At 43.3% G+C, this 144,179-nt stretch overlaps 1 protein-coding gene across 3 annotated transcripts; it reads left to right on the top strand.

Moving 5' to 3' along the window:
* The first annotated feature begins 54,173 nt into the window (after positions 1–54,173).
* PDGFRA (platelet derived growth factor receptor alpha) lies at positions 54,174–118,449 on the top strand. 3 transcript variants are annotated; one of them, XM_015138691.3, is made up of 23 exons: positions 54,174–54,343; positions 78,265–78,325; positions 80,608–80,925; positions 83,232–83,492; positions 84,509–84,639; positions 86,891–87,062; positions 87,154–87,343; positions 90,199–90,314; positions 91,999–92,125; positions 93,136–93,329; positions 94,149–94,243; positions 94,459–94,591; positions 97,137–97,241; positions 97,638–97,748; positions 98,109–98,262; positions 100,078–100,244; positions 105,481–105,596; positions 105,964–106,086; positions 107,523–107,634; positions 108,893–108,992; positions 109,103–109,208; positions 110,418–110,659; positions 115,056–118,449. In XM_015138691.3, the coding sequence occupies exons 2-23, from the start codon at positions 78,277–78,279 to the stop codon at positions 115,201–115,203; spliced, it is 3,270 nt and encodes a 1,089-aa protein (XP_014994177.1). In that variant the 5' UTR covers positions 54,174–54,343; positions 78,265–78,276; the 3' UTR covers positions 115,204–118,449. The 3 variants fall into 3 exon arrangements, with proteins under 3 accessions (XP_014994177.1, XP_077858794.1, XP_077858793.1); XM_078002668.1 differs by lacking the exon at positions 54,174–54,343 and adding an exon at positions 56,915–57,112; XM_078002667.1 differs by lacking the exon at positions 54,174–54,343 and adding an exon at positions 57,866–58,368.
* Positions 118,450–144,179: the final 25,730 nt, after the last annotated feature.

Genomic DNA, 144,179 nt, shown 5'->3' with positions numbered 1-144,179 from the left:
GAAAAAAAAAGTTTGAATAGTTGCAGCAATCCTAAGCAAAAAGAACAAAGCCAGAGATATCACATTATCCAATTTCAAATTATACTATAAGGTTAAAAATAACCAAAACAGCATGATACTGGTATAAAAACAGACACACAGACCAATGGAACAGAATGAAAACCCCAGAAATAAAGCTGCACAGCTACAACCATCTGATCTTTGATAACGTTGACAAAAACAACAATGGGGAGAGGATTCTCTATTTAATAAAATAAAAGGTGCTGGAATTACTGGCTAGCCATATGCAGAAGAATGAAACTGGATCCCTCCCTTTCACCATATACAAAAATTAACTCAAGATGGATTAAAAATTTAAGTGTAATACCTCAAACTATAAAAATCCCGGAAGAAAACCTAAGAAATACCATTCTGGACATTGGCCTTAGCAAAGAATTTTTGACTAAGTCCTCAAAAGCAATTGCAATAAAAAAAATTGACAAGTGGAGCCTAACTAAACTAAAAAGGTTTTGCACAGCAAAGAAACTATCAGCAGACTAAACAGATAACCCACAGAATGGGAGAAAATTTTTGCAAACTATGCATTTGACAAAAGTATAATATCCAGAATCTGTGAGGAACTTAACAAGCAAAAACCAAATAACCCCATTAAAAAATGAGCAAAGAACATGAACAGATACTTCCCAGAAGAAGACATACAAGTGGCCAACAAACATATGAAAAAATGCTCAAAACTACTAATCTTCAGAGAAATGCAAATCAAAACCACAATAAGATACCATCTTATACCAGTTAGAGTGGGTACTATTAAAAAGACTAAAAATAACATGCTGGCTGGTTGCAGCGGCTCACCCCTGTAATCCTAGCACTTTGGGAGGCAGAGTGAGGCAGGTGGATCATCTGAGGTTGGGAGTTTGAAACCACCTGACCAACATGGAGAAACCACGTAAACACTAAAAATAACAAAATTAGCCAGGCGTGGTGGCACAGGCCTGTAATCCCAGCTACTAGGGAGGCTGAAGCAGGAGAATCGCTTGAATCAGGGAGGCAGAGGTTGTGGTGAGCTGACATCATGACATTGCACTCCAGCCTGGGCAACAGGAGCGAAACTCGGTCTCAAAAAATATAAAATAACAGATGCTGGAGAGGCTGTGGAGAAAAGGGAATGCTTATATACTGAAGGTGGGAATGTAAATTGGTTCAGCCTCTATGGAAAGCAGTTTGAAGATATCTCAAAGAACTAAAAACAGAACTACCATTCCATCCATTACAGATCTACCCAATCTCATTACTGGGTATAAACCCAAAAGAGAATAAATTGTTCTACCAAAAAGACACATGAACTTGTATATTCATTACAGCACTATTCACAATAGCAAAGACATGGAATCAACCTAGATACCTATCAGTAGTGGACTGGATAAAGAAAATGTGATACACATACAGCATGGAATACAACACAGCCATAAAAACGAATGAAATCGTGTCCTTTGTAGCAACATGGATGCAGATGGAGGCCCATGATCCTAAGGAAGTTAACACAGGAACAGAAAACCAAATACTGCCTGTTTTCACTTTAAATGGGAGCTAAACATTGGGTAGATAAGGACATAAAGATGGGAACAGTAGATACTGACAACTGCTACAAGAAGGAGAGACGGAGAGAGGCAAGGCCTGGAAAATGACCTATAGGAGACTATGCTCACTACCTGGGTGATGGGACCATCTGTACCCCAAACCTCAGTGTCATGCAATGTATCAAGTAAGAAACCTACACATGTATCCCCTGAACATAAAATAAAAGTTGAAAAAATTATTTGCGTTGTGTTTCCTCAAAAGAAAGAAGCAGTTGGCCGGGCGCGGTGGCTCAAGCCTGTAATCCCAGCACTTTGGGAGGCCGAGACGGGTGGATCACGAGGTCAGGAGATCGAAACCATCCTGGCTAACACGGTGAAACCCCGTCTCTACTAAAAAATACAAAAAACTAGCCGGGCGATGTGGCGGACGCCTGTAGTCCCAGCTACTGGGGAGGCTGAGGCAGGAGAATGGCGTGAACCCGGGAGGCGGAGCTTGCAGTGAGCTGAGATCCGGCCACTGCACTCCAGCCTGGGCGACAGAGCGAGACTCCGTCTCAAAAAAAAAAAAAAAAAAAAAAAAGGAAAAGAAAGAAAGAAAGAAGCAGTTAACCAGTCTGGGTCATCGGAGAGTGCCTCTCCTACCCAGTGGAAGAAAATCCTTTTGCTCGGCTGGGGCACAATTGTTAGCTGACAGGTACAGAAACTGAAGGGGGCATCTGGACATTGCATTCTCTTATTTCATTCTTGCGCTTTGCCCATATTAACCAACTACCTAGACCTTCACTGCATACCACGCGGACTGTGAATGGCTGCCTTTCACTTGCTTTGTTGTTAAGTCATATTAATATATGTGTATCAAGTTTCTAGAAAATAATGTCTTTGCAGTATCGGGAATATGATGAAGTCAACGGCACTGTCCCTACCCTAGTGAGATTTGAATGGGCATAGAGAAATGTGCTCTTCCTCTTCAAGGCATGCAACTTGGCTTCCCCTTTCCTTCTCTTTGTTTGAATTCTTGTAGTTGCAAAGGCCAGAAAAACTCTTACTATTAATAAAATTTCCCATAGCAAAATGGGGAACTCTACTGGCTTTTAACACAGACCAGTTTGCACACGGCCGGATTTCAGGATTCAATTATGTCACTGAGTCAGGTCCATCTCTTGGCTAGAATTTCCCTCATGTACACTTTAGTCTCTGGAAGGTCCTTGTCAGAAAGGTGAAGGCCAGCAGAACGTCACCTAATCTTCACAACTTGCATCCAGCAACAACAACAAAAAATACCTCTTTTCTGGTCCCTTCAGCAATAGTTGTGGGATTGGTTCAGAGTGGGTCTGATTGGGTGGGTGCCATTCCTGAATCAGTCACTGTGGCTAAGGGAAGGGATGCTCCGATTGGTCTGGTCTTAGTTAGCAGTCAACAAAAGGAGCTGAGAATGTGGTTGACCCCACTCACTCAGCTACAGGGACTGACAATGGGCAGTGGGTTCCCAAGAGAAAAGAGGGACACCTATACTTAACTCCAAGAAGAGTGAATGAACACTGGCCAGGCTATGTGAACCAATATCCACATTATCCCATAACATGAATCTTCTGAATCTCTTCATTCAGAAGAATAAGGGAGACTAAGGAGGCAGAGGGATGATGAGATCAACCAGGTTGAGGCTGGATACTTGACCAACTTCAGTATCATTTTATCCTAAGGACTAACTGAACCAAGTACTAAGTAGACTGTCCACTTTTCTGTTTCTTTTCTGTTTATCTTTGTCATATCACAAGTTAGAATTCTTACAAATCCTTAAGAAAGCTGCTCCTTACAATGTACACAGGGTTTTGCTATATTATTGTTTAAATGTTGAAAAGGGTTTCTTTTTTCATCCCTCATTGCATTTTGGCTTTTCATAGTGTGCAATTTTGCTGCATTTATAATCATTATGTACTTTGTTTCGGGAGAATGCATTTTGTCATAAAAGCTCTTCAAACAGCAAGAGGAATGATCAGCTTCATGATCAATATCCAAGGGCAACCTGGTTTTTTTTCCTCCCTAAAAATATTTAAAATAAGTTGTAAAACTGTATGTACAGAAATTGAAAAAAGAAACTGAAATCAATTTGATTTTTTAATCAAGAAATAATTAATTTGTGCATGACAATATTCAAATATTATTTTTAAAAGGCTGGATGTATTTCTTTCCCTTTTCCTTTCACAAAGTTGCCATTTAAATCTAGCTTTGTTTGTGATATAATAATGCAGAGCTTGTGCACAAAGTGCGACAAAACTAACAGAAAGACTTTCTTATGAATAGGAAAAATGAATGTTTTTTTAATTTAAAGGAAACTGTATTTAAAATTCAATTTTTGGAAAATATAATAAAGTCAAATATAAATATTGTGAACAGATGTTTCTTAAGAAGCTTCTGAAATGAATAGTCACCATCTGGAACCATTTACAAGGAGAAGAAGGTAAGCACGCACCTGTTTCTTTCTTTAAAAAGATGTAATCTCTGTCCCAAATTATAAAGAAGTATGGCAGTTACCGTAAAAATGTAATATTCAATTTGTCAAACTGTTTAGAAAAATATTGATAAGAATGTAGATGGTTTAGAAAAGTGTGCTTCTAAAAGGCTTAATCTGTTTTCAGATTTCTTTGCTTATAATTTTTTAAAGATAAAACTCTTTGAAATGGATGCACGTTGTAAGTTTCAAAAAACATGCACAAAACCTCAATAGACATTATCACTGCTGCTGCCGCCACCACTATCATCGAAGTCATCCATTTGCCCATTATTACATTTTAGATACTCCACAACAAAAATTGAACTCATATACTTCTTCCAGTTAATGTGATTGATCGCATTAGAGGCTCTAATTAATGCCCTCCCTGTATCCATGCCCTTTGCAACATGGTATTGCAGCAGCTCTCATCAAAAAATGGAGTTTTGACTGGGCATGGTGGCTCACGCCTGTAATCCTAGCACTTTAGGAGGCTGAGGCCAGTGGATATCCTGAGGTCAGGAGTTCGAGACCAGCCTGGGCAACATGTCAAAACCCCATCTCTACTAAAAACACAAAAATTAGCTAGGCATGGTGGCAGGCGCCTATAATCCCAAATGCTCGGGAGGCTGAGGCAGGAGAATCACTTGAACCTGGGGGATGGAGGTTGCAGTAAGCCAATATAGTGCCACTTCACTCCAGCCTGAGGGAAAGAGTGAAACTCTATCTCCAAAAAAAAAAAAAAAAAAAAAAAATGGAGTCTTGTTGCCCATCCTTTGCATCTGGGCTGAACTTGTAACTTGCTTTGACCAAGAGAATACAGGAGAAGAAACAGCATGCCAATTCCGAGACTAGCTCTCAAGAGGTTTTGTACTTTCTCATTCTCCCTCGTGGAGCCTTGCTACTGCCAATGTAAATAAACTTGGACTATTCTGCTGGAGGAGGAGAGATGACATGGGAGAGAGCCTTGCAAAGGCCATCTTAGAGCAGTAAGACAGCCAGCCAAGATCAGCAGAGCTGCCTTACTTAGCTGTTTGCCTGAAGCAGGAAGATTTTAATTTCTCCCTGCCTTAGGATTGACAGAGGGTGATACAAAAGTTGCTTAAAGATTTTGGGAACTTCTGGCTACTGTCCTTGAACTTTAGGGAGGTAGGCACAGTTGCAGGGACATAGTGCAAAAGAGAAGATACTGGGATTTATAGATAGATCTTGATTTGCAGATTGGAGGCTGTAAATAAACAAAATAGGAACAACTCATGGGGTTTGTACAGAAATACAATTAACTTATTGAGGAGGATAATCTATTTTAAATAATTTTGGCATTTTTTAATATAATAACAAATGAGGCTAATCTCTTTATCAAAACCCATCCTTCCTAAAAATGAATTATTCTTGTTCAATAGTTAGCTCCACATGCTATATGTTCTTTTAAAATACTCAACTAATTTATCTGTAAATAAATTCTATTTGTTTCCTAGCGAAGTCATCTTACTTAGAATACTTTTACCATAACTGAATTAATTGAGTTGTATTAACTCCGTTAGTAAATTTATCTGAAAGTTCTTGAAACAAAATTTCAAAGAGTGAAGCAATGAAGAGTTACTTTTTGCCTGGCATGGTGGCTCACCCCTATAATCCGAGAACTTTGAGAGGCTGAGGCAAGCAGATCATGAGGTCAGGAGTTCTACACCAGTTTGGCCAACATGGCGAAACCCTGTCTCTACTAAAAATACAAAAATTAGCCTGGTGTGGTGGCAGGTGCCTGTAATCCCAGCTACTTGGGAGGTTGAGGCAGGAGAATCGCTTGAACCCGGAAGGTGGAGGTTGCAGTGAGCCAAGATCATGCCATTGTACTCCAGCCTGGGTGACAAGAGCAAGACTCTGTCAAAAAAAAAAAAAAGAAAGAAAGAAAGAAAGAAAGAAAGAAAGAAAGAAAGAAAGAAAGAAAGAAAGAAAGAAAGAAAGAAAGAAAGAAAAAGAAAGGAAGAAAGAAAGAGAAAAGTTACTTTTCATATTGGTAATGATCATTTATTGGTTACTTCCCTGGCATCCGTCTTCCATTTTCCCTTTATCTTTACCCCACAATGTCTTTCCCTCATTCTTGGTCATGTGATTTGGGTGGAAACAACTTTACTCCAAATGACAGGGGTGGGCTCTGATTGGTCTGGGGTAATATACTGCACAGTCAGAGATAACAAGACACAAGGAGATGTTTGTTGGCCTTCTGTTGTGGAAAAGCTGGGCAATTTCCCTGCATAGTGTGAGAACTAGAATTAAGGAAGTCCTTCCTTCCTTCCTTCCTTCCTTCCTTCCTTCCTTCCTTCCTTCCTTCCTTCCTTCTTTCCTTCCTTCCTTCCTTCCTTCCTTCCTTCCTTCCTTCCTTCCTTCCTTCCTTCCTTCCTTCCTTGCTTTCTTCCTTCCTTCCTCTCTCTCTCTCTCTCTTTCTTTCTTTCTTTCTTCTTTTTTTTGACTGAGTCTTGCTGTATCACCCAGGCTGGAGTGCAGTGGGATGATCTCGGCTCACTGGAACCTCCACCTCCGAGATTCAAGCGATCCTCCTGCCTCAGCCTCCTGAGTAGCTGAGATTACAGGCACGCACCACCACGCCCAGCTAATGTTTTTATTTTTTAGTAGAGATGGAATTTCACCATGTTGGCCAGGCTGGTCTTGAACTCCTGACCTCAGGTGATCCACCCACCTTGGCCTCGCAAAGTGCTGGGATTACAGGTGTGAACCACCAGGCCCAACCAGAAGTCATTTTTCTATGAGCAGAGGGGAGGAGATCCTAGAGTTGCCAGAGAGCCACAAAGTGGAGTCTAAGGGTAAAGGCAGACCATAGAAGGCAGAAAAGAGACATATAGAAAAAAATGGGTCCTTGGAAACATTAATCGAACCGCTAGATACAGCTCTGCCTGAAGTTAACCTTGCCTCTGGAGTTTTCGCTGATGTGGCCAATAATGTCTATTATTATTTAAACCAAAGTTTTCCTCACTTGCAAGTGAAAGATCACTGAAACAATCTGTACCTCTTAGTTTCCAACTTTGCCTCAAGCACCCTAGTTCAGGCCCTCTTTCCTCTTGCCTGGACTACTGCACTCTCTTAACTACAGGCCCTATCTCAAGTCTGTACCTTCTGATCTCTACTTCCCTACTGGGTTAATATCTCTCTCTTTTTTTTGGAGACAAAGTTTCGCTCTGCCACCCAGGCTGGAGTGCAGTGGTGCAAGCTGTGCTCCTTGCAACCTTCACCTCCCAGGTTCAAGTGATTATCCTGCCTCAGCCTCCTGAGTAGCTAGGATTACAGGCATGTGCCACCACGCCCAGCTAATTTTTGTATTTTTAGTAGAGACAGGGTTTCACCATATTGGCCAGGCTGGTCTTGAACTCCTGACCTCGTGATCTGCCCACCTCGGCCTCCCAAAGTGCTGGGATTACAGGCGTGAGCCACCACACCAGCCCATGGGTTAATATCTTTTAAGCACATCTACAATCATATTCCCTTGCTCGGATACCTTCAGTGGGTCTCCAGTGCCGACTGGACTGTACTAAAAACAAACATTGTCTTTTGACATTCCAGTCCCACCTTCATGTGTCCCAGCCATTCTCCTTAAGGCTTTCCATGATCTCCATTCAATGTTGGTAAGTCAGAAAATTTCTTTTCACTTTTTCTTTGAGATGGAGTTTCATTCTTGTTGCCCAGGCTGGAGTACAGTGGCGCGATCTCGGCTCACTGCAACCTCCGCCTCCCAGGTCCTGCCTCGGCCTTCCTGAGTAGCTGGGATTACAGGCATGCGCCACCATATCTGGCTAATTTTGTAATTTTAGTAGAGATGGGGTTTCTCCATGTTGGTCAGGCTGGTTTAGAACTCCCGACCTCAGATGATCTGCCTGCCTCGGCCTCCCAAAGTGCTGGGATTACAGGCGTGAGCCATCGCGCCCAGCCCACTTTTTCTTATTTGACAGCTCATTAGTGTTTAGCATTGTTGATGGCTCTCTACTAAGACATTCTCTTCCCTAGTGTCTGTAATACAGCACTCAGATTGTTCTTCTCTACTCAAACATTAAATGTTGGACTTTTTCAGGTTTATATTCTAGTATTGTTGCTTTCTTCTGAGTCCACACATATCACATTTTCTGGATATCTCTCATCTACTCCTATGACTTAAAATTCCCCCTTTCTGTCTTATCTTTCTTTTATTTTCTTTCCTTCCTTCCTTCCTTCCTTCCTTCCTTCCTTCCTTCCTTCCTTCCTTCCTTCCTTCCTTCTTCCTTCCTTCCTTCCTTCCTTCCTTCCTTCCTTCCTCCTTCCTTCCTTCCTTCCTTCCTTCCTTCCTTCCTTCCTTCCTTCCTTCCTTCCTTCCTTCCTTCCTTCCTCCCTCCCTCCCTCCCTCCCTCTCTCTCTCTTTCTTTCTTTCTTTTTGAGACCAAGTTTCGCTCTTGTCACCCAGGTTGGAGTGCAGTGGCGTGATCTGAGATCACTGCAACCTCTGCCTCCCCAGTTCAAGCAATTCTCCTGCCTCAGCCTCCTGAGTAGCTGGGATTACAGGTGCATGCCACCATGCCCAGTTAATTTTTGTATTTTTAGTAGAGATGGGTTTTCATCATGTTGGCCAGGCTGGTCTCGAATTTCTGACCTCAAGTGATCTGTCCACCTTGGCCTCCCAAAGTGCTGGGATTACAGGCGTGACCCATCGCATTCACTTTATTATTATTATTGTTATTATTTTGAGACAGAGTTTTGCTCCTGTTGCCCAGGCTGGAGTGCTATGGCACAATCTCAGATCACTGCAACCTCTGCCCCCCACGTTCAAGAGATTCTCCTGCCTCAGCCTCCTGAGTAGCTGGGATTACAGGTGCCTGCCACCACACCCAGCTAATTTTTTATATTTTTAGTAGAGAAGGGGTTTGATCATGTTGGCCAGGCTGGTCTCGAACTCCAGACCTTAGGTGATCTGCCTGCCTTGGCCTCCCAAAGTGCTGGGATTGCAGGCATGAGCCACCATGCCCAGTCTTTCTTTAAAGATGAGGCCTCACTATATTGCTCAGACTGGTCTCAAACTCTTGAGCTCAAGTGATCCTCTTGCCCCTTGGCTTCTAGAGTCACTGGGACTGCAAGGTGCACCACCACACCACCACACCTGGCAAAAATACCTTTTAAATGCCAATGACTCCTAAATCCAAGGCTCCAGCTGAGACTTCTCCTCTAAGTTTCAAGTACCAACATCCATTTTTTCCATTGGACATCTTCATCTCAGCTTTTCCATGTTACCCTTTCCTACTCCCATAGTTATCACCACCTACCTAGGTGCTCATGCCAGAAATTTTGCAGGCCTCTTGCACCTTTTTAATTCTTCAAATCTAATCAAACATTAAATCCTCTCAATTCTACCTGCTAAACATCTCTGGTCTTTGTTACTTCTCTCTGTTATCTGCTGTCACCCTCTAGGAAAAGCCAAAAATCACCTGTCCTGAACTATTCAATAGTCTCCTAACTGGTTTCCCAACTCCCACAACCTTTCAACATTTACTGGGGGGCTTAATTAAAAATACTAAACACAAACTGGGCTGGACGCAGTGACTCACGCCTATATTTACTTTTTTAAAATTTAAATTTAATTTCTTTTATTTTTTTAAACAGAATCTCACTCTGTCACCCAGGCTGGAGTGCAGTGGTGTGATCTTGGCTCACTGCAGCCTGTCTCCCAGGTTCAAGTGCTTCTCCTGCCTCAGCATCTTGAGTAGCTGGGATTACAGGCACACACCACCACCCCTGGCTAATTTTTGTATTGTTAGCAGAGATGGGGTTTCGCCATGTTTAACAAGCTGGTCTCAAACTCCTGGCTTCAAGTGATCTTCCTGCCTTGGCCTCCCAAAGTGCTGAGATTACAGGCATGAGCCACCATAAAATACTTTAAAAAAATTTTAAAATACAGAAGGAGTCTCACTATGTTGCCCAGACTGGTCTCAATCTCCTGGACTCAAGCAATCCTCCCATCTTGGCCTCCCAAAGTGCTAGGATTACAGCTGTGAGCCATTGTGCCAGCTTCATGTCTATAATCCCAGCACTTTGGAGACTGAAGTGGGAGGATTGCTTAAGGCCAGGAGTTCAAGACTAGCTTGGGCAACATAGCTAGACCTCGTTTCTACAAAAACAAAAAATTAGCCAGGTGTGGTGGCACATGCCTATCTTCCTAGCTACTCAGGAGGCTGAGGTGGGAAGATCACTGGAGCCTAGGAATTTGAGGCTGCAGTAAGCTATGATTGCCGCCACTGCACTCCAGGCTGAGCAACAGAGTGAGACCCTGTCTCTTAAAAATAAATAAATAAAATAAACACAAATTCTGTCTTTCCTTTTTAAAATGTCATGCTTACATGTGTGTGAAGATTGAAAATAAATTTAAAAGAAGGGTAAATGTTTTGCATAAAATAAATTTCTCAAAGTATATTCCTAGCTTGTGAAATAAAAAAGTGTATACAGATGCTCCCTTTAAAATAATATTTTAAAACCATTATTTAAATAAGTTTATTACAAAGGAGTATATTTGAGAAAGCAAAGAAGTAAAAACCCTGAAACCTCTTAGCATGTTTCTATCTTTGCATCTATTTGCTACAGTGGAGAGAATTGCTGACAAAAAAAAAGTTAGGTACTATAGGTCATGTAAATAGGCAGTTGCTAATGACAATGTTACAAGTTAAAAATTTGAATTATAAACATTGAATTAATTTTCATTGCATGTATTTTCTTTTGATAAGATCCTTTTAAATGTAGTCTAAATTTTAATTTATTGCACTTAAAAATAAAATCAATGCCATTGATTAAAAGAAAATGTGGGCCGATTGTTAATTCAGCCTTTGTGTTTGGGGTAAATTGAGTCAGAACCTCCTAGCACCTAAGGTTTTCTTAGGTGGTAAAGGGAAATTCTTCGAAACCTTTATTAACTTTTCCTAGCCACATGAACATGTTCAAAAAGCTACAGTTAGAAAGCTATGCTAACAAAGAAGAATACAGGGCCCAAACTCAAACTGGTTGTACTGTGCAGTTCATTCAGTAAATAGTCATTTCCTAAATTAATCAGTTATCAGAGCTTTAGGAGATGTGCCAAATACAGATAATTAGTTTTTGAAAACTTAGTACATAATAACTGCATTTAAGGCCAAAAAGATACTATACATAATTTTAGGTATTTGTGAACTTAATAATTGATACTGTTCATAGCATTATGATACATGCCCTGCATGTGCTATCTCATTTAATCTTCCCAACAATTCAATGTGATATGTACTATCATTCTCTATTCCCTTTATATAACCGAGGCAATTGAGGCTCAGAGTGGTTAAGTAACTTGACTATAGCCACACAGCTAGGGGGAGCTAGAATTATGGGCCATGGAGCTGGGTGTGGTGGTGGGTGCCTATACTCCCAGATGGGAGGATCCCTTGAGCCCAGAAGCTTGAGAGCATCCTGGGCAACAAAATAAGACCCTGTCTCTGAAAAACAAAACAAAACAAGCCATGTTTTCTGACTCTGAAGCCAGTAGATTTAGTCACAATGGTGTACTACTTCTCTTTAGATTATGAATTTGAATATTCCTATCCTGATAAGGTGTGGAAATGATAATACCAATTTCTGATTATACAATAACGAAAAGCTGAATCTGATGCCATATTTAATTTTTTAAATTTCTCACAGGAAATATATTTTTCTCACAGAGAGAGTTTTAGCAATCAAAAAACAGTTCTTTCTTCTGGGAAATGGGTGGACTTCTCTTATCTCAGGACACTTGGTGGCTATCAGCATCAACTTCATTTCCCAATACTTGTTTTAGAGTAATTTAAATTCTATTTATGCTGATAAGCCCTGCCCATCTCCCTATCAGTTACAGGATGGGACATCTGGGAGGCAGGCTCTGTCTGATGGGGAGACGCCAGTGGGGATTTGCCTGGGGGAAGAGGAAATATGTGCACCTTAAGCAGAGAATTGAGAAAACTAGAGTCCAGCTCACTGCAACAGTTTGTTTGTTTGTTTGTTTCTTGAGACAGGGTCTTACTCTGTTACCCAGGCTGGAGTGTGGTGGTGTAGTCATGGTTCACTGTAGTCCTGGCCTCCCTGGCTCAAGCAATCCTCTCGCCTCAGCCTCACAAGTAGCTGGGACTACAGGCACGCAACACCATACCCGGCTAATTTTTGTATTTTTGGGGTTTCTCCATGTTGCCCAGGCTGTTCTCAAACTCCTGAGCTCAAGAAGTCCTCCTGCCTCAGCTTCTCAAAATGCTCAACAGTTATTAAATAAAGGTGGAGCATCCCTGGCCTGAAAATCCAAAATCTGCAATGCTTCGGAATTTGAAAACTTTTGAGCACCGACATGATGCCACAAGTGGAAATTCCACACATGACCTCACAAGACAGGTAGCACAGATTATTTAAAATATTGTATAAAATTACCTTCAGGCTATGTGTAGAAGATGCAAATGAAACATAAATGAACTTTGTGTTTAGATGTGGGTCCCCTCCCCAAGGTATCTCATTATGCATATTCCAAAATCTGAAAAAATTCCAAAATCTGAAAAAATTCCAAATTCAAAACACTTCAGGCCGGGCAGGGTGGCTCACCCCTGTAATCCCAGCACTTTGGGAGGCCGAGGCGGGCAGATCACCTGAGATCAGGAGTTCGAGACCAGCCCGGCCAATGTGGTGAAACTCCATCTCTACTAAAAATACAAAAATTAGCCAGGTGTGGTAGCACACATCTGTAATCCCAAGTACTCGGGAGGCTGAGGTAGGAGAATAGCTTGAACCTGGGAAGTGGAGGTTGCAGTGAGCTGAGATTGTGCCACTGCATTCCAGCCTGAGTGACAGAGTGAGACTCCATCTCAAAAACAAAAACAAAAACAAAAAATCTCCACTCCGGTACCAAGCATTTTGGATAAGGGAATAAGGGACACTCTACCTGTTCCTGTCATGTGTTAGGCACTGTGCTCCCCACTTTTATTTGGTAATATTATTGGCTTTTACAGTTGAGGAAACTGAGGCCCAGAAAGGTGTGACAGCCACAGTCACAGCAGTGCAGAACCCTGATGTGTCTGATTTTATCCAACACCCTGCTCCGCAGCACTGTCGGGTGAAGGCATGCACAGAGGCTGGAATCCAGCACTCACTGCCTGTTCAGAGTCCCAGGACAGGCAACTCCGAGCCAGCACTGTGAGGGCTGTGAGAAACAGGGCACATTGCCGCCTGTCTTTCAGGACAATGCAGTGTCGCTTCCTCTGGGATCCAGTCCAACAATTATTTCACTTCCCAATCTCCTCTCCCAGTTTATTAACAGACTCAAGTTTTCTTTATCAAAACAAAACAAAACAAAACAAAACAAACCCTAAAAAATAAAAAAAATAAAAAACCTTTCCTTGACCTTGCTACACCTGGAAGCAATCCACTTATCTTCAGCTTTTCCTTGCTCAACGTCTCTTAAAAGGGGTTTACACCAAGGCGAGGCACCGTGGCTCACGCCTGTAATCCCAGCATTTTGGGAGGCCAAGGTGGGCAGATTACTTGAGGCCAGGAGTTTGAGACCAGCCTGGCCAACATGGCGAAATGCCATCTCTACTAAAAATACAAGAATGAGCCAGGCATGGTGGCGCACGCTTGTAATCCCAGCTACTAAGGAGGCTGAGGCAGGAGAATCACTTGAACTTGGGTATTGGAGGTTGCACTGCACTCCAGCCTGGGTCACAGAGCAGACTCTGTCTAAAAAAAAAGGTAGGGCTGGGGGCGGGGTGGTTACACCAGCTGCCATGGGTAGGGTGGCCCTGGGTTACCCAGGATATAGGAGTTTCCTGAAATGTGTGACTTTCCGTGCTAAAAAGGGGACAGTCCTAGACGCATTTGGACAGTTGGTGACCATAATACCAAGAGGATCCTCTGCTCACTCTGGGCTTATGTTCAGATTTAACGTTAGGAATCTGCCTTTCTTCTCCATCCACTGAAACCACCACTAACACCCAAACTCAGTGGGTTTTGTTGTGTTTTCTTAGTTCTGCAGTATTTGATATTTGACTGGTGAACTTTTCCTTCTTGAAATTCCTTGGTTTCTTTCTTTACCCTCAATAGCCCCACAACATTATAATTTTATTTCTTCTAGGCCAGGCGTGGTGGCTCACGCCTGTAATCCCAGCATTTTGGGAGGTTGAGGCAGGTGGATCACTTGAGGTCAGAAGTTCAAGACCAGCCTGGCCAACATGGTAAAACCCCGCCTCTACTAAAAATACAAAAATTGGCCGGGTATGGTGGGGTGCTTCTGTAATGGGTATGGTGTACAGTATGGCCAGGTATGGTGGGGTGTTTCTGTGCTACTCAGGAGGCTGAGACACGATAATTACTTGAACTTGGGAGGTGAAGGTTGCAGTAAGCCGAGATCACACCACTGCACTCTAGCCTGGATGAAAAAGTGAGACTCTTATCTCAATAAATAAATAAATAAATAAGCAAATAAAATATATAAGCCAGGTGCGGTGGCTCACGCCTGTAATCTCAGCCCTTTGGGAGGCCGAGGTGGATGGATCACGAGGTCAGGAGCTCGAGGGCAGCCTGACCAATATGGTGAAACCCGGTCTCTACTAAAAATACAAAAAAAAAATTAGACAAGCATGGTGGCACACGCCTGTAGTCCCACCTACTCAGGAGGCTGAGACAGGAGAATCGCTTGAACCCAGGAGAGGGAGGTTGCAGTGAGCCAAGATTGCGCCACTGCATTCCAGCCTGGGCAACAGAGCAAGACTCCGTCTCAAAAAAATAAAAATAAAAATGAAATAAAATAAAAATAAATATATAATTTTCTTTCTCCTAACAATTGCTTCTCCGTCTCTTTCATTGACTCCTTTGACTACCAAATTCTGACATCAAACTACATGGGATCAGGCGGATCTGGGTTCAAGTTCTGGTTCTTTACTTGTGAGTTCTGTGAACACGACAAGTTATTTAATTCCCCTGAACCTTAGCTTTCTGGTCTGCAATACTGAGATAACAACACTTACTTACACTGTACCATAACGACTGGGAGAGAAATATTTAGAGTATTTAAGGCAGCTGTTGGAAGAAAGCAAGTCTCATTAAAAGGAAGTTATAGTTACAACTGTGGTTCACCGTATCTTAGGGTTTCAACTTTCATTTCCATGCGACTTGACAGACTGCCGCCTCAAGTGCCCCTTCTACTTCTATGGCCTAATTTCTAACTACTGCCTTTCCCAAGTTGTCTTCCAGGTCTATCAGTGAAAAATATTAGGGGACGAGGTGGCTGGCGTCTCTAATCCCAGCACTTTGGGAGGCCAAGGTGGAAGGATCGCTTGAGCTCAGGAGTTTGAGATTAGCCTGGGCAACATAATGAGACCTCATCTCTACAAAAAATTAAAAAATTAGCCAGGCATGGTGGCATACACCTGTTATTCCATGTACTCAGGTGGATAGGAGGATCGCATGAGACCAGTAAGTTGAGGCTGCAGTGGGCTGTGATCATGCCACTGCACTCCAGTATGGGTGACAGAGTGAGTTCCCATCTCAAAAACCAATTTAAAAAATTAAAATTAAAAATATTTAAGGCCAAGCGCAGTGGTTCACACCTGTGATCCCTGTATTTTGGGAGGCCGAGGCGGGTGAATCACTTGAGGTCAGGAGTTCCAGACTAGTCTGGCCAACATGGCGAAACCTCGTCTCTACTAAAAATGCAAAAAAGTAGCTGGGTGTGGTGGTGTGCACCTGTAATCTCAGCTACTTGGGAGGCTGAGGCAGGAGAATTGCTTGAACCCAGGAGGTGGAGGTTACAATGAGCCAAGATGGCGCCACTGAACTTCTAGCCTGGGCAACAGAGCAAAACTCTGTCTCAAAAACAAACAAACAAAAAAATAATTTAAGGCCAGGTGCGGTGGCTCACGCCCGTAATCCCAGTATTCTGGGAGGCCAAGGTGGGTGGATCACGAGGTCGGGAGTTCGAGATCAGCCTGGTCAACATGGTGAAACCCCGTCTCTACTAAAAATACAAAAAGTTAGCCAGGCATGGTGGTATACGCCTGTAATCCCAGCTACTCAGGAGGCTGAGGCAGGAGAATTGCTTGAACCCAGGAAGTGGAGGTTGTAGTGAGCCGAGATCACGCCATTGAACTCCAGCCCAGGAGACAGAGCAAGACTCCGTCTCGAGAAAAAAACAAAAAACAAAAAAAACCCCAACAATTTAAGACCAAAGCCATCATCTTCCCCTGAAACCAAATCTAAGAAACAATGTCTCCTGCTAGGTAACAAGATTCTCAGGAATCAGGTTGAAACACTCCTGGCTAGCTTTGACTCATTCTCTGATTCTCCTCTCTCCCCATCCACATCTAATCAGTTCCAAATCTGACTTATTTTCTATGGCATGTTTGTGGATTTTCCTTCCTTTTATTGTGATTCTCAGTGCCACTGTTCTCCCCGCTTCTGCCCATCCCCTAACCCCCGGCTCCCATCTCAGTGTCCCATAAGCTCGTACTTGGGCTATTCCAGTAGTCTTTTTACTGACTCCTCAACCCACAAGATCTTTTGTGCCTGCTTCTGCCAGATTAATTTCCTAAGGCAAGACTCAAAAAGACCTTCAGAAACAAATAAGGCACAAACTCATTAGTCCGACTTTCAAAGCTAAAGGTTCAAGACTTTTGAAAATGACTTAGCCCACATCATTTGATTGCTTAATAAGTGCTTCTTGAGTGTTCAGATTCAAGAAATTCCTTGAGAAATACTATGATTATTTCCTCAGTTCAAATCATGATTGGCTGATCATGCCTGTAATCCCAATACTTTGGGAGGCCAAGACAGGGAGGACTGTTTAAGGCCAGGAGTTCAAGACCAGTCTTGACAACACAGTGAGACCCCCATCTCCATAAACAATAAAAATTAGTCAGGTGTGGTGGTGTACCTATAGACCCTGTTACTCTGGAGGCTGAGGCAGGAGGATAGCTTGAGCCCAAAATTTTGAGGCTACAGTGAGCCATGATTGCACCAATGCATTCCAGCCTTAGTGGCAGACTGTCTCCAAAACATTAAAAAAATCAGGATTTTGTCCCCACTCTCCAACAACATTCCTGTTTGCAAGTTCACCTGTAACCTTTCACTCCCAAATCCAATGCTACTCTTTTTTTTTTTTTTTTTTTTTTTTTAAGATGGAGCCTCGCTCTGTCACCCAGGCTGGAGTACAGTGGTGTGATCTCAGCTCACTGCAACCTCCGCTTCCCAGGTTCAAGAGATTCTCCTGCCTCAGCCTCCTAAGTAGCTGGGATTACAGGTTGGAGCCACCATGCCTGGCTAATTTTTGTATTTTTAGTACAGATGGGGTTTCAACATGTTGGCCAGACTGGTCAGATGATCCGCATGCCTTGGCCTCTCAAAGTGCTGGGATTACAAGCATGAGCCACTGCAGCCAGCCCCAGTGCTACTCTTCTTTGCATTCATGCTATCCTAACTCTTGGCTGTAGGGCCTCACCCTCCTTTACACATTTCCTCTCCTCTGCCACAAGGAATGGATCAAGAATGGTTCCAAAGTATTTGGTCTGAGCAACCAGAAGAATGGAGGTCCGAATATGGGAAGGAATGAGCTGGAAATATAAAAATGGGATGCTTGATTGAGGCTATAGAAAAAGGCTTAAGAAAATGTTAAGAAAGACAAAATCTAGAGAAGGCCATGGGAGTGTATGGTTAAGATAGGGTAGAGACAAAATATTAAAGGTGAGGAGATTAAGAAAATGAGCCGCGTGTGGTAGTACATCCTTGCGGTCCCAGCTACTCCAGGGGCTGAGGTAGGAGGATCCCTTGAACCCAGGAGTTCAAACCCAGGAGTGTGAGGCCAGTCTGGACAACATAACCAAGCTTCCACCTCTAAAAAAAAAAAAAAAGAAAGAAAGAAAGAAAAGAAAAGAAAAGAAAAAATGAGGCTGGAGGCTGGGTCCAGTGGCTCACATCTGTAATCCCAGCAGTCAAGGTTAGGAGTTTGAGACCAGCCTGGCCAACATGGTGAAACTCTCTCTCTACCAAAAAATACAAAAATTAGTTGGGCATGGTGGCATGCACCTGTGGTCCCAGCTACTTGGGAGGCTGAGGCAGGAGGATCACTTGAGCCCAGAGGTGTGCAGTGAGCTGAGATTGCCCTGCTGCACACCAGCCTGGGTGACACAGCAAGACTCCATCTCAAATAAATAAATAGACTGGCTGTGTGGCTCATGTCTGTAACCCCAACACTTTGGGAGGCTGAGCTGGTGGATCACCTGAGGTCAAGAGTTCGAGACCAGCCTTGCTAACATGGAGAAACCCCATGTCTACTAAAAATGCAAAAATTAGCCAGGCATGGTAGCAGGCACCTGTAGTCATAGCTACTCGGAAGACTGAGGCAGGAGAATCAGTTGGACCCAGGAGGCAGAGATTGCAGTGAGCCAAAATCACACCACTGCACTCCAGCCTAAGTGACACAGCGAGACTCCATCATCAGAATACTAATAAAAAAAGATGAAATTAATATTAACATTGTTAGTTTCTCATCTTCACACCCCATTCAAGTTTTGCCACTTAGGTCAAAAGGATTCAATTCCAAATCGGCATTATGTTTAGTTTATCATGGTCCTTTAATCTACTCCATTATAGAAAGTTTCCTTGGTCAGTGCCTCTGCCAGGCGGCCAACTGTCTGAGAAGTGACGAGCACCTCTGCCTGGCCGCCGCCTCATCTGGGAAGTGAGGAGCGCCTCTGCCTGGCCGCCGCCTCATCTGGGAAGTGACGAGCACCTCTGCCTGGCCGCCGCCTCATCTGGGAAGTGAGGAGCGCCTCTGCCAGGCCACCCCATATGGGAAGTGAGGAGCACCTCTGCCTGGCCGCCCCACCGGTCTGGGAAGTAAGGAGCGCCTCTGCCTGGCTGCTGTGCAACCTTCCAAGTGTGAAGTGACAGCCTTGCGTGTGAGCATTTCTCTCTTCCCCAAGTTTGCATTTTCGACATTAAAGTTTACTTTTTAATTAAAAGTTTTAAATTGTAGAAAAAATATATATATATTTATAGAATATATATATATTTATAGAATATATATATATATATAGGTTCCTTGGTCTTCTATTGACTTTTATGACCCTGATAGTTTTGAAGCTTGTAGTTAGCTTATTTTGTAAAATGTCCTTCAAATTTGGGTTTTTCTGATATTTCCTTGTGATTAGATTCATGTAGCAGGATGATCACAGAAGCAATGTCATGTACTTCTCATTGTATGGTATCAGATGGTGCACAATTTCAATTTGTCCCATTACTGATGTCAAAACACAAAATCATTAGTTTAGTTATAGACCTAATTGGCTTTTATTTGGAATTTATGAGTTGAGATAGCCTCTATTCTACAAAATGGAAGAATAGATTGGCAGGGGGCAATAGAGAAGTGGATTTTGTAAGGTGAGAACAAGGAAACAGAACAATAGAAACGAAGCTGATTGGCCAATGTTAAGTTACTTCAGGTTACTTTTTTTCTTTTTTCTTTTCTTTTCTTTTCTTTTCTTTCTTTTCTTTTTTTTTTTTTTTTTTTGAGACAAAATCTCACTCTATAGCCCAGGCTGGAGTGCAGTGGCATGATCTTGGCTCACTGCAACCTCCTCCTCCTGGGTTCCAGCGATTCTTGTGCCTCAGCCTCCCCAGTAGCTGGGACTACAGGTGTGTGCCACCACACCTGGGTAATTTTTGCATTTTTAGTAGAGATGGGTTTTCGCCATGTTGGCCAGGCTGGTCTCAAACTCCTGGTCTCAAACAATATACCCACCTCAGCTTCCCAAAGTGCTGAAATTACAGGTGTGAGCCACCACACCCGGTCCAGGTTACCTTTTTGCAAGGGTTAAAGCAGAGGGAACTTCCTTATCGTGCTGGATGAAACTGGCCTGTTTAGGGATTTGGCTATTTTTCCTCCTGATTTCTTGGAAGGTCAGATAAACAACTTAGTTTTGGCTTGGTTTAACTCCATTTTGGTCTGTTGGGCCTAGGGTAGGAGCCCGGTCTAAAAAATGCCCTCCTATTAAGTTTTATTTAATTAACACTGATGATGTTCATTTTGTATAATTTTTTTTAAACACACTCTAAGAAACCAGAATAATGTTGTTGTTTTAGAGATAAGGTCTTGCTCTGTCACTCAGTCTAGAGTCTAGTGACATGATCGCAGTTCACTGCAGGCTCAAACTCTTGGGCTCAAGCAACGATGGTGTTCAGCTGGATCACATGATTACTGTGGTGTCTGCCAGCTTCTTCACTGTAAAGATACTCTCTTTTCCTTTATAATGAATAACTGTGTAAATCTCCCATCCCTTCAAACTCTTAATTTACTCATGTTTTAATGTACATCTGCATGGGCTCATGATCTTTATTTTAGCAAATAGATTATAATTTGTTACTACCATTATTTATTTAATGTTCAAATCCTGACCACACTGGCCAGGGGAAGCCCATTCAAGTTCACTTCCGTGTCCTTTGACAGACCCTCATCACTGTTGGGATACTGTCTTGATTTCTAGTACAAGATGTTCCAAGCTCATCGTGTGCATTCTCAGTCCTAACTCTAGAATCAGCCAGCTCTCCAAGAAGTCCTCATTCCTTTTAGTGAAAAACAATATTTAGAAACCAGATCTGAGCACTAGGTGTGTTCACTGCTCTTCGGGTATTGCTGCTCTCAGCACACGGAGCTAGGGAATAGAAATATATATGCATATATACACATTTAAAACTATATTATTCATTGATCTCTATGTATGAAAAACTTTAAGTTTTCACCAAAGCATCTAATTCCAGTTCAACAGTTTAGAATTTATCCTAGTTTTCTCCCTTTCCATAGAGACTTGACTATCATTATCCTTATCACATTCATTTATTTGATCAATCTTCTGGAGTACAGCTAATCTCCCATCTCATTCTCCCATGTGACAGGCTTTCTCTCCTGTTTGAGCCCTGACTCCCCATGCCAGAGACTGCCCTGCTCACCTCTCCTGGGCACTGACATTCCACATCTCTTCACCTGGCATCCCACTTATGCGTCCTGCCCAGGCTCTGCTTCCTCATGCTGGACCACTGTGGATTCCTCTCTCTCCCAACTATGGAGGTCTACCATGCTCAATTTACCTAAAAAATAGAGGGAAAGGGAGAAGAGAGAAGGGAGGAAGCAGTGTAAGGAAAGTGAGAAGTGGAAGGCAGATGAAGGAGGGAGGGGAGGGAATAGAAGTGGGGTGCGTAGAAGGAGAAAGGAAGAAAGGAGGAAGAGGAGGGAAAAGAAAGAGAATGAAGAGGGAGGGAAGGGTCAAGAGAAGGGTGGAAGAGAGGAAAGGTGAGGAAAAATGTGTAATTTTTTATCTCTTTAAAAAAGGCAATGGCTAGGCTTGGCGTGGTGGCTCATGCCTGTAATCCCAGTACTTTGGGAGGCCAAGACAGGTGGATCACATGAAGTTAAGAGTTCGAGTTCAACATGGTGAAACACTGTCTCTACTAAAAATACAAAAATTAGCTGGGCGTGGTGGTGCATGCCTGTAGTCCCAGCTACTCGAAAGGCTGAGGGAGGAGTGTCACTTGAACTAGGAAGGTGGAGGTTTCAGTGAGCCGAGACTGGGCCACCGCACTCCAGCCTGGGGGTGACAGAGCTAGACTCTGTCTCAAAAAAAAAAAAAAAAAAGGCAATGTCCAAGTGCAGTGGCTCATGCCTATAATCCCAGCACATTGGGAGGTCAAGGTGGGAAGATCATATGAGTTTGAGACCAGCTTGGGCAACATAGTGAGATCCTGTCTCTAAAAAAAAAAAAAAATGTTTAATTAGACAAACATGGTGGCATGGGCTTTAGTCCCAGCTAATTGGGAAGCTGAGGTGTGAGGATCCCTTGAGCTCGGGAGGTTGAGGCTGCAGTGAGCCATGTGGGCCACTGTACTGTAGCCTGGGTGATAAAGTGAGAGTCTGTCTCAATCAATCAACCAATCAATAAAAATTAAGGCAAAGGCAAATATGGTAAAATGTTAGTTTTTTTTTTTTTTTTGAGACTGTTTCTTGCTCTGTCGCCCAGGCTGGAGTGCAGTGGTGCGATCTCGGCTCACTGCAACATGTACCCCCTGGGTTCAAGCAATTTTCCTGCCTCAGCCTCCTGAGTAGCTGGGATTACAGGCACACACCACCATGCCCGGCTAATTTTTTGTATTTTTAGTAGAGACGGGGTTTCACCAAGTTAGCCAGGATGGTCTTGATCTCCTGACCTCGTGATCCGCCCGCCTCGGCCTCCCAAAGTGTTGGGATTACAGGTGTGAGCCACCGTGCCTGGCCAAAATGTTAAGTTTTGACAAAGCCTCAGTAATGGCTAAATGAGTGTTTGGTGTTTTTTTTTTTTTTTTTTTCTTTTTTTCTTTCTTTCTTTCTTTCTTTTTTGTATTGTCTGTGGTTTGCTTTTCAAACCGTGTGTGATAAAGTTTCCTTCTTCTTGAATTATTTCCATTCCATTATGGACTGATATCCTTGTAAATATACTAAAAATGAATAACTAGAAAAGTGAAATAGCAAACCAAAGACATGTAAAACATAGGCTCTCCAATTTTTATTATTAGATTCAACAGACATAAGATTATTCTGTGAAAGTGCTCTGAAATTTTCTAAATGCATTCTCTCAATTTCTTCATTTCTCCATTGACCAATAGTAAGAGTCATGAGAAGCACTGTCTGCTAGCAACCCACAGTTTGAGTAACACTGTAGTCTAGATTTTTTCATGCTCAACATATGACCTTTAAAAATAAGATAAAAAACAGGTCAGGTGTGGTGGCTCACACCTGTAGTCCCAGCACTTTGGGAGGCCGAGGTGAACAGATCACGAGGTCAGGAGTTCAAGACCAGCCTGGCCAAGATGCTGAAATCCCATCTCTACTAAAAATACAAAAATTAGCCAGGGGTGGTGGTGGGTGCCTGTAATCCCACCTACTCAGGAGGCTGAGGCAGGAGAACTGCTTGAACCCCAGAGGCGGAGTTTGCAGTGAGCCAAGATGGTATCACCGCATTCCAGCCTGGGCCATAGAGTGAGACTCTGTCTCAACAACAACAACAACAACAACAAAAGATAAAAAACAAAGACTAAGAGCCTGGATTCTACTTTGAAAAGTCACACCTATGTTCATGAATTTGTGGGTGACTAGATGAGGCCTTCTGCAGGCATTCATTCCATTGCCAAAGCATCCTGCCAAAATAATGGTGTTTAGGGACTGGTAAGTTGCCCTGACTTTGACTTCCTGGAATCTAGGGATGAAAGAAAGGAGAGACAGAGTAGACTGGGAGAACCAAAGGGACAGAAGCCCAGGCAGACAGAAGCCCATTAGAAGGCTCCTTACAGAATACAAAAACTTCTAAGCAGAGAGAGGAGATGAGCAGGCCGTTGTAAAGAGATTACTTTTAAAAAACTGTGTCTGTGTTTCTGGATCTTCCCCAGACAAGGCAGTCTCCTTTCCAGTCATTCCCGGTCCATGAGCCTGAGTAACTTGGAGTGTTGGCAGCTACTCTGAAAGCCTTTGGCTCCACTTTTTGCAGACAGTGACTACCCCCTGAGAGCCTTGTCTCCTGTCATCCATGTGGAGATTCTGCAGTCCCCGTTGTTCTGGGATCCTGTAAACAAAATCACAGTGGAAGAGGGGAGATAAGGAACAGATGTGACCAGCACATCTGAAATACAAAACAAAGCACAACAGAAAACAAGGGTGCTGCACAGTTTTTTCCACAGTGGGGATCAGGTTTCTACGGGGTTTGACTTTGCTTTGGCACAGGGCGATCTGAGTGGGTAGTGAGCGTGCTCAGCACAGGAAGAAACGGGCTCTCTGTGGTGTTCATTTTGAAGGTTTATGTTTTTAGAGCAGCCATTTTGATTTGAAAAATGTGTCAGCTTAATGCCCTCTCCCCAGGGGCCTAAAAGGCCATTTCTCTAAGTGTGAATTTCCCAGCAAAATATTTACTAGATTTTTGGGCTTTTTTTTTTTTTTTTTTTTTTAAGTACAGTTAACCTGGAATTTTCCCTAATACTTACAAGTGGTTTTTTCTTTAAATGAACCCTTTAGCTCAGTCGGGTGGAAAATATTATTCTTTATATTTCCTCTGCTGGAAGGCTTTAGGTTGCATTTTCCTTCCCCCGATGGCATTTTTATTCATGCTTGACAAGTCACTTTGACAGGTGGCCCTGGGAATTCTCTAGAGGCCAGGATGAGGTCTGGATACCATTCCTGGGTGGTCTGAGAGCAGGGTATTTAAAGCTAACTTTTCACATTCTGGGTCTGGAATCATTTCTGAATCCATTCCTCAGAGCTCTGCTGCTTGTTCTATGAGACTTCTCCTTCCAGTGCATGAATTGGGATTTGGGCTGCATGTGCTCATTAAGAAAACCCATGTCACTTGTCACAAGCGTAAAAAGAGTGTTTCAAATGTTCCTGGAAAACTTTCAGCTGGTCCACATCCATGCCTAGGTCCTTCTTATAATTTCCCATATTCCTCCCTGCCTGGGTTGTCCTTCGGAGTTATTTCTGAGGCAGAATGACTGCCACGGGTCAGCCAGTCAGACTGGCTGCCTGTAGGTAATGGGTAAAGTCATTGATGTGGATGATTAACTGACATTGGGGAAGGGGCTCGGGGATGAGGGAGGTGTTCCTAGGCTGGATTTCTATTATGGCCAAGACACAAGATTTATAACAACCCTTCAAGGATTTAATACCCTTTTGTGAATATGATCCCAGAGGATCTTATTAATACAGAGGCTCATTCTGAAGCGAAGAAACTCAATGGACGTAAAAAAGCAGAGGGGGAAAAAACCTAGCCTTTATTCCCAAACATCTACTTAGGATGGATTTTCTTTTTCTTTTTCTTTTTTTTTTTGAGATGATGTCTCGCTTTTCCACCCAGGCTGGAGTGCAGTGGCATGATCTCAGCTCACTGCAACCTCCGCCTCCCGGGTTCAGGCAATTCTCTGCCTCAGCCTCCCGAGTATCTGGGATTACAGGCACCTGCCACCACGCCTGGCTAAGTTTTATATTTTCAGTAGAGATGGGGTTTCACCATCTTAGCCAGGCTGGTCTCGAACTCCTCACCTCAGGTGATCCGCTCGCCTTGGCCTCCCAAAGTGTTGGGATTATAGGCGTGAGCCATCGCGCCTGGCTAGGATGGAATTTTTTTTTTATGAAGCCCCATTCACATGTAATTTCTTAAATGTTTTGAGCTTATTTATCCTAATTATTTTTTACCTTCTATTTTTTAATTGACAAATAAAAATTGTATGTATTTATGGTATACAACATAATGTTTTGAAATTTGGAGTGTCTAAATCAAGCTAATTAGCATATGCATTACATATGTTATTTATTATAATTTTTAATTACAAAAAAATGATGTCATCAGTATGGCTATGAACATACATAAGTAAGCACTTTGAGACTGTTCTGAGATCTTCAGGATTTTTTTTCTTTCCTTCCTTCCTTCCTTCCTTCCCTCCCTCTCTCCCTCCCTGATGGAGTCTCACTCTGTTGCCCAGGCTAGAGTGCAATGGTGCAATCTCGGCTCACTGCAACCTCCGTCTCCCAGGTCTGAGTGATTCTCTTGCTTCAGCCTGCCAAGTAGCTGGGACTACAGATACCTGCTGCCATGCCTGGCTGATTTTTGTATTTTTAGTAGAGACAGGGTTTCACCATCTTGGCCAGGCTGGTCTTGAACTCCTGACCTCAAGTGATCCACCCGCCTCAGCCTCCCAAAATGCTGGGATTACAGGCATGAGACACTCTGTTTTTTCCTTTCTCATCTATTTTGTGAAAGAAGGTAGTCTTAAAGCTATGGCACTGGGCAACACCGACCTCAGGGGATTAAGGAATGTTAACCTGCATTCAAAACAATATCACTCTTCTTTAAAATAAATAAATAAATAAATTGAAACAGGGTCTCACTCTGTTGCCCAGTTTGGAGTGCAGTGGCATGATCATGACTCACTGCAGCCTAGACCTCCAGGGCTCAAACAATTCTCCCACCTCAGCCTCCCGAGTAGTTGGGATTACAGGCGTGTGCCACCATGCCCAGCCAATTTTTGTTTTTTGTTTTTGTCTTTTTTAATTTTTTTGGTAGAGACAGGGTTTTGCCATGTTGCCAAACGGGTCTTAAACACGTAGGCCTAAGCAATCCACCACCTCGGCCTCCCAAATTGCTGGGATTACAGGCGTGTCTGGCCACAGTATGACTCTTAAGGGAATGAAAAGACAAGACTGGAAGAAATTATTTGTAAAACATGTATCTGATAAAGAATTTAGGCCAGGCTCAGTGGCTCATGCCTGTAATCCCAGCACTTTGGGAGGCCAAGGTGGGTGGATCATGAAGTCAGGAGTTCAAGACCAGCCTGGCCAAGATGCTGAAACCCCATCTCTACTAAAAATACAAAAATTAGCCAGGCATATTGATGGGTGTCTGTAATCCCAGCTACTCAGGAAGCTGAGGCAGGAGAATTGTTTGAACCCGGGAGGTGGAGGTTGCAGTGAGCCTAGATGGTGCCACTGCACTCCAGTCTTGGCGACAGAGCAAGACTCCGTCTCAAAACATATACATATACATACACATACACATACACATACACATACACATACACATACACATATACATATACATATACATATACATAGAATGTAGATACATATACTTAGAATGAGCAAGACTCTGTCTCAAAACATATACATATACATATACATATACATATACTTAGAATGGTAAAAATATATTTAAAAAAACACTGACACCACCAAATGCTGGGTGAGGATGTGGAGCACCAGGAACTCTCATTCATTCCTGGTTGTAAATGCACAATAGTACAACCATTTTGGAGGACAGTCTGGCAGTTTCTTACAAAGTTAAACGTTCTTACTACATGATCTAGCAATTGTGCTCCTGGGTTTTTACCCAAATGAATTAAAAACTTATGTCTACTCAAAAAGTTGCACATTGATATTCATAGCAGCTTTATTCATAATTGCCCCAAACTGGAAACAATCAAGATGTCCTTTTAGAGATCAATGAGTAAATTGTAGTACATCCTTAAAATGGAATGTTATGCGGTGATAAAAAAGAAATGAGCTATCAACTCATGAAAAGACATGAAGGAAACTCAAATGAATATTTCTAAAAGTAGCTAGTCTGTAAAGGTTACTTTATGATTCCACATATACAACATTCTGGAGAAGGAAAATCCTTGAGGCAGTACAAAGATCAGTGGTTGCCAGGGGTTGGGGAGGAGGGAGGGAGGAGTGGATGGGTGAAGCATCACTGTTACAATGGTGGATATGTGATGGTATGCATTTGTCAAAACCCATAGAACTGTACAACACAAAGAGTGAATCCTAATATAAACTATGGCCTTTGCCGAGTGTTGTGGCTCACACCTGTAATTTCAGCATTTTGGGAGGCTGAGGCAGGAGGATTACTTGAGGTCAGGAGTTTGAGACCAGCCTAGCCAACACGGTGAAACCCTGTCTCTACTAAAAATACAAAAATTAGTCAGGCATGGTGGCACACACCTGTAATCCCAGCTACTCGGGAGACTGAGGCAGGAGAATTGCTTGAGCCCGGAGGCGGAGGTTACAGTGAGCCGAGATCGCACCGCTACACTCCAGGCTGGGTGACAGAGTGAGACTCCATTTAAAAAAAAAAACAACAACAACAACAAAAAACTATGGCCTTTGTTAATAACAATATGTTCATATTGGTTCATCAATTGTAACAAATGTACCACATTAATTCAAGACATTAATAATAAGGAAAACTAGGGGAGATGGGAGTATATGGAAACTCTTTGTACTATCTGCTCAATTTTTATGTAAACCTAAAACTGCTCTAAAAAGTAAAGTGTAATAATTTTTTTAAAAAGAGACTTAAAATGATCAGCTTTCATGATGAAAGGAAACTCTATCTTCTACTATATCTCATATCTTTGCTGGTTCCTCAAGGGCCCTGGTCTAGCTTGTTCACCATTATATCCGCAATGACACATAGATGCTCAATAAAGACTGCTTAATCAGTATATTCAAAAGGCTTAGCCATTAAAACCTGCTCTTGGCTGGGAGCGGTGGCTCATGCCTGTAATCCTAACACTTTGGGAGGCTGAGGTGGTTGGATCGCTTGAGGTCAGGCGTTTAAGACCAGCCTGGCCAACATGGTGAAACACCATCTCTACAAAAAAAATACAGAAATTAGCCAGCAGTCTAATTTCTGGTGGCAGAAATTAGTGGTGGCAGTAACCTGTGGTCCCAGCTATTTGGGAGGCTGAGGTGGGAGGATCGCTTGTACCTGAGAGGTTGAGGATGCAGTGAGCTGTGATAACACCATGATCAGCCTGGGTGACAAAGTGAGATCCTATCTCAAATAACAACAACACTTTTGTTCTCATCATTTTATACTCTGTTTGAACAGACAGAGCTTGACCAAGCACAAACCACTGTATTAATAGTTATTATGTATGGAACATTTAATGTGTAACAGCCATTTTTCTAGAACCTTGACATGAAGTACTTAATAATTCATTTACTCCTCATAAGAACCCCATGAAATGGTACTTGTTTTCCAGATAAGGAAACTTGGCCATAAAGAGTTTAAATAGGCCGGGTGCAGTGGCTCACACTTGTAATCCCAACACTTTGGGAGTCTGAAACAGGTTGATCACTTGAGATCCGGAGTTCGAGACCAACCTGGCCAACATGGTGAAACCCCATCTCTACTTAAAAACACACAGACACACATACACAGCAAAAATTAGCCAAGTGTGGTAGTGCGCGCCTGTAATCCCAGCTACTTGGCAAGCTAAGGCACGAGACTCGCTTGAGCCTGGGAGGCAGAGGTTGCCATGAGCCGAGGTCACGCCACTGCCACTCTAGCCTGGTTGACAGAGCAAGACTCCGTCTCCAAAAAAAAAAAAAAAAAAAAAACAAAGAGTTTAAATAACTTGTTCAAGGTTACAGAATCTGTGAGTTACAGAGACAGGATTCAAACCCACAGAGTCTAGCTCCAGAGGCCACACTCTTTGACAACTCACTACAATAAAGCTGTGAGAATAAAGATGTGTACCTCCTCACTTAAGGAGATTTCAGTATAGGATAGTGAGGCATGAAGACTAGACTACTGTGCAGAGGGCTGATCTCTGTCCTCTGAAGGGCTCACTCAGCACAGCTCTAATGGATACACCTCAGCGGGGTGGCTTGTTTATCTACATCCTGAGCCTAGTTTTTCCTTCAGACACTATCACAGTTGACATTACTTACTGATTGTTTCTTCTGTGTTCATCATTTCCCCCAATTAGACTCAAACCCCTTCAGGTCAGGGATGACTTCTTATAATTGGCTCTCTTCCTGCATGGTGAATGGTTGTCTTAGTCAGTTCAGGTTGCTATAATAAAATACCTTAGACGGGGTAATTTATAAACAACAGAAATTTATTTTTCACAGTTCTAGAGGCTGAGAAGTCCAAGATCAAGGCACTGGCAGGATCCTTGTCTGGTGAGGGCTGCTGTCTGCTTCCAAGATGGCACTTGTTGCTCTGTCCTTACATGGTGGAAGGACAAAAGACCCAGGCAGCTTTCTGAAACCTTTTCTATAAGGGTATTAATCATATTCATGAGGGCTCCATCCTCATGGCCTCCTCACCTCCTAAAGTCTTTAGCTCTTAATACTATCACATTGGCAAATAAGTTTTGACATATGAATTTTGAGGGACATATTCAGACCCTAGTAGTGGTTAATAAATACTTTTGGATTGATTCACTGTTGGAATGACACTGAGTAAGAGAACAAATTCAAGTCCAGTTTTGAATAGAAATAGAATTCAAAAGTTATTGGGTTTGTTTCTTAGGATGTTTGGTAGCAGATTTCCGCTTTATTTACATTTGGTTAACTGTGAAATCATAGTGTTTGATGTTAGCCATACCTTTGATAGCCCATTAGGGGGCAAATGCTTGTGTAAACCATTCATACAAAAGCAGAGAGGGGTCCCGACTGGATCCCAGAGTTAAGGGGTCAGGAATCACCAGACTTAGTAGAAGGGGTCAATCTTCGGGGAGTTGGAGAGCTATGTTTTAGCCTAATATTGTTACTGGCACTGTGTCTGGGGTAGGTCATTTAACTTCTCTAAGCCTGTTTTCCCAACCATGACATGAAAGGTCACTTTTCTGGTGGGGGTGGACAGAGTCTCGCTCTGTCGCTCAGGATGGAGTGCAGTGGCGTGATCTCAGCTCACTGCAACCTCTGCCTCCCTGGTTCAAGCGATTCTCCTGCCTCAGCCTCCCGAGTAGCTGGGATTACAGGCACAAGTCATCATACCTGGCTAGTTTTTGTATTTGTGTAGAGATGGGGTTTCACCATGTTGGGCAGGCTGGTCTTGAACTCCTGACCTCAGGTGATCCACCCACCTTGGCTTCCCAGTGTTGGGATTACAGGTGTGAGCCACTGCACCCAGCCAACATGAAGATAATTTTACTTGCCCTTCCTACTTCACAGGCTTTTTGTGTCAACTGAGATTTTGGTAAGTAAAAGATCAGGATGTTATGTAAATTGAGAGAGAACATGATAGTAAAGGATAGTGATTAAATATTTTGTACTTCATTTGACACTAATTCTGCATTAGAAGCTTATTGTTTGAAATGGGGCATTGGCATAAATCATTTTTTTGGTGTTGTAGGATATGTTAAGAGCTTCTGGAAGAGGGTTTTGGTCATCTGGGTTAGCTGTTGAAGAACACCAAGTGAATGTCCTCTTTTCTCTCTAAATAAATTTCCCTCTGCTGGACATGGTGGCTCATGCCTGTAATCCCAGCACTTTGGGAGGCAGAGATGGGAGGATTGCTTGAGGCCAGGAGTTTGAGACCAGCCTGGGCAACATAAGGAGACCCCCATCTCTACAAAAAATGAAAAGAAAAATTAGCTGGGCTTCATAGCACACATCTGTGGTCTCAGCTACTTGGGAAGCTGAGGTGGGAGGATCGCTTGAGTCCAGGAGGTCAAGGCTGCAGTGAGCCGTGATTGCACCACTGCACTCCAGCATGGGTGAAGAGGAAGACTTGTCACAAAAAATAAATAAATTAATTAATTAAATTAAATAACATATATAAAACATCTAGCCCAGTGTCTCGCATGTAGTAAGAGTTCGCTGGTTGCTGTTGTTTCACATGACAGCCGTGTTAGGGTTATTTGCATGTATGCCAGTCAGTCCTATTTGGTTATAAGTCCCCTGGGGGCAGGCTCTGAGTGTGCTCATCTTTGTCTTTCTTCTTCTGGAACTGAGAACTCCCTGAAGGCAGAGACCATTTCTTTTCCTTTTTTTTTTTTTTTTTTTTTTTTTTTTTTTGAGAAGGAGTCTTGCTCTGTCACCCAGGCTGGAGTACAGTGGCACCATCTCAGCTCACTGCAACCTCCACCTCCCGAGTTCAAGTGATTCTCCTGCCTCAGCCTCCCTAGTAGCTGGGATAACAGGCATTTGCTGACATGCCCGGCTAATTTTTGTATTTTTAGTAGAAACGGGGTTTCACCATGTTGGCCAGGCTTGTCTTGAACACCTGACCTCAAGTGATCTGCCCGCTTCAGCCTCCCAAAGTGCTGGGATTACAGGCATAAACCACTGCACCCAGCCCATTTCTTATTCTTGTAGACATTGTTCTTAGCAAATGGCAGGCACATGATAAGCAACATAGAAACTAGGTTGAAGGAGTGAATGAATGAATGAAGGAGTAAATGAATGGACGGAAACCACACAAAAGTAAAGCGAATGGAAACCCAGGAATAGAGTGTGATTCCATATGCCTGTTATTTTTGCTTGAAGTTAATTCTCAGATCTCTGCTGGGATCTTGGCTGACATGCATTTGCTGGAGTTGACTGGATTATATAATTGCTGTTTTCTGTCTCTACTGTGATTATGACTCAAACAGTGGATACATTTACGGTGCTACATAAATAATAATTATTTTAATTATGGTTTGACCTGTACAACATATTCTAGCAATGTAGCTGACTGTGCATTTGTGTATGTGCTCCTCTGAGAGTCCTGGAGAAGACTCCTATTATGAGGGTACAAAGGAATCTCCCCTCTATGCACATGGTAATTTTACAATTATAACATGGAGAAGTACAATACCACTGTAATTATAGCAAGTTTTTAGAACAAAATGGCTTTGAAATAATATATAATCTAACTGTATTGTACATATGTAGTATAAAGTTTAATTTGCTTAACAATGTTTTATTTTTGGTGCCAGGAAAAAATGGGTGTATGGCCATTTTTCAGGCTTCCTATAAGAGTACGAAAGTGACTTATAAATTTTAAGTGAGACTTAAGCAACATAATTTGTGTAACATGCTTAACTAAGTGCCCAGCATGTAGTAAGTGCTCAATAAGTATTAGGTAACTGAACTTAACTGACAACAAGGATAAAAAAAAATAGGTATAATTTGGCCATAGTGTATCTAAGTAAGCGTTCGATGTAAATGATGGTGTCTCTGCATTTTAAAAATGATCCCAGGGAACTCGGATTTGGTCCACATGTCACCTGTAGACCCTCATCAATTCAGTGAACTTTTTTTTTTTATCCCACTTGTAGTGCATAGGGGACCATGCTAGACACTGGAGGGGTTGAAGAATGGTTTAGGCCCATGGGGTCCATGGGTAGGATACAAAGATAAATATGATAATAACTGCTGCTATGAAACTGACAATGTAGTGAAAGAGACAAGACAGTCATGGAATAATAGAACTCTCACTGAGCACTTAGTACATGCCAGGCAGTGCTCTATGATTTTACTCAGGAAAAATCGTTTAATCTTCATGCAGATGAGGAAACTGAGGCATAGAGAGTTAAATAGGGTGTTACAGATAAGAAGCAGGTGAGATTCCAACTCAGGCTGTCTGATCAGAGTCTACACTCTTGACTGCTACATTATGGTTTCCCCTTTACACCTCACACCTTTAGTGTGCAAATAGCAGTGATATGAATATAATTTGCAGAGAGGGGTTAGAGAACTACCGTGGGAACATTACAGCCAAGATATTGGGACTACTTCTCCGAGGAGTGGCATTGAGTAAGAAAGAATAGCTGCTTAGAGGTTTTAACTGACAATCCCCATTTCCACCAAGTCTGGGGTAGACTACTCCTATGGGGTCCCACATCAACTATAATTACCCCTATTGGAGCCCTAAGTACATTTTACTGCAATTGCCTGTTTATCTGTCTCTTTGGCCATTAAATATATAAGCTCTTTGACCTGCTTGTACATATTTGTATCCTGAGCATCCAGGAGACCCTCAAGAGTTCACTGAGGGCTGGGCAGAGGGCCTTGCACCTTTAATCCCAGCACTTTGGGAGGCCCAGGTGGGAGGACCTCAAGCCCAGAAGTTTGAGGCTACAGTGAGAAATGATCATGCCACTGCACTCCAGCCTGGATGACATAATGAAACCTTGTCTCTTAAGAAAAAAAATTACTGATATGACCTGTCACCTTTTTTTCCCCTGAAATTAGATATTTTACACAATAAAATGAATACATTTAATTTAAAAGACCAGATGCCTTGCAGAAATGCTCATTTATATAGCGCTAAGATGTGCTGAGCATGTAACTCAGGATTTGAAACAGTTTTGTGGCTAAAAATCAGTAGGATTATTGGAGCAAAAAGTAAACCTTTTAAATGCATACTTCATGGAGGATGAATGTTTCCCAATTATCTGGAAAGTTAATATGGCATTTTAAATGAAAATAACAATAAATCCTGCTCCTGCTGTCATTTGAACGCTCTGTGCTTTGCTATTCTATTCACACATAGAGGATGTTCAGCCTTTCCAGTCCAGTAGGAAATACATAGCCGTAGTTGTCAGATGGGTGCTATTTAATTGAGCAGACAATAGAGGGAAACCAGGTTCACACAAGACAGGATGACCATACTTCAGAAATGAACAAAATTAACAATTTATGATAATTAATGTATTCTCAAATTCCTTCCCAGGAATACTGTTTTTCACATTATCAAATTCTGTCTCCATTGTTATTGAAATGTTAGAATATTAGAAGCATATTCTTTCTCACACCAAAGTTACTGGCTTCAGGATATGAGCCAGCTGGTTTCTAAGGGCTCTGTCTTCTGGAAAACATTAGGGTGCTTTTTGGAGACATGGAGGGCTATTTGTTTATTTTTAAAAATTCATTTCCTAGGCCACGTGTGATGGCTCGCACCTGGAATTGCAGCACTTCGGGAGGCTGACGTGAGTGGATCATCTGACGTCAGGAGTTCGACACCAGCCAGTCTGAAGTGGGAGAATCCCTTGAATTTGGGAGGTGGAGGTTGCAGTGAGCCTTGAGCCCACCACTGCACTCCAGCCCCAGCAACAGGGTTAAGACTCTGTCAAAAACAAACAAACAAACAAACAAACAAAAAATGTATTTCCTAGAAGACCCAAACCCTCCCCCAGGACTTAAGCCACACTCTCCTTCTTCAAGAACCCTCTTTGGGTTCCCCTCTGACGCTTTTTTCTCGAGGCTCCTGGCTCACAGACAAGCTCTGAGCTGCCTGTCTATTCATTGCTTGGTCTGCCACTCAGCCCTTCGCCAAGTCCACTTTCGGTCATGTTTTCCATGTATCTTCAGTGAGTGTCAAAATTCCATACCCAAAGGTGATATTTGACATTATTTTGGCTGGGCATGGTGGCTCATGTAATCCCAGCACTTTAGGAAGGTGAGGAGGAAGGATCGCCTGAGGTCAGGAGTTTGAGACCAGCCTGGATGACATAGTGAGACTCCTGTTTCTACAAAAAATTAAAATTAAAATTAAATGGGCATGATCATTCATGCCCATAGTTCCAACTACTAGAGAAGCTAAGGCAAGAGGATTGCCTGAGCCCAGGAGGTCAAGGCTGTAGCAAGCCATGATCACACCATTGCACTCCAGCTTGGGTGACAGAGCAAGACCCTATCTCAAAAAGGGTCAATGTACACATTGTCTGAAATACACTGGATTCATTCATTCTTTCTTTCAAAAAACATTTGTTGAATGCCCAGTATATGCCAAGCACTGTCTGGCAGGCACAGGCACTAGAGTGGCTTATGAAGTAATGAGGCTCCTTGTTTTCATGAACTTTATACTCTAAAAAGAGGAACAAACAAATAAACCAAGAGATCAATATGTACCTATAAACTGTGGGTCAGTGCCATGTGGTAGTCCTATGATGAGAATAAGAACAGGAAGGAGGGGTCAAGGACTTCCCTCCTAAGGACAGATATTAAATCTGAGATAGGAGGGGTAGGGAGGAAGGCTAGCGAAGAGGTGGGAAAGAAGGTGGATGGAGGAAAGTTTTCCAGGCAGAGGAAAGCAGTCTGCAGATCCAGATGTGGGAAAGAGCTTGATAGATCTTAAGAAGGAAAAGACCATTGTAGAAAGGAAAAAGAGTGGTATGAGATGACATTGGAGAAGGTAGGCAGAGCCACATTTAGATGTCTGGGTTTTGTTTTAAATTCAATGGGAAGCCACTGATGGCCACTAAGTAGGAGGTGACATTAATCAGATTTACGAAAGAGCATGCTGCCCATGAGAATGGCTAAGATTAAAAAAACATCAAATCTTGGCAAAATACAGAGCAAATGGAACATTCATATCTTTCCAGTAAGAGTATACATTGGTATAAGTACTTGGGAAATTGGCAATATCTACTTAAGTATGCATACCCCATGCCCAACAATTTCATTCCTAGGTATATTTCAACAGAAATGCATACATACACTCACCAGAAGAAAGGCATGAGAATGCTCATCGCAATATTACTCATAATAGTCAAAAGCTGAAAATTACTCAAGTATCCATCAAGAGTAGAATGGGTAGATAAATTGTGGTAAATTCATACAATGAAATACTTCCCAGGAATAAGACTAAACAATCTGCAACTATAAGCCACAACATGGATGAATTTCATCAACAAAATGTTGAATAAAAGATGCCAGGTACAGAAGAGGATGCATGGGATGATTCTACTACATAACGTTTTAAAGCAGGAAAAAGCCATCTTATGGTGTTAGAAGTAAAGATAGTGGTTCCCCAACCCAAATGCTCATCAATGACAGACTGAATAAAGAAAATGTGGTACATATACACCATGAAATACTATGCAGCTATAAAAAAGGGTGAGTTCATGTCCTTTGCAGGGACATGGATGAAGCTGGAAATCATCATTCTCAGCAAACTACCACAGGAACAGAAAACCAAACACCGCATGTTCTGAACACATGGACACAGGGAGGGGAACATCACACACCAGGGCCTGTTGGGGTGTGGGGAGCTAGGGGAGGGATAGCATTAGGAGAAATACCCAATGTAGATGACGGGTTGATGGGTGCAGCAAACCACCATGGCACATGTATACCTATGTAACAAACCTGCACGTTCTGCACATGTATTCCAGAACTTAAAGTATAATAACAATAAAAAGAGAGTGGTTCCCTTGGAAGGAGGTAGCATGGAAGGGGCATGAGTGGATGTCTGGGATGCTGGTCATGTCTTATGTATTGATCTGGCATTGGTGACATGAGTATCCTCTTTTACGTAAAACCACTGAGTTATACAATATACGTTATATTTCAATAACCTACATATAACTTGCATAAAAAATAAGACTTTTTTTTTTTTTTTTTTTTGAGATGGAGTTTCACTCTTGTTGCCCAGGCTGGAGTGCAATGGCGCAATCTCGGCTCACTGCAACCTCCACCTACTGGGGTCAAGCGATTCTCCTGCCTCAGCCTCCCGAGTAGCTGGTATTACAGGCATGCACCACCACGACCAGATAATTTTTGTATTTTTAGTAGATACAGGGTTTCAACATGTTGGTCAGGCTGGCCTTGAACTCCTGCTCTCAGGTGATCCATCCTCCTCGGCCTTCCAAAGTGCTGGGATTACAGGCATGAGCCACCACAGCAGGCCAAAAATAAGACTTTATGTTTTAATAAGGGTACCCTGATTGCTGTGTGGAGAATGAATGGACAAAGGCAGGAGTTGATGTAGGTAAGCAATTGGAAGGTGATTCCTGGAGAGAGGAACCTCTTGAGATTAGATTGACGCTGTGGAGCAACAGAGGAGTGGACAGACTTGAGAGACTCTTGGAAGGTAAAAATCAATAAAACTTGCCATTGACCAGGCACGGTGGCTCACGCCTGTAGTCCCAGCACTTTGGGAGGTCAAAGCAGGTGGATTGTTTGAGGTCAGGAGTTCGAGACCAGCCTGACCAACATGGTGAAGCCCGGTCTCTACTAAAAATACAAAACTTAGCCAGGCATGGTGGTGCACACCTGTAATCCCAGCTACTTGGGAGGCTGAGGCAGGAGAATTGCTTGAAGCCAGGAGGTGGCAGTTGCAATGAGCCAAGATCATGCCGTTGTACTCTAGCCTGGGCCACAGAGTGATAATCCACCTCACACAAAAAATTAAAAATTAAAAAAAATTAAAGCTTGCTATTGGCCTGAATGGGAGTTAAGAAAAAAGGAAGAACAAAGTAGACTACTAGATCTGGCGCCTGGGCTACTGAGTGGTGGTGTTATTATTTGAGACAGGAAAGTCTAGGGGAGAATCAAGCTTGGGTGAGAATCTACAGTTCAGGACTCAAGGCTTCCCATCACGTCTATTGGTGCAAGGCTGATTTTAGAGGAAATGGAGAAAATCAAAATGACTGAGGACACCTATAGCTTTGCCAGCTTTGACAAGGACTCTCTGGACAAAAAGAGGGAACATTCACATTCAAAAGAATTTTCTTCCTAGGATTTCACAGTCTCTCCTCCAACTCTTCTCCACTCCTTTAGCTCTGGATCTGACAAGCAAACTCCTGCCACCAGAAAAGTGATGAGGATATCCTTGCATTCCTCTCTCTTGGCCAGAAAGTGGAACATTCCCATGTCTTCTTTTTAGGTCAGGGAGTGTTGCAATTAAAGAAAAGACTTTTCCTAGGATAAGAAGGAAAGGAAACAAAAGTACCAGCCAGAGAACACAAAGTGGACGGAAAACGAAGAGTGTTTTCTGAGCTGCCCAGGTTCTGACCCAAACAACACAATGTTGAAAGAGCTGTGATGCTGGAGCTGCAGGGTGCAGGTGGGGGTGTCTGGGGCAAGGCAGGAGAGGGCATCGGGGATCCTGTATTATATGGTAGGCATGGTAGGCTCTGCAGAGGATTCTGGCACTCAAGCTTATAGTCATTGAACACCTTTGAATAGCACAGTGTGGTTCGCATTTCAGAAGGATCCTTATGGTAGGACTGTGGGGGGTGAGGAGAAGAGGTAAAAGATTGGAGTTGGGAGATGTAGTTAAGAGGCTGTGACCATAGTCTGGACAAGCGAAGGCAAGGACTTGAACTAAGGCCCTGGAGGCAAGAAGGAATGAAAGAAAGACCTGGTGCCAAGAATGATTTGGGAGGTCAGTCTGGAGATTTCCCAGTTTAGGGAACTGGGCAGATTCTCATGGGGAGGGGGATGGGTTAGTCAAGGACAATGTCCAGGCTGAAGGGACCCTTGGAACTGTGACATCAACAACTGAGATAATACAGGACAAGAAGGAGATTTACAGGAGCTTGAATAGGATTTGTTGACTCCTGTGATCTGGTGAGAATCTAAATCCTGTCTCGCAAAAGTTGTCATTGTTCTGGTCAATCGATGCCCCACCCAGGCACTGAGTCACTGGTTCCATGCATTTGTTCATATGCTAATTTGTTCATGAACTTCTGGGAAATTACTTTCTATTTCTTATCTCCTCGCTGTTTCTTCCTGGTCACCAAGTACTCAGCCTTGCATGTAGAAGGTACTGTATCCAAATTACCTTTTGAATTTAGTGGCATTTATACAGTGTGAACCATGATAATAGGAAAAAGACACAGGAGACCAGTTGTGGTGGCTCACGCCTATAATCCCAGCACTTTGGGAAGTGGAGGCTGGCAGACTGCTTGAGCTCAGGAGCTAGAGACCAGCCTGGGCAACATGGCCAGACCCCATGTTTTCAAAAAACACAAAAATTAACCAGGTGTAGTGGCACACGCCTGTGGTCCAACTACCCAAGAGGCTGAGGTTGGAGGATTGCTTGAGCCCGGGGGTTGAGGCTGCAGTAAACTGTGATTGTGCCACTGCACTCCAGCCTGGGTGACAGAGCGAGACCTGTCTCAAAAAGAAAAAAAAATAAAAAGACAAAGGAACACTAAAAAGACAAAGGAACACTAAAGCCCACCCCATTTAGATGAAAGGGGAAAAAGAATGTTTTCCTTTGAGTTCTTTGGTTAGCAACTCTGTCCCCATTATGTGCACATAAATTATTTCAAATGGCAAAGAGCACAATGATGTTTGAGATATCATTGCTGGGAGCCAGGAGGGTCCTTGTTCTTTCCTTATCTGAGTATGACAGTAGCTTGAGTAAATCAGTGACCTCTCCTACTCAGTTTCTTTTTTTCTTTTTCTTTTCTTTCTTTTTTTTTTTTTTTTTTTTTTTTTGGAGACAGAGTCTTGCTCCATCACCAGGCTGTAGTGCCCTCTGGGCTCACTGCAACCTCTGCCACTCAGGTTCAAGCGATTCTCATGCCTCAGTCTCTTGAGTAGCTAGGATTACAGGTGTGCACCACCATGCCTGGCTAATTTTTTTTTTATTTTTTTATTTTTTAGTAGAGATAGAGTTTCACCATGTTGGCCAGGCTAGTCTTGAACTCCTGGCTTCAAGTGATCTGCCCACCTCAGCCTCCCAAAGTACTGGGACCACAGGCATGAGCCAGTATGCCTGGCCTTCTACTCAGTTTCTGTGTGCAAATGGTGATAAATCACTGCCCTTTCTTTCCGTGGCTGTGAGGATCATCAAATAAGCTCATATATTCAGATATGCTTTGGAAGGAGTAAAATGGCATTGGAAATACCGGGCCATATAAAATGGAATAGCAAAACTAAACTGAAAGGAAATGACCTGTATACTTCTATTGGTCCATCGGGATTTTGGAAGTATCAGGGTAATTGAAATGTTTATTTTTCATTCAACTTTCAAGTAAAATGTAGACCCAGTGGGTGTTTATCCTCTAGGTGGTGTGTGTGATTGCACGTGTGACACAAGGATGAGGTACTTGTCACACAGCTTTAGAATGAAACTTGAAAAGGTTACAGAGAGGGCTGTGAATTTTAACCTGTGCTCCAAGATGGAGTACTAAGCAGCACCTATCAGAAAAGCTCTTCCTTCATCCTCCGGGTGGGGTGAAAAGGGAACTCTTGAATCTCCAATCCCACTTTCTCAGGTTCTATTAGTGGCTTTAGTGAAAGCAAACAGGACTCAGACAGGCAGATAAGATAACCACTATCTGAAGTGTGAGCCTGCAGTTTTAAATTGCCTATTATTTGGAAATACTTTCAGTCTCATTTGGATGCTAAGGGCAAAACTTAAATCTATGACACATAGCCCTAGACAACTTGTTTATTAAATGTGCAGAATAAAGATTTGATGCGAACTTCTATGGCAATAAACTAGGTTCATGGGTGGGTATTAGGTTAAACCAAACGAATTGCTGACATTCAAGGGATTTTTGGCTGCAACAGTTACATAGGCCAGAACTGCCTAATCTAATCCAGATTCTGTCACTGGCAAATTCGAATCACCCACAGGAATCTTTGACAGAATTTATATTAGTCATTCCTTACTTTTTGTGTGTGTGATAGTCTGGTATGTCTCTAATTGTCTCAAAGAGTATTGAAGTATACCTTAAATCAAGTTTACTTTCATGTATCTTTATAAATAAAAATATGTCATTGCACTCTTATTTAGTACAATGTGTGTTAATGTTAGAGAATAAACACAAATCTTGGAAATCATCATGATCATGCCTGAATTTGACCAGAATAGAGGCAGGCATTAAATCTGAATTAGCAATATCTTGTGTGTATGTGTGTGTGTGTGTGTGTGTGTGTCTGTGTGTGTGTATGTGTGGTGCTACTGGTGGCTGTAGCAACATAACCACAAATACATGAATCTTGTAGTTGGATAAATCATTTTGATTCAGCCAACCTTTATTTTCTCAAGTGAACAAAATGCGGCTTTCCACAATAACAATAATATCAGGTTTTTCACAGGGCTGCCATAGGATAGTATTTGATAATAAATATTTTCTATAATGAATGCTTGTTTTAGAATGTTGTTTTTATGGAAAAACCTCAGAAAGTTAAATCTTTTAATTCCACGACGAAGACTAGTCTGTCAAAATACTGTTTTTGTGATAATAAATGCAAAACCTACTATGCCATTTCTTACCAGCAGCCAAGTTTTTTTTTTTTTTAAATGTTTGAGAATTTCAGCAGTTGATGCAAAGTGGACATTATGAGCCACGGATCTATGTTACAGGAGTCAATTTTAGACATTTAATTTGAGTGGAATTTAAGTTTAGCTCCTCCCTTATCTCTTTGAAGTTGCTGGAGCCCTGTTGCATTTTCAATCTACTCAAAAGTGCCTATAGGAGCAAGACCCGCTGGTCGCAGCCACTGATGGAGTTCACGGCCAACCCTCTCCCCACTCCTGTCCCTATGCATTTGTTCATGCAGTTCCCTCTAGAAGAAACACACCTCTGGTCGTTTTTCTCTCTCTCTTTCTCTCTTTTTCTTTCTCTTTCTTTTTTTTTTTTTCTTTCTTTTTTTTTTTTTTGAGACAGTCTCACTCTGTCGCCCAGTCTGGAGTGCAGTGAAAAACGATCTCGGCTCACTGCAACTTCCATCTCTCAGGTTCAAGCGATTCTTGTGCCTCAACCTCCCGAGTAGCTGGGACTACAGGCATGCGACACCACGCCCGGCTAATTTTTATATATTTAGTAGAGACAGGGTTTTTCCATGTTGCCCAGGGTGGTCTCGAACTCCTAGCCTCAAGTGATTCGCCTGCCTCGGCCTCCCAAAGTGGTGGGAATACAGACGTGAGCCACCGCGCCCGGCCCGTTCTTCTTCTTCTTCTTCTTCTTCTTTTTTTTTTTTTTTTTTTTTTTTGAGACAGAGTCTCTCTCTGTCGCCAGGCTGGAATGCTGTGGCTCGATCTCGGCTCACGGCAACCTCTGATTCTCTGGTTCAAGCGATTCTCCTGCCTCAGCTTCCCGAGTAGCTGGGATTTACAGGCACGCGCCAGCACGTCCAGTTAATTTTTGTATTTTTAATAGAGACGAGGTTTCACCATGTTGGCCAGGATGGTCTCGAACTTCTGATCTCCTCCCGCCTCGGCCTCGCAAAGTGCTGGGGTAACAGGCACGAGCCACCGCGCCAGGCCCGGTTCTTCTTACTCTTAAAGGCAGCCCAGACAGCAGCCCAAGAAGCCCCCCGCCCCGCCCCCCCAAACCTTAGTTTGCGTAAAGCGCCTTGATTCCGTGTGGTCATGGCTTTATATTTGTCCCTCTTCCAGCTGAAATAACTTGTGCGCCTATATAGGGCCTGGCCCGCGGTGGAATGGTCGCGGCTGCAGCTGGAATCGCATCACTTCCTCCTCCCCTCCCCCAGCACTGACACACGAGCCCCAGTGTCCTGAGGATGACTCCAAACAGCGTCGGGCCTTCAAGTGGAACCTCAGGCTTGTTGAGGAGTGGCCTGGAACTGCACCAGATTTCAGGGGTGCCTGGGGAGGCTTAGAGATGGGAGACGCCCTGACTTGGTTCCTTTCCAGAACATTTGGGAACACTTGGCTTGGTTTCAGGCACCAAAATGAGGACTCGCCCACGGTGGACTTAGTTCTGAGGTGGCCTCTTGCTCCCTCTAGTGGTTTAGAAATCACAGCCCTGCAGGAGGGTCAAAAACGGGTCCGGTTTTTCTCCGAGGAGGAATCCTCATTAACCATTTAGACATCTACTGCACAGTGAAGTCAATTCATGAATACGTTTCTGAGCAATCCAATAATTAACCAAATGCACACACAATAAGGACTTTGGACCGTCTTGTGGGATCCTTGGAGGACCTTGGATTCATTTTGTAATGCAAACCTAACATGCTGTTAAGTACCCAAGGAATAATTGAAAATATGCTTTAATCAAAGCCAATCACCCTGTCATTGTCAGCCTGTGAAACATTAGCTCATGGAGCGGGATGACAGCACGCAGTTCTCTTATCGCTCCAAGATAACTCCACCAGGATGACAGAGAAGCATCAGATTTGGAGATGTCACTAGTCTGGAGTCTCAGTTACATTCAAATTTCATGATAGCCTATCCTTGGGGAACTGAATTGTCTCTTTTGAACAAAGACAATTTCCTAGTTGGGTGAGTTCAGTCATTTTGTGATTCAATATCAGATCATTACAGTTCCTTTGGGACATAAAAACTATCGTTTCTAGAGACAGAGGAGTGTACTTTGCTATGTATGTTCCTGTCCTATACATACACTTCTTATGCGACATATATTTTCTGAATGACTTAAAAATAATAGCTGAATGTGGCATCTTTCTTCAGAATTGCACGAAGCTTTAAATATCACCTACTGTGGGGTGCAGCGGCGCATGCCTGTAATCCCAGCACTGGGGAGGTTGTGGTGGGAGAATTAGGCTTGATTTTCAGAGTTTGAAACCAGCCTGGGCGACATAGGGAGACACTGTCTCAATTATAAATAAATAAATCACCTCCTCAGGGAAGATTTCCTGAGGCACCAGACCAGCCTGGGCTTCCCACAGTGACGATGGCCTCCCACAGCACTGGCTGACCACAGAGCACTGGTCGTGCCTGCCATTTAATCAGGGCCTGGTTTGTTTTCCGTCTGCCTCCTCTGTCCAAAGCTGAGCTCCATGGTTGTTTGTCCATGACAGCATCCCAGAGTGTAGCACGGTGCCTGGTATAGGCGGTGCTGAATAAATATTTGTCAACTGATACAATCTAGCGGGGGTAAATGCTGAGGAGACAGACTGCAGAGGTGAGCTGGTGCTGATTTTTTTTTTTTTTTTTTTTTTTTTTTTTTGAGACAGAGTCTCACTCTGTCACCCAGGCTGGAGTGCAGTGGTGCCATCTCAGCTCACTGCAACCTCCGCTTCCCAGGCTCAAGTGATTCTCCTGCCTCAGGCTCCCAAATCGCTGGGATTGCAGGGGGCCACCACACCTGGCTAATTTTTTGTATTTTTAGTAGAGATGGGGTTTCCCTATGTTGACCAGGCTGGTCTCGAACTCCTGACCTCAGGTAATCCACCTGCCTCAGCCTCCCAAAGTACTAGGATTACAGGTGTGAGCCACTGTGCCTGGCCTGATTCTTATCTTAGGGCTGTGAGGGAACCCTTCATTCAAATTATCAGCAAAAAGAAATACCTTATTAAAGACTCAGGATAGTGAGGTGCAGGGCTGAGATTAGCACCCAGGTGGCCAGTGCACATCTGCAACCACAGTGCAGCGAGAGAAACCCAGAATTCTCCCACTCAACTCCCAAGTCAAGCAGGAATCACCATCCCCTGGCTCGTGGAGCTGCATTTCTTTGCCAAGGGCCTGACGGAAACTGTCCTAAGCTCTGGGGGATGGTTTACCAGCAGGACTGTCCTATTATCTTAACATGTGTGGGATGTTTACCTTTCCAAAGGCATTTAAAAAAAAAAACAAAACAAAACAGACTGGAGTGCAGTGACATGATCTCAGCTCACTGCAGCCTCAGCCTCCCGGGCTCAAGAGATCCTCCTGCCTCAGCCTCCTGGGTAGCAGAGATGGCAGGTACATGCCACCACACCCAGCTAATTTCTCTACTTGTAGGTGAAATGGGGTTTCATCATGTTGGCCAGGCTGGTCTTGAACTCTTGACCTCAAGTGAGCCACCCTCCTTGGCCTCCTAAAGTACTGGGATTACAGGTGTGAGCCACCGTGCCTGGCCTCTAAAGGCATATTTTTAAAGCACTGAAAATTAAACAATAACATAAATACCTGGAAGCTCTGGAGGCAGCAAAGACAGAGGCCAAAAGTGTGCAGACTGTAAGAATAGAATAAAGAGTAAGGGTAAGACTATAAAGAGGAATGAAAATATGAGGCCAGGTGAAAAGATAGGGAAAAGAGAATGAATGTGTTCCTTCTTATGTCCTTCAGTTTTCCTTCAGTATCACTGACTACCCGAAGAGAAATTTAGTTAAACAGGCAGCATGTATGAATTGAATGCTGGGAAAGAAACACATAAATTTAAAATCCCACAGGAAAATTATAAATGTGAGCAGGTCAGCAGGGAGGCACCCAGCCTTGGTAGGCCTCCTGGGATGTCATGTAGCTGAGTGTGTGTTTTCAGCCCCGCTATATCCCAGGTTTCATTTTTGAGTGAGGGTGATTGTATCTGGAGTTAGAATGAGTAAACCCTTTTTGACTTTATTAGGTAGGATTGTTAAGGTTGGCTGTAAATAATAGGAAAAAAAATCAAAATAAGTGGCTTAACAAGAGAGAGAGAGAAGGTAGAATTTTAGGCCAGGCACTGGCCTACATTTGTGGCTCATGCCTGTTATCCAAGCACTTTGGGAGGCCAGTGCAGGAGACCAGGAGGTCGAGGCTGCAGTGAACCATGATTTCACCAAGGCACTTCAGCCTGGGCAACAGAGTGAAACCTGGTCTCAAAAAAAAAAAAAAAAAAAAAGAGGCTGGGTGCAGTCGCTCACACCTGTAATCCCAGCACTTTGGGAGGCCAAGGTGGGTGGATCACCTGAGGTCAGGTGTTCGAGACCAGCCTGACCAACGTGGAGAAACCCCATCTCTACTAAAAATACAAAAAAAAAAAAAAAAAATTAGCCAGGCATGATGACGCATGCCTGTAATCTCAGCTACTCGGGAGGCTGAGGCAGGAGACTCGCTTGAACCCAGAAGGCGGAGGTTGCAGTGAGCCGAGATTGCGCCATTGTACTTCAGCCTGGGCGACAAGAGCAAAACTCCATCTCAAAAAAAAGAGAGAGACAATTTTCTCTCTGCTCGCGTGGCTGACTCGCAAGGGCGCCGCAGAAAGACAAGAAGCCCAAGAAGTCAACCTGGAAGTTTCATTTGGACCTTACTCATCCAGTAGAAGATGGAATTTTTGATTCTGGAAATTTTGAACAATTTCTATGGGAGAAGGTTAAAGTCAATGACAAAACTGGATATCTCGGGAATGTTGTTCACACTGAATGCTTCAAGAATAAAATCACATTCTTTCTCAGAAACAGTTCTCTAAAAGGTATTTGAAATACCTTACCAAGAAATACCTTAAGAAGAGCAATCTTCATGATTGGCTTCGAGTGGTTGCATCTGACAGAAGACTTACGAACTTCATTACTTCCAGATTAGTCAAGAAGATGAATCAGAGTTGGAGGACTAGGCAAAGGCTTCCCTTGTAGGGCTTTGCTTATTAACAAAATAAATGAAGTATATGTGAGAAATACCAAGAAATTGGCTTTTAGTTTATCACTGAATAAGAAAAAAAATTGCACTCTTTAAAAAAAGAGACAATTTTCTTTCTGCTACATTTTCAAGAAAGCAGGAGGAAGATTATCAGGCTTTGTTTGGTGCTTAAGGGTGAGGGATCTTCTACTTGATAGTACCACAGTGCACAGTTTCCCTTTTCAAGGTGGCCTCGTAGTCTAAGTTGGCTGCTGAGGCCCCACTCACACACCTGCTTTCTATTCAGCACAAAAGACCAGACTGAGAAGGATGCATCCTTTATTTTAAAAGCGCTTTTTAGCAGTTGTACTCACAACTCGTGCTTACGTCCTGTTGGCTGGAACTTTTCTTCATGACACATTGACCTGCAAAAAAGTTGGTGAAAGGAAAACTTCTGTTCCAGGGCCGGGGCGGGGGTGGGGTGGGGAATAAACTGAAATTAAAAATCAAGGACTCTATTACTGAGAAGGAAAGGAGAATGATTATTGGAGGACAATATGCAATATGCAGTCTTCATCACTGGAATCGAACATATATTTTTTTGTTCCTGAAAATGAGTCCTGCCTCACTCTCTCCAGGGCATGGTGAGGGGCGGGAGTGGTAGCTGGTAGAAAGCTAGTGTCCTTAAGACAAGGATTGGCTTTAATCCTGCTTTGGGTTTTTGGGTGATCTGAAATCCAAATGTGGACACAAATGTCTATTTTTGTGTTTGTCTTTGAGACAGGGTCTCACTCTGTCACCCAGGCTGGAGTGCAGTGGCGCGATCTTGGCTCACTGCAGCCTTGACCTTCTGGGCTTGGGTGATTCTCCCACCTCAGCCACCCAGGTAGCTAGGACTACAGGCACCCGTCACCATGCCCAGCTAATTTTTTGTATTTTTAGTAGAGATGTGGTTTCACTATGTCACCCAGGCTGGTCTCGAACGCCTGGACTCAAGCAATCCACTCGCCTCAGCCTCCCAGAGTGCTGAGATTACAGGCATGAGCCACCGCACCCGGCCAAAAGTCTATTTAAGAGCACAAATGAGGGAAAAATAATCTAGCTTTGCCAATTATATTATCACTAAAGCTCTTACGTTGTTGTAAAAAGTCACCAGACATGTTGTATAATGTCACTTCTTCCTTCCTTCCTTTTTCTTTCTTCTTTCCTTTCTTTTTTTCTTTCCTCCCTCCTTCCTTCCCTCCTTCCTTCTCTCTGTCTCTCTCTCTCTCTCTCTCCCCCCCCCCTCTCTCTTTAGAGACAGGGTCTTACTCTGTCACCCAGAGCTGGAGTGCAGTGGTATGATCATAGCTTACTGCAGCCTTGAACTCCTGGGCTTAAGCCTCCTCCCACTTCAGCTTCCCAAATAACGTTGAATTTAGACGATAAGTTTACACAAGTCTTTAAATTCAACAACTCTCATCCTGTGGATTCAGAGACAACAGCTGACTATCCAGGAGATAAAGATTCCTGGCTGTTCCTTTTCACTATCTTCTTTGCTTATTGGAAAATGCTGGAGTTACCCCAAATTCTGTCCTGTTTTTTTTTCTCTCATTTTAATCCTTCTTGAGTTTTTTCCAATTTGTCATGTTTAAAAGTGGACTCATCTTTTCTTTTCTTTTCTTTTCTTTTTTTTTTTTTTTGGAGACAAAGTTTCGCTTTTATTGCCCAGGCTGGAGTGCAAAGGCGCGATTTTGGCTCACCGCAACCTCTGCCTCCAGGGTTCAAGATATTCTCCTGCCTCAGCCTCCCAAGTAACTGGGATTACAGGCTACTGGCTGATTTTGTATTTTTAGTAGAGACGGGGTTTCTCCATGTTGGTCAGGCTGGTCCAACTCCTGACCTCAGGTCATCCGCCTGCCTTGTTCTCCCAAAGTGCTGGGATTACAGGCGTGAGCCACCATGCCCGGCCGATCCTTTCCTTTCTAACCTTGTTCCTGGTTGTCCACCTACTGAGTAGACAGCACCAGCCATGGCCTCAGCCAGGTACCCCACTCTCCCTCACAGTTCACATTTAGCCAGTGAGTGCTAGGCTTTCTACTTCTTTCTCTCTAATTCACTTTTCACTTTCTCCAAGCTCCTGCCATCCGCCAGGAACAGGGAAGCATCCTCTCTTGTTTGATTACAGCAGGAGCCTCCCTATCTCCTCAGATCATCCAGGCTGATCTCGCTAAAAGTTCAACTCTGCTCCTGTCTTGCCCCTCTTTAAACCAGATTCTTCCATAGAATTAAGCCCAGGTTCTTTTGTCAATTGTTTTCCTTTTTATTAATAATAATAATTATTATTATTATTATTTTTGAGATTGAGTCTCATTCTGCTGCCCAGGCTGGAGTGCAGTGGTGCGATCTCGGCTCACCGCAGCCTCTGCCTCCTGGATTCAAGTGATTCTCCTGCCTCAGCCTCCTGAGTAGCTGGGACTACGGGCACACGCCACCATGCCCGATGAATTTTTGTATTTTTAGTAAAGACAGGGTTTCACTGTTGGCCAGGCTGGTCTTGAACTCTTGACCTCGTGATCTCCCCACCTCAGACTCCCAAAGTGCTGGGATTACAGGTGTGAGCCACCATCCAGCCTTATTAATTTATTTTTTAGAGATGGTGTCTTGCTCTGTCTCCCAGGCTGGAGCGCAGTGGTGTGATCATAGCTTACCTCAGCCTCGAACTCTTGGGCTCATGCAATCCTCCTGCCTCAGCCTCTGGACCAGCTGGGAATACAGGTGTGTACCACCACACCTGGTCAATTTTTATTTTTTTTGTAGAGATGGAGTCTCACTATGTTGTCCAGGCTGGTTTTGAACTCCTGACCTGCAGAGATGGGAGGATCGATGGAGCCTTCCATCTCTGACTTTTAACATGGTCTAGAAGGCCTCCATGAGCTCTATCTCACCTCTTTTTTGCTCCTTCCCCGCGGACCTTTACAAGGTGCAGCCATTCCAAACTCCTTTCACTTCTGATTATCTCATGTTCTCTCTCACCTCCCGGCCCATGCAATGAGGTTGCTCCCCAACTACATTCTTACTCCTCTTAGATTTGCAGAGAAGCCTTCCCTGAAAGAAGCCCTCTCCCACCTCCCAGATTGGGTTAGGCTCCTCCTGTGGCTGACTTCATTGTCTCCCTCCAACATTGCTTAGAACGCTAAGTTGCAACTTTATGTCTAATTGATTGCTCCACTAGTCCATAAAATCTAGGAGGAAAGGGCTGTATCCTCAGCCCTTGACACACGGCCTTGTACATCTTAAGTATGCATATGAACCACTAGGACAACCCTATAGGTTGTGCATGATTATTCCAATTGTTGTCATTGCTGTTATTTTAAATAAAGATGGGGGCTCACTATGTTGCCCAGGCTGGTCTTAAACTCCTGGGCTCAGGTGATCCTCCCACCTTGGCCTCCTAAAGTGTTAGGGTTACAGTCGTGAGCCACCTTGCCTGGTCAATTATCCCCCTTTTAATGGATGCGCAAAGAGTCGAGGTTCCACTGGTTTTCCACTGCAGTGTCTCTGCTGAAGACTTAAAAATAATAAATAATAATAATAATAAAAAAAATCACAGAGCTGTGCTGGACTGCTGGGACTTCCAGAGGACAAGGCCCTCTCTTCAGTGAGGCTGATCTCCACAGAGCCAGCCCTCCTTCCCCTCCCAGCCACAGCTGTGTGTTGGAAAGCTGGAGGCCTGGGCCCCTAATAAAGAGCAGACCTCCCAATCTCCTCGTTCCCTCCCCCTCCCCTCACATGGTTTTTCAAATTAAAAGCAACTAAAAGGAAAGACCTAAGGAGCAGGAGAGGGCGGAGGCACAACAACATGTTTAAACCGAGGAAGGGGGCTCTCTCGCGAGGGAAGGGGTATCCAAAAGCCAGATCCAGAGGGTTCCAGTCCTACCAGTCTGTCCCAGCCTCTAAGGAGTGTATGGCCCACCGGGCTGGACTGGACCAGGAAACAAGTTCTTGTCCTCAGGTCCGTAAACAAGCTGTGGTGTTAGGAACCCTCTGCTTCTACTTCTCCTTGGAGAGCGAGCCCCTCAAACCCAGAAGAGAGGCTGCACCTTGAGATCCAGCCAACAACCACAGAGAAGAGGAGGTGGGTGCGGAGTCCTGGGGAGGGTAACTTTCACCTCAAGCTGCACAGACCCATCTCGATCTTTTTGTAGAATTCCTCCTTTTTCAAGACTTGTGCCGTTCTGAATTCTGAGCGTGCAAAGAGACTCCTTAGAGCTAGCTTACAAGCCTCAGCTGGGGCAGACCCGAGGCCAGGGCGTCCCTCTCTCTGCGAGGATCCCTCACATCTGTGCGTCGCCTCCACTACCTCCGGGCAAAGGACCCTTCCGCGCTGGACCCAGGGAGGGGGCTATTCCAGATGCAGCCAAGGGTTAAAGGGGGTGAGGGAAGGAGCAGTTCGCACCATTTTCTTTTGCAAACCACCAAACGGGCCCTTCGTTTTCAAACTGTGAAGCCAGAAACATCCTCTGTTCCCTTGCCCCGCCCATCACCATTTGAAAAAAATAATTCACAAGTTTAAACGTGATTTTCACAACTAACGGCTTTGATAACTGTTACATTCGTAAGGCTTCTAGAGCAAACGGACTTGAATTCTTCGAGGAAAGTACAATTGGGGGTGGGGCTGGAGAGCAGTGGAGGAGAAGACACAAAAAGCCAACTCAGCGGGAAGCGCCCTCAAAGCCAAAGGTGTGGCCCTCGGAGCTGCGGCCGCCCTCGCCCGGGAGTTGGGGCCGGGAGAACGGGCCCTGGAGGCAGGGCAAGGCACGGCGAGATTTTGCTTTTGTTTATAGTGACCGTTTTGATCTGGTTGTAAAAAGTTTACGAGGCCCTCTTTTTGAAGGTGAGCTCATCGACTGCACCTTTTTATGCCCTTGCTCCCAATTTCATGTCGCCTGCTGGCGTAGATGCGCAAGGCCGAGGACAGAACTGTCACAGTCCCTACCCTTTTCTCCTAACTTCCCGGCCCGGCTCAATTCGGGAGTTGAGCCTCCTTCCTCTCCGCACGCAGCCTCCCCGACTCCCCGTTTGGGGAGAAAACCCACATTCTTAACCCCTTGATAATCCCTTAAGGAAAAAACAAAACAAAAAACCCCAAGAGGCTGAAAATTAGAATCCGGGCGCGGGTTGAGATCTGCGCAGAGCTGCCCAGGCCGGTGCAGGTCGCTCCTCTCCGGGTACACGTGATGGCCTGGTACCCTCCTCCCACCTCCCGCACGGCGCCCAGTCAGAAGCACAGGAAGGGGAGAAAAGACCCGCAGCCCGCCTCAGGAGGGCAAGCTTTCTGGCCCCCTGCGGTTCCGGGGCCATCCCGGACCCAGGGCGTCGAGGGACCAATCTGGAAGGATCTTAGAACAAACACTGGGAGAACGCGGCAAGAACTCGCCCCGCCTTCACCCGACGCTCCGGACTGACTGCCGGGCGCAGACCCGACTTCTCCCGAACCAGCCTCGTACCAGCCTTAGAAGGCGGAAAACAGGATTCAAACCCGCCTATGAGCAGTGGTAGGGGCGGGGGCTGTAGGGGCAGGACTCGGTTTAAGGAACCAACCGCCTCGGTTCGAGGGTCTCCTGTCCGGAGGTTGCTCCTGACCACTGGGTTTATTTTGTTTTGCAGAGGAGGCAGATGTTGACCTCTCTTCTTTGCACAGTCTCTCCGCGAAATCTTCCCCCAACCATTTGCTTTCTTGCGCCACCCCCCACCGGGGCACTATCCCCGGAGTCAGCTCCTCAGGCCTTTAAACCTTCCAGAATGTCACACATGGAAACCTTTAACAAATGTTTGTTAATGGTCATAACAAAGGCATCATTCAAATTAGGCAGGTAATTACTACCAGAAGGACAACTGGGTGCTCGCTTGCTCATCCATTGCTTTCTGCTTTAAACTCCTGAGGAGTCGCTGCCTGGAGCCACTCCCGCCCGGGCTGCTTTTCGGGCCCCATTAAACTGCTCTGAAATGAACTGTGAAGTTACCATTTGTGGGCGGAGAGCGCTGGGGCCCTGCGGACGGAAGACCCTGGCTTGACCGGGCTAGCAGTGTCGCCGAAACAAAGCAGTCCTTCTGGGTAGGCTCTCTGTCTCGCGTCCTACCCTCTGGGGCAACTCGCCTAAAAACCCAGTTCTCAACTTAACAGCAAGAAGCCCAGCAGCCGCGTTTGCCTTTTATTCCGCACTCTGATTTTTGGGGGGAATCGTTTGTCCCGCTCATTTTCTACAAACATTACGGTATCCTGTTAGCATTCCGAACAAGGGGCTGTTCATATATTTGCCTTCAATGATTTCCTGAAGGAACATGTGGAAGTAATAGCGAGCTGTGCAGTCACCCGAGCTGAAGATGCACGAGAGCAGGTCGCGTAGAAGAGCTGGGGCAATGGGGCCCCCAGCGCAGCCCCAGGCGCCCTATTTCCGAGGCTGATACCCCAAGATCCTGTCCTAATTAGACACAGCACCGCGCCCGTTGGAGTACTTCTCTGTGACTCTCCTCTGTCCACTGCACTGTGTCCACTCCTGGTGAAGGAGGAGACGGCTGTTGGACGTGCCAGTCCCAACCTGGCCACCTTGGCCATTTTCAGAGTGCTTGTGTGGGGGTGGGGTTGAGGGAGAAGGATGAAGGATGACCCCCAACCCCAACAAGAGAATTCAAAAATCAGAGAGCGAGAAAGGTGAACGCGCTCCCATCCCCCGCTGTCGCTGGGAAGCCCCACTCTGCCCAGGTCTGGTTTCTGGAGCATCAGCGCCCCCTTTCCCTCGCCGGCAGGATCGTTTCCTCCCGACACTGGCCTCGCGCCTTGGGCGCAGGGTTTGGGGCTCAGCTGTCAACTCCGAAGCATTCGTAGGGTTCGACCCACTCGGCGGGAGGGAACGGAGGGAGAATCAAAAGGCACCCTCTCCCACGATGCGGAGGCGGCGGGACGATTCCCCAAACGCCCAAGCTTGAACTTTTTTGTATGCGAGTTAGAAGCCAGGGCAACCTCGCCCAGATAACCCCCAAAACAAAGGCACGACCAGATAAGTGACTTAAAGGGAGTAAAGGTCGTTCTATCGGAGAATGTTCCAAACCTACACAGACCCTCTTTTCTTTGTACCCTATTTCAGACTCCACCCAGTCTTGCACACACACACACACACACACCCACCCCACACACAAAACAAAAACTCATCGTTGTCATATTGGACTCAACAGTTTGCCTAATCCCGTTAAAGAACTAGCAACTATATAGCCCTTAGCCCTTCCCCTAAAAGACCCTTAGTTCAAAACCGCGCAACCGCTTGGAGATTTCTCCCGAGGGCCCTATTTCTAGTTGGGCCGAGTTTGTAGAAGGGACGTTTCTTGATTCTAGATTTATATTCTCTCTGGGTATTAAATGCAATTTTGTATGTTCCTTTTCTTGTTTTCAAAGAGAACACAAAACTATAGCAGTCTAAGAAAATAACCCCAAAATGGGGAGGCAAACTCATTCTGGAAATGATGGGCTGTTTGTAGTTTCACAAAACCGCTTTCCCGGCAGAGCACCAACACCTCCCCCTTCCACCCCCCCATCCCATCTGGTCGGCTTCTCCCCGCCCCCCCAGTTGTTGTCGAAGTCTGGGGGTTGGGACTGGACCCCCTGATTGCGTAAGAGCAAAAAGCGAAGGCGCAATCTGGAGACTGGGAGCTTCAGAGCGCAGGGGAGTTTGAGCGAAACTTTTATTTTGAAGAGACCAAGGTTCGGGGGGGGGCTTATTTCCTGACAGCTATTTACTTAGAGCAAATGATTAGTTTTAGAAGGATGGACTATAACATTGAATCAATTACAAAACGCGGTTTTTGAGCCCGTTACTGTTGGAGCTACAGGGAGAGAAACAGAGGAGGAGACTACAACAGATCATTGGAGGCCGTGGACACACTCTTTACTCCATGTGTGGGACATTCATTGCGGAATAACATAGGAGAAGGTAAGGAAGAAGAAAAAATGATTTTTTGTTTATAAGAGAAGTCCCTGATCAGACTCTGGGACTGGAGAAAGGGAAGTAACTTCAAACTTTGGGCGACAAGAAAAAAAAATGGAGCTGGATTCCAAATGTGTGTCCAGAGAGGAATTTTTTTTTTTTTTTCGGAATAAACTTCACTTGGGGATGGGTGGGAGATAACCATAGAATTAGAAAGTCTAGGGATTTTTTTTTAAACACACATTTTCCAGACCTATTTTTAAAAAACAATGTTTTTCTAACAACCCTATGGCCTCCCAAAGAAATTGTTTAGGCTTACATTTTTGAGGTTTCTTTTGGGAGTGGGGGTGGTGTTCATGAATACTGGGCCGAACACCAAGGAACTGGGGGTGGAGGCAGAGGTGTTTGCCCTCTTCTTGGCAGTGGGTCCTGGAAGGCGACAGGTTTTAAATGAGTGTTTTCATTCCTCGCCTGCGGTTTGGCGGGACAGCGCTGCAGCCCGTGGTGTGGAGCGCGGCTGGGGGACCAGGGGAGGTGGGGAGAGGGGAGCGCGGAGGGGGGCGCGGGAAGGGGTTGCTGGTCGCAGGAGGCGGGCAGGGCTCGGCTGGAGACCGGACCTCCGTGCTGGCCTGCAGCACATGGAGCCGGTCGAATGCGCGTAATTACTGGACGGCGCTGCTCTGGGTGAGAGTCCGGGCCAGATTTGGCGCAGCGGTGACGCGGCTGCGGGACAAGCAGAGGGGCGCGGGCGTGGGCAAGGGTTTGGGGCGCTCTGGAGGGGTTTGTCGGGTCAGTGAGGTGCTAGGGAGAGCGGGTGCCTGCTCGGCTGTACGCTCGGGTTGCACGCCCTAGCGCGGGGGCGACAGCGGCGGCGCGGGCGGGCGGTCTGGAATAATGACAAACACATTTGGCCCTGAGTGAAGAAGTCGATGTCGCCTCGCATTCCAGCAACTGGGATTTGAGGAATTTCGAACCGCACACCAAGGGGTCCTCATTGTGCGCCGTGGCCCCCGCCCCCGCCCGTCTCCCTGCGCCCCCTCCTCGGTGGAACCGTTTCTGCATTGCCCGGGGCTCTGCTGCCGCTCAGTTCTGGCCTCAGGCAGGAAGAGAGGAAAGGTCTCCAGGAAAGTGTCGAACTTCTTGTAAGTTAGGGACCACTTGGAACTGGGGAAATTTGTTTGCAGGTAAGAGAAAGGTGGGAGGTAAACCACATTCTCCCTCCGGGCAACTGAGCCCTGGGCACCCCCTACCCGGCGCCCCTCTCCGCGCGGGGGTGCACGGCACTTGCCGTCTGCGCTCGCCCAGCGCTGCTCGGTCCTCTCTAGTCGCCCTTTTTCTCCATTCTTCTCCCTGCCGGGTTCAGAGCCGTCTGTGCGTACTTCTCCTTCCTCTGCTGTCTACCCCCATGGAAACAAGGTTTATACACGATTAGCTCCGCCCGGCTGCGTCCGGGGAGCGGGCTGCGTCCGTTTGACTCTGAATATGTGGGATCAGCTGTTCTATTCCGAGAGGGTGACGGCCAGTTCGGAGCGACAAGGAGTGTGGCCCGACCCCAGTCCGGTTGCGGGAGGAAGCCAGGAGCCGGGGCCGGGCCAGGTGTGCGGGAACTGTCGGTGACCTGGCCTCGAGTCTTGGTCGGGAGGGACTTGCTGCCCAGGCCGGCTGTCCGTTGTGCATCCCTCCTGCAGCCAGAGGGCCGGTCCCGCACTTCGCTCCCCCAGTTCTGCTAAGACCTCAGGATGTGCGCAAAGAGTGCCTGGAAGAACTTGCCACTCACTCCATCTCCCTGGGTGGGAGGCAAGCATGGATGGGACCCCTATCAGGTCCCGACCGCCCCACGTCCGAAAAGCCCCGGGCTGGGCGGTGTGGGAAATGGCTTTTTGGCTCCGAGGCCGAATTGCTCAATGTTTTGGACCGACTCGCCTCGCCGCGGTCGCTCCTGACCAGAACTAGACAGATTTTTGGAGCAGGGAGAGGCATCCAGGGCAAACGAGGCACGACAATCCTCCGCAGTGCATCTCACCCAACAAACATCCCGCAGCCACAGAAGGGGAGGAAGGGGTCCCGGGCGTGCGCACCTCACCAGCCGCCGCGCTGTCCCACCCCCGACCCCTAATCTGGTCAATCTGGACCCCCGCACTGCCGAATTGCATCCCCTCCCTCTTCTCCCTCTCTCCTCGGCCTCCTCCTTTCCACAATCCTCACTATGAGGAGGCCCTGCCTCGCCTTCCCGACAGGCGCGAGGCCGAGCAGCCTCGCTTTGACGCACAGGTCAGGCCCTACTTCGGAGCTTGCACAGTTTTGGGTTGAGCCAAGTGCAGCTGGACCTCGTTCACAAGAGTGAGGAGGAACGAGAGTGGGGGGACGCCAAGAATGAACCCGTCGTTAGCCCCCGGTGCCCTGGCTCTTGTTTAAATCCGTAGATCGAGAGGGACTTGAAGGAGAGCCCAGGCTCCCAGCTCTCCGCCCCTGGGCCAGTTTCCTCTCGGGACGCGGACTGAGGAGGGATGCAGGGGGAGGGGCATTGGGCTGGGCTTTCCAGCTGCAAACACGTCTGGCGCCGAGGCGGGCCCATTTTGTGCCTCCTGGGGACAGACCGTGGGCGGCGCGCAGCGGCAGGACGCATTTTGGGGACGTGGTGGCCAGCGCCTTCCTGCAGACCCCGCAGGGAAGGACTCCCTCTGACCTCCGGGGAGCTGCGACCAGGTTATACGTTGCTGGTGGAAAAGTGGCAATTCTAGGAAAAGAGCTAAAAGCCTGATCAGTGACCGAAAGGTGTGGGTCTCAGGGTCCCCCTGGTCTAACTCGCCGGGTCCACCGCAGCATCAGCCTTGGGGCGGCAGATAATCTTTCGGTCTCGCCTGGGGCGCAAGATACAGGATCGGGGCAAATGGCATCTCCCAACTTCGCCCTAGTTCAGTTTCTGCCAGATGGTTGTCGTTTGCTGAAGTGGCTCGGCGGCATTTCCTTTTGTTTTAAACTGATCAGTGAGCGAACCCGGGATGGGCTGAAAAAGTAGATTGTAGGAGGGAATAATGGGAACCCCGACTTGGGGCGCCTCCTTCCCTGCCTCCTGCTGCAGTTTCTTGGCCCCCGCGAAAGGGTAGCTACAAGCGCGGGTGGGCGCGGACTTGTCAGGGGGCAGAGGCGGCTAAGGCGCGTGTCGGGCAAGCTGGCACCAGAGGGCACTTTTTTTTTTTTGGACAGAGTCTCACTCTGTCGCCCAGGCTGGAGTGCAGTGGTGCGATCTCGGCTCACTGCAACCTCCGCCTCCCGGGTTCAAGCGATTCTCCTGCCTCAGCCTCCCAAGTAACTGGGATTACAGGTGCCCGCCACCACGCCAGGCTAATTTTTGTATTTTTAGTAGAGACGGTATCACCATGTTGGCCAGGCTGGTGTCGAACTCCTGACCTCAGGTGATCCGCCCACCTCAGCCTCCCAAAGTGTTGGGATTACAGGCGTGAGCCACCGCGCCGGGCCAGGAACAGTTCTTAAATGCCGAGAGGGCGCAGGCTAGCTCTCTCCAGCATTCCATGTGAGCCGCTACCCACTGCCGGGCGGCTCTCGTGCCCATAGGAGGCGCTGGCGAGCGCCTGTAACCCTAAACCCCTCGGCCCCTTTTCCCCCACCCGCCCGGCCTCTCTTCCCGCTCTCCCCCCTCTCCCCACACCCTGCCCGGCCCCCTCTCGGGTCTCAGTTGAAAACAATGCAAACGCCGAGCTTTGTGCCTGGGGCGCGGCGGCCTTTGCAGCTCTGAGGTACAGAGTGCGGCGCGCACGGACGCAGGTCCCGGGAGCGGCTGGGCATCGCCACCAACCCCAGGACAACCGAGCCGCCGAGGGCGTGGTGGAGGCGGGAGGGCGAGCCGACCGCGCAGTGTTCCTCTGGATCCCGGGGTCAGAAACCGGACGGTGGCTGGGGCTGGACTGTCCGAGCGCAGAGCCTCCCGGGTGAAGTCTGCGCGCAGCACTCCCGGCAGCGCTGTCGGGGACCAGGAGCCTGTGCTGTGGGCTAGCGGGCCGGCGAGCCGGGTAAGATTCGCGGGGCTGTCGCGCCCTCTAGTGGGCTCTGGGGGCGCATCCCGCTTTCCCCAGCCCCGGGCGGTCGGCGCCCGGATCTCAGTGGAGCGCGGCGCTGGAACCCCGGGGGCCCGGAGCGGAGGCTAACCTGGGTCACCTTTCCTTTCCTCCGGGCCGCCAGTGGACGCCTCGCAGGCTCTGTGTGGGCCCAGAAAGCGCCGGGTGGACGAGAGGGGGCCGAGGTCGCTGGGTTTGGATTGAGAATGGAGCGTCCTTTTAGTTCAATGTGGGAGAAGCAGGGGAGGATGGAGGAGGATGGGTCCCGTGCGTTCTCGGGGGACAGGCGCCGTCTTCTGCGTTCCAGCCCCTCGCCAGCTCCCTTTCCCCTCGGGCGGCCTGTTGCTGTTTGTTTGTTATACGACCCTGCGTTATTGTGCAACGGGAACAGTCGTTTCTAATGCGCCCGCGGTTCCCGGGCTGCGCGGCCGTCGCGGCCTTCGCCAGGCTGGTTTATGAGGGGCAGTGGTGTCGCGCGGACAGATAGGGCAGCGCAGCCCGGGAACGGCGTCGCGGCCAAGGCGGTCCCCCGCCCCGAGGGGGCGGAAATGCTGAGGTGTCGAGAGCGTGGGTTTTACAGAACCCGAGTAGCGAGTCCGGCTGAGTCTCTGCGGCCTGGCCCGGCAGCGTCGTCTTCCCGGCTCCTGAAGCCCCGCTGTCCCAGCGCACCCGCTCCCAGTGATGGGGATGGTGATGGGGACGATGGGGAGATGTCCGCCTACCCCGAATTCTTCTGGGGTCCCGAGGAGATTTAGCCATTTTCAACAGCAGTTTTCGTATTTCTGCTCAAACCCCGCGGGCTTTCAACCGAGGTCGCCACGAAAGCTAAAAGTACAGCCTAAGGAAGGGGGAGACTGGAAGTTAAGATTTGGGATAGTGGAGCTCAGAATTCCTGGCAGACGCGTCTGTGTCGCAACCCCTGGACGCACGTCCTTCGACCAACACTGCCATCTGCTGGCCACTGGCAAGAACTACCGCGATCCGCTGTGAGAATGGGCTTTGCGGAGACTCCAAGCTAGTACTGGCATTAGGAGGTGCTTTTTTTTGATTGATTGATTGATTGATTGATTGATTTTTTGCTCTGTAGGACCGTAATACGTGACTGATTTTCTTTTCCTGTGAGGCTACAAGAATTGCTGGAAGACAGCATTTTTATTTCGTGGAAATTTGTGTTGTGTTTCGCCTTGGTTATTAATGCTTTGCATTTACATAGTGAACATATTATCAGAGCAGGCCTGTGAGGAAGGTAGTGGGGGGTATTGGTGTTCCCGTTTCTGAGTGAGGAGACCTATGTCGGGGCCTTGGTGACCTCAAGATAAGGTTGTGCCATTAGGAGTCACACCCGTTTGGTGACATTCAAAAGGATATGTCATTTTATTCTCCCGTGGTTAAATATCTGGTGAAAGGAGAGCACCCATGTTTATGAGCCCAGATTGTCCCATAAAACGCTCCTGTGTAAAAACACTCCAGCCTCCTCCCCTTACTGGAATGTCTGATGGAGCTCCGGGAGATCAAAACAACAAAACAGGCTCTGGTAGGGTGCAGAGGTCCTGGTAAACACACCCTCTGCTGGAAAACAGGGAGAAGTTTCCATCAGTGTAGACCTGCACTTGGGTTGCCTGGGCTGAAGTTAGGAGACTGCGTAGAAAAAGGAAGATGTGTAATTTTCACAGTTAGAATTAACTTAGGAGAGCTGAAATTAGCTGAACCTCGGAAATCTGAATCTTGAAGTCACCAGTGGCTTTGGGATTATGAGAGAGTCTCCTGTGGTCTTTAATCATGTGAGGGTGGGGTGAAATTAAATATTCAGTGGTTCTGCAATGGGATGCACTGTGCAATTGGTGATTGAGAAGCAAGCTCTCTGGCTTTAGGAGAAGAATGTCTTGCTCTTAGTCCTTCTGGAAATAGAGCCTTGCATTGCCTGCTGTCTCTTTACACTGCCTTGGGTTATACAGTCGTGTTCAATGGCTCTTTAGTGCTGTTTTAAGGGCAGGAGATGGCACCCTGTTAAAGAGAAAGGATAGTAGCTGCAAAAGCATTTGTTTCTCTGTTTCTGTGACTGTATATGTTGGCTCATCTTTGAATGGTCTTTATAGCTACACCAGACTGTAGGTAACAGGGTCATGGGAGTGGATTGCTGGTGTGGGCTGAATCACAGTTCAGATCCATGTCTCCAGGAGGCAGGAGGTGCAGGGCAAGTCATGTCGCTTCTGGGGCATCCGTCACTTTCTTAGTTAAGGAGAAGTTGAAGGAGCTGATCTAAAATATCTTGGGAGTCTGCAGAAAAAGTTTTGAAAATTAAAGCACTTTCAATTAAAACTCTATAATTTAGTCCTTAAAATAATGCCACAAGGCAAGCAACCAGTCAGGCCTTACTAGTGCTTCCTAGAAGAAGAGACTGAGGCTCAGAGAATTTGAAAGAGTGTCAGATTTGGGATCAGTGGCTAGTCCAATGTGATTTCCATCCTTTCTTCTGAGAGAAAGCATAAGAAGGCCAAGAGGATGGGGGAAAAGCACAAGTCACCTGCCTTGGAGTCAACAGAGCAGGGATCTCTTTCTCAGTTTGCTTCTCTAAGTTATGGCAAATGCTTTTTGAGCTGTGATTATTGAAGATGGGGGCCGAAGTTCAACATGTAGTTGGCATGAGGGAAGTAATCATGATTGAAAAAAAGATTTGGTTGAAATCTATTGTTCTTCTCTGCAAAGGAGGCTGTTCTCATGGATTCTTAGTAGTGCCATGTTTCTCAGAATTTGTGGCTTCAATTACTTATATTTGCACACCTGACTTTAGATGAGCACTGGAATAGCAGTTACTAATTAAGGACGAGCATTTAGAGTAGAAAAAGTGGCAGGAACAGCCAGATTCACTCCCAGAGAGCCTCACTACAGGTCTGATAGGTGAGGAAAGTCCCCATTTTTCCCATTTTTCTTCATTACCTCCCTGTGGGGCAAGCACTGCCATTATTCGTGAGTCACCTGTCTGAGTTATAGATAAGTAATGACATGAAACTTCACAAACACACCGAGCACAGTGGCTCACGCCTGTAATCCCCGCACTTTGGGAAGCCGAGGCGGGTGAATTGTTAATGATTTACATTTACATAGTGAACATATTATCAGAGCAGGCCTGTGAGGAAGGTAGTGGGGTGTATTGGTGTTCTCGTTTCTGAGTGAGGACACCTATGTCAGGGTCTTGGTGACCTCAAGCCGAAAGCTCAAACTGCTACTGCTACTCCTAAGGTTGTGCCATTAGGAGTCACACTCGTATGCTGACATTCAAAAGGATATGTCATTTTATTCTCCCGTGGTTAAATATCTGGTGAAAGGAGAGCAGACATCTGGTGAAAGGAGACCAACATATACAGTCACAGAAACAGAGAAACAAATGCTTTTGCAGCTAGTATCCTTTCTCTTTAACAGGGTGCCATCGAGACCAGCCTGGCCAACATGGTGAAACCCTGTCTATACTAAAAATACAATAAATTAGCTGGCCATGGTGGTGGGCACCTGTAGTACCAGCTACTCGGGAGGCTGAGACAGGAGAATCGCTTGAACTTGGGAGGCAGAGGTTGCAATGAGCTGAGATCACGCCACTGCACTCCAGCCCAGGCGACAGTGCGAGACTCTATCTAAAAAAAAGAAAAAAAAGAAACTTCGCAAACAGGCCTAGATTTCTACCCAGGAAACCACTGTTATTGGAGACGGGAGTTTGGAATCTTAAGCAACAAACGTGTTTATTCTCTTGCTTCCTGATGGCTTGCTCAGAGGGCCTGTTTCCATTGCCTACTTTTTTTGAGACGGAATCTTGCTCTGTCACCTAGGCTAGAGTGCAGTGGCAAGATCTTGGCTCACTGCAACCTCTGCCTACTGGGTTGAAGCCATTCTCCTGCCTCAGCCTCCTGAGTAGCTGGCATTATAGGTATCTGCCTCCATGCCTGGCTCCTTTTTTTAAATTTTTAGTAGAGATGGGATTTCACCTTGTTGGCCAGGATGGTCTCGAACTCCTGGCCTCAAGGGATCTGCCTGCCTCAGCCTTCCAAAGTGTTGGGATTACAGGCGTGAGCCAATACGCCTGGCCTCATTGGCCACTTTATATGTCAGTAAATAGTCTTTCCTGGCAGAGGGTCCACTGTATCTGGAGGCACTGAAGGAAATCTGGGAGTGTCTGGTGAGGGCAAAGCACTGCTTAGAGCTTGCACAGGAAAAGCAGTGAGCCCTTCTTTTAAGCTCAAGAATGCTTTAAAGATGCATCTTTGGCAAGTCTTGCCAAAGAAATATGGGATCTAAATGTGATAAAACCAAAGACATCAAGCTGGCTCTGGAGGCCTTCTTTGAAGTTTGCTGAGTGGATTGTCAGTGGGAGGCTGGTATTTACATGTACAAACACACAAGCGTGCGTTACTGCTAATTGTGGTAAATCAGGCTGGTCAGCCTGGCTCTGGGGCCCACTGTGCCTGCCACCGCAGCAGTATGGAAGCCCTGCATCCCAGACACATGTCAGCATCCTCAGAGGCCATCAGCCAGTCAGCATTGTGTGAATTGCATTTGGGTTCACAGCACTGTAATTGTGTTTCTCCTGCTATGGTGAGCAAAGGAGGAAAATGGAAGGAGGAAGTGTAATTTGCCCTAGGAAATAGTCAGGCAGGCGGCACACAGGGGTGGGATATGGCTAAAACACTGACCTTCCCTTGAGAGAGACCATATGGTGAAGTGGAGAGGGCATAGCCTTTGTATCACACAGACCTTGTGTTTGAATCCTGGCTCTGTCACTGGCTGTGTGACTTTGGGTCATTTGCAAAACCTCTCTGAGCCTCAACTGCCACTTCTTAAAATCAACTCTAAGTAATCTCTAAGGGTTATTCTTCACAAACACAGCATGTACATGCAAACTTTGGCTTAGTAAATAATGGTTTCTCATTCTCTTATTTTGTTTTCTACGTACCCCACTCCCCTTCCTGTTAGGAGCCTTCCACCTTTTACTCTGTGTTTTCTTCCTCTCTTATTTTCCTGGTGTCATTCAATAAAGCAGAAATCTGATTTCTGCAAAGCAGGCCACCTTACAGGAGAAATGCATGATTAGGCACCACCAAAAACTTTGTTTAGGCTATTATCTTCTGGATCCTCTCCAACCAAACTAAACTCAACTAGGGATAAACACAGCAATACAGGAATACATTGAATTTCTCTCTTACTCTCTCTTTTTTTAAACTAGTTTACTCAGGAATCACATGCACATATATTTTAGCTTCCAAAGTCAATGATGGAACACATTGAGTCCCATTAGGCTCACTCCATTGTATGAGTTAGCATCAGAGGAGTTCTTACCAGAGTGTCTTCATCTTGAATAGGGCCTAGGTAAGAAGAGGATGAGACCTGCTGGGCTGCATTCCCAGGAGGTTAGGCATTTGTAGTCACAGGAGAGATAGGAGTTGGAACAGGAGTTGATAGATACAGGTCATAAAGACCCCAGTAATAAAACAGGTTGCAGGCCAGGTCTGATGGCTCATTCCAGTAATCCCAGTACTTTGGGAGGCCAAGGCAGGAAGATTGCTTAAGCCCAGGATTTCAAGACGAGCCTGGACAACGTAGTGAGACCTTGTCTCTACAAACAATAATTTTAAAAACATGAGCTGGGCATGATGGTGCAGGCCTATAGTCCCAGCTACTGGTCTGAGGGGTGGTTGGGGGTGCAGACTGAGGTGGGAGGATGGAGGCTGCAGAGAGCTGAGATCAGGCCACTGCACTCCAGCCTGGGTGATAGAATGATACCCTGTCTCAAAAATAAATAAATAAGCCAGCAAAACCAGGATGCAGTGAAGAAGCTGGCCAAAACCCGCCAAAACGAAGATGGTGATGAAAGTGACCTCTGGTCATCCCTACTGCTTATTATACACTAATTATAATGCATTGCCATGTTAAAAGACACTCCCACCGGTGCCATGGCCGTTTACAAATGCCATAGCAATGACCAAAGATACTCTGTACGGTCTAAAAAGGGGAGGAACCCTCAGTCCTGGGAATTACCTGCCCCTTTCAGGGAAAACTCGTGAGTCTTCTACTGCTTGTTGAGCATACAATCAAGAAATAACTATAGGTATACTCACTCAAGCAGCCATGCAGTTGCTGTGCCCATGGAGTAGCCACTTTTTTATTCCTTTACTTTCTTAATATATTTGCTGTTATTTTACTCTTTGGCTTGCTCTTGAATTCCTTCCTGCATGAAGCCAAGAACCTTTGTGACCTCCCAGCTCGAACCCCAATTTTGAGGTTCACCCTATGACATCTTTTCTGGTGACCAATGACAGGACAATGGTGACCTCCCATTGACTTTAAATTAAGACTGATTGGCATTGTGTGGGCTTCACTAGTGGGTGAGTCTCTCCTTGCCCAGATTCAGCTTGCTAACATTTTTTTCCCTTCAAATTGGCTCCTTTGTCTTTTCTAATGTTCTTTATTTTGGACAGATGAGAAAGTGGCTGTGAGGCCTCTGGCTTAGCAGCCTGATAGCGGCCTCCTGTTGTCTGGTTGCCCCAGATGGGAGCATGCCTGGCTGGTCACATCTTTTGCAACCCACCTTGTCATCCCTTCTCTGAGACCTTTTCTTTTTAGTTTCTTTTTTAAAAAATTTTTTAATTAATTAATTAATTAATTAATTTTTAGAGATAGCATCTTGCTCTATTGCCCAGGCTGGAGTGCAGTGGCATAATCATGGCTCACTGCAGCCTGGACCTCACAGGCTCAAGTGATCCTTCCACCTCAGCTCCTGAGTAGCTGGGACTATAAGGCATGCACCACCACACCTGGCTAAATTTTGTGGGTTTTGTTTGTAGAGACAGGGTTTTGCCATGCTACCCAGACTGGTCTTGAACTCCTGGGCTCAAACGATCTGCCTGCCTCAGCTTCTCAAAGTACTGGGATTATAGGCATGAGCCACTACACCTGGCCTGTCTTTAGTTTCTAATGACTGGCTGTTTGACTTCTCTGCTCTTCGGGCTGATATGCTTATTTCATGTTTGTTGTCTTTGCCTTGGCTATTTGGCAATTGTTTAAGGCAGGACACTTGTTTGTGAGAGTTCTCCTGTTGTGTTGACCCTGGGACACCAGAGTCATCGTTCTGTAGCTCCAGTTATGTTAGGTCTCATACTTTTGGGGTTCACTACTGGCCATCCCCCAGATGCTCTGGGGTTTTTGGCATTTGGTGTGGGGACCCTTGTTAGCTGATTCTCCAGGTTTTGTGGCATTTGGATGCTCCAGGGTGTTTGGCAGTGGACCCCTCTAGCATTGTGGGTTAGAGTCCCACCCAAGGGAAATCTTAGTCTTGCCTTTTCTTGTTTTCTACTCTAAAATTATCATTTTCTGTAAAAGCATTTTCTTATTGTCACTTCATTTAATTTTTTGCTCCAGGAGGTGGGAATTTGCAGGGGAAAATAATTGGACTCTCCCTACACTTAGAAAAACTTCTGTGTCTAGTAGAGATCCTTGTTAGACAAAGGGACAGTGGTGAGTCCCAAAGGACTCATCACTAGGGTGCCTTTTAGGCAATTGGAGCAAATTCAAATTAGCAAACAAAGTTTAGCTATTTGGATAAGTCCCAGTTTTGTCAGGGAAATAATTTGGGTCCAGCTATCTTTTATAAAATAGTGCATTTGCGTTTCTACATTATGGCTAGAGCTGAAAGATAAAAGCTATTGGATCTATGTTTATGTGTGTATATAAATGTCTAGATGTGTTTATGTGTATGTACATTTATTTTGTTATATATTGTGTCTACAGGGTACCAAATTGGCTTATAAATTAAAGAGTGCTCATAAAAAAAGTAAATAAGTCCAAGCATTTCTCAAGCTCATGTAACTTAAGTTTGCTAAAATTTAGAGTTACTAAAAATTCATATATAACTCTGTATAAATGTGCCAAAGAAGATATGCTCTTAGCGAAAATAAATTCTTTTTGGCCAATTCAGATGTCATTTATATGTGGGGTTTAAAATACGAGTTTAGAAAGAAAATAAAAACAAGTAGAAAGAAATAAAAAACAATAAGTAGTGGAGAGAGATGTGAGGAGAGTTATGAATATGAAGATGTATTTTGGTCAGGAAGGTTATAAATAAATTTTATGAGAAAGGATCTTATATGATAAATTCTTGTCCTAAGGTAGAATGACTGATTGTTTAGAGAAGAAGGAAATATAGGACAAATCAGAAAGTCCAAGCATGTTGTAGATGACCCGTGTAAGTCATGGTAAAGTTTATAAAAGAGAATTAATTAAAATTTAGACATAATTAGCCATAACTGAAAGGAAATTAATTAATTAATTAATTAATTAATTAATTTTGAGAAGAAGTTTTGCTCTTGTTGCCCATGCTGGATGCAATGGCATGATCTTGGTTCACTGCAACCTCTGCCTTCTGGATTCAAGTGATTCTCCTGTCTCAGCCTCCTGAGTAGCCAGGATTACAGGCATGCACCACCATGCTTGGCTAATTGTGTATTTTCAGTAGAGATGGGGTTTCATCATGTTGGTCAGGCTGGTCTTGAACTCCTGACCTCAAGTGATCCACCCACCTCGGCCTCCCAAAGTGCTGGGATTACAGGCGTGAGCCAACTCATATGCCCAGCCAGGAAATTTATTTATAATAGTCTATCTAAATTTTGGTGCCCTATGTTAAAACAAGTTTGTCTTAAAGTATTGGTTGGCTTTCAGTAAGATTGCAAGAAATACTGACTTTTAATTCTAGAATCTGTTTCCTTTGAAGGCCTCTCAGATTTATATCTGTTCCTTTTCCCTTCAAAAAGTATATCCTTTGTAAGCTCAAAACTGACTTCCCTAGACTCCTTTTACGAAAAGCAATACAGTGCTTGTTTCAGGCTGTGGCTCAATAGCTAAGCCTTTGTTCTTTCATGGTGGTGGCCTGGGTTCAGTTCCTGGCTTAGGGAATGAGAGGTTTCCAGTTTGCTACTTCTGGGACTTTTGTCATTTATTCTTTTTGTCTGCACTGACAGCTTCTGATTTTTTCATTTGAATTTTTTTTTTCTGTGAGCTACCTTAGGGGTAATGCTGGGTCTTGTAAAAATTGCTTGTCATCTTTTTGGAGACACCTCTTGTGTCCATGGTTAAGTTATAACCTTGGTTAAGGCCTGTTGGTTTCACTGGGGAAAATACCTTTAAAAAAAGGCTGAAAAGCCAGAGATGTTGGCTATTTGTCCTGGCTAGAGTGTGGTATTAAGGGATTTAAAAGGATTTTTTAAAAGGACCTCTATAATTAAAAGTCAGCTTAATTAAAAATGGATATTCCATATTCATATATATATACACACACATATATGTGTGTGTATATATATATTTAAAAGAGCTTTATGATTTTTTTCTTCTTGGATCTTATTTTTTTAAGAGAAAGTTTTTTTTTGTATGTTTGTTATTTGTTTTTCTTCTCAGTGGTCTGAATTATTTCTCCATTCTGTCTTTTTGCCCCCTTTAATGCCCATATTAGAGGATCTAAGATAATTTCTGACAGCCTGGGACTCCTTGGGAGGAAACAGAAGGTGTCACAGACCTCATTTTGGGAGAAACCTCTGTTTTCTTCATGGAACCCCCAGAACTGTAAGCAGACAAGACCCCTCAGAATCCAAGGCTCTGCTCTGTTTTACCTCACATTACCTGACCTTTGTGACTTTTGGGGGCATCAGAAATTACTTTGCATTGTGAGAGAACCTTTAGCATTGGTGTGTATTACCTAGGTAGGATGTATACTTTTAGGGATGGCAGTTACTTACATGAGTGGTTATTACTACAGGCCAATACTTACTTCTTTTCACATTTAAATGAATAAAAGCATGCTCTTGGGCATCCACCTGTGAATGGAGGATGGGCTGATTTGCTTTAGGTTGGCCACCAGCCTTTGGGGAACATCCTTGCAGTGAAATGCTTGGTGAAAGCATTGCACTGTCTGGTCGCATAGTGTTCCATTTTGGGGGATCCAGTATTTGGTATAAATATGGGATTCTTGATTTTTGGAGATCTGTTTGGCCTTCCAGCTGTGCCTCCTTATTTGGACCTAGAAGCTGCATGCTTGAAGGAAAAACTTAAAAACTGACAAATGAAAAAAAAATCCTACAACTACTGGATATTTATATGTGTTCTGTGTATTTAAATGTGTTCTGTGTGTGATATTTATATAAAAGAGCTCTAATTCATTGGTTTAAAGAAAAATAAGTGCTTAAATCAAATATATTGTCAGAAAAATGGCAACTTTAAAGCCTTTGAGTTCAAGTGACTTTAGTAATCTTTGGGAAATAAAGATAGTGTTAAAGATCATTGATAAAATAAAAAATGTCTTCAAAATTTCGACATGTGGTCTAAATTAGGCAGGTTTGATACTGTTTTCTACTAAACAACATAAACTGCTTCTCGGAGTTTTGGTAATTGTTCAGTTTACCTGCTTTGGAACATTAGATGCTAGGTAAGGCCTGGGGACATGTGGAGTTAACCATGTCAGGTTTTTAATCAAAACTAAAAGTTACTAAGAGTTAGCACTGTAACATATGTACCGGAGAAAGTTTTATATACAAGATATGTAAGGAAAGTAAAATGTGTTTTTGGTAAAAGATTATAGGAAGGCATGGGAGTACAGTTTTGTTTTTGTTTTGTTTTTGTTTTTGTTTTGCTTACTTTAGTGGATTAAAGGATTGTTTTAAGTTGAATAGGAAAAAGCTGAAGTATGAGCAAGTTGTGAAAGGTATATGAAAGATTAACATTGTAAAAGAAATTCTGTGTGTAAACATTGGCTAAAGTTAAAGGGATATTATTATTATTATTTTTGTAAGTTAAACATTAGGATTAAAAAGCACGGCAGAGTTTTCTACAGCACTGATCTGCTCTGTAACAGAAAATTGTAAAGGGTTATAAAAGGTTTATGAGAATCTTACCTTATGGTCACACTGATTAAGATTGGGAAGATTTGTCTATAAAGTTTTATTAAGAATTGGGTTTAATATTAACAGTACACTAATGCAAAGGTGAAATTTGGCTTTCTCTCTTGAATAAGATTTTCATGTAATATTACAAGATAATGAAAGATTTTTGTTTGATTTTTAAATAAACTATAGGAAAACTAAGGGTGAAAAAATGTGACAGATCATTTGGAAACCCAAGTCTGCCCTATATCAATGAGTAAACGTTTTTACCTTTTTGAACTCTTTGAGTTATCATTTTGGTTAAATAAATGCTTTATGGTAACCTGGGATTCTATTTTGTAATATCAACTGTTTAAACCTTTTATATTTGATGAACGTTCCAAAATGAAATTCTAAAGTAAGTCTTTTTCTGATCTGATTAGTCTTTTTAGATATCAGGTCCCCTAAAATCCAAAAGTGACATATTTGGCTTATTTGGTGTATTAAAATCATACAAGAAGCACTGTCAAATATAAAATACTGTTTGGCTTTCTTTGGGCTATACTTATATAAATGTGTTATTGGTATGTGTTCCAAAATTATGCAAAACTCCTATAATTCTGATATGACTTAGTGTACATTATCAGTTATAATTATAGTTCTTATGTTACATTATTGTGTGCTACAGAGGTAACCAAATTTCTTTGTCAATTGCATATTTAATTGGCTGTCCTAAGACTTTTGTCACCCACAGACAATTGTTGTCTTGTTTTTAATCCTTTTCAAAAGGTGGTTTATAATCAGCTATAGGACTCTGATGGGTACTCTAAAATGCAAGCCTCTGATAACTTTGAAAATTGTGCCATTGGCTGGGCATGGTGGCTCACACCTGTAATCCCAGAACTTTGGGAGGCCAAGGCAGGTAGATCACTTGAGGTCAGGAGTTCGAGACCAGCCTGGCCAGCATGGTGAACTGCCATCTCTACTGAAAATACAAAAGTCAGCCAGGCATGGTGTCATGCACCTGCAATCCCAGTTACTTGGGAGGCTGAGGCAGGAGAATCGCTTGAACCTGGGAGGCAGAGGTTGCAGTGAGCCGAGATTGCACCATTGCACTCCAGCCTGGGCAACAAGAGGGAAACTCCATCTCAGCGGGAAAAAAAAAAAAGAAAAAGAAAAAGAAAATTGTGCCATTGAAATAGAAAAGAAAACACAAAAAACTTCCAGGATTCTCATAGAAACTTAACATATTCATAAGGAATGTGGCCCAATATCAGGCAAAACAAGAATTAATAGCATGGACTAAATTAATAAAAGATCAAAACAATCTTTTTATGACTTTTTGCTTAAAACATTGCTGATCCTTTCTGTTTTGGTTTTCAGAGTCAAGAACATTTTTCCTTTGGAAAGTATTAACTGCTTTTAACAATTGAATAAGTATATTACTGTAGACAAAATTTGGAGTATATCTTTCTTTTTACCTGATTTCTCCAGAATTTGAAAACTATTTGGGAGTATTCTTAACTAATATCAATACAGTTATTTACATAAGTGCAGTAAGAATCTTTTCTTTTGTAACAGGACACAATTAAAGAAACTGCTTATTTTTTGAAGGCTTTGACTAGAATGGTGTGCTTTCAGATACAAACAGACTGCTTTAAAGGATCAAAGTTGACTTACAGAGCCAATGAAAGCTACTTGGGAAAACTGACCTCATTCCTTGTCTATGCAGTCACTGTATGGGGTTCCTGACCTGTGGTAAGTGAAAATGTCACTTTCTGACAGGCCCAGGAGCCCCAAGTTATCTTGGGACATCAAGAAGAAAGGAATGCACCCAACTTATACAGACATTTTCAGGCACAGATAAATCTGTGGCTGACTCAAGGCTTTAAGAAGCCTAATTTGAGATTCTTTATAAATTAAAGTTCCATCAAAACCAATTTTAAAAAGAGCCTATGTGGCAAATAATTATTTTTGCTGCACTTTATATAAATAATCAGGCCAAATATAATAAGATTAAAACTTTATGGCAAACAAATTGGTCCCACTGTGATTTGTCTTTGGTAAAAATGGAAGCTAGAGAGAGAAGTTGTTTCAAAAACTGTGATACACCAGTTATTAGATGCTAGTCTCATCTGTTGTTTTTGAGTTTCTTCTGCAATTTAGACAGACCCTGCTTATTCCTGAGAATCAACCAGTGATGTATGGCTGTTGCTCAGAAGAAATAAGAGGGATGGCTAATGTAAAGATTTGGATCAGTATTCTAATTCTAGGCATGTATTGGAATTGGCTAGTGACCACATATCAGCTTGCTTTTAACAATTACCCAGTTCATGGAAAGCCTTCTTATTTAGTTTACTTGGGATAATTGTGCTGATTTTGCTTTACTGTTGTGGAATATATTGCTGTTGTCCTCTTTGTGTGGGAATGCAGGATAAACTTACTTAACATTTTCTTAAATTGAACACTTATTAATCTTCCAGATTTCACTTTTGTCAGAACTCAGAGTTATGGTTTGCCCTCACTATACTGACAACAGGCTCTGGTAGGGTGCAGAGATCTTGGTAAACACACCCTCTGCTGGAAAACAGGGAGAAGTTTCCATCAGTGTAAACCTGCACTTGGGTTGCCTGGGCTGCAGTTAGGAGACTGAGTAGAACATTTGCTGCAGAGAAAAAAGAAGATGTGTAATTTTCACAGTTAGAATTAACTTAGGAGAGCTGAAATTAACTGAGTCTTGGAAATCTGAATCTTGAAGTCACCAGTGACTTTTGGGACTGTAAGAGAGTCTCCTGTGATCTTTAATCATGTGAGGGTGGGGTGAAATTAAATATTCAGTGGTTCTGCAATGGGATGCACTGTGCAATTGGTGATTGAGAAGCAAGCTCTCTGGCTTTAGGAGAAGAATGTCTTGCTCTTAGTCCTTCTGGAAATGGAGCCTTGCATCGCCTGCTGTCTGTTTATACTACCTTTGCACATTGCCTTTGGTTATAGAGTCATGCCCAATGGCTCTTTACTTCTGTCTTAAGGGCAGGAGATGGCACCCTGTTAAAGAGAAAGGATAGTAGCTGCCAAAGCATTTGTTTCTCTGTTTCTGTGACTGTTTATATTGGCTTATCTTTGAATGGTCTTTATAGCCACACCAGGCTGGAGGTAACAGGGTCATGGGAGTGGACTGCTGATGTGGGCTGAATCACAGTTCAGATCCATGTCTCCAGGAGGTAGGAAGTGCAGGGTAAGTCATATGGCTTCTGGGGCATCCGTCACTTTCTTAGTTAAGGAGAAGTTGAAGGAGCTGATCTAAAATATCTTGGGAGTCTGCAGAAGAAGTAGTGAAAACCAAAGCACTTTACATTAAACTCCGTACTTTAGTCCTTACAGTAATGCCACAGCGCAAGCAACCAGTCAGGCCTTACTAGTTGTGCTTCCTAGAAGAAGAGACTGAGGTTCAGAGAGTTGGACAGAGTGTCAGATTTGGGATCAGTGGCTAGTCCAATGTGATTTCCATCCTTTCTTCTGAGAGAAAGCATAAGAAGGCCAAGAGGATGGGGGAAAAGCACAAGTCACCTGCCTGAGAGTCAACAGGGCAGGGATCTCTTTCTCAGTTTGCTTCTCTAAGTTATGGCAAATGCTTTTTGAGCTGTGATTATTGAAGATGGGGGCTGAAGTTCAACACGTAGTTGGCGTGAGAGAAGTAATTATGATTGAAGAAAAGATTTAGATGAAATCCATTGTTCTTTCCTGTAAAGGGGTTGTTATCTCTGATTCTTCTTTTTTTCCTCTCTCTCTTTTTTCGATGGAGTCTTGCTCTGTCGCCCAGGCTGGAGTGCAGTGGTGTGATCTTGGCTCACTGCAACCTCTGCCTCCTGGGTTCAAGTGATTCTCATGCCGCAGCCTTTCCAGTAGCTGGGACTACAGGAGTGTGCCACCACGCCTGGCTAATGTTTGTATTTTTAGTAGAGACGGGGTTTCACCATGTTGGCCAGGCTGGTCTTGAACTCCTGATCTCAAATGATTCACCTACCTTGGCCTCCCAAAGTGCTGGAATTACAGGAGTGAGCCATTGCACCTGGCCTATTCTCACTGATTGTTATAGTGCCATGTTTCGCAGAATTTGTAGCTTCAATTACTTATATTTGTGCACCTGACTTTTAGGTGAGCTCTGGAATAGCAGTTACTAATTAAGAATGAGCATTTAGAGTAGAAAAAGTGGCAGGAACAGCCAGACTCACTCCCAGAGAGCCTCACACAGGTCTGATAGGTGAGGAAAGTCCCCATCTTTCCCATTTTTCTTCATTACCTCCTTGTGGGGCAAGCACTGCCATTATTTGTGAGTCAACTGTCTGAGTTATAGATAAGTAATGACATGAAACTTCACAAACAGGTCTAGATTTCTACCCAGGGAACCACCGTTATCAGAGAAGGGAGTTTGGGATCTTAAGCAGCAAACACATGTTGATTCTAAGTATTTGCCTCCCGATGGCTTGCTCAGAGGGCCTGTTTTCATTGCCCACTTTATATGTCAGTAAATAATCTTCCCTGGCAGTGGGTCCACCGTGTCTGGATGCACACAAGGAAATCTGGTGGGGTCTGGCTGGGGAAAAACACTCCTCAGAAGTTTTGCAGGAAAAGCAGTGAGCCCTTCTTTTAAGCTTGAGAATGCTTTAAAGATGCATCATTGGCAAGACTTGCCAAAGAAATACGGGATCTAAATGTGATAAAACCCACGACATCAAGCTGGCTCTGGAGGTCTCCTTTGAAGTTTGCTGAGTGGATTGTCAGTGGGAGGCTGATATTTTCATGTACAAGCACACAAGCGTTACTGCTAATTGTGGTAAATCAGGCTGGCCAGCCTGGCTCTGGGGCTGCCACCGCAGCAGTGTGAAAGCCCTGCATCCCAGGCACAAGCCAGGCTCCTCAGAAGTGATCAGCCAGCCAGCATTGTGTGAATTGCATTTGGGTTCACAGTACTATAATTGTGCTTCTCCTGCTATGAGGTGCAGAGAAGGAAAATGGGAGGGAGGGATGTCTAATTTGCCCTAGGAAGTTGTGGGGGAGGGACACGCACGGGGGCGGGACATGGCTAAAACACCGACCTTCCCTTGAGAGAGACCATATGGTGAAGTGGAGAGGACGCAGCTTTTGCATCAGACAGGTCTTGTATTAGAATTTTGGCTCTGACACCAGCTGTGTGACCTTGGGTCATTTGCAAAACCTCTCTGAGCCTCAACTGCCACTTCTTAAAATCAACTCTAAGTAACCACGGGGTTATTCTTCACAAACACAGCATGCACATGCAAACTTTGGCTTATTAAATAATGGTTTCTTTTTGTTCTATCTACTCCACCCCCCTTCCCATTAGAAGCTTGCTACCTTTCACTGTTTTCTTCCTCTTGTATTTTCCTGGTGGCATTCAATAAAGCGGGATTCTGATTCCTGCAATGTAGGCCACCTTAGAGCAAAATACACGATCAGGCACCACCAAATTAGGCTATTATGTGCTGGATCCTGTCTAACCAAACCAAACCCACCTCAGGCTAAATACAGGAATACATGAAAACATTGAATTTCTCCCCTTTACTTTTTTTTTTTTTTTTTTTTTTTTTGAGACGGAGTCTCGCTGTGTGGCCCAGACTGGAGTGCAGTGGCGCCATCTCGGCTCACTGCAAGCTATGCCTCCCGGGTTCATGCCATTCTCCTGCCTCAGCCTCCCGCCACCACGCCCAGCTAATTTTTTGTATTTTTAGTAGAGACAGGGTTTCACCGTGTTAGCCAGGATGGTCTCGAGCTCTTGACCTCGTGATCTGCCCGCCTCGGCCTCCTAAGTGCTGGGATTATAGGCGTGAGCCACCACTCCTGGCCCTCCTTTTTTTTAAAAAAACAAAAAAAAACAAAAAAAACCAGGAGGTTGAGGCAAGAGGATGGCGTGAACCTGGGAGGCAGAGCTTGCAGTGAGTCGAGATCCTGTCACTGCACTCCAACCTGGGCGACAGAGTGATACTCCGTCTTAAAAAAAAAAAACCAAAACAACAACAACAACAACAACAATAAACAGTTTATTCAGTAATTACGTATACGTATTTTAGCTTCCAAAGTCAGTGATGGAACAAACTGAGTCCCATTAGGCCCACTCCATTGCATGAGTTAGCATCAGAGGAGGTCAAACCAGAGTGACATCATCTTGAATATGGGCTAGGTGAGAAGAGGATGAGGCCTTCTGGGCTGCATTCCCAGGAGGTTAGGCATTCGTAGTCACAAGATGAGATAGGAGGTGGGTAGGAATGGTTTCACAAGATACAGGTCATAAAGACCAGGATGCAGGCTGGGTGTGGTGCCTTATGCCTATAATGCCAGTACTTTGGGAGGCCAAAGCAGGAGGATTGCTTAATCCTAGGAGTTCAAGAGCAGCCTGGGCAACATAGTGAGACCTTATCTCTACAAATAATTTTTATTTTTTGAAATGGAGTCTTGCTCTGTCACCCAGGCTGGAGTGCATGTTGGCTCACTGCAACCTCCACTTAGTGGGTTCAAGCAATTCTCCTGTCTCAGCCTCCTGAGTAGCTGGAATTACAGGCGCACACCACCACACCCGGCTAATTTTTTTGTATTTTTAGTAGAGATGGGGTTTCACCATGTTGGCCAGGCTGGTCTTGAACTCACCTCAGGTGATCTGCCTGCCTTGGCCTCCCAAAGTGCTGGGATTACAGGCATGAGCCACCATGCCCAGCCTCTACAAATAATTTTTTTTTTTTTGTGAGATGGAGTCTCAGTCTGTCGCCCAGACTGGAGTGCAATGGCACAATCTCCGCTCACTGCAGCCTCTGCCTCCCTGGTTCAAGCGCTTTTCCTTACAAGTAATTTTTTTTAAATGAGCTGGGTGTGGTGGTTTCACAAGATACAAGTCATAAAGACCCCAGGATGTGGGCCAGGTGTGGTGGCTTATGCCTATAATCCCAGTACTTTGGGAGGCCAAGGCAGGAGGATTGCTTAAGCCTAGGAGTTCAAGACCAGCCTGGACAACATAGTGAGACCTCATCTCTACAAATAATTTTTTAAAAATGAGCTGAGTGTGGTGGTGCAGGCCTGTAGTCCCAGCTCTTGGGCTGGGCGTAGGGGTCAACTCAGGTGGGAGGATTGCTTGAGCCCAAGAGTTCAAGGATACAAATGAGCTATGATTGTGCCAGTACACTCCAGCCTGGACAACAGTGCAAGACCCTGTTTCATAAATAAACTAAAAAACCCCCAAAACCCAGGATGCAATGAAGAAGGAAGCCCAAACCCACCAAAACCAAGATGGCGATGAAGGTGACCTCTGGTCATCCTCACTACCCATTATATGCTAATTATAATGCATTAGCATGTTAAAAGATACCATCAGCACCATGACAGTTTGCAAATGTCATATCAATGACAGGAAGTTACCATATATGGTGGAAAAAGGAAGGAACCTTCAGTTCTGGGAATTTCCTCCCTGTTTCTGGGAAAACTCATGAATAATGCACCCTTTGTTTAGCATAAAATCAAGAAATAACCATAAGTATACTCAGTTAAGCAGCTCGTGTGGCTGCTCTGCCTATGGAGTAGCCACCCTTTTTGATTCCTTTACTTTCGTAATAAATTTGCTTGAATTCCTTCCTGGGTAAAGCCAAGAACCCATGTGGCCTCCCACGGGGATCTTCAATTTTGGGATTCACCCTGTGACTTTAGGAGCAACTTAGGGATCCAGTACATCCCAGGCCAAGACTAACGTGGTGATTTTCGGGGGGCTATGTTAAAACTAGGGGCTCTGCCCAGGACCCTTACTGTGGCTTCTTCAGTCAAGAACTTACTGGCCCCAGCCCCTACAAGTTCATTCACAGTTCCTTCTCACTGACTTCACCAGTGACCACTACCAGTGACTTCAAAGGAGAAATGACGGGGGAGATAAAATAAAGTGAATGGGAAAGAAATAAAGAAGAGAGGTCTTTTCACGGTGTGCCAGAATAGTCCCTCACAGTGGTTTTACCGTAGGGCAGCGGGGGCCCCCTTTTAATTTCTTTCTCTCTTTTAATTTTCTTTTCCTTTCCCTCCTTTCTTCTTTCCCACTTTTTGCCTTATTTGTGTCTTATGGACGGTCAATTTCCATCCTTTCTCTACTTCTTCATTCCCAGATTTGGCTGTAGAAAATTAGAAAGTTCTTGAACTTGGTTTGCACAGGTGCTTTTACCTTAACGTGAAAATGAATGATCAGCCTCCTGTTAATTTTATCCTAGAGTCTACTGCATCCCTCCTACCCCCTGCACAGGAATTTAGTCACACTTATCTCCCCCACTTTCTCTCCCTTCTTCACTTTCTGTATTCCTCCTCCTTTCATGCCTGTACCTGGTTCTCCATGCCCTGTTTAGCCTGGCTTGGGATCCAGCAGGTTCTCCGAGGGTTCCTGCGAGAACCCGGGCTGGGTGCCCAGGTCTGAGCCTGGTATGTGCCTCAGTATCACAAAGACCTCTTGTAAATGACCTCCATTGTTGAAAGTTTCAGAAATTCTAGGTCAAAATGGCACTTAAATATTAAGGTATTTACTCCAACCCAAGTAACTTTTCTAAAAGTTGTAGAGGGTGTTACCTCTTTACTAATCGAAACGTGAAAATCAGCTCTAGTTTGGAAACTGAGAAAATATATATATATATATGTATTTATTTCTTTGTTGTTCTAATTCTTGATATAAAGGTTTAAAGGACCCTTGAAAGCTGCATGCAATCACAGAAGGTTTTGGCTTTAGGCAGCTCCCGCCATGATCTTGGGGCTCCATTGATTCTTTCATCTTTCAGGTGTCTTACTGTTTGAACCTTGAATTTTAACCTGGGACGTGTTTGACTAAAATGATGCTGTTAATATTTTCTATTGTGCAAAACACAAAGAGAACTAGGCTCCAGGATTATTTCTATTTGCTAATGCTGTTTCTGTTGACTTTTGACTTTTCCAGTTTCCCAGAGCTATGGGGACTTCCCATCCGGCATTCCTGGTCTTAGGCTGTCTTCTCACAGGTACGGAGCCCAGTCCTCTCTGAGTTCCTTGTTTGGGTGTCTTGTTTTCTAAGCTTTGTGCTCCATGGGTTTATTACCAGTACTCCACATGCACAGTCCAAAAGAATGAAATGAAATAGAAAACTACAGGACGTTATCCAGAATGACCACAAACCTTCAGTTCCCTTTGCTGTATTGCACTTACTCCATTTCAAAAGGAATGCTCTCTAGTGGCAGTTTTAGTAATATATATAATGTTGGCATTGAAATGTTGTTAGTAATAATGTCTAAATTTACTTACTACTCTCTTCCTTTTCCTAGGACAAGTCTTCTATTAGAGCTAGATTAGATAAATTCAGGAATGGTCAACTGTGGGAGGTAGCACATCTGTTGTCCCAGCTCCTTGAGCAGCCGAGGTGGGAGGATCCCTTAAGGCAAGGAGTTCCAGGTTGCAGTGCACTGTGATTATGCCTGTGACTAGCCACCACACTCCAGCCTGGGCACCATAGCAAGACCTCATTTAAAAAAATGTTTAAAGAAAATAAATAATAGAAAATTCTTGCCCAAGAAATCATACCTGTCTTAAATCATAACTCTCCTGATGAAAGATGCTTACATTGCTTCCAAATCTCAGAGTCACCTTTATCTTCTCTAGGAATCAAATTGATAGATAAATGTTTGGTTCTTGGAAAATCTTAAAAACTTTCCCATCAAAAGGATGCCATTGGGGTAATTTGTTGATGTACTGGACTTTCTTAGTTTTCCTCCAGATATTTATGCACTGCAGATGTTTGCCATGGAACCAGTGCTCTTCTATTCTGAGGAGTTAGCTCAGCCTGTTAGTGTCTTTGTCTTACTCATTTGGATATGGTAGAATTGAGCAAGACCAGAGATTTAACAGATGTAAGCTCCACTAAGTATACCCCATCTACAGAGTAACAGGTGATCCAGATGTGCTTACAAATCCTACCTTAACAAGCTTCAGGAATTATGGTGGTCATATATTGAAGTTGGGTGGGAGTCTCACATCAGGCTCCAAGGGAGATTACAAATCATTAATTAATAATTAAGTCAAAATATCTCTTCTATCAGTCTTGGGTTTCTTGTTTTCTAAGTTCTGTGCTCCATGGGTTTATTATCTGTACTCTGCATACACAGTCCAAAAGAGTGAAAAGAAGTAGAAAACTGCAGGACGTTATCCAGAATGACCGCAAACCTTCAATTCCTTTGCTATATCACATTTACTCTATTTCAAAAGGAGTAAGTTCAGTTTCAGTCTAAATAAGCGAGACTGAAATTTGAGGTTCAAAGATGAACTGAGAGTTTTCACTCGGGTTTTACTTACTAATTGTGAATTAAAATCCATATCATCTGGCACCACTGCACTCCAGCCTGGGTGACAGAGCAAGACTCCATCTCATAAAAACAAATAAATATATAAACAAATAAATAAATCCACATCATCCTGCTTTGGCCCTGGAAGTCATGAGGGAGAGACAGCATGCCCAAGGGCTATAAGAAATGGAAAATGTGGAATTCTTGAGCACAGATGTGCTTTGTGTTTTGTTCAGTCCATATCCTTGCCTCTGTTCTCATTCCATGTGTTTTGTTTTGTTTTGTTTTGTTTTGTTTTTTTGAGACAAGGTCTCTCGCTCTATTGCCCAGGCTGGAGTGCAGAGGCTCATTGCAGCCTCAATCTCCTGGGCTCCAGTGATCCTCTTACCTCAGCCTCTGGAGTAGCTGGGACTACAGGTGTGCACCAGCACACCTGGCTAATTTTTTTATTTTTTATTTTTTGTGGAGACCAGGTCTCACTATGTTGCCCAGGCTGGTCTCAAACTCCTGAACTCAAGCGATCCTCCCACTTCCACCTCCCAAAGTGCAGGGATTACAGACATGAGCTGCTGCACCCCAGCCTCATCTCATTTTAACTAAGGGAAACCTCTGCAGTGACTGTGAACCATAAAGAACCCATATGTGCCTGAGCCTGTGCCATCTTGGGATATTTTATGGTTACACATAAGAGTCTGAAATATGGAATTGGAATCAGACATCCTCTGTCCATTTGAGTGTTTGGAGGAGTGAATCTAGTGGGGCTTGGTGGAGCTATCTGGAACATTTGCTGCTCTCAGCAGATGCAGTGGCTGTTATAATGGGGGACCTTTCATGGGCATCCAGGCTAACGGATTTTTGTGTAGAAATGGTCATTGTTCATCTAAGCTGCTACTATTGCTTCTCTCAGTTCTCGGGATGAGACCGTCCTTTCTGGTTGCATCCTATTCAGAGCGTGTTTCCTTTTGCAGGGCTGAGCCTAATCCTCTGCCAGCTTTCGTTACCCTCTATCCTTCCAAATGAAAATGAAAAGGTTGTGCAGCTGAATTCATCCTTTTCTCTGAGATGCTTTGGGGAGAGTGAAGTGAGCTGGCAGTACCCCATGTCTGAAGAAGAGAACTCTGATGTGGAAATCAGAAATGAAGAAAACAACAGTGGCCTTTTTGTGACAGTCTTGGAAGTGAGCAGTGCCTCGGCGGCCCACACAGGGCTGTACACTTGCTATTACAACCACACTCAGACAGAAGAGAATGAGCTTGAAGGCAGGCACATTTACATCTATGTGCCAGGTGAGTGGGATGGGTCCCCAGGACCGAGCTTCTTCTCTTCCTGTCTTTCCTGTTAAATGTACTAAGGTTTTAAACATATATATAAGTAATTAATATTTATTGCAGGAAGTTTGAAAGATGTAAGCGAACACACAGAAATAAAAATCATTTGTAATATTATCAAGAAATATTCATTGTTAGCATTTCAGAGCTGTATTAAGTTTGGAAAGTCATCTTTGTTATGACATGTCCTGTATTGGTACTGTATAAACAATCTGAAATATACTCATCTCTATTCAGTTCATTCAAGTTGCACACATACTCACAGTGTGTCCAGCACTGGGCTACGTGTTGAGTATACAAAAATTAATAGGTAAGCCCGGTCTTGGAGTTGCTGATAGTTCATTATAATATCTTCCAAATAAACACTCGATTTTTCAGATTCACTATCAATATACATTTATTCTGAGAGTTGGAAGGTATTTTCTTTTTCCTTTTAAAAAGTTATATATATATATATATATATATATTTTGAAACAGGGTCTCACTCTGTTGCCCAGGCTGGAATGCAGTGGCATGATCATGGCTTACTGCAACCTCAACTCCCCTGGTTCAAGCGATCCTCCCACTTCAGCCTCCCAAGTAGCTGGGATTACAGGCATGCACCACCACGCCTGGCTAATTTTTATATTTTAAAAAATTTTTGGGTGTGTATTTTCATTTGAGACAGGGGTTTCACCATATTGACCAGGCTGGTCTTGAACTCCTGACCTTAAGTAATCTATCTGCTTCGGCCTCCCAAAATGCTGGGATTACAGGCGTGAGCCACTATGCCGAAATTTTTGTATTTTTTTTGTAGAGATAGGGTTTCACTGTGTGGCCCAGGCTGGTCTCGAACTCCTGGGCTCAAGTGAGCCCCACCCACCTCAGCCTTCCAAAGTTCTGGGGTTACAGGCGTGAGCCACTGGGCCTGGCCTACTCCTACATTTTAATTAAAAGGACAAAGGATTGAACACAAGTGGTGGCAATTTCAGTATGCAGTTGGGTAAATTAAAAAGGACTGTGGCTAGAATCCTTGGTTTTAGAACAAAACAGAAACCGCTTAGGATTCTTGCCATCCTTGCTGTTTTGGCATAGGTCGAGGAAGGGGGTTCTCACAGAAGTGTGTCTTCCTACCTTTCTGCCTTTTCTTTTTCAGTTTTTAATGGGCTCCTCTTCCTACCCTCTGTAACTATGGGTGTCCCCAGGGACCTAGACCCTCTTTACTTCTTTCATGATACTCTTATTCATATGAGCCTTCCTTCTTAACAATTAAGGAAAAAATAAACAACTTTGTTTTGAAAAGGTAAGACATTTAGAATGTCACCCCAACTTCATTCACACTTAGATTCCTTCAGGAAAATCCTCTAGGTGTGGAGGGATTTTCCCCTGCTGTGAAGAGAATGGTAGGATCGTGAATATGTTAAAGGCACACAAGTCCCTGAAGTTTTAATCCGTGTAAGATTGTCCAAAAATTCTTCTTGTTCCCTATCTTTTTCCAGCACAGACGCCATCCAAGTAGCCCCTGCATCGCTGTCTGACAGAGATCTTTTGATTTCACAATAATGGAGATTTAGGGGCCTTTTCTGCAGCTGATGTTTGAGACTCTTAGAACTTCTTACCACCGTAGCTTAAGTAGCTGTTTTTCTTTTGGAAAGGAAATTCTCAGGCTCCTTCTCCTTCTCCTTCTTTAAATTTTATGTATTTCTCAAAGGATTACTTTTTAACAAACACATTTCTGTGCTACTTTTCAATCGTACTGACTACAGGTGATAAGAGTTTTTTGAAAGTATTTCATAATAAAACTAGAAATATTTTTTCCTGTTTTGAACAGAGTTGGACTCTATTAAATATTTTATTGTTCATTTTTGTTTTTAGTTGTTTAAATTTTGATTTAGATTCCTGGTTAGTATTTATTTATTTATTTGTAGAGACAGGGTCTCTCTATGTTGCCCAGCCTGGTCTCAAACTCCTGAACACAAGCAACCCTCCCACCTTGGCTTCCCAAAGTGCTGGGATTAAAGGCATGAGCCACAACTCTTATCCAGTATTAATATTTATCATCAGTATTATCTATCAGGAGACAGGCAATTTGATATTATTCACACTTAAAAATCACTTTGTAGCTGTCATGATAACTAATGCCAGTGGGGCAATTCTTCTGGATATATGTGTAAAGGTGAACTTCATACCTAATATCAATACTGCCAGTGGGATAGTGTTTCTGGATTTATGTGTAAAGGTGAAATTAATGTCTAATGGAGTCTTCATTCTTTTTTAAACTACAGACCCAGATGTAGCCTTTGTACCTCTAGGAATGACGGATTATTTAGTCATCGTGGAGGACGATGATTCTGCCATCATACCTTGTCGCACAACTGATCCTGAGACTCCTGTAACTTTACACAACAGTGAGGGGGTGGTACCTGCCTCCTACAACAGCAGACAGGGCTTTAATGGGACCTTCACTGTAGGGCCCTATATCTGTGAGGCCACCGTCAAAGGAAAGAAGTTCCAGACCATCCCATTTAACGTTTATGCTTTAAAAGGTACTCGTATCATCTCCTTCCTTCTTTAAATAAGAGTAACAGGCATAATCATCAGGTGCATGTATGATTTTTTTTTTAAATCATCGCCACTGGTGATCCTAAATTCCTATTTGGGGATTTAGGACCCCAGCTAATACAGTGTCAAGGTGACCTCTATGGCTATAATAATAAGCTTAAAATTACTAAAGGCTAAAGCTTGATTACTCATGCAAGATTTCATGTTTCATCAGTTGACTTCAAAATACTGTAAGGAATTCTTTTCTTACATAAGCCTCTTACTTTCATTCACATTCCTGACTACGGAGGCCCTAAAACAAGCATACACCTTGGGGGTTAGATTCCTAGATTAATTTAGTAACTTAAGGAAAATGATTTCAATTCTGAAGAAAGTAGTTGTAGACTTCAACCCTTTGATGTCCACAGTTAGTACGCTTGGGGAAGTATAATACATGCTGAGGTCAACAGATATTTCCTGACCACTATTCTATGTGGGGGAATGGGTAGCAGCAAGAGTACACTGTTTGAAAATCAGAGCACAGCTAATTTTGTGCCAGGCACTGTGCTGGGTTCTGGGAAAGTACTGAGAATAACTGAGGAGCAGAGTGGAAGAGAAGAAGAGAAGAAAAAATTGGATAGAAACAAAGTGTCTAGAGCAGTGTGGATCATCAAAGGTTGGTTGATTAAATGAATAAGTATGTCAGTCAAGGTGATTGTAGACGAGTATAACCATAACTAACGCACTGCTGAGGAATGCAGTGATTGGAATTTATTTTTATTGTTATTATTTTATAATTCTGTATTATAACTATACACCTAATTGTTGTACACCATCTCAAAATCAAGCCTTGTGAGATTTTCTAAATTTTATCTTGATCAGGGCTTTTATTCATAATTGGTTCACAAATTATTTTTCAGGGTTTTCTTAAAAAAACAAAAAACAACACCACCACCCAAACTTTATAAGATCCTTACTATCCTATGGATTTTTAGGCCCTTGTATTTGTTCTTTTTTATAGCAACATCAGAGCTGGATCTAGAAATGGAAGCTCTTAAAACCGTGTATAAGTCAGGGGAAACGATTGTGGTCACCTGTGCTGTTTTTAACAATGAGGTGGTTGACCTTCAGTGGACTTACCCTGGAGAAGTGGTAGGTACCCTCAAAATGTGCAATGGCTTGGAGCAGAGCAGCAGGGCTCAGAAGACCTGCATTTGTGCTGGGTCTGTCACTGATGGGCACATCACTGAGTTTCTCTAGACCTTAGCTTCCCACCTCTATGATGAACACATTTGATTAAAAAGCCTTTAGGGCTCCTTGATCAATGGGCGAGTTTGAAACGACAGTTGCTGGACCAGGGCCTTCAGAATACATAAAGAGTGTGCACTAAGCCTTCTTTCTCAGAAGTCAGACAGAAATAGGAAGGTTCTCTGGCTACAAAATATCAACCAAAAAATTAGAAGAGCAAAAAAACCGCTGGATTTTACTATTGCGGAGAGTCATTAATTGTCATTGTCTTGGCTTCTGTGCTTCTGACGGTTGATTCATTTGATAGTGTTTATTGCCTGCACTCCTTCCTGTTCTGCCTTGTTGACACTGAGGACAGTGTGTCTTCCTGTTCCACCTCCTATGTGCCTGACCTTTGCATGGCTCACGTTCAGTGAACAGTCACTATGTAATCATTCAACAAAGGTTTAATGATGTTTTACTCAATCTCAAGCACCGTACCAGAAGCTGGTCCAATATTGCCGGATGAAGGGAGGAGGGGAGATGGAAGTGGGGAAAGGGAGCCACCATGCTGCCTCTTGGTCACTGGAGATTTACACAGAGTCTCAGTCATTCGAATGCATTGTCACTAAGTAAGAGAGGCATGTGTAAGAGGCTATGAATGCCCAAATGCAGGAATGACTAACATTCTTATGGAGAACAAAAACCAGATATATATATTTCTTCCCTCTTCTCCTGACTTGTAAATTTCTGCTCCCTGTTCTTTTAGGCATTTGACAGCTTTCTGTCCTTCTATCCATTGATCTCCCTCCTTATATACATTTCTCTCTCCCATGCATTTGCCACTGCTTTTCATTCGTCCTGGAGCATCTGATTGGAAGGTGGGCATTTTCACTATTGCCTCATAAACTTCACATGGTAAAGGGACATTTACAGTCCAACAAATGTACAACTTCCCTGAAATATGGAGTGATTTGGTTCTTCTGTTCACACTTGATTGCCATTAATCCCTAACACATAAACACTGCTTTTTATTTATAGGATACAGTATTTTTTTCCCAAACCAAAGTACATGCTATTTGGCTTACAAATATATAATCAAAGTATTGTTTCATATAATATGTTTTTTTCTGATTGTAAAAGTAATGCAGGTTTAATGCAGATACTTTGTAAAATACGGAGAGACAAAGGAAAGGCTACTTCCCAGAGCATCGCTGTTTATATTTTAGGGAGATAAAACTTTTATTTTTTATTTGTCTTTCTTTCGGTTTTTTTTTTCTTCTTCTTCTTTTTTTTTTTTTTTTTTTTTTGTAGAGATGAGGGTCTCACTACATTGCCCAGGCTGGTCTCGAATTCCTGGACTTAAGTGATCCTCCTACCTTGGCCTTTCAAAGTGTTGGGATTACACATGTGAGCCTCTGAGATTGACTGAGATAAAGTTTTTAAATATTTCTTATCCATAGATAAACATTGAATAATTAATAGGTGTTATTCTTTAAACAGTAGTTTGTTACATTCTTTATCCTTCAGCAGTATAGCACAAACACCTTATATGTGTCATTAACTCTCCTTTTAAAAAATTGGCTGGGTGTGGTAGCTCATGCCTGTAATCCCAATACTTTGGGAGGCCGAGGCAGGAGGGTCACTTGAGGCCAGGAGTTTGAGATCAGCCTGGGCAATGTATTGAGACTCCGTCTCTACAAAAATGTTTTAAAAATTAGCCAGGCGTGGTGGCATGAGCCTGTAGCCTCAGCTACTCTGGAGACCAAGGTAGGAGGATCGCTTGAGCTCAGGAGGTTGAGGCTTCAGTGAGCCATGATTGTGCCACTGCACTCCAGCCTGGGCAGCAGAGCGAGATTCTGTCTCTAGAAAAATTAAAAACAAAATAAAAAATCTCATGATTTTCTAAGCAGCTAGCTTTTTTTCTTTAGGTTTTATCTTTTAGAGCAGTTTTAGGTTTACAGCAAAATTGAGTGAGAGGTACAGAGATTTCCCACGTGTTTCCTGCTCCCACACATGCATAGCCTCCCCGCTTGTCAACATCCCTGCCGTCCATTTGCTACAACTGATGAACCTCCATTGACACATCGTATCACCCAGAGTCCATAGTCTACCTTAGAGTTCACTCCTAGGAGCGAGCTTTTTAAAAGTCGGTTTTCTTCCCCTTTTGCTGTAGAAAGGCAAAGGCATCACAATGCTGGAAGAAATCAAAGTCCCATCCATCAAATTGGTGTACACTTTGACGGTCCCCGAGGCCACGGTGAAAGACAGTGGAGATTACGAATGTGCTGCCCGCCAGGCTACCAGGGAGGTCAAAGAAATGAAGAGAGTCACTATTTCTGTCCATGGTACATTCCGCTTTCTAAAATGTCAGTCGTCCATGCTGCTCGGGATCCATATGTGGTAATCTTTATTTAATGGAAACTCTTCCCTGTACAGAGAAAGGGTTCATTGAAATCAAACCCACCTTTAGCCAGTTGGAAGCTGTCAACCTGCATGAAGTCAAACATTTTGTCGTAGAGGTGCAGGCCTACCCACCTCCCAGGATATCCTGGCTGAAAAACAATCTGACTCTGATTGAAAACCTCACGGAGATCACCACTGATGTGGAAAAGATTCAGGAAATAAGGTAAAGAAACACTCTGCCCAAGTATGCCTTTTTTTAGTGTGCATCAGAGGTGGACTGAGGTTTGTGTGTGTCTTACAACCCAGACCCAAAGTCATTCTAGAAAATGTAGCAATCTGAGTTCAGAGATGCTTGAAATCACATCCCTTTAATGATAACATTGCAATATGGTATTAGTATGCTGGTAAGTATTTAATGAGAAGATGAGAAGAAAGAACTAAAAGCTCTGGCTCCTGGGGAAAGACAGGTCACTGTGTTCAGCTAGGGTGGAAGAAAGGAAGTAAAATCGGACTCACCAGGATTGAATAGATTGAATACATTCCCTGATGTTCATCATCCATATTGCAAGTAGACATGTATGGTGATTACACCCGTGAGGTAGTTATCACATCACCTTACGTGAAAGTTAACATCGTAGGCTTAATCTGGAACCCATTTGCCCTAACTGAGGACTCCACAGGAAAGAAGAGTAGAGCCTGGCTGACTTTAGTCAGGAAAGAGATGTGCAGTGAATCACTTGGATCCCTGCCTTTTAATCAGAATGGTCGATTGCTCTCATCTCTTAACTGGTGGTGGCGTTTTGAGTGAGTCACCCTCAGCCACAGTTTCCTGATCTACAATGTAGGGTAAACAATACCTTATGTCCTTCGAGGCAAGGAATTGGATCAGATGATATCATGGGGCTTCTTGAGGTTTTAAGCTGTGATTAGAATCCAAGAGTCAGAAGGTACATCCTGCAGCACCCAGCTAACCAGCCCTATACTTTTGTCAGAAATCATCTCAGAAAGACAAAGTCAGTCCTCTATTTCAAGCCTTCAGGAGGAGGAAGAACAGAGCCTTTCTCATCAGTTCAGTTCACCTCATGATTTGCTTTCTTCTTTCTGAACTAAATTCCACGTGTAATTGAGAAGCAGTCTGAGAAAATGGAATTTTACAATCTCTATAGAATAATAAAGGAAAAATGAAGTGGGGTACTGAATCTGGTAGGCTTTCTGTTGACACAAAATGAAGGTGCACAACAAGGAGGGCAGCTTTCCATAAGGAACTTCCATGAGGCTGTGCAGCCAGAGAGGAGTAGGGTAACACTGGTACAGCTAACACCTCCAACACATGTGTGAGCATTGTCTGCAAGCCATAATCCACAGCAATGGCAGGACAGGCTTGCCAACTGAGTGGTTCTGGAAAGCTGCGTTTTCCTTTCAGTGATTCAAGGATCCTTCGGTGTGTATTTTTTAGTTCCTATTATGAACCAGTGAATATAAAGATGAACATGGTAGGTGGGAGATCTGGCTTCCTGGAGCTTAAAACTAGTGGACCCACTGGTTTTCTTGGCTGAAGAAGTGTAGACAACAAACAGCAGAGGATAATTTGGTAATCAGCATCCCAGTGTGCCCTAGGGGACTCTCTAAGGAAATCCAGTCCTGGAGCACGCCCAGTATGGTTCAGCCTGCTCTCTTCATAGGTCTGAGTGCCCCAGCATTTGCAAAGTGTTTTGCAGCCTATGAAATCCTTTCACACATACAATCTCCTTTAATTAACTCTCACAACGACTCTGTGCTATGTGTACAATTATCACGTTTTACACACAAGGAAACTGAGGCATGGAGAATTGTAATAATGCCTGAGATCTTCTCACTCCGTGACCAGTGCTTTTCTTTTCCATTCCAGTTGCTTTTTCACACTGTGATGATTTATAAAGGACAATCCAATGGGCACATACTATGTTTATGCACACGCATGCACGCGCACACACACACACACACACACAAAACCAGATGTCATTTATAATCCATGTAAAATATTTTTGGGGAAGCTTCTCTTTAATAAAATTTGAAGAGGCATATTTTTTCTAACTTTTTTTTTTTTTTTTGAGATGGAGTCTTGCAAGCTCTGTCACCCAGGCTGGAGAGTGCAGTGGTACGATCATAGCTCACTGCAACCTCTGCCTCCTGGGTTCAAGCAATTCTTTAGCCTCAGCCTCCTGAGTAGCTGGGATTACAGGTGTGTGCCACCATGCCTGGCTAATTTTTTTTTTTTTGTATTTTTAGTAGAGATAGGGGTTTCACCATGTTGGTCAGGCTGGTCTTGAACTCCTGACCTCAAGTGATCCACCCGCCTTGGCCTCCCAAAGTGCTGGGATTACAATGTGAGTCATCACACCCAGCCTATAACTTTTTTTTTTTAATAGGTGATAGAATCCCATGCTTGAAAAATAATCAAACATAAAGAGAGTGCATTGTAAGAAGCCTTACTGTACTCCTGTCCCCAACTGCCCAATTCTCCCCTCCTTCCCACAGGGAAACACCTTTATTAGTTTAATTAGGTTCTTAGGAAACCTTCCAGAGTTTCTTTAAGCAAAATACAAGCAAGTAGGAATGTCATATCCTGTGGACCTCTCCATACCAATATGTAGAAAGTGTCCTTATTCTGTCCTCCAATGGTATTCCATTGTTTTACTGAACCACCTAAATGATGGATATTTAGGGGAAGCATATATTTTTTTAAAAAGGTAAAAATCAAAGGGTTTGTTTTGTTTTGTTTTGTTTTTTTAAAGAAAAGCTGGTAGGCTGTGTTTATTCTTTCAGAAGTCAGACCCTGGCTGAACTGATAGCTCTTGGAGATGACCACTGCTCATCTCTGAATGTCTGATTTTCTCTTGTAAGAATTGTGTGTATGATCCAGACCTTCAGTACGTGCACTGAATATTGAGAATTCCAGAAGAGATGATATGGACAAGGAAAAAAAGATGACTTTAGTTTTTACAGTAAAAATAAAACTTAAATTGAATAGTACAATTGCTTAAACAATTGGAACTTACTTAGCTACTGCTTGTTGAAACAAAATCCTTTTTTTAAAAGGTATCGAAGCAAATTAAAGCTTATTCGTGCTAAGGAAGAAGACAGTGGCCATTATACTATTGTAGCTCAAAATGAAGATGATGTGAAGAGCTATACTTTTGAACTGTTAACTCAAGGTATGTAAAGGGAGTATAAAGATAATGCTAGCTCTGTAGATGAGTGTCTTCCAAGGAAAGCCTAGCACCTTCCTCCTGGGTCATGGAAGAAAAGCAACACTTAGGGGAGAAGCAGTGTCTGTAGATGTCACATATTAGGGATACCTCTGCTGGACTTAGGAATTCAGGTATTTCTTGGAGGTTCTGGGTTACTCTAGAGTTGGCGGGGAATCCCTAGGCTCCACTAGCTTTCTTTATTTTTGTAGAGATGGGCTCTTGCCATGTTGCCCAGGCTGGTCTCCTGAGTTCAAGCTGTCTTCCCACCTTGGCCTCTTAAAGTACTGGGATTACAGGTGTGAGCCACTGCACCTGGCCTCCACCAGCTTGCTTAGCACCTGCTTCTCAATCTGAGAAGACAGAAGTGATACTTTTTGGTCCAGATTATCTTAGATTGTTCTGGAGAGTTTTGCTACAAGTTTTCCTTATAGACATTGTACACCAGTCCCTACCAGAATGGAGTGCCCAAGTCTGTTTACATTCAGGCTCAGCACCTATCCCCAGTCCCAGCCATGTGCCAGGTGCCGTCTGAGGTGCATTCATGTGATCCTCACAGTAAAACCTGTGATACAAGCATCACCGTATACCTAATTTATTTGACCACAGATTTAGGAACGAATCTTTAAAACCTAATAACGTACCACAGATGCATTTTGGTAAATGCTGCTTTAGATTATACTTTAGCCGAATCCATTAGTTGAATCCTAAGCTATAATATAATTTTAAGAACTTCCTTGCCTTTCAAGCCAAATAACCAAGGGACTTTCTCCCTCCCTCCCTCCCTCCCTCCCTCCCTCCCTCCCTTCCTTCCTTCCTTCCTTCCTTCCTTCCTTCCTTCCTTCCTTCCTTCCTTCCTTCTTCCCTCCCTCCCTTGTTCTCTCTTTTCCTTTCCTTTCTCTCCTTCCTTCCCTCTTCCCTGACTCTCTCTTTTCTTTTCCCTTCCTTCCTTCCTTCTTCCCTCCCTCCCTTGTTCTCTCTTTTCCTTTCCTTTCTCTCCTTCCTTCCCTCTTCCCTGACTCTCTCTTTTCTTTTCCCTTCCTTCCTTCCTTCCTTCCTTCCTTCCTTCCTTCTTTCTTTCCTTCCTTCCTCCCTCACTCTCTCTTTTCTTTTCCTTTCTCTCCTTCCTTCCTTCTTTCCTCCCTCCCTTGTTCTCTCTTTTCCTTTCTTTTTCCTTCCTTCCTTCCTTCCTTCCTTCCTTCCTTCCTTCCTTCCTTCCTTCCTTCCTTCCTTCCTTCCTTCTCCTCTCCCTTTCCCTCCCCTCCCCTCCCCTTCCTTTCCCTTCTCATCTTTCTTCTCACCATGTTGCCCAGGCTTGCCTCAAACTCCTGGGCTCAAGTGACTCTCTTCTACCTCAGCCTACCAAGTAGCTGGGGTTACATGTGTGAGACATCCCAACCATGGACTCTTCACTTTCTTCACTCCAGGTTAAAAACATCACAGGGATAAATCTCAAAACGCCAAAACTGTGAAAATGCTGCTAATCATGTGGGTCTGTCTAAATTGGAGTGTTACTTGTACAACTGGTTTCAGCCCCTCTGGAGTGGTTTGAATGCCACATGGATGAGTTGTGAACTCATATTCCACTTTGTAGTCCCATATGTTCTGGGACACGAACTCTTCCATTCTGACTTCTTTCTGCCTCTTGCAGTTCCTTCATCCATTCTGGACTTGGTCGATGATCACCATGGCTCAACTGGGGGACAGACGGTGAGGTGCACAGCTGAAGGCATGCCACTTCCTGATATTGAGTGGATGATATGCAAGGATATTAAGAAGTATGGAAAACAGATGTATCTTCTTCCTTTGTGGTCAGAAGCTTTCTCCCTTGACACAAATGATGTCAAATACATTTTACTTATTGACTATAAGATAGGGTTGTGGGTGTGATAGCTTCAGGGTGTGTATCTTTTGTCACAAATAGCTGTAAGGAGAAGGTCCATGGCTTTCATTAGACCTTCAAAGTGTCTCCAATCTAAAAAAAAGAGTGAATTTTAAGAACCACTGTCCTAAGAAGATTTTTACTACCCTGGCTCACATACCTTATTTGGTGAACTTTGTTTGGTGGTCGGACTGCATGTAAACATAAATGTGACTGCTTAGTCCCTTATCTGCCCACCTGCTGTTTGGTGGGTTAATTCGCCAGTGCCTCCTCCTTCCTCCCAGTTCTCAGCCTTCTTAAATGGGCACGTGAGCGGTGTGTTTACACTTCATCCCTGGTAACTGGTTGTGTTCAGAAGCCTCAGTTGTTTCTTCCTCTAGACAGAGACTCCTCATCTTAACTTCTCCTAGGGCTAAGGATGGACTTGGATGTTGACTGGAGTTTCTAGTAGATTCCAGTGTGGAGCAGGAATCTAGCTCTTATAACTCAATCAGAGGATCATCGCAACCCTAGTGACACCTTAGGGGCTCTTCCCAGAGTGGGTGTTGAGAAGGAAGGGTTCCAGGCCTTTTTGAAGGTGTGGGAGATTGAGATAATTAAATATGGTTGAAATTGAACTGTTCACTTGGCTCATGGTTCAAGATTGGGGAATGGTAGTCATATTTTATTAAACTTGTTTATCTCTGCCTGCTATGTAAACACTTTCAGTTCATGTGTGAATTATGCCCTCTTTAGCACATGCAGACAAGTTTTAATGTTCATCTGCATGTAAAATAAATCAGTGTGTAGTGCCCCAAAATGTAGACAAGATCCCAACACCTTGCCATCTTAGAGTGTTCCCTTGGCTCCACTCATTGCCATGACTCTCAGGAATTGGCCCTATACTTAGGCCCTTTTTCTCTCTAGATGTAATAATGAAACTTCCTGGACGATTTTGGCCAACAATGTCTCAAACATCATCACGGAGATCCACCCCCGAGACAGGAGTACCGTGGAGGGCCTTGTGACTTTTGCCAAAGTGGAAGAGACCATTGCGGTGAGATGCCTGGCTAAGAATCTCCTTGGAGCTGAGAACCGAGAGCTGAAGCTGGTGGCTCCCAGTGAGTTCCTCAACAGTCAGGACAACTCATCAGCTGAGCCCCATTTCCCCCAGGCGGAACTTTGAATCCCAAATAGGAGTCATATAGAAATGAAGGTCCCAAGGCAGAAATTCAGTTATGAATGCTCTTAAAGGCAGGCATGTGGACTTTGCTTTATTTTGTTTTGTGTTTTGAGACAGAGTCTTGCTCTGTTGCCCAGGCTGGAGTGCAGTGGCACAATATTGGCTCACTGCAACCTCTACCTACGACTTTGTTTTAGATTCAGATCCAAAACAGCATTTTGCAGAGGCTCCTCAACATTTTGCTTGTCTAATAATATAGCTACAGTTTCTACTTTGAATGTCTGTGTATGTGGATGCAGTGTGGGGAAGAAGGATCTTCTGTCTCATTGCTCCTTAAAAGATGGATGAAGCCAAAAGCAATATAAGCAAAATGCAATTTACAAAATAAGCTTTATAATAAAGCATATGAAGTAGAAGTGTCTGTCCATATAGTAGCTGTCAATTGCATTTATCCATCTTTATTTTTCCTATTCAAATTCTGTCCACAAGGTTACTGTTGGAGCAACTTTGGAGAAAATACTGAGTTCTCCTGATTGAATTTTGTCCCCTTCTTGTATAAGGAAAGAGTTGATGTAGTTTCCTGGGTGTAGATAGTTTGAGAGATGGTACTTCCTATCCCTAAAATGAACCAGACAGCCCTCACATTTCCCCACCAGCAGTGAGAGATTCCTGGCTCAGACACAGCCACACTACCTTGCTGCCCCCATGCATGTCTGCCAGGAAACTTTTCATTGTACCTCTCTCTCTTGTCACGTAGCCCTGCGTTCTGAACTCACGGTGGCTGCCGCAGTCCTGGTGCTGCTGGTGATTGTGATTATCTCACTCATTGTCCTGGTTGTCATTTGGAAACAGGTAGATATTTTCTTATAAAACTAAAGATCTTTGAAGCCAATGAGAACAAGAACAGCAACCTGGCTCAGTGCTTGGCACAGAGAAGGAGCTTAGTAATTATATGTGGAGTGAACGTTGTTGGACTCTACTGTGTCCAGTCACTGTGCAGCTTCATTGAAGCTCTGGTGCACTGGGACTTTGGTAATTCACCAGTTACCTGTCCTGGTCGTTTATAGAAACCGAGGTATGAAATTCGCTGGAGGGTCATTGAATCAATCAGCCCAGATGGACATGAATATATTTATGTGGACCCAATGCAGCTGCCTTATGACTCGAGATGGGAGTTTCCAAGAGATGGACTAGTGCTTGGTAAGTTCCATGGGGTGACATCCCAAGACTCCCTTTTCCCTTGCACACAGCTTTACAATTTATAGGCCTTGGCAGAATAGAGACCTGAGCTTGTGCTTAGTAAGAACTAGGCAATAGAAATTTGCTTTCAGAAATACATTTCTGTCTTGACAATGAGTTAATTGGATCACTGCAATGATTTTTTAAAATCTCGTTCCATAACAAATTATAGTTAAGGAAAATTTTACAAAGGGAGAAGAGAATATGAAGAGGGCTGGCAAGGATACCCACCAAAATTGCTTTGCTTTAGAAATGACACGAATTGAAAATGAGATGAATTTCTGTGACTAAAAATGAGCAGATGAGAAATGAATGAGGACAACCACAAAATGTGTTTTGATTCAGTACGTTTTAAAGATGCATTAGATACTCCTTTTTATATATTTGGAATATGGAATATAAAAATATAGGTACATTTTAAGGCAAAATATGTAAAAATAAGCAAGCCAACTTACCACAAGCATTTCAAATATTTCAATCCTGGGCTAAGACCAAGAATATGAAGCTTTAGTCCAAGGCAGTATTTCTTTTTTTAAATCACACTCCTAATGAATGAAAGCAAGACAAAGGCAAATGAAAGTATAGGTAGAGGCTGTGTTAGGATGAATGATCTAACAGTATATATGTTAAAGAATGCCAAATGCAGGTTTTAATTACTTACCTGTCTCATTCCACAATACAGAAGTCTGCTTGGAGAGTTACTTAAACTGAAATCAAGCAAGGCAGCAGAGTGAAATCACCTTTCCAAAAGTTGCAACTGAGGAAATTATGACAGTGAATGAGATATGATCTAACCAACTCCATCAAGTTGTCCTTGTTCCTTCCTGGGCATAGGCCAAACTAACTTTGAGAGGAACTTATTTTATAGTTTGACTTTGAAAAAAAGACAATAATAGCCCTTTGCCAAACCCTCTTCTTGCCTGGGAACTAGACTGCCTTTGTGGGACTAACAAATTAGCTACAAGATTAGAAAGCACGGTTTAGGGGTCACTGTTGTGAAACCTGAGGTCAGTGCTTGAGATATTTTGGAGATCCTGTATTTTGATGCATCAGCTGACACCACCCAGGTCAATACAATAAACTGGCTCATCTGATCTTGTGGCCCCTACCTAGGAACTGACTCAGTGCAAGAGGACAGCGTCAGCTCATGATTTCATCTTTGACCCAACCAATCAGCACTCCCCATTTCACCCCCTACCCACCAAATCATCCTAAAAACCCCATTCCCCCAGTTTCAGAGACACTGATTTGAGTAATAGTAGAATAGTAGAAATTCCCCAGTTTCAGAGACACTGATTTGAGTAATAGTAGAATAGTAGAAATCCCCAGTTTCAGAGACACTGATTTGAGTAATAGCAGAATAGTAGAATAGTAGAAATTCCCCAGTTTCAGAGACACTGATTTGAGTAATAGTAGAATAGTAGAAATTCCCCAGTTTCAGAGACACTGATTTGAGTAATAGCAGTAATAGTGGAATAGGTCTCCTGTACAGCCACCTCTGTGTGAATTAAACCCTTTCTCTATTGCAATTCCCCTGCCTTGATAAATTGGCTCTGTCTAGGCAGCGGGCAAGGAGAACTCATGGGGCGGTTATAAGAGCTGCTCCCAATTTCATATATTTATATCTGAGCTTTCTTTATTTTCCTGCCTATTTCCCAAAAAGGGATGAGGAGCTTAGGAAGTTAAAAAGTAGTAAAATACGGGGAAAGGGGCATAATTCCCATTATACTGAGAGGCATTGCTGGTGAAGCAATACCCTTCCAGGTACAATTTCCAGTAACACAGACATGCAGTAAGAGTCAGTGTTGGCTGTTAGTGTCTTTCATGAGCCAAGTCTTTCCTGGGCTTGGCTATCCGCGGTGAGACTGACACCCTGGGAAATGTTTCTCTCAGACTGTGAGCCCTTTCAGGGTGGGACAACAGCTTCAGTGTCTTTACGTAAATCTCCTCCCAACATGAAGCTAATTGCTGTGCTCTCGGGCGTGCTTAGCTCTTGGTGGAGTGGCTTTCCTAATAAATAGGGAGCAGTGAGCCCAGCCTGAAGTTTTTACTTAGTCACTCCTTGGAATCAGTGATATTTTGAATCCTGAAGTATTTCCAGTGGCTAATAATTTATTAAGACAAAAGATGCCCCTGTTTGCATATGGAAAACAGAAGGGGAGAGAACCAGGGGCTATGGGTGAGAGCCTCCAAAGGCAGAGGATCCCAGGGGCTGGCCCAGCATGGAGCTGGTAGACAGCATGCTCACACCAGGGCATGCACCCTCCTTTCTCCCGTCTGTGTTTTCTTTCCCCTGCAAATGTTATTCGACAAAAGCAATTATGCTAATTTCCTTCCCTGTGGGCTCAAGTCCGTTTTTGACACGATGACTTGGAGGAGTCATTATGCTTATTCCAAACAGGAAAGACACCCGCACAGCTGTCCACCCACAGAGAGCTGGCTACGGTGCAGAAAGCTGAGGAGGCGGCTGGAGTTTTTGGGTATTAATGATTCTGCCTGCCCACAGGTCGGGTCTTGGGGTCTGGAGCGTTTGGGAAGGTGGTTGAAGGAACAGCCTATGGATTAAGCCGGTCCCAACCTGTCATGAAAGTTGCAGTGAAGATGCTAAAACGTAAGTGCTCCTTCCTGGGGATTTTTTGAGCACGGGGATATTAAAGGAATTTCTCAAAATCATACAGCTAGTAAATAAGACATTTAGGACTAGGTCCTGATTCTTTTGACTCCAGGTTTTATGTGTATTTAGACAATTTTGTCAATTAGGTTTATTTAGATTGCTCTTGTTGCCCATATGTTGGAAAATTAAGAGCTTGTTATTTCCAGACTTCATTTTGCTAGAAAGACCAGGAATTAGTTATTAGCATTGAGGCCAAGTAGCCGTCTACTTCATTTAGACGTTTGGTAAATAGAATGATATCCAATCACAGGATTAGCCATGTTCTTGGTTTTTTTCTGAGCACGGGAAGTTGGTAGCTCAGCAGGACTGATGTGTGATTTATTCCTTCAACAGCCACGGCCAGATCCAGTGAAAAACAAGCTCTCATGTCTGAACTGAAGATAATGACTCACCTGGGGCCACATTTGAACATTGTAAACTTGCTGGGAGCCTGCACCAAGTCAGGTGGGCTCACTGACCTGGAGTGAGGGTTTTCATTGGACACATGTGGTTCTGAAAACTGTTCATTCAGGCTTAAATCCTCCACTCTCCATCCCCACACATGCCAGGGAATAGAAGTCCCTTGAATGGAGCTGACCGGTCCCTTGAATTGATGGAAGCTCATTGTTTTTTGAGCGAAATCTGTTGCCAGTCCAGTCATAGCCATTCATGGCTCTTTTTTTTAAAAAAAAAAAACAAAAAAACAAAAAAAACCCACTTATTTGGTATCTTGTTTTTTTCTGCCCCATATGGTCTGCAGGATAATTCATGACTTTTCTGTTCTTCATTTTCATACCCATCTCCTAACGATTTTTGTCTCCATAGGCCCCATTTACATCATCACAGAGTACTGCTTCTACGGAGATTTGGTCAACTATTTGCATAAGAATAGGGATAGCTTCCTGAGCCGCCACCCAGAGAAGCCAAAGAAAGAGCTGGATATCTTTGGGTTGAACCCTGCTGATGACAGCACACGGAGGTGGGTGCAAAGAGAGACGTTGCTGTCTATCATTATCTTACAGGCATCACAAATGGAAAGACCCATGTCCTGATAGATTCCATGTCTGCAGGTTCAGTGCCCAAGGTAGCAAGACTTAGAGTCAAACCATCCTGCCCAGTTGACTATTCCATGATCATGCAGAGAGATTCATGATGTCTACAGGTGTTTTGGACATGGGAAGGCTTTGCTGATAGGTTTGAATGAGAGTGAGAGTTAGAATGATTCTGGGAGCTCTTCTGCTATTTACATGTGATCCATTTAGACCTATAAAATGCAACTCTGGCCAGGGATGCTTGAGTTCTGGAACCTTGCGAGAACCGTCTGTGGATCTCCAAGCTCGAGGTCCTTGCTGAACCTGGACCTATAAATGACGCCAATGATAGTGATCCCTACTGCAGAAACCTACAAGTGGCTGTAAAGAGCTCTGTAGATAGGAAGTTCTGTAATATCACAATAAATCACTACTTAGTGGACACCAAATGGGTGCTAAATTGATTGGGTAGAAGGAATTATATGCCCAAGCCACATGGCCACATGGCTCCGGTTCCAAGGCCTGTGAGTTGAAAAACTGAGAAAGAATAATGACAGACTTAATGTAGTGAATTCTTCAAACTTTAAGTGTAATGGACTTACAGATCCATGGGAGCACAGCCCCACTGTCTTAGATGAGGCTCTACAGGATGTGCAGGCTCCTGCTAAAGATGTGCAGGGAACTGGCTGTGAAACCAAGTGGACAGTAATCATCATGGCAACTGACATTTGTGGAGTCCTTTGTATGTGCCAGGTGCCATGACAAATATTCCTCCAGTCTTTCCCATCTTTGTCAGTGGGATTCATTCTACGTCTTCTGAAAAGTGCTTTTGTGATCCCCCAGATCAAGTCATTTTCCTTACAGGCTATTGAAACCATTCTTCCTTCACAGCACATCGGAGTTTGAGTTGATCTGTGTATTTATTTTGTTTGTTATGTTTCTTTTTTCCCCTGTTTAAAAAAAATTTTTATTTCCATAGGTTTTGGGGGAACAAGTGGTATTTGGTTACATGAGTAAATTCTTTGGTGGTGATTTGTGAGATTTTGGTGCACCCATCACTGGAGCAGTATACACTGAACCCAATATGTAGTCTTTTATCCCTCACCCACCTCTCTTTTCCCGAGTCCCCAAGCCCATTGTGTCCTTCTTACGCCTTTGTGTCCTCATAGCTTAGCTCCCACTTATGAGTGAGAACATACGATGTTTGGTTTTCCATTTCTGAGTTACTTCACTTAGAATAATAGTCTCCAGTCCCATCCAGGTTGCTGTTTAGAATAATAGTCTCCAGTCCCATCCAGGTTGCTGTGAATGCCATTAATTCATTCCTTTTAATAGCTGAGTAGTATATATATATATACACACACCTATACATACATATGTATAGATACACTGCAGTTTCTTTATCCACTCCTTGATTGATGGGCATTTGGGGTTAGTTCCACATTTTTTCAATTGTGAATTGTACTGCTATAAACATGTGTGTGCAAGTATCTTTTTCGGATGACTTCCTTTCCTCTGGTAGACATCCAGTAGTGGAATTGCTGTGGTGCATGTATTTCTGTGACTATTTGATTAATGCTCATCTCCTTGACTAGATCACCTCATGTGAAGGGTGTGGATTGGTTTTGCTTTTACCTGGTTAGCTCCCATGCCTACCTCAGTACCTGGCACGTTGTAGGTCCCCCAAAATCATCATCTACTGAAAGTGGAATGACCACTTCAGAAGGGCACCCTGGGTAAGATTTCTCTTTCTGTTTTTACAGCTATGTTATTTTATCTTTTGAAAACAATGGTGACTACATGGACATGAAGCAGGCTGATACTACACAGTATGTCCCTATGCTAGAAAGGAAAGAGGTTTCTAAATATTCCGACATCCAGAGATCACTGTATGATCGTCCAGCCTCATATAAGAAGAAATCTATGTTAGGTAAAAGTGTCTATACTCACTCTGGGTATTGGGACTGTCCAGTGGTTTATTATGATACTTAAAGTATTTAGGGGGGAAGTGTATAGGGATGGTAAGTGAACCTGGCAGCCCACGTGGTCTCTAAATTCAGGTCTGCACAGCCAGTTCTGTGACATATTTCCAGGTTTGTGGCCTGTAAACTAAAAAGAATAAAAGCCGACAATGTAACAAATTTTTTAAACTTTAAATGTAATAGTTTTAAAGAATTTTCCTGGTATGTTCCTGCAGTAAATATGTTTTAAAAAATAATTACTTATTCTGATATAATGAACTTCCTTTTTTGTTGCTAGCATGTCTTTCTTTTTTAATGAAAATATGGTGACTGATATTGTTTTTAATGCCCTTACTTGGCAGTAATGTAATACCCCTACAAGTTGGCAGTCTTATGTTGGTTCCTCACACCGTTTTTTTTCCTTAAGTTTTAGAAGTGTCTGATGTCTGTGAGTTCAGTAACCCTTGCTTTTACTTTTCCTAACATTCAATTTGTGATAGGGACTCTAGAGTAGATAATTTGCAGTTACATTTTCTGGACAAGTGTTTCTGGTGAATGTTTTTTGAAGGTGGGTCTATCTGTGTTTGAAGCACACGAATATATGGCAGGGTTAAATTGATTTATAAACTCCAGGGAGTCTAGCTGATGCCCAGACCAGATGGACCACTTCACATCTGCTCAGGGTGGTTCCTCCAGAGCCCTGGACTGGTCAGAGACATGAGGTTGGAAGTCTGACATTGGCTTGTCCTGTGAGCTTGTCTTTTTGGGTCTGAGCCCTCCCATTAGTCAATGCAAAAAAGTGTTGAGCTGCCATGGACACTGTTTTGGAAATTATTGATGTGCTCTGAATGTTTTCAGGGTTCTTAAGTGAAAGGTACAATCCATTAAAAAAAGGAATTTGTTTGTTTTGCAAAGCTCAGTACACAATATTTTCCATTTCTGCAGTTCCAAGTTCCATTCACTTCTCATTGCCAAATGGGTGAACTTCCAAGCGCTTTTAAAAGATTAGCCAGTGAGAGTTATCGGAACCAGTACTTCCTCTCCCCTCCCATATTGTTAAAAATAGTTTACATTGCTTCCCAGGCTGGGCTGGTGGAGTTGGCACAAAATGTCAGAGGAACCTGAGTCACGCTCAGGCCCAAGCCCTTTTGGCAGGCAGACCACTGCTTTCTGGCCTTCCGTGGCTATCTGAAAAAAATGTGAATGGCTAGAGCTACTCTTCACTTGCCTGAACATTTTCAAAAAGAATTGAGAACTTCTGGATTAAATTGCCTTCTTCCTCGAAAACCCTGGGACCCTTCCAGATGGGACTAACTGGGGAAAGTGGACAAGTTACAAACAAAGAAACTCAAAGCAAAGTCATTGGCACTGATCTCTAAGATGCTATCACATGTGATTGGTGTTTGATTTTATTAACAAACTATAAGCAAAGTACTACAAAGGTGGCTTTAAAAAGAAAATAAAGCAATTCCCAGAAGCTACTTTTTCATGTAGCTTGTATATGTGCTCCTTGTATTTCATCATGGAAGATTTTAGTGTGTGTTTATGTGTATGTGTGTTTTAAAGGTAGCTGAGATGATTTGCTAACTATGGTTGAAAAAAAGAAATTTAGGAGGCAAACAAAATAATTGTGTGAGATTTGTCTTTGTGGCTATCTGTGTGTGTGTTTTGTGTGTGTGTGTGTGTATGTCTGTGTGTGTTTTAGGCTGTTCTTTTATTGCTATAAAGAAATCCTAGAGACTGGGTAATTTATAAGGGAAATAAGTTTAATTAGTTCATGATTCTGCGGCCTTTACAGGAATCATGATGCTGGTATATCTGCTCGGTTTCTGGGGAGGCCTCATGAAGCTTCCAGTCATGGCAGAAGGCAAAGTGGTGCAGGCACATCACATGGCCAGAGCAAGAGCAAGCGAGACAGAGAAAGAGAGAGGCGCCACACACTTTTAAACAGTCAGATCTTACAAGAAGTCACTTACTATTTGCAAGGACAGCACCAAAAGGATGGTGCTAAATCGTTCATAAGAAATCTGTCCCCATGATCCATTCATCCCCCACCAGTCCCTACCTCCAATACTGGAGATTACAATTCAACATAAGATTTGGGCGGGGACACATATTCAAACTATATCATATTGACCCTGGACCCTCCCAAATCTCATGTCCTTCTCACATTTCAAAATACAACATCCTTCCTCAATAGTCCCCTCAAGCCTTAACTCATTCCAGCATCAACTCAAAGTCCAAAGTCTTATCTGACCAAGGCAAGTCCCTTCCACCTATGAGCCTGTAAAATAAAAAACAAGTTATTTACTTCTAAGATACAATGGGGTTATAGGCCTTGGGTCAACATTCCCATTCCCAAAGGGAGAAATCGGCCAAAAGAAAAGGGCTACAAGCCCCACAGAAGTTCAAAACTCAGCAGTGCTGAAAGCTCCAAATAAACTCCATTGACTCCGTATCCCATATCCAGAGCACACTGGTGCAAAGGGTGGAGCTCTTGGGAGGGGTGGAACTCCCTGTGGCTTTACAGGGTTCAGCCCCTGCAGCTGCTCTCAGGGGCTGGTGTCAAGTGCTTGGGGTTTTTCCAGGTGCAGAGTGCAAGTTGTTGGTGGATATATTATTCATGGAGGATGGTGGCGCTCTCTTCATAGCTCCACTAGGCAGTGCCCCGGTGGAGACTCTGTGTGGGGTCTTCAACCCCACATTTCCCCTCTGCACTGACTTAGTAGAAGTTCTCTATGAGGGCTCCACTCCTGCAGCATGCTTCTGTCTGGGCACCCTGGTTTTTTTAATATATCCTCTGAAATCTAGGCAGAGGCTCCCAAGCCTCAACTTTTGCACTCTGTGCACCCACAGACTAACACCACATGGGAGCTGCCAAGGTTTATGGCTGTCACACGCTGAAGCAGCAGCCCAAGCTGCACTTGGACTCCTTTGACCCATGGCTGGAGCTGGCATCACAGGGATGCAGGGAGCAGTGTGTCAAGGCTGCACAGGGCAGTGGACCCTGGGCCAGGCCTATGAAACCATTTTTCTCTCCTAGGCCTCTGGGCCTGTGATGCGAGGGGCTGCCATGAAGGTCTCTGAAATGCCTTCAAGGCCCTTTTTTCATTGTTTTGGCAATCAGCCTTTGCCTCCTTTTTAGTTATGCAAATTTCTGTAGCAAGTGGTTGCCCAGCATCCCTCTTTAATTCTCTCCCAAAAAAGCTTTTACTTTCTCTGTCACATGGCCAAGCTACAGTTTCCAACCTTTTGTGCTCTGCTTCCCTTTTATTTTTTTTATTTTTTATTTTTTTAAGAGATGGGGTCTCGCTGTGTTGTCTGGGCTAGTTCAAACTCCTGGACTCAAGCAATTCTCTCACCTCAGTCTCCCAAAGTGTTGGGATTACAGGTGTGAGCCACTGCGCCTAGCTTCTGCTTCTTTGTAAATGTAAGTTTCAACTTCAAGTCGTTTCTTTGCTTTTGCATCTGAGTGTAGGCTATTGGAAGCAGGCAGGCCATGTCTTGAATACTGCTGCTTAGAAATTTCTTCCACCAGATATCCTAGGTCATCACTCTCAAGTTCAAAATTCCACATATTCCTAGGGCATGGACATAATGTGGCCAAGTTCTTTGCTGAGGCCTAACAAGGGTGACCTTTACTCCAGTTCCCGATAAATTCTTCATTTTCATCCGAGACCTTGGCAGCCTGGATTTAATTGTCCATATCATTTTCAGCATTTTGGTCACAAGCATTTAACCAGTCTCTAAGAAGTTCCAAACTTTCCTTCATCTTCCTGTCTTTTTCTGAGCCCTCTAAACTCTTCTAATCTCTGCCTGTTACCCAGTTATCTTTACAGCAATTTCCCATTCCTTGATCCCAATTTTCTCTATTAGGCTGTTTTTGCATTGCTATAGAGAAATACCTGAGACTGAGTAATTTATAAAGAAAAGAGGTTTCATTGGCACATGATTCTGCAGGCTATACAGGCATTTGCTTCTGGGGAGGCCTCAGGAAGCTTCCAATCATGGTGGAAGGTAAAGGGGGAGCAGGCATATCACATGGCCAGAGCAGGAGCAAATAGAGAGAGAGAGTGAGAGAGAGGGGGAGAGAGACAGAGAGACAGAGACAGAGAGAGAGAGAGAGAGAGAGAGAGAGAGAGAGAGAGAGGTGCCACACAGTTTTAAACAGGCAGATCGTGCAAAAAGTCACTCACTTTTGCAAGGATATCACCAAGGGGAACCATTCATGAGAAATTCACCCCTGTGATCCAGTCACCTCCCACCAGGCCCCACCTCCAATACTGGGGATTACACTTCAACATGAGATTTGGGTGGGGAAACATATCCAAACTATATCATTTTGTGTGTGTGTGTATAATTTTTAAACCAGATATGTGTTTCTGCATATCTCCTTCTTTCCTTCCTTCCTTCCTTCCTTCCTTCCTTCTTTCCTTCCTTCCTTCCTTCCTTCCTTCCTTCCTTCCTTCCTTCCTTCCTTCCTTCCCTCCCTCCCTACCTCTCTCTCTTTCTTTCTTTCTTTCTTTCTTTCTTTCTTTCTTTCTTTCTTTCTTTCTTTCTTTCTTTCTTTCTTTCTTTTCTTTCTTTCTTTTCTTTCTTTCTTTCTTTCTTTCTTTCTTTCTTTCTTTCTTTCTTTCTTTCTTTCTTTCTTTCTTTCTTTCTTTTTCTTTCCTTTCTTTTTCTTTCCTTTCTTTCCTTTCTGTCTCTTTCTTTCTCTTTCTTTTCTTTCTTTTTTCTTGACAGAGTCTCACTCTGTCACCCAGGCTGGAGTGCAGTGGTGTGATCTTGGCTGACTGCAACTCACTGCAACCTCCTCCTCCCTGGTTCAAGCAATTCCCCTGCCTCAGCCTCTCTAGTAGCTGGGATTACAGGTACATGCCACCATGCCTAGCTACTTTTTTTGTATTATTAGCAGAGACAGAGTTTCACCACGTAGGCCAGACTGGTCTCGAACTTCTGACCTCAGGCAATCCACCCTCCTCGGCCTCCAAAAGTGCTGGGATTATAGGCATGAGCCACCATGCCTGGCCTATATATCTATTTTCTAAAATAGAACCTTCGCATAGTGATATTCACCTGTGAGATCTAAACATTCTACAAGAAAATTAAGAAAATACTTTTGGATGTGTTCTTTGGGCATGCCTCTGCAACCTGATGATTTCCTGCTGCCTGCCAGCACCAATACATTTAATTTCTTTTCTGCAGACTCAGAAGTCAAAAACCTCCTTTCAGATGATAACTCAGAAGGCCTTACTTTGTTGGATTTGTTGAGCTTCACCTATCAAGTTGCCCGAGGAATGGAGTTTTTGGCTTCAAAAAATGTAAGTTCAAGGAACAGAGACCTTTTCAGACCCAGCCACAGATTTCAGAGTGAGTGGAGTGTGGAAGGAGATGCTAGGAGATAGATCTTGGAAAGGCCATTAATAACAGGGGCCTCTTACTTACCTGTCTCTCTCCTTCATCCCCTACACAGGGCAGGGAGTCCGAAATCAGACATCTACTCTTCTCTAGAGCTTTCTCTCTGTTGGGAGTGGGTGGAATGAGAACCTGGGAGAAGGCCAGCCCTTTATATCCAGGCAGGCAGCTCCAAGTACCACCATGGATCGGGGATTGGCCAGTCTTGCAGGGGTGATGCTGGTTCAGCCACAGATGGCTTGACCCTGAGTCATTTCTTCCTTTTCCGTGCAGTGTGTCCACCGGGATCTGGCTGCTCGCAACGTCCTCCTGGCACAAGGAAAAATTGTGAAGATCTGTGACTTTGGCCTGGCCAGAGACATCATGCATGATTCGAACTATGTGTCGAAAGGCAGTGTACGTCCTCACTTCCCTCAGTGGGCATGCTCACTGTCCTTCACTTTAGTCTCTGAAGTCAGGTGTTGCTTCTAGAGATTCGGTGCCTGTTTTTTAAAACATCAGTACACTACAAGGGGTCAGTACACAGCCTCGACAGCAGATTGCCCAGGTGTGAGTGCCAGCTCCACCACTTACTTGATTTGGATTCGGGGCTAGATACTTGACTGTTCTGCCCCTCTATCTCCCTGACTGTAGTGGGAGGTGATAATAGTACCTATTTGCTGAGTTGCTATGGGGATTAAATCAATGAATTCATGTAAAGTGCTTAGGACAGTGCCTGGCATATAGAAACAACATTCAATAACTGTTAGCTATTTTATTTATTTATTTTCTATTTTTTGGAGACAGAGTCTCACTCTGTCACCCAGGCTGGAGAACAGTGGCGCAATCTTGGCTCACTGCAAACTTCTGCCTCCCAGGTTGAAGCGATTCTCCTGCCTCAGCCTCCTGAGTAGCTGGGATTACAGGCATGCACCACCATGCTCAGCTAATTTTTGTATTTTTAGTAGAGACAGGGTTTTGCCATGTTTGCCAGGCTGGTCTCGAACTCCTGGCCTCAAGTGATCTGCCTGCCTCAGCTTCCCAAAGTGTTGGGATGACAGGTGTGAGCCACTGCACCTGGCAAGTGTTAGCTATTAATATGTCAATTCCGTGTATGCATGGACAAGCATGCATTCCCAAGAATGATGTCTCTATATTTTAAGCTTTTATCAGATTTTCAAAAGCCATCTGTGACCCCTAAAATATTGAAACCATTTGGGTTTATATATCTTGGAGGCACAGTTTCCTTAAAGATATTCATTTTGTTGTCTACTTGGACCACTCTCCCCATTCCTTCCGCTTCTCAGCAGATGACACAGCTCCCTGTAGGGATACATCTGCTCCCTGTAGGTACAATTCCAAATCACCTCAGTGCACTGGACGTGAGACAGCTCATGGCAGCTGCTGCTTCCACCTAGGGAAAGGCATGGCCTGCATCCATGCTGTGTGTGATTCATGTACTCATGTGGCCATGATAGCTGTAATCGGCTCATAGATCACTGGATCTGTTCTTAATTTTGTTCCCAGGAATATCTAAATAGAGGAAACAGGTCCCTTCAGGGCTTACACCTTTTGGGTGAAAATTCAGGATTAGTGTTTTTGGATATTATTCCTTTGGAGGACATAAAAGGCAATATTGATCATTCATCATTCATCTAGTATTTGTTGAACACCTACTATGTGCTAGGCACTGAGAGTTCAGCAATGAACAAAACACATATAAGAGACACTCAAATGGGACAAGATAATTAGCACAAGTTATTAAGAGCCCAAAGGGAACCCTTTTCCATTTCCACTGCTGTAGATCATCAGTGAGTAGACATGGGTTTAACTCTCTCCCTCCTTCCTTGCAGACCTTTCTGCCCGTGAAGTGGATGGCTCCTGAGAGCATCTTTGACAACCTCTACACCACACTGAGTGATGTCTGGTCTTACGGCATTCTGCTCTGGGAGATCTTTTCCCTTGGTATGGGCCTGACATTGCTGCTTGTTTGGGCTGTTCTGAAACACCACTGGAAGGAAAATGTGTTCTTTCAAGCCCCAGCATGTATACAGTGTTAAGATAACCTGGTGTGAGGCCAGTACCCTTCAGCTGCCTCATACCACACGTTGTGCCTTATTGTGTCTGAGATAGGCCCATGAAGGTGGAAATGGGGTCTTTGTTGGGGGTTGCATCTCACTCCTGACCTCTGCCCCTCCTCTCCTTTGGGCTATGCCAGAGTGACTTCCTCCCATTGGAAGTGGTCCCAATGATATTTGCATCCCAGCTGCTTTTTCATTTTGGGCTTTGGGTCACATGGGTACACCCTTGGAGAGTGGGCCCTCCGTCACCTGGTGGTGATTGATGATTAAGTGAAAAGGGATATGTGGAGGGAAGGGCAGGGCTCTCATTCCTGGTTGTCATTGGCCAGTCTTGACAACCCAGGTGGTGAACAACCCAGGTGCCCTGGGCTGCCCGGTGAGGTCCCTAAGAGAAGGATCAGCCATAACCCTGACATCTGGATGGTTCATCTGGGGAGATGAGACTTACACACTTAGGATAAACAGTGTGGTACTGATTTAAAATTGCAATTCGAATCTTGAGTAAAGAGAAAGGAGTCCTGGAATAGTGTGGGAAGGCTTCAGAGAGGGAACTTAACTTGACCTGGCCTTGGCTTTGAATATGTGAAATGTTTCATGGATTTATCTGTGATCAGGATGTAATAGGAAAGTGTGTCTTCCTGCCCCGTCTCCCTTTTCATCCTAGTTCTCCCTCCATGGATGATCACAATGGATCATCCCCCAGTGGTTTAATGGAGTCTCGTACTCCCTTAAAAGCAGAGAGGCCCCCACTTTGATTTTTGCTTTAGCGATTTGAACATACCTGGTGAAAAAGACTCTCTGAGTTTTAATGATTCAGAATTTCTCCTTGCTTTTCTAGTTCATTTTGTCTGTGTTGATCCAATAGTCATACACATTGAAAAACACTTGAATGCTTGTTTCTAAAGATGTAGAATTTTTTTTATGGTACTTGGACTTGACCAACCTGCAGTCCTAATTAAATTTAAGATTTGAGCTGGTCTCTGAAGTCAAGGAGATGATGACACTGAATTTTCTTGAAAAAAAAAAACAGTGTTTCAAGGCTATAGGATCTGAAAGGTGTTCTAACGGTGTTCTATCATGCCAAGTGTTTCAACAATGCACTGAGCATTTGTTAGTCCTGGTGTTTATTGTTTGGCTTGTAGGTGGTACTCCTTACCCTGGCATGATGGTGGATTCTACTTTCTACAATAAGATCAAGAGTGGGTACCGGATGGCCAAGCCTGACCATGCTACCAGTGAAGTGTGAGCTTCTTCCCCATCCCGGGGGCCTGTGTTCACACTCTGTGGGTCTAGGGGGAGGGAGGGACCCTGAGACTTCCCCCTTGTGCCCACTCTTGAGTTCTGTCCCTCAGCTACGAGATCATGGTGAAATGCTGGAACAGTGAGCCAGAGAAGAGACCCTCCTTTTACCACCTGAGTGAGATTGTGGAGAATCTGCTGCCTGGACAATATAAAAAGGTGTGTTTGGATCTGTGGGTGGAAAGGTCTGGATAAAGCTGAAAGTTATACCAGTGAGCTGTGCTGTTTGGCATTTCTAGAGGAGCATTTTCAAGAGAGGCAAAAGATTGTGTGATCCAGTTGCTGGGCTTCATGGCGGTGCTCCACACGACCCTAGTAGCAATGATGAATGAAAACCCTCTCCTTCCCGCGGGTCTTTCCTTTCATCTTAAATGTGCAGCACCTACTCTTCTCCAGATGTTTGAGTATCAGAAGTTAGTGTGCAGTTAGAAGACTCAGGGAATCCATGGCCATTACATCGCTAATTTGAATGCATTTAAATCCATGCAAAATTGGCTTTTACCAGCTAACTGGAAAGAAGAACCTCAGCTGTTATCTGTGGCACCAGCTGGTTTTTGTGGAATAGGAAGCATTGTTCAGAGGAACAAATGTAATTTCATGGAACCAAGCACGATATGTAAATGAATAAAACAACTTTCTGCTGAGGTGTTGAGAGGAAAACTCAGACATAACCTCAGTTTCTTAGATTCAGATTAGTCCCTGTGTAGACTTTTTATACTTATCATTGTTCTTCATTTTTCTCAAGGAGGAACAGCATTAGGAGATTGTGTGCTAAACTGCAAATTAAACACTTCTGTCTGTTAATTATCTCACTGCCCACTACAACTTTCACAGTTGAGGCAGTGAGGCAGTGAGGCAGTGAGGCAGGAGGCAGCAGGAAATTAACCCTCAGTTGGTCAAAGAGACTGATTGGTGGAAATGTGTTGGTGGGAAGAGATTGAAGCTATTGTTGAAAATAGGGTCTGTTCACATCCAATGTTAGACCTCTCCAATGTTTAAGGATCATGAAGGCTTTGGGTATTATCCCCCCAATAGAAGTCCTCACTGCCTCTCTGTGGGACCCATCCAAGCCCTGGAAAGGCAATGTGATGAGGACCAGAAGGGTTCTCGGTTGTAGCTACTGACTTGGAGAAGGGGCCACTGGTATCTTAGCACCTACTGGCAGAAGCTCTTTACCGTTGGTGGCCACTTCTTCATGTTCTACGTCTTTGGGGATAGTTGACATGACTCTCCTTCAACTAAGTCCCACATCTTCTAGATAGTTTGGAAATATGTACAGTTAAATAATAGTAAGTTCTGAGTGTCTCTATTCATTTTTGAGGTTTGGTCATTAAAACTTGATTAAATATGTTCAATGAATGTTTATAGAGTTATGAAAAAATTCACCTGGACTTCCTGAAGAGTGACCATCCTGCTGTGGCACGCATGCGTGTGGACTCAGACAATGCGTACATTGGTGTCACCTACAAAAATGAGGAAGACAAGCTGAAGGACTGGGAGGGTGGTCTGGATGAGCAGAGACTGAGCGCTGACAGCGGCTACATCATTCCTCTGCCTGACATTGACCCTGTCCCTGAGGAGGAGGACCTGGGCAAGAGGAACAGACACAGGTAGCTGTGGGGGCAGCGTCAGTGTCTCACCTTTCCCCTCCCCCACAGGCCATGAAGGAGAGGACCTGATAATGGTGCACTCCTGGGTAGTAAATCTGTACTTGGGGGCAAGTTGCAGAATCCTCAGGAGGTCGGTGTGGTTTTGAAAATGCTTCCCAGATGATTCTAATATATTCCCCCTGGGGCTGGGAGAGGGGTGTGCATGTTGTGGGGGAGAGGGTCATGCTTCTCTGGTGGAGAATCTTTGAGCTAAGTTCTCAGGTAATTTGATCAAATTGATACAGAACTGTGATTATTGAGATCATATAAGCCTCTCCTGCCATTGTCTTAAATAGTCATTGAACTAGGGAAAAAGTGGAGAGAGGCGGGACTGGGTCCTTTGATGCTATACCCTACCTGTGAATTGGAATCACCTGCAGAGATTTAAAAACTATTGATATACAAGCCTCACCCAAAACAACAAATTAGAATCCCTGGGGGTGGTGGCCAACTGCTCCCTGGCTAATTTGATTCTTCTTTCTTTCAAATTTTATACTCTGGAAGATTTCTAACATGTGCACAATTCACATAGTATAGTGAGCTGTTCAGTATTCATCACCCAGTTTCAATGACTGTGCACTCTGCCAGCCTGGATGCATGCATGGCCATGTCTGTCTCTCCTCAGCCTCCTCTGGATTGTTTGGAAGCAAATCCTAGACACCATATCATTTCACCCATAAATATTCTAGTGTGTGTCTCTTAAAGATAAGGGCTCTATTTTAAAGAATAGCAACAGTTATTAAAAAGTTATTAAAAATAACTACAATGCCATTATCTCACCCAAAACAGGGACAATAAATCGTTAAGGCATCAGACAGCCAGTTAAAGTTCAAATTATCTCACAAATATTATCGTACTCCATTAAAAAGTGGGCAGAGGACATGAGCAGACACTTTTCAAAAGAAGACATACATGCAGCCAACAAGTATGCGAAAAAATGCTCAACATCACTGATCACTAGAGAAATGCAAATCAGAACCATGATGAGATACCATCTCACACCAGTCAGAATGGTTATTATTAAAAAGTCAAAAAATAACAGATGCTGGTGAAGTTGTGGAGAAAAGGGGATGCTTATACACTGCTCTCTGGAGTGCAGATTTCTCAAAGAACTTTTTTTTTTGTTTTTTTTTTTGAGATAGAGTCAAAGAACTTTTTTTTTTTTTTTTTTTTTTTGAGATGGAGTCTTGCTTTGTCACCCAGGCTGGAGTGGATTGGTGAGATCTCCGCTCACTGCAAGCTCCACCTCCCGGGTTCACACCATTCTCCTGCCTCAGCCTCCCGAGTAGCTGGAACTACAGGTGCCTGCTACCACGCCTGGCTAATTTTTTGTATTTTTAGTAGAGACGGGGTTTCACCGTGTTGGCCAGGATGGTCTGGATCTCCTGACCTTGTGATCCACCCGCCTTGGCCTCCCAAAGTGCTGGGATTACAGGCTTGAGCTACTGCGTCCGGCCTTAAAGAACTTTTAGCAGAATTACCTTTCGACGCAGCAATCCCATTATTGGGTGTATAACCAAAGGAATATAAATCATTCTACCATAAAGACATGCATACGTATGTTCAGTGCAACACTGTTCACAATAGCAAAGACATGTAATTATCCTAAATGCCCATTGACAGTAGATTAGATAAAGAACATCTGGCACATATACACCATGGGATACTGTGCATCGATGAAAAAGAACAAGATCTGAGATACCATCTCCCACCAGTCAGAATGACTATTATTTAAAAGTCAAAAATCAACCAATGGTGGTGAGGTTGTGGAGAAAAAGAAACACTTTTACAATGTTAGTTGGAGTGTAAATTAGTTCAACCACTGTGGAACACAGTGTGGCAATTCCCCCAAAGACCTAGAGGCAGAAATACTATTTGACCCATCAATCCCGTTACTGGGTATATACCCAGAGGTGACAGAGGTATATAAATCATTCTATTACAAGGACACGTGCACGTATATGTTCACTGCTGCACTGTTCACAATAGCAAAATCGTGGAATCAACCTAATGCCCATCAATGATAGACTGGGTAAAGAAAATATGGTACATATACACCATGGAACACTATGCAGTCATAAAAAGGAATGAGATCATGTCCTTTGCAGATGGAGCTGGAAGCCGTTATCCTCAGCAAACTAATACAGGAACAGAAAACCAAACACCGCATGTTCTCGCTTATCAGTGGGAGCTGAACAATGAGGACACATGGACACATGGAGGGAAACAACACACACTGGGCCCTTTCAGGGGTTGGGGGTTAGGTGGAGCATCAGGAAGAATAGCTAAAGGATGGGTGATGGGATGATCTGTGCAGCAAACCACCATGACACATGTTTACCTATGTAACAAACCTGCACAAACTGCACATGTACTCTTGAACTTAAGAAGTGGAAAATACAAAAATGAAATAAAAAAAAGAACAAGATCACGTCCTTTGCAGCAACATGTACGGAGCCAGAGGTCATTATCCTGATTACATCCTTGTAGTGTCCTTCTCAGGTGCTTCTGTCCTCTCTATGTGTTGCAAACTGGTAGTTAGTCTAGGAACTTAACCTGACTCAGGATAGATCTTTGGCAAACATGCTTCAAAGATGGTTCTGTGTGCTTCTGTCAGGAGGTTTGCACTGTCCAGTTGTCTGCCTTTTGTAACATTAGCAGTCATTGGATGATCATTACCTAGATTTTCTTTCTTTCTTTTTTTTTTTTTTTTGAGAATCTCGCTCTGTCACCCAGGCTGGAGTACAGTGGTGCAATCTCGGCTGACTGCAACTTCTGCCTCCTGGGTTCAAGCCATTCTTGTACCTCCGCCTCCTAAGTAGCTGGGATTACAGGCACATGCCACCATGCCCAGCTACTTTTTGTATTTTTAGTAGAGATGGGGTTTCACCATGTTGGCCAGGCTAGTTTTGAACTCCTGACCTCAAGAGATCCATTGGCCTCGGCCTCCCAAAGTGCTAGCATTATAGGCATGAACCACCTCGCCTGGCCTAGATTCTTTAACTCAGCACCAAGGTGGAGCTAATGCCCAGGCAGGACTGAGAATCACTAGTTCACGTGGTTGGATGGAGGAGACTATGCCCCAGTTCTCTGCTCTCTTTGCATGGCCCTTGGACAGAGGTAGGAGAAGGTGATGATAGTGGCCCCTCGTTCAAGGTCCAAGTTGCTTGTGTGTGTGTGTGTTTTTCCCTCTTCTTTCCCATAAGAGCATTATTTTGAAGGCTTATGACTATGACCTTTGTTAACCAATTTAGGTATAATATGTAGACAGCCCTTGTTTATTTGTATGAACTGGGTAATTTTAAAAGTATGGCTTTTCTATTTTGTTTTAGAATATGTTATGTGATTTGAAGATGGGACAAAGTGGCCTATCAGTCTTTGGTTTTTTATTATGCTTTGCTCAGGCCAGTTTTTATAATGTGTTTATATCCCTTGAGCAAACGGTGTTCCTCCAAGTTTTAGGGGTCCGTGGTGGAACTTCACAGGGGTCGGGGAAGGCTGAGCAGGGAATCTAGGGCTCTCTGTCTCAGATCTTTTCTCAATTTGGTTACTTTGTATTTGTGGGCTCCGAATAATATTTGAGTTGTAAGAGGGTTCTGCTTTTATATAAAGTTAGAAAGTCACATTGAAATAAATAACATGAGAAAGGTGCCCAGAAATTTTCTAGGGCTACACCAGGCTGAGCTGCAGAATTTGACACACCAGGAATTGAACTTTCCCAGTTGAAGTTCAAGTTCAAGTTAAGTAACTTGTGTAGCATCACACAGCTAGTAAGTGGGGGGACCATTCCAGACCTAAGGCTTTCTGACTCCAGAACTCCCCTTTCAGCCACTGCTCCAGTACGTAAGGAGCCATCACCTGGGCCTTCAAGATGGGATGGGGGCTGCGGGCATTGGATGTCAAGAGAGAGGGGAAGAGGGCATTCCAGGCAAGTGGCATGAGATCCTGAGAACACAGTTTGGATGCCCAGGAGGCTTCCGGGAGAGCACCTGATGGGCCTGGCTGCAGCTTGCAGCTGACTTCACCCCCTGCTCTACCTTCCCGGGCCTTTGGATCAGGCATTGCTTATTTTCTCTTCCATTAGGATTGAGTAGGGCAAGTAGAAATTGTTGCAGCTTGTCAGCAACTTTGATGAAAGACCTGGCAGAAAAGCAGGAAAGCTGAAGTGTAAAAATGATGGGTGGACCTTGGTTTTCTATGTGGCCTACCACAGCATGTCAGGCCTGGGGGCAGAATCTTGCCATACCGTACAGCCCAGATTTGAATGCCAAAGGCTTTCCTTTGTCTCTAGGGAGCCACAGTCTAGTTCTAGTTCTTTGCAGGAGTTGTAATCTTTGCTCTTCTCTCCCTCCTCCAGCTCGCAGACCTCTGAAGAGAGTGCCATTGAGACGGGTTCCAGCAGTTCCACCTTCATCAAGAGAGAGGACGAGACCATTGAAGACATCGACATGATGGACGACATCGGCATAGACTCTTCAGACCTGGTGGAAGACAGCTTCCTGTAACTGGCAGATTCGAGGGGTTCCTTCCACTTCTGGGGCCACCTCTGGATCCCGTTCAGAAAACCACTTTATTGCAATGCGGAGGTTGAGAGGAGGACTTGGTTGATGTCTAAAGAGAAGTTCCCAGCCAAGGGCCTCAGGGGGCTTTCTAAATATGAATGAATGGGATATTTTGAAATGAACTTTTTCAGTAGCATCTCAGCGGTGTGTGAAGTTTGGAGATAGATGGACAGGGGAATAATAGGCCACGGAAGGTGAACTTTGTGCTTCAAGAACATTGGTGAGAGTCCAATGGACACAATTTATACTGCGGCAAAACTTCAGCATTGTAATTATGTAAATAACTCTAACCAAGGCTATGTTTAGATTGTATTAACTATCTTCTTTGGACTTCTGAAGAGACCACTCAATCCATCCATGTACTTCCCTCTTGAAACCTGATATCAGCTGCTGTTGAACTTTTTAAAGAAGTGCATGAAAAACCACTTTTGAACCTTAAAGGGTACTGGTACTATAACATTTTGCTATTTTTTTTAGTGTTAAAGAGATAAAGAATAACAATTAACCAACTATGTTTAATAGATTTGGGGCATTTAGAAGCCTGGCAACTCATTTTCATATTGTAATCTACATTTATAATAATACTACTGTTATCAGTAATGCTAAATGTGTAATATGTAACATGATTTCCCTCCAGAGAAAGCACAATTTAAAACAATCCTTACTAAGTAGGTGACAAGTTTGACAGTTTTTGACATTTATATTAAATAACATGTTTCTCTATAAAGTATGGTAATAGCTGTAGTGAATTAAATTTAGTTGAGCATAGAGAACAAAGTAAAAGTAGTATTGTCCAGGAAGTCAGAATTTTTAACTGTACTGAATAGGTTCCCCAATCCATTGTATTAAAAACAATTAACTGCCCTCTGAAATAATGGGATTAGAAGCAAACAAAACTCTTTTTTTTTTTTTTTTTTTTTTTTTTTTTGAGACAGAGTCTTGCTCAGTCACCCAGGCTGGAGTGCGGTGTCGCGATCTTGGCTCACTGCAAGCTCCGCCTCCCGGGATTCACGCCATTCTCCTGCCTCAACCTCCCAAGTAGCTGGGACTACAGGCGTCCGCCACCACGCCCAGCTAATTTTTTTCTATTTTTAGTAGAGACGGGGTTTCACCATGTTAGCCAGGATGGTCTTGATCTCCTGACCTCGTGGTCCACCCATCTCGGCCTCCCAAAGTGCTGGGATTACAGGAAACAAGACTCTTAAGTCTTAAAAGTTCTCAATGTAGAGGCATAAACCTGTGCTGAACATAACTTCTCATGTATATTACCCAATGGAAAATATAATGATCAGCAAAAAGACTGGATTTGCAGACGTTTTTTGTTTTTTCTTTATGCCTGGTGAAAGCTTTGATGACCCCAATATATGCATTTTTTGAATCTATGAACCTGAAAAGGGTCAGAAGGATGCCCAGACATCAGCCTCCTTCTTTCACCCCTTACCCTAAAGAGAAAGAGTTTGAAACTCGAGACCATAAAGGTATTCTTTAGTGGAGGCTGGATGTGCATTAGCCTGGATCCTCAGTTCTCAAATGTGCATGGCAGCCGGGATGACTGGATCCTGGGTTTCCATCCCTGAGATTCTGAAGTATGAAGTCTGAGGGAAACCAGAATCTGTATTTTTCTAAACTCCCTGGCTGTTCTGATCTGCCAGTTTTCAGAAACACTGACTTAGGTTTCAGGAAGTTGCCATGGGAAACAAATAATTTGAACTTTGGAACAGGGTTGGAATTCAACCATGCAGGAAGCCTACTATTTAAATCCTTGGCTTCAGGTTAGTGACATTTAATGCCATCTAGCTAGCAATTGCGATCTTAATTTAACTTTCCAGTCTTAGCTGAGGCTGAGAAAGCTAAAGTTTGGTTTTGACAGGTTTTCCAAAAGTAAAGATGCTACTTCCTACCGTATGGGGGAGATGAACTTGCCCCGTCTCCCATCTTCTGCCTCCCACTCCATTCCCCGCCAAGGAAAGGCATGTACAACAATTATGCAATTCAGTGTTCCAAGTCTCTGTGTAACCAGCTCAGTGTTTTGGTGGAAAAAACATTTTAAGTTTTACTGATAATTTGAGGTTAGATGGGAGGATCAATTGTCACATCTATCCACACTGTCAAACAGGTTGGTGTGAGTTCATTGGCATTCTTTGCAATACTGCTTAATTGCTGATACCATATGAATGAAACATGGGCTGTGATTACTGCAATCACTGTATGTGCTATTGGCAGGTGATGTTTTGGAAGATGTAGAAGCAATAACAAAGTACTTGACTACCTACTGGTGTAATCTCAATGCAAGTCCCAACTTTCTTATCCACCTATTTCATAGTAAGTGCCAAGACTGAGCCAGATTGGCCAATTAAAAACGAAAACCTGACTAGGTTCTGTAGAGCCAATTAGACTTGAAATACATTTGTGTTTCTAGAATCACAGCTCAAGCATTCTGTTTATCGCTCACTCTCCCTTGTACAGCCTTATTTTGTTGGTGCTTTGCATTTTGATATTGCCGTGAGCCTTGCATGACATAATGAGACCGGATGAAACTTCTCAGTCCAGCAGTTTCCAGTCCTAACAAATGCTCCCACCTGAATTTGTATATGACTGCATTTTTGTGTGTGTGTGTTTTCAACAAATTCCAGATTTGTTTCCTTTTTGGCCCCCTGCAAAGTCTCCAGAAGAAAATTTGCCAATCTTTCCTACTTTCTATTTTTATGATGACAATCAAAGCTGGCCTGAGAAACACAATTTGTGACTTTTTAAATGATCAGTGATGTCCTTAAAATGTGGTCTGCCAATCTGTACAAAATGGTCCTATTTTTGTGAAGAGGGACGTAAGATAAAATGATGTTATACATCAATATGTATATATGTATTTCTATATAGACTTGGAGAATACTGCCAAAACATTTATGACAAGCTGTATCACTGCCTTTGTTTATATTTTTTTAACTGTGATAATCCCCACAGGCACATTAACTGTTGCACTTTTGAATGTCCAAAATTTATATTTTAGAAATAAAGAGAAAGATACTTACATGTTCCCAAAACAACAGTGTGGTGAATGTGTGAGAAGAACTAACTTGATAGGGTCTACCAATACAAAATGTATTATGAATGCCCCTGTTCATGTTTTTGTTTTAAAACGTGTAAATGAAGATCTTTATATTTCAATAAATGATATATAATTTAAAGTTATGCTAAGGTTCCAGCATTTTTGTTTTTAGTTTAATCATAAGAATTAAAGCAATCCTGTTCAATTTACTTTCTTAGCAACATTTGTAGGACTCTATATTAGGCCTTTTTTTTTTTTTTTTTTTTCTGAGATGGAGTTTTGCTCTTTTCATCTAGGCTGGAGTGCAGTGGTGCAATCTCAGGTCACTGCAACTTCTGCCTCCTGAGTTTAAGCAGTTCTCCTGCCTCAGCCTCCCCAGTAGCTGGTATTATAGGTGCCTGCCACCATGACCGGCTTATTTTTGTATTTTTAGTAGGGACGAGGTTTCATCATGTTGGCCAGGCTGGTCTCAAACTCCTGACCTTAGGTGATCTGCCTGCCTCGGCCTCCCAAAGTGCTGGGATTACAGCCGTGAACCACCATGCCTGGCCTATGTTAGGCTTTTGATGAACCAATAGAACATCTAAGGTTTAAGACATTATATGAGCTAGATTGTTCTACAACACAGTATTTGACTTAAAGATGATTGTAACTTGACTCATCTTTGGTCTCATCATTTTTTTGATTGTTTGTCTTTATCCTGTGGTGTTTTCTTCCCCTGCATGAGGAATACAGGACTGCATTTACTCTGTACAACATTCAACTTTCGTAAACGCGTAGGAGGTAAAATGTTAATTTTTTCACCGTGTCTTCTTCCGTCTCCCTGTCCTGTTTCCAAGAGGCAGTGCTGTACCACTTGGTGTGTCTTTTAACCTTCTAGTTCCCTTTCTATGCATCTGTGTATATATATTCCTCCAATACACACATCTCTACGTTTGCTTCATATCTACCTAAATGGGATCTCACTTCATGTAATCCTTTGTAATGTTCTTTTTTCCTTTTCTTTTTAAAACTATTTATCAAAGCAGTTTTAGATGTGCAGCAAAATTGAGTAGAAGGTACAGAGATTTCCCATGTGTCCCCTGCCCCCACACCCACAAAGCCTCCCCATCACTAACATTCTCCACATTTGCTACAGCTGATGAACCTGCATTGCCACATCATCACCCATAGCACAGTCCACAGTTCTGTTTTTTTTTAAATGCTGTTTTAGGGATCTCTGTGAAAAGTATATAGAGGCAGACTGCCCTCATTTTTATTAGCTTCATAGGATCCCATTATGTAAATGTACCATAATTTATGCAATCATGTTCCTATAAAATGGATTTATAGTTTCCAGTTCTTTGCTATTAAAATGATTTCATGAACATCTTCGCAACATACATATTTGCACACAGTATGTGTTTTGTAGAATGGATTTCTACAAATGAAATTGCTAGGCCAAAGGGTGTGCAGAAATAAATTGATGTTGAGCTCAAGTCTTCAGACAGGATTGCTACGTAAGTTCTTGAGCGTCTGCACATGAATCACTGGCTTTGCACATTACATGCAGTTTTCTAGTCTCCTCTGCCCCACATTGCCCAGGAATCATGGTCTTATGGTCTTCAAAACAGGATTGGAAGAAACACAATGTGGTAACTATGAGAGAATGTGGGTTTTGAGTTCTGAAGCATACTGAAGCAAGTGACTTTAGGAATTTTAAAAATGGTACAACTCACCTTATTTTGAGCTCACGGACAACGAAAATTGATTATGTTGTTAATAATCAGAATATAGCACCCTATTCCAACATAACTCCTTATCCAAATTCAAATAGCCTGCAGCTGGAAGCATACTTCTTTGGAGTTAAACCTCCAAGGAGGGATTCAGAAGATCATAGCGTATGAGACGCAGGACTAGATTGCAGCTCAGGACAGAGCAGCATGCAGAGGCTTACATTGTGAATTTTAGCTCCAGATTGATTGCAAGGACAAACCAGCAATCCTGAGAGGACCCATAGACCCTCTGATGGAAGTGGACTTCTCCTGCAGGACCGGGGAGACACCCCAAATACTGTGAGTGCCCCAACTGCGGAACTGGGATAGGGAGACCCTCCTTTACCAAATGCACAGTCCCACTGGAGAAGCTGAAGGTTTGCTTGCAGAAGTTTCCTACTTTACCTGGAGCTGAGTCAAGTTAGAGAGCCGAGCAAAATACAGGGGTAGAGGAAGCAGCAGAAAGGCCCTGGGAGCTTGCTGGGTCCCCAAGCAGCCCATTCCTGCCCGGCACCACAGGGATCCATAGGGAGGGTGGACAGAGGAGCAGGGGGTAAAACTCTACAGGGAGAAGGAAATCTCTAACTGAACTTTGCAACAATTTGAACGGGGCAAGAAGGCTCCTGGCCGGAATTCAGGGGAGGGTGCAAATCGGTGTGTGCAGACTTCACAGGCAGGGGAATAGCTAAAGCCCTTTTCTCTCCCAGCTGGGTGGAGGATAGCCTCAGGCAAGTTTTCAAGCCCATCTTGCCCTCTGCCTGGAAACAGACTCAGGGCTGTGGGGGGAGGGGCATGGTGGGAGTGAGACAAGCCCTTCGGTTTGCTGGGGAGCTGGGTGAGGCTTGTGGCTGCCGGCTTTCCCCCACTTCTGTGACAACCTGCATGACTCAGCGGAAACAGCCATAATCCTCCTAGGTATACAACTCCAGTGACCTGGGAATCTTACCCCCATCCCCCAACAGCAGCCTCAGCAAGACCTGCCCAAGGAGAGTGTGAGCTCAGACGTGCCTAGCCCCGCCCCCATCTGATGGTCCTTCCCTATCCACCCTGGTAGCATAAGACAAAGGGCGTATAATCTTGGGAGTTCTAGGGCTCCGCCCTCCGCTGGTTCCTCTCCACACTACTATAGCTGATGCTTCCTGGAAAGTACCGCCTTCTGGCAGGAGGTCAAGCAGCACAAAGATAAAGCATTGAACCACCAAAACTAAGGACCCTCATGAGTCCATTGCACTGTCCACGACCTCCACCAAAACAAGAACTGGTATCCATGGCTGAGAGACCTACAGACAGTTCACATCACAGGACTCTGTGCAGACAACCCCCAGTACCAGTCCGGAGCTGGGTAGACTAACTGGGTGGCTAGACCCAGAAGAAAGAAAACAATCACACAATCACTGCAGTTTAGCTCATAGGAAGCCACATCCATAGGAAAAGTGGGAGAGTACTACATCGAAGGAATACCCCGTGGGACAAAAGAATCTGAACAACAGCCTTCAGCCCTATACCTTCCTGCTGACAGAGCCTACCCAAATGAGAAGAAATCAGAAAACCAACCCTGGTAATATGACAACACAAGGCTCTTCAACACCCTCCGAAAATCACACTAGTTCACCAGCAATGGATCCAAACCAAGAAGAAATCCCTGATTTACTTGAAAAAGAATTCAAGAAGTTAGTTATTAAGCTTATCAGGGAGGGACCAGAAGAAGGTGAAGCCCAATGCAAAGAAATCTAAACAATTATATAAGAAGTGAAGAGAGAAATACTCATGGAAATAGATAGCTTAAGGAAAAAACAATAAAAAAATTCAGGAAACTTTGGACACACTTTTAGAAATGTGAAATGCTCTGGAAAGTCTCAGCAATAGAATTGAACAACTAGAAGAAAGAATTTTAGGGCTCAAAGACAAGGTATTCGGATTAACCCAATCCAACAAACACAAAGAAAAAAGAATAAGATGCAACCGTAAAAAAGGATGAGTTCATGTCCTTTGCAGGGTCATGGATGAAGCCGGAAACCATCATTTTAAGCAAATATCATGAGGACAGAAAACTAAACACTACATGTTCTCACTCACAGATGGGAGTTGAATAACAAGAGCACATGGACACAGGGCGGGGAACATCACACACTGGGGCCTGTCAGGGTGTTAGGGGCCAGGGAAGGGATAGCATTAGGAGAAACACCAAATGTAAATGATGAGTTGATGGGTGCAGCAAACCAACATGGCACATGTATACCTATGTAACAAACCTGCATGTTGTGCACATGTACCCTAGAACTTAAAGTGTAATAATAAAAAAAAGAAAAAAGAATAAGAAAATATGAACAAAGCCTCCAAAAAATCTGGGATTGTGTTAAACAACCAAATCTAAGAATAATTGGTGTTCCTGAGGAAGAAGACAATTCTAAAAGCTTAGAAAACATATTTGGGGGAATAATGGAGGAAAACATCCCTGGCCTTGTGAGATACTAGACAGCCATATACAAGAAGCACAAAGAACACCTGGGAAATTCACTGCAAAAAGATCTTCACCTAGGCACATTATCATCAGGTTATCCAAAATTAAGACCAAGGAAAGAATCTTAATAGCAGTGAGACAGAAGCACAGAGGAAAACCTATCAGATTAACAGCAGATTTCTCAGCAGAAGCCCTACAAGCTAGAAGGGATTGGGGCCATATCTTCAGCCTCCTCAAACAAAACATTTTATCAGCCAAGAATTTTGGATCCAGCAAAACCAAGCATCATATATGAAGGGAAGATACAGTTGTTTTCAGACAAATAAATGCTGAGAGAATTCACCATTATCAAACTACCACTACAAGAACTGCTAAAAGGAGCCCTAAATTTTGAAACAAATCCTGGAAACACATCAAAACAGAACGTCTTTAAATAATAAATCACATAGGACCTGTAAAACAAAAATACAATTTAAAAAGCAAAAACAACAAACAAAAAACCAAAGCACACAGGCAACAAAGAGCATGATGAAAGCAACAGTACCTCACATTTCAATACTAACATTGAATGTAAATGGCCTAAATGCTCTACTTAAAAGATACAGAACCACAGAGTGGATAAGAACTCACCAACTAACTATCTACTGCCTTCAAGAGACTCCCCTGACACATAAGGACTTACGCAGAATTAAAGTAAAAGGATGGAAAGAGGCATTTTGTGCAAATGGACATCAAAAGCAAGGAGGGGTAGCTATTCTTATATCAGAAAAAAAAAAAAAAAAACAACACACTTTAAAGCAACAGCAGTTAAAAGAGACAAAGAGGGACGTTATATAATGGTAAAAGGCCTTGTCCAACAGAAAAATATCACAATTCTAAACATATGCACCTAACACTGGAGATCCCAAACTTACAAAACAATTACTAACAGACCTAAGAAATGAGAGAGACAGCAACACAATAATAGTGGGGGACTTCAATACTCCACTGACAGCACTCGACAGGTCATTAAGACAGAAAGTCAACAAAGAAACAATGGATTTAAACTATACTTTGGTTGGCCGGGCGCGGTGGCTCAAGCCTGTAATCCCAGCACTTTGGGAGGCCAAGACAGGCGGATCACGAGGTCAGGAGATCGAGACCATCCTGGCTAACACGGTGAAACCCCGTCTCTACTAAAAAATACAAAAAACTAGCCGGGCGCGGTGGCGGGCGCCTGTAGTCCCAACTACTCGGGAGGCTGAGGCAGGAGAATGGTGTGAACCCGGGAGGCGGAGCTTGCAGTGAGCTGAGATCCGGCCACTGCACTCCAGCCTGGGCGGCAGAGCGAGACTCCGTCTCAAAAAAAAAAAAAAACTATACTTTGGAACAAATGGATCTAAGAGATATGTAGAAAACATTTCATCCAACAGCTGCAGAATACACATTTTATTCAACAGTGCATGAAACTTTCTCCAAGATAGACCATATGATAGGCCATAAAAAAAGCCTCAATATATTTAAGAAAATTGAAATTATATCAAGTATTCTCTCAGACCACAGTGGAATAAAACTGGAAATCAACTCTAAAAGGAACCTTCAAAACCATTCAAATACATGGAAATTAAATAACCTGCTCCTGAACGAGCATTGGGTCAAAAATAAAATCAAGATGGAAATTTTAAAAATTATTTGAACTGAACGCCAATAATGACACAACCTATCAAAACCTCTAGGATACAGCAAAGGTGGTGCTAAGAGGAAAGTTCATAGCTATAAATGCCTATATCAAAAAGTTTGAAAGAGCACAAATAGACAATCTAAAGCCACACCTCAAGGAACCAGAGAAACAGGAACAAACCAAACCTAAACTCAGTATAAGAAGGAAATAACCAAGATCAGAGCAGAACTAAATGAAATTATAACAAAAAAGGATAAATGAAACAAAAAGCTGATCCTTTGAGAAGATAAATGAAATACACCATTAGCAAGATTAACCAAGAACAGAAGAGAGAAAATCCAAATAACCTCACTAAGAAACAAAACAGGAGATATTATAACTGACACCACTGAAATACAAAAGATAATTTGAGGCTACTATGAGCACCTTTATGCACGTAAACTAGAAAACCTAGAAGAGATGGATAAATTCCTGGAAAAATACAACCCTTCTGGCTTAAATGAGGAAGAATTAGATACCCTGAACAGACCAATAACAAGTAGCGAGATTGAAATGGTAATTAAGAAATTATAAACCAAAAAAAGTCCAGGACCAGACGGATTCACAGCAGAATTCTACCAGACATTCAAAGAAGAATTGGTATCAATCCTTTTGACATTATTCCACAAGATAGAGAAAGAAGGAACTGGAACCTTCCCTAATTCATTTTATGAAGTCAACATCACCCTAATACCAAAACCAGGGAGGACGCAACAACAACAACACCACCAAAAAAAAAAAAAAAAAAAAGAACTACAGACTGATATCCTTGATGAACACAGATGCTAAAATCCTTAACAAAATACTAGCTAACTGAATCCAACAACATAAAAAAGATAATCCACCATGATCAAGTGGGTTTCACACCAGGGATGCAGGGATGGTTTAACATATGCAAGTCAATAAATGTGATACACCACATAAACAGAATTAAAAACAAAAATCACATCATCCTGTCAATACATGCAGAAAAAGCATTTGAGAAAATCCAGTATTGCTTTATGATGAACTCTCAGCAAAATTGGCATACAGGGGACACACCTTAATGTAATAAAAGCCATCTATGACAAACCCATATCCAACATAATACTGAATGAGGAAAAGTTGAAAGCATTCCCTCTGAGTAGTGGAAAAAGACAAGGATGCCCACTCTCACCACTCCTTTTCAACATATTTCTAGAAGTCCTAGCCAGAGCAGTAAGATAAGAGAAAAAAATAAAGGGCATCCAAACAGGTAAAGAGGAAGTCAACCTGTTACTCTTTGCTGATGATATGATCATTTACCTGGAAAACCCTAAGTAAGGACTCCTCCAAAAAGCTCCTAGAACTGATAAAAGAATTCAGCAAAGTTTCTGGATACAAGATTAATGTACACAAATCAGTAACTCTTCCATACACCAACAGTGACCAAGTGGAGAATCACATCAAGAACTCAATCCCTTTTATAATAGCTGAAAAAAAGTACTCAGGAATATACCTAATAAGTAGCCAAAAGGCTTCACAAGGAAAACTACAAAACACTGCTGGGAAAGAAATCATAGATGACACAAACAAATGGAAACACATCCCATGCTCATGGATGGGCAGAATCAATATTGTGAAAATGACCATACTGCCAAAAGCAATCTACAAATTCAAAGCAACCCCCATCATAATACCACCATCATTCTTCACAGAATTAGAAAAAACAATTCTAAAAATCATATGGAACAAAAAAGAGCCCACATAGCCAAAGCAAGACCAAGCAAAAAACAAATCTGGAGGCATAACACTACTTGATTTCCAACTACCCTATAAGGCCATAGTCACCAAAATGGTGTGGTACTGTTATAAAAATAGGCACATAGACCAATGGAACAGAATAGAGAACCCAGAAATAAACCCAAATACTTACAGCCAATTGATCTTTGACAAAGCAAACAAAAATATAAAGTGGGGAAAGGACACCCTTTTCAACAAATGGTGCTGTGATAATTGGCTAGTCACATGTAGAAGAATAAAACTGGATCCTCATCTCTCACCTTATACAAAAATCAACTCAAGATGGATTAAGGACTTAAACCTAAGAGCTGAAACTATAAAAATTCTAGAAGATAACATTGGAAAATCCCTCCAGACATTGGCTTAGGCAAGGATTTCATGACCAAGAACCGAAAAGCAAATGCAATAAAAACAAAGATAAATAGCTGGGACCTAATTAAACTAAAGAGCTTTTGCATGGCAAAAAGAACAGTCAGCAGAATAAACAGACAACCCGCAGACTGGGAGAAAATCTTCACAAGCTATACATCTGGCAAAGGACTAATATCCAGAATCTACAACCAACTCAAAGAAATCAGTAAGAAAAAAATCAAAAAGTGGGCTGAGGGCATGAAGAGACAATTCTCGAAAGAAGATACACAAATGGCCAACAAACATATGAAAAAATGCTCAGAATCACTAATGATCAGGGAAATGCAAATCAAAACCACAATGCGATACCATTTTACTCCTGAAAGAATGGCTATAATAAAAAAATCAGAAAATAGTAGATGTTGGCGTGAATCCCATGAACAGGGAACACTTCAACACTGCTGGCAGGAATATAAACTAGTACAGCCACCATGGAAAACAGTGTGGAGATTTTTTTTTTTTTTTGAGACAGAGTCTCACTCTGTCACCCAGGCTGGAGTGCAGTGGTGTGATCATGGCTCACTGCAACCTCTGCCTCCTGGATTCAAGTGATTCCCCTGCCTCAGCCTCCTGAGTAGCTGGGACCACAGGCGCCTGCTGCCATGCCCAAGTAATTTTTGTATTTTTAGTAGAGATGAGTTTCATCATGTTGGCCAGACTGGTCTCAAACTTCCTGACCTCAGGTGTTCCACCCACCTTGGCCTCCCAAAGTGTTGTCATTACAAGTGTGAGCCACTGTACCCAGCTGAGATTCCCTAAAGAACTAAAAGCAGAACTACCATTTGATCCCACAATCCCACTAGTGGGTGTCTATTCAGGGGAAAAGAAGTCATTATTCAAAAAAGATACTTGCATATACATGTTTATAGCAGCAAAATTTACAGTTGCAGAATTGTGGAACCAACCCAAATGCCCACCAATCAATGAGTGGATAAAGAAACTGATATATGTATATATATATGAAGGAATACTACACAGTCATAAAAAGGAATGAATTAACAGCATTTGCAGTGACCTGGATGAGATTGGAGACTATTATTTTAAGTGATGTAACTCAAGAATGGAAAACCAAACATCATGTGTTCTCACTGATATGTGGGAGCTAAGCTATGAGAATGCAAAGGCGTAAGAACTTTGGGGACTTTGGGGGAGGTGTGGGAGGGGCCGAGGGATAAAAGACTATAAATACGGTGCAGTGTATACTTCTCGGGTGATGGATACACCAAAATCTCACAAATCACTACTAAAGAACTTAATCATGTAATCAAATACCACTGGTACCCCAATAACTTACAGAAAAATAAAAAATAAAATAAAAACCTCCAAGGAACTGGCTGTAAGGTGGGATATTGGCTATATCTCAGTTCCAGCTCCAGGAAGAAGACAGATCATTGGGAGCAAGAACCATGCTGATTAAACAATAGCTGCTTAATATGGTAGCAACAGAGATTACTCCAAACTTGCTTGGAGAGTTTTGTCCTTTTAAAATGTACAATTCTACTTCTTAATACAATGCAGACAACTCCATCTACTTTATACTTTAGTCATAATAAAATAGAAATGACTTTTACTCTTAGAATATTTAAAACTTGTTCAAAGATTCTTTCACATTTACTTCTTTTGATTCTTAAAATGGCTTAATAGCTTTTTTTTTTTTTATTCTTACAAAAGAAGGGAAGACATTTTATAGACGAGGAAACCAAGATAGCACAAGACAAATGACTTTTTAAAAATCATATAACTGAATACTGACAGCACTAGGATTAGAAACTGCAAATATACCAATGCCTGTGTCATTTACACTACAACAAACCATGGGAAAAGGAAGAGGTACAGAAAAATATCTGCCCTCAGAAGTAGGTTGCTTGCTTCTTGAGATATTTCAAAAGACAAGTGATGAGCTAGTCAGCCTGTGGAACTATTCTACATGTTTATAATCAGAACAATTTCTTTTCTGAAATACACCAGTTCTAATAATGGATATTATGATTTTAATAGCTATGTGCTTCACAAAATGCAGTTCAGGAAAATGGCTGAGAATATCTGAATCCATCATAAACTAGGCAATTTTCCCTGGGATAACAGTGATAGAAATGCTTCATTATCTCTCATTCTAAATACATGTAAGGATTAAATCCAACTACATTGTTATAGCAAAATTAATATACTGCATTTAGAACAGACACAATTTTTCACTCCCTCCCATTAAGATATATGTGAAAATACATATGTGGCTTTAATTAACAGATTATAACATTCTGTTCCACGCAGTTAGATACATAGCACCTGTGTCCTAAAGAATAATGAATATATTCTCCAAAATCTATTCGTCTGTGAGTAAGGTTTCCATCACCCACACTTTCGTTTACATATAAGTGATGGAGACATCAAGGACACATGGTCTCACATGGCAGAGGGAGCATATTTGCTCCCTGTTTCTGGTTTATAGGCTAATTGGAATTTTAAAAAGATTTGCCACATTATGCTGGCAGATGGTATTTTGCTTTATCATTATTCATGGGTATTAATGACTTCCCTCTGGAGCATGTGTATCCTGTCTATTTTGAATTTCATTACATTTCATGCTGACTGCTTCGAATAGAATCGGATCCAGTATTTTCTGTGTGGTGTTTGAGCTGTAGATTGTGTGATTGGTCAAAGTTTTAGACTTGATTAAGAATTAAGTAACTCTTTGAAATAAAGAAATCCTTTTTGGTCACTTTCCTGAGTGTTCCATCAGACTTCTCATTTTGTTCAGCTTGCTATTCCACAGGGTTGCATATAATATCAGATGTATATGAAGGCAATTCCAGAGTAGATGCATCTTTCATTAGCCTGAGATTATTAGACATCCTTTCTTTCTTCCTAGAAAGACTAGGATTTGGTTTCCTAAAAGGAGAAAATGCATGAGAACGTGCTGTCATAATCCAGCCACAGAAAGTCACTTTTAATTAATTCCTTCAACAAATATTTATTAGAGAACAGCCTCCTCTTCGTTTAGTTGATCTCTGAAATGCCTAAATGTGACAGCTGGTACAGTTGATTTCAACCAGCTAATTACCTGAGGGAAACACTACACCATAGAGAAGAAAATTGTGGTAGGTGGAGGCCACAGTCCTTCCTTAGAGTGAAAAACAAGAAAGCCAATGCAGTAGGATAAAGAATAAAGCTTACTGGAGACTTCTGATAAAACTGAAGCATTCCTGCAACCAGAGAACACAAAGTATGGTTGCAGAATTTGAGAACAGGGAACTAAGTAAGGCTGGTGTAACCAGACCTGGTAGCTTTACTTCTGCAGTCTCTGTCTTTGCTTTAATTCCAGACACTTTCATGGCCACCTTCACATCCATCCTCCCCAACTATTCTTCCATGTTATTGAGCTCGGCACTGTTTTAGGTCCTGAGGTTTGGTAATTCATACAACAGACAAGATTCCTCTCTATCATGGAAGAAAGAGAGAGTCCCTCTCTAGAGCAGAGGGCAGATTTGCTTGGTGTGCAATATAATAAAGACGATGTCTCCCTCTGGGACTAACGTTTGTCAGGTTTGCTTGCAGCTCATTATAAAAGATTGGGGTTTCCTAAATGTTGCAGTTTTTAGTGCATATATACACACACACACACACACACACACACACACACACACACACACACACACACACACATATATATAGAGAGAGTTAACTTATTTATAAGTATTTCATGTTTTTAGCTGATGCTATTGTAAATGGTATTTTTAAAATTTCTATTTCTATCCAGTTTATAGAAATGCAATTGACCTTATCTTCTGCAACCTTGTATATTCCTTAGAATTTTAGATGTAGACAATGATGTTAACTGCAAGTAAAGACAATTTTGCTTCTTTCTTCCCAAGGTGGATGTATTTTATTTCTTCTGCTTACCGTATTGCACTGGCTAGGAACTCCAGCACAAAGTGGAATGGAAATGGCAAAAGCCACATCCTTGCTTGATTCCTGATATTAAGGGGAAAGTAGTCAGTCTTTCACCATTAAAAATGATGTTAGTTATAGAGTTTTCATGGACATTGCTCATCAGTTTAAATACGTTTCTTTCTGTTCCTAGTTTGGTGAGAGGTTTTTAACTAGAATGGATGTTGGGATCTGTGGGAAGCGTTTTCTGCATCTATTGAGATTATCACATAGTTTTCTTTTTTTCATTTCTTAATACAGTCAGCCTTTCAATCTGCAGGTTTCACATCTCTGGATTCAACAAACTGTGGATGAAAAATATTTTTTAAAAACCTATGAAAAATAATAATGCAGCAATACAAATAATACAAATAAAAAAATCTAGGATAACAATTATTTGCATGGCATTTACATTGTATTAGGTGATATAAATAATGTAGAGATTTTTAAAGTATATAGGAGGATGTGCATAGGTTTTATGCAACACCACACCATTTTATATAAGGGACTCGAACATCCTCAGATTTTGATATCTGCAGAGGGGTCGCAGAACCAATCCTTCACAGATACTGAGGGATGACTCTATGGTAAATTATATTGACTGGTTTCCAAATGCTAAAGCAATTTTGCATTCTCCAGTTTATACCATCTTAATTATGATATGTTTATATATTGCTAGATTCAACTTGCTAATGTTTTGGTAAGGAGTTTTAACTCTATGTTTATGACTGATATTGACCAGTAGTTTTCTATTCTCATCACGTTTTTGCCTTCATTTGATAACAGAGTAATAATGGCATCACAGAATGGGTTTGTGTAGAATTGGTATTTCTTCCTTAAATGTTTGATGTAATTTACCATTGGATCCACCTGGACCTGGTAATTTTTTGTTGAAAGTTTATAAATTACTAATCCAATTTCCTTAATAGACATAAGGCTATTCAGGATAATTAATTAATTAATTAATTACTTTTTAGTGATGAGCTCTCCCTCTCTCACTCAGGCTGGAGTGCAGTGGCACAATCATAGCTCCCTACAGCCTCCACCTCCTGGGTTCAAGCAATCCTCCTGCCTCAGCCTCTCGTCAGTAGCTGGGACTACAGGCATGTGCCACCATGGTCAGCTAATTTTTAATTTTTTGGAGAAACAGGGTCTCGTTCTGTTGCCAGGGCTGGTCTGAAACTCCTGGCCTCAAGCAATCCTCCCACCTTGGCCTCCCAAAGTGCTGGAATTACAGGCATGAGCCATCATGTCCGGCCAGGATATTTACTTATTCATGAGTAAGATGGGATAGTTTATGTTTTTCAAGGAATTTGTTGATTTCATATGTTATTGAATTTACTAGCATGAAGTTGTTGATAACATTATTACTCATTAATATTGTAGAATCTGCAGTGTCCCTTCATTCATTCATGATACTGATAATTTGTGTGGTCTTTCTTTTCCTTTTGACGATTTTGCCTAGAGGTTTATTAACTTTAGCAATAATTTCAACAAATCAGCTTTTGGTTTCATTGTTTGTCTACTCCCTATTATTCGTCCCATTTTATATCATTGATTTCTACTCATTATTACCTCTTTCCTTCTGCCTACTTAGGTTTAATTTGTTATTTTTCCTTTACTTTCCTATGGTAGAAGCTTATATGATTTATATGAAATCATAATTTTTCTTTTTTTCTCTTTTTTGAGACAGTCTCACTCTGTCATCCAGGCTGGAGGGTGGTGAGCGATCTCGGCTCACTGCAACTTCCAGCCAAGTTCAAGCGGATCTCCTGCCTGAGCCTCTCAAGTAGCTGGGATTACAGATGTGTGCTACCACGCCTGGCTAAATTTTGTATTTTTAATAGAGATGGGATTTCACCACGTTAGCCAGGCAGGTCTCAAACTCTTGACCTCATGTAATCTACTCGCCTCAGCCTCCCAAAGTACTGGGATTAGAGGTGTGAGCCACCGTACCTGGCCCATTCTTTCTAATATAAGGATTTAATGCTATGTTTCCGTCTAAGCATTATTTTAGTTGCCTTCTACAAATTTTGATTAAATGAAGTATGGTAAGTAATTCAAAGTATAATCAGACTACAAAGGAAAGAGCTTTTAGTCAGGCTAGAAGTTGAAGAGAAGCATTTGAGTTGAGGTTTTTTTGTTTGTTTTCTTTTTTTTTTGAGACAGAGTCTCGCTCTGTCGCCCAGGCTGGAGTGCAATGGTGCCATCTGGGCTCATTGCAAGCTCCACCTCCCGGGTTCACACCATTCTCCTGCCTCAGCCTCCCAAGTAGCTGGGACTACAGGCACCTGCCACCATGCCTGGCTAATACTTTGTATTTTTAGTAGAGATGGGGTTTCACCGTGTTAGCCAGGATGGTCTCGATCTCCTGACCTCGTGATCTGCCCGCCTTGGCCTCCCAAAGTGCTGGGATTACAGGCGTGAGCCACCGTGCCTGGCTGAGTTGAGTTTTGAAGGATTTTTTTTTCTAGTCAGAGAAGAAGGTAAGAGTATTCTAAGCCAAAAGAACAATAAGCCATAATTCATTAATTGATATTTCTATTATAAAGTGGGCTCATGAATATTTAATAACTATAATCTACAGACAGAACATCTCTTTGAAAGGCAGGGACAGAGCCAGTCATTCCCATAAACCAAAAGTGATGATGGAGCTGCAAGGTGTTTGACTCTTGAAGTCATCCTCTTGAACTGATCTCATTTTAAATGAGAATGGTATTGGTCCAATATAGAGTTAAAACAAAAGTTCTCACATGTGAAATTCTTGGATGTTGATCAGAATAAAAACAAAATGAGGTTCAAATGGAAGCAATAGGGTAGTGGTCTGGTTATAAGTCTCAGATCCAGGTACAAAGTCTTTTAGATACATTTATTTATCAGAGAGATATTACCTTGGACACTCCAGCTTTCTATTTATTTCTACAGCCATAAGATCCTTGTTGTATCATTTCTTACCCTTTGCTGCAGATGCTGTATACATGACCGAGTAGATTGGCTCACTAAACATATGTTCTAAACATTGCCATTGTTACTTTTTTCTAATACAAGTGTTGGAAAGCAACATACTCAAATTCCCTTGCAGATGGAATTTTATTCTGGCCAGTAAGATGTAGGTGCAATTTCTTGGGAGGACTTCCTCAGTGCATTGAAAAAGTAAAAGCTTGAGGAAAAGGTTCTGTCTTTCTCATTTTGCTCTTCCCATTTCTTTCTGCCTGGAACTTAGAATCACTGCCTGGAGTTGCAGCAATCATCTTTTGACCATGAAGTTAAAAATTACATACTAAAAGTGGCAGTCCAGGAGACAGAAGACAGGCTTTTAAATGACATTCTTGCATAGTTGTATTAGCCCTGACCTATATACCTCCAGATTCTTTTTTGCATGAGAAAAATACTTCTTTAGGTGGCTCTTTTCAGTTATCCATCCTTTGTAAGAAATAACATTTATAAGCATAAGGGATACAACTTTTTTGCAACAAACTAAAAAGTTGTATAGGGATGTCTGTCATTTTAATCTTTAATGCAAGCTTTCTTCATTGGGCTTCCAAGACATCAAACTCTTGTTATTTCTTCTGCATTACAGGTTGCTTTTTACTCAGTTGCTTTGCTGATCCTTTTTTTTTCCTGGCCTCTATTCATGTTAGAGTGCCCCAGGTCGCTAGGTTAGGTGCCGCAGACTCTCTAAGAGTCTTTGAGACTCTTTTTGTCTGTTTGTTTTTCTGGTCTCATCTAACTTCAGGGCTTCAAATACTATCTATATGCTGGCAGATCCTAGATGTATATTTGTAACCCAGGCCTCTCTCTCTCTCTCTCTCTCTCTGTGTCTCGAGTTGTGTGTCCAATTGCCTACTCAACGTCTTCATTTGGATGTCAAAAAGTTGATCTATCTATCTATCTATCTATCTATCTATCTATCTATCTATCTATCATCTATGTATCTGTTTTAGAGATGGGGTCTCACTACATTGCCCAGGCTGGATTCAAAGAGATCCTGTGCTCAAGAGATCATTCTACTTCAGCTTCCCAGTAGCTGGGACTGCAGGTATGCCAGGATATAAAGTAGTTGACCACTTATCTTCAAAACAATTTCCATCACTTGAGCCCAGGAGTTTGAGACCAGCCTGGGCAATGTGGCAGAACCCTGTCTCTACTAAAAATGCAAAAAATTAGCCAGGCATAGTGGTCTATGCCTGCAGTTCCAGCTACTCAGGAGACTGAGGTGGGAGAATCACCTGAGCCCAGGAAGTCAAGGCTGCAGTGAGCTGTGATCACGCCATTGTGCTCCAGCCTGGGTGATTAGAGTGAGACCCTGTCTCAAAATGAAACGAACGAAAAAATTAACTTCCGAGCCAAACGTGGTGACTCACGCCTGTAATCCCAGCACTTTGGGAGGCTGAGACAGGCTGATCACGAGGTCAGGAGTTTGAGACCAGCCTGATTAACATGGTGAAACCTCATCTCTACTAAATACAAAAATTAGCTGGACATGATGGTGCGCACCTGTAATCCCAGCTACTCGGGAGGACGAGGCAGGAGAATCACTTGAATCCAGGAGGCGGATGTTACAATGAGCTGAGATTGTGCCATGCACTCCAGCCTGGGCGACAGAACAAGATCCCATCTCAAAAAACAAAACAAAACAAAACAAAATCCCAAAAAACAAGAAACTTAACTTCTTCCTTCTCTCAAGCTTGATCCACCATCAGTGTCCATCATCTCAGTTGATGGTGACTCTAATTTTCCAGTTGCTCATGCCCCAAATCTTGGAGTCATCCTTGGCAGTTCTCTTTCTCATGTTCGGCGTCTAATCTGCCAAGATTCTGGTTCTACCTTAAAAGCATACCTGAAATGCATTCAGAATCTGACCACTCTCACTCTCTCTAGTGCTACCATCCTGGGCCACGCCACCATCACCTTTCACCTGTTTGACTGCAGTAGGCTCCTCAAAAGTCTCCCCACTTTGCTCTTTTCCCTCCCATAACAGACTACTTTCAAAGCAGCGGCTAGAGGAATCCTTTTAAAGCGAAGTCATGATCACTCTTCTGCTCAAAACCTTGCAATGTCTTTCCATCTTACCCAGGGTAAGATTAAAGTCTTTAAATTACTTGTCAAGGTCTGTCACGATCTGGCCTTCATCACCTCTTCAAAGTTCTCTTCTGTTCTCTTTGTTTACTTCCTTTCAACCTCACTGGTCTCATTGCAGTTTCTAGAGCACAACAAGAACACGCCCCTGTTATGGCCTTTGAACTGGCTGTTCCCTTTGTATGGAATGCTCTTTCCCTAGATGTCTTTGGATAATTCTCTCACTTCCTTAAAGTGTCTCCTTAATTTTATTTTTTCCAAGAGGCTGACTTTGACTGTCCTATTTAACCTGCCATCAGCACCATCCCACCATGTCCACCTCTATGCTGCTCCCTGTCCCCAGCACATCCCATCCCACCTACCCTGCTCAACTTTCTCTTTCTTCCCCTATGACGTATAATCTTCTAACTTACTGTATAGTTTATTGATGTGCTCTTGGTTATTTTCTGTCTCCCCTTCTAGAATGTAAGCTATGTGATAACAGAATTTGCATGTTTTGTTCACTGATACATCCCTGGTGCTTGGAACAGTACTGGTTCAGAGTAAGTGCTCAGTAAATATTTGTTGCAGGATTGAATAAATTACCCATTCACAGAAGGATTTATGGGGGAGCTTCAGGGCAGCAGACTAATTGAGAAACCAACACTCAAATCTGGCAACTCCTGAAGCCAAATTGAATGTTGACCCCAAAGTTCCTTCCCATGCGCATCAACTCAGAATGCTTACAGCACAATGACTGTGGCCTTCTCTAGTGAAAAAAGAACAACAGTCATGAGAGTGACTGTATGGGAAGCTTTTAGTAGGGACACAGCTGAAAAGCATCCTTTGCAGTTAATTAGAGCTTCTCTTAAATCTAGAAAAACCAAACACTCCATAGAATGCACTCATTTGCCATCAGACTTATGGGAATAATTGTATTGCAGATTTTAAACAAAAGCCAGAGTTTTACTGGCAACCTGTCCGAGCCTGGAGTGAGTGAGGCTAAAGGAAGAAGAACTAGATATAGGGAAATTTTTGATTCCAAGCACTACTGGAATTAAATACATGTGTGATCCTGGGTGGTGGCTACTTTCATAAAATGTGTTTTTGTAGAACTTGTGAATTTCTCAGAAACACTGACTTGCTAAGGTTGAGAATTTGTTCTACTTCTGGTCTGAATAAGTAAACGTTGTTTAGTTTCAGTTCCTCTTCAAATCCAAGACTCTCGTTAGATTTCTATGAAAGCTGCTTGGCAAAGGACCCAGTCCATCCATAGAGGCCTGCTTCAGCGTGGAGTACAGCACACAATAGTCTGTATTTAGATTATGCTACAGCTGAGGGCTAGCCACTTGATAGAGCTCCTCTATGTTAATGGCGTTAGAATGGAAATTCTTTATCCTTGTAGCTGTAACACAGGGTGGGGACCAGGGACACTCAACAGAGTTGGGAGTCCGTGTGCCTCCTTACATTTTGCACCTCGGGCATCTCACATGCCTCATCCTGGTTGTGATCCTGCTGTAATCTGTTCTCACTCTGAACCACATGGAGTTAGCATTAAATGCTATGGGAAATCTAGAAATTTTCTCATGCTGAGTTCCTTTAAAGAGAGTCACCATCTTGGTTCTGATACTCTCTGACTGGTCTTGGACAAGCCTTTCTTTGTTAGCAACTTGAAACTGTGGGAGGCTCTCTGTGGAATTACTGTTATGTTTTGGAATAACAATAACAGTATTTTGCTGCTGGAAAAGGCCATTTTCCTTCTGTTTACTTTTTTTTTCATGTATTGCCTTTCTTTTCTTTGTAAAACATCTTTTGTTTTATTTTTATTCTCAAATCATTGTGTTTAGAACAACAATAATTGAGAGTCTAGCGGGAAGTTTTTATAAACTAACAATTGGGTTTAAACAAAGGCTTAATAGTCAAGTTCTGAAGAGTTGGACTTCTGAAAAGTTCTAGCTAGAATGATCATAAAGATAGCCTTTTTAAAAAGTATACTAGGGGAGTCCTTTTTACTAATTTTTCTTTTTTAAGTGAAGAGTTTTGTATGCATTAGTTTTGTATGCATTAGTTTTGTATGCAATCCAGTTTCTCATAGCTCTATATCTGTTGCTTGGTCAGATCACAGTGAATTTACCTGGGTTATAGGATACCCTGCACCTGGACAGGGGTGAAGTTTCATGAACATGGATTCATTGACTATATGGTGCGTGTAAGAGGCTGAGTTTGCTGGGAAAAAGGCACTAGCAGATCACATTCTTGAGAGTTAGTGATAATAATGAACATGATTATGTTCATGATTAATGTGCAAAGACTGTTATCACTTTTTTTTTTAAGAGATGGGGGCTGGGTGTGATGGTTCACACCTGTAATCCCAGCACTTTGGGAAGCCAAGGTGGGTGGATCACAAGGTCAGAAGTTTGAGACCAGCCTGGCCAATGTGGTGAAACCCCATCTCTACTAAAAATACCAAAGTTAGTTGGGCATGGTGGTGCGTGCCTGTAGTCCCAGCTACTCAGGAGGCTGAGGCAGAAGAATTGCTTGAACTTGGGAGGCGGAGGTTGCAGTGAGCCAAGATCATGCTACTGCACTCCAGCCTAGGTGACAGAGCAAGACTCTGTCTCAAAAGAAAAAAAAAAAAAAAAAAGAAAAGGAAAAAAAAAAAGAGATGGGTGTCTCTTTATGTTGACCAGGCTGGTCTCAAACTCCTGGTCTTAAGTGATCCTTTCATTTTGGCCTTCCAAAGTGCTGAGATTACAGGCATGAGCCACTACAACCGTCCTGTATTGTATATTTTAAATAAGCCTCATGACAATCAAATAAATTCTTTTTATTACTCATATATTTTAGGTGAGCAAAAGAAAATTCAACGAAGGTAGTAACACATCTAGAATTACAAAGGAAAAGGTGTGATTTGTGCTCAGGTCTTACTTTTTAAAGCAAATTGAGGCCAAGCATGGTGGCTCAAGCCTGTAATCCCAATGACTTGGGAGGCTGAGGCAGGAGGATTGCTTGAGGTCAGGCGTTCCAGACCAGCCTGAGCTGGTGAGACCCCCGTCTTTACAAAAAAAAAAAAAATTAACTAGTTTTGGTGTTGTTGGTGCATACCTATAGTCCCAGCTACTTAGGAGGTTGAGGCAAGAGGAGCGCTTGAGTCTGGGAGGTTGAGGCTGCAGTGAGCTATGATAGCACGACTGCATTTCAGCATAGGTGACAGACTGAGACCTTGTCTATAAAAACAAGATAAACAAAAGGAATTGAGTGGTGTCACACAGAAGTTAATGCCATTGAAAGATTTTTATTACATTTCCCAAGAGGAGAAGGCATGTCATGTCACACAGGGTCACATGGGGAAGTATTAGAGGTCAAGAGGTAGAAGGGGAAAGCATAGGCCACAGCCTGGACTGGGATTTCTGCAGGAAAGGCAAGGCAGGGCAGGGTGAACAGTGTAGGACTGGCTAGTCTGCAACCTTCTAGCAGGCTTTAGGGCATTGGGACCGTCCCTAGTCATCTGGTGCTTGGCCCTTGGGTGTGTGAGTTTGATAGGGGAAGTGATTTGGGGTAGGAACTGAGGACTGGTTGGAAGGTTTGTAAATGATTTTCATGCACCTGTGAAAACTGGATTTCTGGGGAGATGTTAACAACTTTGGTCATTAGTTTGGCCCTCTGATTAATGGATGCCAAATAGAAAACAGAACAAAATGGCATCAGGGCAGGAGCCTTACTCCAGAGGCAAAGCTCTTTCCAAGAAACCATCTAAACTCATCCAATTCCAACTAAAGCAACTCAGTGGCTTTAGTTGGAAATCTGGCCATTTGCTAAGCCCTTCAGTTCTCGTCACACTTGTCTCTTCAAGCTCTCTTTTTCTTTTTTTATGCCTCCCTCCTTGCCTTGGGTCAGACTGTCTTGACATCACAGTGTCCTAATCCATTCTTCTCCTCCAGCGCAACCAAGCTGCACCCTGTTTCCAGGAAGATCTTTTGTAAATGATAGGTTTGATCGTGTCACCTCCTTCCTTACATCTTACATACCTCCCTATTGCCTTGAAATTTCTCAGCAGAACACAAAGAGCCCTTCATGAGCTGACCTTTGCCTACTTCCTGACTGTCTATCTTACAAAACTGTGGTATTGTGTCCATTGATTTACCTGAGCACAGATTTTATGAAACGTTTGGAGAACCGGGGAGACAGAGATTCTTAACTCAGTTGGTTCTCTTACAGAATGAGCTTCACTGCTGTGCAGAAAATGGATGCATTGCTAGTTTCTTTTTGGCTACTGTGAACTTTTTCTTGAAAGCTCTATGAGATTCTTGTGCCTAGAAGAGGGATTCTAATGCATCTGAGGTATCAGTTTCTTAACGTTCAAACCTCTTGCAGCTAAGAGCGGGCCCTGGAAGAGGCACTAGGCTGCAGATTGTTTCAAGTACCACAAGGGGCTGCTAGAGAGCAACAGAAGCGCCAGAGAAATTTCTTTAAAATTTCCCCTTTTGGTCACATCCTCATTTCCTTAGTCTTGGTAGGAAGTAAATTGCTTTCCTCTTTTTGGAGTTATATTAGTGGCTACAGCTCTGTCACAGGTTACCCATACCTATCTACTTGTAATAAATTTCTGTATACCAATCCCTCAAAGTGCTCATCTGCCTTCTTGGCTGTTTGGAGGGACTCTTGATAAGCCTTCCCATGCCTCAGCTCGAATGGATATGCCTTCCCATGTCTCAGCTCCTTGAATGCCATTTAGAGGAGCAAGATGAGTGCATGTATCTACCAGGGGACTTACTAGCGTATTAGCATCTCAGTGTCAATTGCCAAAGGATGCCTCTTAAGGGGGACAAATTGTAAAAAGTACTGCTGCCTCCAGGCCAAACTGGCCCTACCCCTAGGTAGTCTTCCGGCAGAAAGACCCGGTTGGATTTTGGCCTTCACTTACTTCTTTTGTCAGGTAACCTGGAGACCAACTTCTAGAAGAATTAGTGGACTAACAGGAACTGAGAATCACATATATATACACACATATATACACAATATATATATATATATACACACACACACATATTTATATATATATATACACATAATTTTCTGGAAATATTGCAAGCAAACTTTGTACAGAATGGGTATGCATCCCAAGCAGTTGAGATACCTGCACTTTCTAAATTGTCTGAAACAAACTTTGCAGTTATTCAATTATAGTTGTTAGGTCTTAATCACATTGAGCACAAGTTTTGTATTTGCTTTCAGTATATGGAATTGACATGCCCTTGTGATTTCAAAGATGCAGTTACTAATAGACTCCCAAGGGGAGGTACTTGGGACGTTCTGCTTTGGTTGTTGCACTCCCAGTTCAAGACATTGAAAGAAATGTGGAAAATTTCCCTGATGATATAAGACAGAACATTTTCTTCTTTCATGCAGCAACCCAATCTGTGTTATCTTTTCTTGTGTATTCCTATACAGTCTCTTGAATTCATGTCATGTTTGATTATTGTACCTATCAGTTAGATTAAGTTTGACTGCATAAATCACACAATCCAAATATCAGTGGCTTATACAATGCAGAAACTTATTTTTAATTTCATGTCACAGAAACCTGGAAGTCACCCAGACTGGTAAGGTAACTTCACAGTCATCAGAGACCCAGAAACTATTTTTCTGCTCATTCTTCCACCCTTAGTGTGTAGCTTCCATCCTCAAGTTTACTTCATGGTCCAAGATGGCCAGTGGAGCCCCAGCTGTCAGGTCCAAGTTCCAGGGAGAAAATAAAGAAAAATAGAAGAGCCAAAGGTTATATGCCTCCTTGCTGAGTCAGCCCCCTTAGGACATTTTTTAAAAGTCTCATTCAACAATTTCCATTATACCCCACTAGCCATTCCTATCTGCAAAGGATGCCAGGAGGCCTAGTTTTCTAGCTGGGCACATTGAGACCTTTGACAATAGAGGAGTCTGTTGCTAAGGCAGAGGAGAGAATAGGTATGGGGTAAGCAACCATAGCCTCTACCACATATGAGAATTTAATTATCTGATGCCCAGGAAAATGCAGACTAGAAAACAAAATGCAGGAGGAGTTGCCACACAAGAGTTGCTGCATTGCCCTAGACAGTCATGGCGGCCTAGCCACTGGCCGGTCGGTGGACTCCCTCAAGATCCTCTTACCTGGACCCGTCCTGTTCATTTACCATTCACATCTCTCTATTTCCAGCACTACCCTCTTTCAGTCTCCAGACTCACATAGCAATTACTGACCATATGGCACCTCACAGGACACTAAATTCAAGATGCTCCCAAATGAACAAGGAACTGGCTCATTCTCTTAGCGCCCATGCACCAGCTGCCCAAACCACAAACCTGGGTGTTATCCCTGACTCCTTCTTCTGACTCATATACTTTACAAGTTCTTCCTAAATTACTCCCGGATCCTCCCTGTCCTCCTCATTTCTAGGACTGCCACCAAAATCAAGCTTGCATCACCTTTCACCTGGACTGCCACCACAGCCTTTTGACGGTCGCGCCTTCTTTATTTTTCCCTCTCGCCAATCCATTCTCCACACAGCAGTCAGAGAAATTAATATTTTTTTAAAAAAGAACAAACTTGATTATGTCACTGCATGGCTTACTACGCATCAATGGCTTCTTACTACCCTTAGAGAAAAGCCCAGCTCAGTAAGGACTGAAGGCCCTGTGTGATCTGGCCCCTGCCCCCTCACTCCATGCCCTTCTCCCCTTTTCTCTGGCCCAGCCACAGTGATTTTCTTTCTCTCTTGCTAATGAGCTAATCCCTTCCCTGCCTCGGGCCTTGGCATACACAGTTCTGTCTGCCTGGCACTCATTTTCCTCAGATCTCCATCTCTTTGTTCAGTGCATTAAACAAAGCATTTTTTGAGGCATTAAGTCCATGTACCCCCAAAACCATGCCAGGTTGCTAGAGACTCTCATAGGTCACTGCCCTTGTGCCTTGAAGCATTCCTCAGCCTTCTAATTACTTGCCCCACTGTAAGATCCTTGAGGCCAGGCATCCTCTGTCTATTCCTCTCTGGATCCCCTGTGCCCAATACAGCCACTGAACACCTATTCATTCAGTAATACAGCCCTTCATTCAATCACTCATTCACTCAAAGACATTTATTGTCATCTCTGTCCGCATTTCTGGTTTGGTACTGGAGAAAGGCTTGGTAAAATAATTACCAAAATAGTTTCTTTATTAGAGTCAAAATCAGGACTGCAAGCAGAAAGAGAAGGCATTATGAAAGATGTAAACAGGACACAGGAGGTGCAAGGAGGGTGGAAGGTGGATTTTCTATCAAGAACATGAATGGGTAGATTTTCTGCCATCTCAACTCTAATTTTCATCTCCATTTTCACCCCGAACCTTACACTAGACCAAGTTACATAAACCCAGTGTGAGACAAGTTTAGTTGAAATATTTTTTTAACCAATTAATTGCCATTAGTGCTGCCTCCTTGGAGCTTCTGACTTCAGAAAAATAATCTAGGAAGGTTCTGCCACTAATTCTTCTACCTTGCCCACCACCATTTTTCTGATTATTTTCCTACTCTCAGACACTGTGTCCATCATAGGCTGGCTCTGCTCATCTTGGAGTCAGTGTAGAACAGGACTCCATGTGCCAAGCTAAATCTACCCTGCTTCATCATCGCTCAGACTCCCAAATTGGGTCAATATAGTTTTAGAATGTAAAAGTATATTTCTATTCAGTATATATATTATATATATAAAATATGTATTTATATATTCCAGTATATATACACTAAAATACATATTTATATATTCTAGTGTGTGTATATATATATACTGAAATATACATATGAAATTTATAAATTGTATTTATACATACGAAAGGAAAGAATAGGAACACCAAGGAAGGCCTGAGGGCAGCTTTGATGAAGATTATAGGATGGTTAACCACCCATATTGTACAGTCATCCTGGACAATTGGCCATTGCTTTCAGTCTATTAACACCCTCAAGATGCACTGAACATATATTGACAGTCAAGCACTGATGTGTCTTAGAGCATCAGCCGGTGAACAATGTTAAGTTTCCTGGCTGGAATTTGGAGATCAGAGACTATTTTGGGGGCCCTAATCTTCAAACACCCAGATTTCTTGTGGGCCAATCTGTCCTCCACCTGCCTTGCCCACGAAGGAGTAGAGAGTGGATGAAGAAGCTAGATTTCTTCAGGTGAAATCTCTGAGCCTGGGGCATGGGAGAGCCCACCCAGGCTCAGGCCCCAGCCCAGGCATCTTACCTGCCTAGATGGTAATCCCTGAAAGGGGAAGACCTTCTGGAGAATTCTTTACTTCCTGTCCAAAGCGGCAAGTTGGCCACAAGGGGGAAGCATCACACAGAGAGAGTGTTCTGACCGATCTGCTGTTTGCTCTGACTTTCCTATTGTTATCTGGGCCAGGAAGGCAGGTGAGGAGGCGCCACTGCAGACGGCTGTGGTTCAGCTGAGACCATGCCCACCTGGTGTCTTGAATACAGCCATGAAACCAATGAACACTTGATGAATAGTAATCGACATGTGATGAATATTCAGGATTTAAATTATTAATGAAATTAAGAAGAGCACTGGAAAAGATAAGTGTAAGTGGCAAAATTCTTAGATCTGAAGATTCATCATATGCTGAAAACTGGGAATTGAACAGTCTGGTTCCAACATGGGCCCTGTGATGCAGTCACTGGTCATCTTTTGGCCTCATCTGTCACATGGTAGCATTCACTTTTCTGTCTTTATCACAGTGCTGCTGTGAGGATGAAGCAAGAGAATATGAAACTGGTGATGAGGTATTGC

The sequence above is a fragment of the Macaca mulatta genome, chromosome 5 (genome assembly GCF_049350105.2).
Source record: "Macaca mulatta isolate MMU2019108-1 chromosome 5, T2T-MMU8v2.0, whole genome shotgun sequence".
In the NCBI taxonomy this organism is placed as follows: domain Eukaryota; kingdom Metazoa; phylum Chordata; class Mammalia; order Primates; family Cercopithecidae; genus Macaca; species Macaca mulatta.
The sequence above is the reverse complement of the archived record's forward strand: the minus strand, read 5'-3'. Positions and strand labels throughout refer to the sequence as shown.

Bases quoted from the DNA above. Each gene is read 5' to 3' on its own strand.
- PDGFRA (XM_015138691.3), top strand. From the start codon at position 78,277: ATGGGGACTTCCCATCCGGCATTCCTGGTCTTAGGCTGTCTTCTCACA. The intron at 84,640-86,890 runs GTAGGTACCCTC...CTTTTGCTGTAG, and splicing joins GGACTTACCCTGGAGAAGTG to AAAGGCAAAGGCATCACAAT. The intron at 97,242-97,637 runs GTAAGTGCTCCT...TTCCTTCAACAG, and splicing joins TGCAGTGAAGATGCTAAAAC to CCACGGCCAGATCCAGTGAA.